General features: G+C 39.3%; 4 long non-coding RNA genes across 4 annotated transcripts in view; 2 read left to right on the top strand and 2 right to left on the bottom strand.

Moving 5' to 3' along the window:
* Positions 1–42,187: 42,187 nt before the first annotated feature.
* LOC111933566 (uncharacterized) lies at positions 42,188–68,892 on the top strand. The gene is made up of 7 exons (XR_002866793.2): positions 42,188–42,268; positions 43,107–43,195; positions 43,916–43,988; positions 48,979–49,062; positions 50,265–50,349; positions 55,701–55,809; positions 64,983–68,892. It is a non-coding gene; the product is annotated as an uncharacterized LOC111933566 (long non-coding RNA).
* LOC147651273 (uncharacterized) lies at positions 64,502–72,421 on the bottom strand. The gene is made up of 3 exons (XR_015274402.1): positions 72,334–72,421; positions 69,028–69,112; positions 64,502–66,739 (listed from the first exon to the last, which is right to left on the bottom strand). It is a non-coding gene; the product is annotated as an uncharacterized LOC147651273 (long non-coding RNA).
* A 24-nt stretch (positions 72,422–72,445) lies between these two features.
* Positions 72,446–83,921, top strand: LOC111933567 (uncharacterized). Its single transcript, XR_002866795.2, has 4 exons — positions 72,446–72,630; positions 73,502–73,575; positions 82,384–82,521; positions 83,289–83,921. It is a non-coding gene; the product is annotated as an uncharacterized LOC111933567 (long non-coding RNA).
* Positions 83,922–130,133: 46,212 nt separating this feature from the next.
* The window catches only part of LOC111933222 (uncharacterized), an 18,224-nt gene continuing 4,178 nt past the window's right edge, over positions 130,134–144,179 (bottom strand). Inside the window, exons 3-6 of the long non-coding RNA XR_015274244.1 lie at positions 138,694–138,792; positions 134,383–137,201; positions 132,786–132,887; positions 130,134–130,280 (exon numbers count right to left, since the gene is read on the bottom strand). This is a non-coding gene — a long non-coding RNA (uncharacterized LOC111933222). The remainder of the gene's footprint in view (positions 130,281–132,785; positions 132,888–134,382; positions 137,202–138,693; positions 138,793–144,179) is intronic.

Genomic DNA, 144,179 nt, shown 5'->3' with positions numbered 1-144,179 from the left:
TCATTTCCTTCTCCTGTAACATGTGTAGTGTCTTGGTGCATGGTGAGGATCCCTTGCTGTACACATGCCATTGGCTTGCTAAGTGATAAAAATAAAGACCACAATGTCTCTCCTTTCCAGGACAAAAATGTTTCAGCATTCTTTTGTAGAAGCTCATTTAAAATTATAAACAAACATCTCATCACTCTTTTCCTTTGGGCCCTTTCCCTCCAGATGAAAGAAGAAATTCCACCATTCAGTTCCCTAAACGACGCTTCTCCTGAGGAAGTCATTGCAGCTTCAAACTCTTACATATGGTATTGTGCACACAGACTTAATGCTGTGGTCCTGGGAGAGATGTCAGCAATTTATATCTCCATCTGCAAGAAGTTATGAGCACCTGCATCAGCTCAACCATGCAATGTGTGCAAGCCCTGCTCCATCCCTGCTGCCTTCCCAGCCTGACATTTATGGGAGCAGCCCTTTGGAGACTGACGTCAGGCTGCTGGCCCTGGCCTTCCATGGGAAACGTGGTCAGTCCAGGGCACCATCCACCCCAGCAGAGCAGGTGGCTCACCCTTTGGGGGAAAAAATGTGATCTGTTGGTGATTATTCTGAAAAAAAAAAAAGGAGCATAAATATTCATAGTCTGAATGACTTCTTAGAGGCAATTCAGAGAGCTCTGCACAGCATCACGCTCCTCTACTGCGGAGTTTTGCTGTGATGGTAGAGCTGCTAGGTGGGGCCTCTGTCAACAAACATAGCAATCACTTCTCATCTGTATTTCTGGCTAAATTAAACTTAAATTCTCATTTTGAACAATTTAAAATGAGATTGTAGCTTGTTGTCACCAAATTTTAAGTTATCATAAAATAAATATTTAAATTTTTGCAGCGAAGGTGAAAATCTTGATGGAATGACGGTTTTGGACAGCAGGAAAATGTGAAAGTTTATGAAATCCAGAAATACTCCTTATAGAGTCACACTCTTTAGAGCAGTAGTTTTCTCAGTTTATCTGGAATTAAATGTGGCTCTGTATATTTAATTTCCTCTGTCTCATTGTCAAAGGAGTAAAAGACATTATTGCTGCTCAGTGCAAAATCTTAATTTTTTCATTTCCATGATATCTTCCATATAGAAGTCTCAAAGACTGCTGATATTAGTGATGCAGCTTTGTAGCACCCTTGGAGACCAGCAGCATCATGATCAGTGTCTGAACAATAAGACAAGTCAGGCAAAGAGAATTTGAATAACTAAGCAGACAAAAAAGCCTGTAGCATAGCCAGAAAGAGAATACAGGGCTGTTTTATTTAGAGGGGAACTGTTCATTTTTAATTTAATTTCTTCCCAGAAAATAATTCCCAAAGAAATACAGTTTCAATCATTCTGAAATGATTTCTGAGTTTGACTAGGATTTATGAAGCAGTTTTAGATAAAAGTTGAAAAAACATGGGTTTGATTCCTAGGTGTTGAAATGAAAAATTTTCACCCTGGAGAAGGTGAGGTGTCTCCTTCCAGTTCCCATAAGCAGGAGGGAAGGAGGGCTGTGGAACCCAGTATGCCCCATGCTGCAGGGTGGGAGAGGGAGCCATGCCTTCAGGGCAGGAAGTGGGTTCCTGATCAAAAAATGACATGAATTTTATGAATTCAATCTTGACTTTGTTAAAGAAACTGCTCACGTAGCTTTGCACCTAAACTTTACTCATCTGCACTTTCCAGCTTCCCCTGGGTGCCTTTTCCCTAAGAGCATATTGGTTATTATTGCTGAAAGGAAACAGCAATAACATTTTTGATTTATGTCACCTGGTTGGGCCAGATTATTCTGCAAATGTGTTAGTCACTGTTGTTTCTGAGCACGTCTGTAAGGACGAGCCAGGTGTTGCACCTCACTTGCAGCTGGACTGATACCTCTTCACCTCCTTGGAATCTTCAGCAATTTCTCCAAAAAGAGTGGTGGATAATGCTTTGTGGATGACATAACCCAAGATATTTGGGAAATCAATTTGGGTTTAACCTTGTTAAAAGGAGTGAGAGAAGGGCAGGTTTGTCCTCTCGTGCTATAGATATGTGGTGCATTATATATGCTGTTGCACAACTGGAAGTAAACTCATGAAGTTTCACTGTTGATTTATCCCTAGCAGAATAAAAACCATTATAGTAATGAAATATTTCCTCTATTTATACCAGTCCTGTCATGAGATCTCAGCTTGATTTCCAGACCTTGCATATTAGTACAAAGTTACTGAGGTATGTAAGAATTATTTTAGAAATCTAATTATTTTTCCTGCTTAAGTGCTAGAACATACTGCAGTGCTGAAACTTGGGAGCAGAGCAATTCACAGCAGATAATTTAAGAGATTTTTTTACCCCTTTCTTTGTGCAAATATTTTAAGCATCTTTTGCTGCAATTTGTTTGCCTAGTTTTTCTTGTTATGTAGTTTTTTCTGTGTGAACAAGTTCAGGCCGATTGATTTTTAACAATCTGCTCCATGTAGATGACATTCACATTGGTTTTTTTACCAAGACTGTCTGGCAATCTGCTCTTTTCTAATTCTAATGCAGCGTTGTAAATGGTTTAGTACAGGAGCTTTGTTCTCTCAGGCTAAGGGAGAAAGAAAAATTAGAAGATGAGTTAATCTTGACAGTTCCATGTTAGTATTTCTTCCTGGTCCTGTCCTAAGAAAAAACATGGGACACATGGACCTGGTGTTCAGATTATCCTGGATATTTATGTGGAGGAAGATATGATTGAAGCTCAGTAGCTTTCAGGAAACTCGAGAACCCTTTCTCTGCTATCACAGTTATGCCATCAGATTGCAAGTGCATTCATTCACATGACCCTGTTTGAAAGATCTGTCAGATCTTTCACTGGTTTATTGAATTCCCCTGGGTGCCTGAGCTTTGAAGGTGGGTATAATTTTCTTAATCTCTGTAACCCCAGATCAGGAGCACAAGCTATTATATATAAGTGCCTTTTTAAATGCTGGGTGTTTTTTTTTGAGAAAAACTACATATTTTTAAGTGTCTTTTTCATCTCAGACTGAATAAAACAGCTTTCTTAGGCCTATCAGAAACCTGAAATGAATTCACTGGCCTTCTTTTGTAGGCTATGTTGTTGTGCTTGCATTTGTCATAGTAGTTCCTTCTTCAATGCTTAAAGGAGTATTTGCACTCTCCTTTTTGTTTTTGTGGAGACAGTGCTGACCAGAAGTTAAAAATTGCTAGCACTCAAGGGAGATAGTAGCAATAAAATCACAGGGTTCAGAGCAGCAGTACTATTTTGGCTAAGGAATTTGGAGAGAATTTAAGCTGTAAATCATGCCTGAGGGCTACCTCTTGTGTCAGTGGAAACCTTGGAGGGGTAAAGGAAACAGGTAGTCAAAAAGGTAACTGATGAGAGAAAACATGTTTGCAAGTTGTGAAGGATCTCAGAAGGAGCTCAGGTGTCAGGTGAAGTGTTTTTGGACAGGGAAGAAGCAGATTTGATAGGCACCAAAAGGTGGGGGCTGCATCTGCTGAGCAGCAGCTCAAGAGGGATGTCTCAGCCGTGTGAGTCGGGTTGAGGCTCCACCTGACAAGAAAGCACTGGGGAAGATACAGGAGCCACCTTTTCCTGCTGGTTCTGAAATCTTCTGTGCTGCAGAGGTTCACGGATTTGGAAATAAATTAGGGATTGTTTTTCTAACAGTTTTAACTTGGAATCTCTTTTGGTGCAGGCAGAATCCCAGGGTGAATCACAGAATTTATTTGACTAGCCCACAGAGACCAGATTAGTAGTTGGAGGCAAAAAGGGATGAGTACTATGTTTCTATCATTTTGATAACAACAGTGTTTTTCTTGCCTCATGTGGCTTACAATTTAAATACACTATCCAGAAACGTTTTGTTTCATTTTTATGGAACAAAAATAGATGTTTGGGGATTTGCATTTGAAGTTCTTGCAGAAAAGTGTTGGCACAGCTGGGAACTAAACTTTGAGCTCCTCATTCCTAGACTAAAGACTATTCTCCCTGTGTTTACAGATCCTCCACTGATGCAGATAGATGCTATGGTATGAAATACAATTCAGCTGATTTACATCAATAGTGAACTGACCTTTTCTAAAAAGATAAAACTTCAGAGTTTCATTATCCACTTGAAATCTATTTTGATTTCTAAATGCAAGGACTGTAATCCAGCAGAAAAAAAATGCCTTCTGCATATTGAAATTCTTCTTGTTTCATTCTATATCAGTTCTATCTTGTAATAAGTTTATACAGAGAGAAGGTTACATTTTTTTGTAGTCATGCAACAACCTGTTCAGTTTTTGGATTTCACACTTGGGTCATACCAGTGTCTGTTGACCCTGCTAAGTTGGTTAAGAAATACACAATGTATGTGATTCTGGGCTGGGAGAAGAAAATAACTAAAACACCTTAAAATTAACTGCAGACTCACTGAAGAGAATTGCTAATGAAAAACATGATGTGGAAAAAGAAAATAATGAAGAGAGGGATGATAGCAGAATGACATTTAAGAAGAGGTGAGATTTGGATTTGATCTTTATGGTTAAGAGTCAGTTGCTGTTACTTTTAGTGATTCAATAGTATTGAGGTTCAGCTGTGTGGGAGGTTCTTCAGTTATCTGCATCGTTTAGAAGACTGTAAATAAACATGAAGGAGAGGGACAGACATATGTATTGTGGAATCTTTTGTATGTAGTATATGTAATTTATCATTTGAGAGTGGTAGCCAGGAAAGGATCTGACTGAATTGTGGGGTGGGAGAAGATTTTTTTTTTTTCCACTTTCTTTGTTTATTAATAATGATTGCCAGCCATATGCCATTTCTGGTGAACTTTTGATTCTTTCTCTTCTGGGAGCAATATTATTTGTGGCATTTTGACATGTTTAGCTGATTCTTCACCCAGCATTTCATTAACTCATTGGTCTTGATTTTTTTTCTCTTCCAGGGATGAAAACTGAGAGCAGCATGTTGGTGTGCAGCTAGTGTGAGTGAGACCAGGTTTAAATTCAGTGACAGAATCCTGCCTCCCACCAACCTACTGTTCCAAACATGCTAATGTGTCCTCTGGGATTCTGACACTGCAGTTAGAGTTTGGCTAATAATACAACCCTTAACCCTTGTGTTCATGCCTGCTATTCTAGCACAAGCTCTTGCATGAGAAAGTGGTGAACCTGACTGAAGAATTGATTTGGCTTCAAAGAATCTGGCAAAGACCCCTGCTTTGTTTTTCAGCTAAATCATTTTTAGTTTTGGCTTGTTGGATTGCTGCTAAATCACTATAATGCTCAGGAACAAAGGACTGGCAACAGGGAAATGAGATTGTCATTATTTCACCCCAGAATGGCTGTGAAAACCTTGTCAAGAGGGAAGAGATACCTTGAGGTGTTTTGCCTGTATTGCTACTACTAGGTGCCAGGACAAGCCTGTGATTCTTCTTTAAACTAAGTGAAAAATGCTTCCCTGCTCTGAGAGCCTCAGAAATCTTCCTCCTTTCTGTTTTTAAAATGATTTTAAAAAGAATATTTGTCTGGTGTTGAGCACTTTTATAATTATATCTTAAGAGTATTTTTTTTCTGAATCTCTGTTTTCTCCTTCACTGAGATTTTGCAGATGCTTTTTAGCACATGGTACACTCAGAGAAGATGAAGAGACTCCTTATTGCAGAGAAAAACAATGCACCTGGAAGTAATGTTATATATTTTATATTATATAATTATACATATTACATTATATAATTATATATATTATATTATATAATTATATATATATTATAGACCACCTGACAAAGTCAATCCTGACTAGGGTTCAGAGAACAAGCTCAGTTTCTGATGAGGGGAAATAAGAATGCTCTGTCCTTCTTACTGCTAAATAGGATGGAAAATAACAAAGGTGTTTTGCTGTCCTTGATAGATATTTACAGGTAATGTAATTAAATCTTTGTGTAAAGAGGTCTCCACCTGTGTGATCCTCTTTTTCTCCAGTGTCAGGCTAGTTGAAATGCTGATTGATAAATCCGTATTAAACTGCACTAAACCTAACTTAAAACTGGAATACTGGAGGAGCAATCTGATTTTTAAAATTGTTTTGTTTTTTTATTAATTAGAGATACTTTTTCACTGTGTGCTGCTGACCAGAGCCAGGGTCGACTGCATTTACCTGTAACTTGAGCTGTGGGTGATTTTCAGTTCTATATTCAATCTCTATTCCAAAGGGCCAAGTTCCCATTTGGAACTACGTTATCAATATTTTCATTTTTGATAGTCATGCTAATTCCCATGCATGTGTATATATGTTTAAACCTTCCCAATAAGACTCCTGGGTGTGGCTTTGACTCTGGGATTGTCTCAAAAGGGACATTACACAGTTAGAAAGGGGGCATCATTTTTTGGCAGCACCACAGACTTGAAGGCACTCAAACACAACTGAAAGTTATCAAGGTTTCTGCCTCCTTCAGAACAAGGCAGAATTTGGGCTTTTATCACTATGAAATTACATCTCTCTCTCTCTCTCTGCTGAAGTGGCTGAATCCCTCTCCTCTAGTCCACTGCCTGTTCTCTGCTGGGAGGGAGGGACAGGAAGGAAGGAAGGAAGGAAGGAAGGAAGGAAGGAAGGAAGGAAGGAAGGAAGGAAGGAAGGAAGGAAGGAAGGAAGGAAGGAAGGAAGGAAGGAAGGAAGGAAGGAAGGAAGGAAGGAAGGAAGGAAGGAAGGAAGGAAGGAAGGAAGGAAGGAAGGAAGGAAGGAAGGAAGGAAGGAAGGAAGGAAGGAAGGAAGGAAGGAAGGAAGGAAGGAAGGAAGGAAGGAAGGAAGGAAGGAAGGAAGGAAGGAAGGAAGGAAGGAAGGAAGGAAGGAAGGAAGGAAGGAAGGAAGGAAGGAAGGAAGGAAGGAAGGAAGGAAGGAAGGAAGGAAGGAAGGAAGGAAGGAAGGAAGGAAGGAAGGAAGGAAGGAAGGAAGGAAGGAAGGAAGGAAGGAAGGAAGGAAGGAAGGAAGGAAGGAAGGAAGGAAGGAAGGAAGGAAGGAAGGAAGGAAGGAAGGAAGGAAGGAAGGAAGGAAGGAAGGAAGGAAGGAAGGAAGGAAGGAAGGAAGGAAGGAAGGAAGGAAGGAAGGAAATAACAGCTTCCTCCTAGCGACAGAGCTCTGAAATTCTGGTCAATGTTTTCATCAAAGTTTCAGGTGATGCAATAGAGAGATTGATAGACTTATGAAGGACTTGAACGTTTTTTTAGATTTAAGCAATAAATCAGATTTGGAAAGATGTGACTTGAAAAATTCTGGATATTGTCCAGAAAGGAGTGGAAGTCCAGCATTTAGGCAGATCTAATCTACTGCAATAGTATTTGGTGCAGGAATCTGGGGCAGTACCAGTTCTGAAGGAAACCACCTAGCCTAGATTTATAACTGAGTTGGGCTGAGACAAGGGGTTGTTCAGACTGAATAAAACATTGAGATTCATTGAAAAATGCAGAACAAGATGCTTCAAAGAGGGAGGGAATAATCTTCCATCCTTGTCTGGCAGCTGGGGAAAGAAATGATGGAGTTTTACTGTAGCAAAATATATTTAGACACAGAGTTGAGATAAACCTTCCTGAGGAGGATAGTGGCATATCAGAATGGATTATTAGCAGGAGTTGTCAAGACTCCATAACTCTGCAGAGGAAATCTTGAGGAATGTAAATTATAGATCTGTCAGGAATGCTATAGATATCATGGTTCTTCCTTGGGGAAGGGATGTGGGCTACAGGATTTCTCATGTCCATCAGAGACAGATTTTTTTATTCCTTTTTTAACTAAAGTAACTCTGGCTGGCTTTTTTCCTTTTTTTCCCCCTCTCAGCTGCGAGAAAGAGATTAAGAAGGTGGAGTTAGTAACATCCCAAGATAAATCAAGTGGAAAGGACCTCAGGGGTCTGCTGGCCAGTGTGGTTCAAGCAGGGTCAGCTGTGAGATCAGACATGGTTACACAGGGCTTCAACCACTTGGGTCTTGGAAACCTCCAAGGATGAAGACACACAAGTAGCTGCTGGTGCCTCCCTCTCCCAGCTGATTCCCACCTGATAAATGCTCATCCTCTTCCTTGTCTAAGTGCAATTGAACCCCTTACAAAGGAGTTCAGGAGAGTTCAGCTCTATGAGGCACTTCCTTCCTTTACAAAATGATACACACCAATGAATACAAGATTTTTCAGATATAGATTTTGATTTTAACATTCCTGCGGATGTGTTGGGCAGCACTGGAATGCAAATAATGTTTGTGTTATGTGAAAGAATTAAGGGAACAATTCCATGGAGAAGACCAAAGTAGAGGAACACAAGGTAAACAGGTACCTTGGGAACCACTGATGAGTTGAATGAGCTGGAAGAAATGAATGTTAAACAGGGCATCATGGATATTTTTGTGTCAAAGGGAGAATGATGCACATTTAAAAGCAGGGTTTTTTATTATTTCTTACCCACAGTGCTTATTCTTCAGTTTGTTATAATTTTTCTAATTGTTCCATAATAGGATTGCTATGAGCAGGTACTCTTGCTCATAAATGGATTAATCTAGCTTCCCCTGAAGACAAGGAGACATTTCTATTGATTTCAGTGGGAAATAAATTACATCCATTTTCTTTAAATTTGGCAGCGGTTGTCATCACTTAGAGCTATTGTTCAGGGGACGGTGAGTAGTAGAAAAGATGGGAATTAGTGTCTGATTGTGCTGCCCTAAATATGCTCTGGACTTGATCCAAATTAATTTCGTATTTGTACAAACGGTCCAACATGTTGAATTGTCCTTGTCCAGCAGTTTCTTTCCTTTGCTTGCTGCCATTCTGAACCATTTCATTTGCTTTGCCTTCCCCTTGGTGCCTCGAGCTCTGTGGGCCCTCAGTTTGTCTGTGGCCTCGATAGTTTGTGACCCTCAAACTGGGGACGGAGTTCTCATTGTGCAATGGGTTTAACAAGTACCATATGTCCTCAGGATGTTTCCCTGTCCAGACCAATCCTCTCCTTTTGTTGTTTGGCTGATCTTGTTTCCTTCTTTAGCAGGCTGCTGAGTTGAAAACTTCCACGCCAAAGTTCCCATTCCAGTGGGCTCCACTGCTGGAGGCCTATTTTATCTAACAGCTGGCCATACGTCATTGTAAAATTGTAAATGCGCAAAACTTGTGCTCCCGTTCCCAGGGGTTCCACCATTAAAATTATTTCGCATTCACTACCTGCCAACAAGGCCTGTAAGTGAGCCAGAAAAGCAGCAGATTAGGCATAACTATGAATTCTGAGTGGAAGAGAGGGGTTGGAGATTGAATTTTTAGGTGAAAAAAACGGGCCTTTCATGAGAAACAAAACTGAGTACAAAGTGCTCTGTGGGCCTTTATATTGAACTGTAGTTCACAATTAACACCTCTGCTGTTTTCTCACCATGGGAATAAAAATCCCTCCAAAAGTTCATTGTGTTCAGATTTGCCCTTCACATTTTGGAGATCTTCTTCCAGCCAGAATCTCTTATTTCTGTGGGCAGAGTAAGTCATTGTGGCTTTCTATTTAAAAAGAAGCTGGGTATTAACTGCACCAATCCAGTCTTTTCCCTAGACTTGTAATCAATGGATGTAAAGTTTTAATCCTTTCAGTTTTACAGACCTGCAGAAATGAGTAATGAGAAAAAAGCCTCTTGCATATTTTCACCTTTAAGTGCCCAACTTTTCAGCGTTGTGAACAGACCGATTGTGCAGTACAACAGATGCTGGGGTCTTTCATCCTTCATAACAAGGAAGGAAAAAAATTCAATTACACATTTGCAACCTGGAAATGTGTTCTAAGGAGTGAACCTATCTTTCTATAATGAATATTTACAATATGATTGTTTCAGTTCTTAATTATCACGAGGAGCATCTCTCTTCCATTTTGCTTCTATAACCTATGCTCGTGGGAATGACAATTTGGTCTTTCTTGTGATGCCATTTGTTGTCAAATATGAGTTTATGTTTCTAGTAACAGGCCATTTCTTTCAAATGATTTATCTGTTTTCCTTTCTCCTGTGATAACTTGGCTTATGTGCTAATGATTGCCTGCTAATGTTGAAAAGAATGTCACTGTTCATATTTTGTTAAACTGAAATGATTGTGCTTTTCTTTCGGTGTTTATTTTTGTTTGACAGGTGGGGAGAGAGAACACTTGCCATCTTTTATTTACTATTAAACTTCACTTAACATTGTATTGTCTTGTCTTTGGGGCTGTACTCAGGTGCTTGATGATGGAGAGCTGTTAAGAAAGAGATAATTGAACACTACTTCAGTTTTGTGTAGCTGTATAAGACCTGACACCAGTATATAAATACAGAAAGAATATTTTGGTGGTAGATATAATGAAAGAATTAAAATAGTTAAAAACAGGAAGACCAAGGCCACTTGTCAGTTTAACCTTCAGAAAAGTTCCTTAGAGATGTGTTTTCAGTGAGAGTATGTAGAAGAGAACCTGAAAGCAAAACAAGCCCAACTAAGCAAAGTCAAGGCAACACTTTCACTCTTTGTTTATATTTGGGTTTTTTCCCGCTTTCATTCTTGAAGAGAATCCAGAAAAAAAAGCCCAACTCCTATTCCCTTTCTGATAATCAATGTATAAAACCAGTAGCAAGTGCCATAAATAACAGCTGTATACCTGATGAAAGGTCTGGGAGCTGAAATACGTGGTGATGTATGATAGAACATTAAGGGATGGCTTTAAAATATTATTTGGGATACATTTTGTCTTTCTCAACATAACTCAGGAAGAAAACAAGAAGGTGACATAATTGAAACAGGCTTTAAAAGTGCTTGACTTTTTCTTAAAGCAAAATTGAAATAGAAGTTTTATATGTGTGCATGTATATATATTTTTCATGGTGTTTGACAACGTAAACTTTTTGTGTTTAACATTCTGTATTGCCTATAGTTTAAAATTCTTCAATCAAGTTAAGGGGAACATACCAATATGATCATGCTGAAATATTAAACTAAATGGTGTATTTCAACCAAATATAGATAACAAGACATATAAAAACATTTCAGCCTTTTTGGTTGACATATTTCACTTCTTGTTCTTCCTAATTCACAATGCTTGACTTGAGCTGTTTTCTAAATATTGACAAAGCCCATCATTGAGGTTTGGAGATCTTGAAAAGAGCTGGACCATATTACAGAAATAAAATAAAGCAAATTTGGTAACATTCCTCTAGGTAATTCTTACCTGAGAGCCAGTTTGAAAGATGAGGAGTCTACACCTGTAACAGAATACTTGTGAAAAATCCCAACCCTTGGAGCAAGAAAATTTCAGGACAAATCACTGAATGACTAACCAGAGATACAGAAAACCAGCTCACAACTGAACCTGTGAAAGACAAGAGGAAGATCCAGTGTTTGTGTGGTTGAAAAGTTTGCTTGATGAGACATTCAGAATAATTGCCATATTTTGCCACAGGCAATTGATCAATGACTTTTGAACAGTCCCTCACACTTTACTCATAGTGCCAGTGGTCACAATTATTGACCTGTGCATGAAAGAATTTCTTTTCGATTTTGTTGACTCCTGAAAATTTCTCTTTCCACTCAAGAGACAGAAAGGATGATTGATCACAGGCAGTATTGCTGCTCCTCCAGGTACATGATCATGTACTTATGTGCTTCATGTTCCCAGGAGGAAGAAATGAAAATTCTGTTAAAAGTGACCTTCCCCGTGTCATCACAGGATTATTGATGACAGATATGTTTCTTTTATTTGCTTGCCTCTAACATTGCTGAAAAATAATTTGGTGTTGCAAATCCTTCCCCTGCCCAGTTCATGATATTCCCCATTTTTATTATAAGCCTTAATCTAACCTTTTTGCTCAAAAACCCAGACCACACATAGTTTATTGAACAGGGATAATATATCATGCTCTGTTATTTCTTGGATTTTGACTAATCATAGAGAAAAAATATTGTAGGAAAATACAACTTATTTTTTACTACACCTTGTAGAGTTCATTTTTAAATATAAACCTTTTGAATCACAAAGTTTTAAGTTTCTATTTTCTTTCTCTTCTATATAAATCTTAAAATTGCATTCATATTTTTATATGAGAAAAAGATAGATGCCCTTTATAAGTTGCAGTCAGGGTGGCATTAAATATAAATAAACCTGGCAAGTACAGGTACCGAGATTAGTGTGACCTTTCACAACTTAAAATGCAGTTTTGTCCTTAACTTTGATCTACACTGATGTAGTGTTATTAATAATAATCATGAGATGGTCTTTGCCTTCAAGAGAGGTTTTAAAACAATATGTTTTTATAGCATCTCATTTTGGTGGTCTCTGATTTTTTTTGATAGGGTTCAGCTATCAAGTTTCACTTAAAAGCAGAGGTAAAAAATTGTTTGGAAATCTGACCTTCAAATACAGTCACAACTGGGATTTTAAAGAAAAACACCCAGAACAGTGACTATTTTGATAAAATTGTGTGCTGACAATGTTGTACTGTCTGCTCAGCCCATGCATTCTTTAGCAGTTAATGATAGGGAAGCATTATGCAGTAGCAGTGTTTGGATGCCAGATATGACTGCCCACTTTGAACAGGATGGAGCCCATCAGGTCATTTCATGGCAGTTTTCAAAGCCCAGTCATAATTATGAGCTGCAGCTGGGTTTGAAGTACTGACTTGTAGGTGAACTGTGTCACATATCTTATGAATTTTTATTCCACTTGGAAAACATGGAATGCCAGATATGGCCTTTTTTCCAAACCCTTTCACTGAGTCAGAGGTAAAATTTTCTGCAAAAATTCGCAGATAACAAAATTATTTTTTTTTTAAAAATGAATGACCTGCTATCTTCTAAGTTTTCATAACCTAAACGTGGTTTGTAACTAGTAGAAAACAGGGGTAAGTAATTCAAACATATATTGATGTATTTTCTTTTTCATGGCTCTTTTCATCATCGCTACCATCAGCTGCTGTCACATGATACCTGAATGAAGGCTTCCCCTCAGCAGTCCAAGGAACTCTCCACATATCTGTGTGGAGGTCACTCACCCAGCTTACCTGGGAATGAATAATGCAGCTGGGAAAAGAACTACATCCTAAGAGCTGCAAATAAGATATTTGAGCAGAGTGACATGCCAGGGATCATCAGGTATAGCTGAACTCTGAACATATTTATTGCTGGATTGGCCCTTGAAGGGGGGAAAAAAATGTCAGAAAATGTGGATAACGTGGAACTGACACAGGGGATGAGTTATGAGCTATCCTTCATAAGGTTTTATTTCTAAGAGGTCTCCTTTTCCAGTTGTGGCAAGCACTTTGTTTTGGCTTTGGTTTTTTTATTCATCCTTTCGAAAACCTCAACAGCTCGAAATCCCTAGCCAGAAACCAAAACAACAACAACAAAACAAAAAAAAGTCCAAACCTGGAATGCACAGAAGAACCAAATTTAACTCACTATTCTCCAAAAGCTCTTCTCTGGCTCTAACTTGCAGCTCCTTCCCTACCAAGTTCTCTGTCCCCCCATGCAAAGGGGTTCTGCAGGGTGGGCAGACACAAAGTGCAGTCCCAGAGGTGGTTGACATCATTTGGCTCAGTCACACCAGGGCTGCTTTAGTTCACCTGAGAAGATCTATATTTCCCAGAATAAAAGATAAAAAGGAAGGTCTTGATTCCCTTTTTGGGAAATCAGTGTAGGCTTGGAGAGATTTTACCCTGTATCATTGCTGTCCTTAAAGCCCTGAAGCAAACTTTACGTAGTGCAGTAGAAGTTTCATTTACTTGGTTGCCCTGAAAGAGAATTAGATTATACATTTCTGTCAGGTGAATAAGACATGTCTGAATCCCCAATGTTTTTTCAAGACTGGAAAATCAGAAAGGTAGATCAACCATGGAACAGTAAGTGATGGCCTTAGAAGCAGTGATTTTTTGAGGTATCACAGGGGTTTTCACTGTTTTCCTATGTGTTTCCTATAGATTCTATGCCTTTAGTAAGACTGTGGCATTTCTTATTTTCTACAACAATAATACTTCCAAATGACATTTCAAACAGGAATGGCTAAACATTTTACCAATACCTGTTAAATCTCATAGCATGTCACATTGAGGCAGATATTTGTGGAGCTTGCACATTAAAAGTATCTCCTTTGTACCTAGCACAGCAGTAATGATTATGCTTTTTTGTACCTGCTGCTGTCCTTCTGAGCAGAAGAGACAGTTCATTCATTGTTCAAGATGGACAAACCTATTGAACATGAAACCTATTCTTTGTCTTTATTCATGAGTGATTTTTAAGCTGAGAAGAATCTTCTCAGTTTCAGTCTGCTCTTTCTTCCAGAGGCCCAGGAGGAAATCAGATCAAGGTATTTCATTTGGGGAATGTCACATTTTGGAAAATATCTTGGAGAAAGCTGTTTCAGGATTTTAATTCTGCAGAAATTTTCAGCTTTCAATTTTTGGATGCGTCATACAAACAGTTTTGGTGTAGTTAAAATCTGGTATATATATATATATATATATATATACACCTGTCCAACCAGGTATAATTTCTGTCTCGGTTTTCATGGAGGCTTTCTTTATAGTGCTGAGAATCATCAGGATGTACATGGTTAAAGGGGTTAAGATTCTTCTGATAGCCTTAATTCTGGCATTGCTTGGTTTTTTTAAAGCATGACTTGAAATTTCTCCAGTACTGTTGCTGTACCTCTAACTACAGAGATTATATTCTATGATCTCCTTGGTTTCTGGAATTTGTACTCCATTCCCACCTCTCCAGAGCTTTCTGTCACCTGCAGAGCTCCCACAAACTTCCCTCTCAGCAGACCACACCAATCCTTAACCTGGAAGGCAAAGGAGGGTGAGCCAGTGAAATCACTGTGTTTTCAGGGTGGGAGATGGGGTGGGAAAGAGTGGAGCTGCTGCTGCAGACCTGTGGGTGACAAGCTCACTGGTGTGAGGCAGAGCAGAACACTTTCTTCCTGGCCAGCTCCATTGCTGTGACCCCTCTCCCTCCCCAGCAGCTTCCAGGAAATGCGAGATGTACTGGCTGAACTGTATCACAGCAATTTGAGGAGATGCAATGGATGCCAGGCTATCTTGGGTGCTATTTTCAGCAGAACTTTGAAATCTGAGGGTGGGGATCATATGAGATCTGTCAAGAATCTGCCTCAGAGCATCTCTGTCCCAGCAGATACCTGCCAGATGACATCCAGAGCTGAGAGTAATGCGTGCTCTGCATGAGCTGATTTGTGGGTACTTGCAGACAGACTTTTTCCATCATAAAACTGATTCAATCAAAACATTACAAATTCCTAGATAGCCTCTAACAATAACAGCTATATGTAAAGCAGGACAATTATCAGATGGATTTTCAAGACACGCTGACAGTCTTCTCACTGATACTTTTTACTTTTCAGCCCTGAGGTCATATTTTGTCTGTATGTTTTGCTGAGTGCCTTATAAGAACTCTATAAATAAAAAGTTACAACCATGTGTTTGCATTTTCCTTGATTAAAATGTGATGTAAATGTATTTAAAATGGCATGCAAATGATATGAAGGCTCCAGGCATATTTTTTTCCAGCAAGACCCTCTGCATTGTAAAGGTTGTTAACAAAGCAAGGAATTTAAAATAAAAGAGGAGAGAGGAAAAAAAAGAGAAAAAAAATTAAGTCATTACTGGAAGCAAGAGGGCAATGAGGGAGACCTTTTACAATTATAAAATGGGTTTAGGAAGAGAAGGCAAGACATGTTGGTACAGAATTCACTCATTCCTGGTGATCAGGAAGAATTAACTATATCCCTGGGTCTTTTGCTAAGGCTTGCTTCAGCAGCCCATACTATAATGTACACTATATTTTCTACTGGTTAGAGTTTATATATTAGGATGGAATTTAGCTGAAATATCTTTCTGAAAATCAGACTTAGTATTGAAGGAATTTATGGTTTCAATGCTTTCTTGTCTGGAGTTTGACATATCACAATGTGCTGGTACATGAAATTGTGATAGGAACCTTTATGATACAATTTTGATTCAGGGTTATAAAATAAGAGAAAAAAATGTGTCTTAAAAATGTGCTACACTATTCACAGGTCTGTTTTCACAAAGGGGTGAGTACAAAGTCTGTCAGCACGGGATGTTGCATTTCCAAGCTCTGCACCTTCTGCTTTGTTGATGTCATACTTGGTTTTTTTGAAACCGTGTTTTCTAGTTCTCTGTTCAGTGTGTGTGCATGCACGTATAAGGATGTGTGCATGCATAAGTATATCAGTGTGAACAATGTGAAATGACTCCTCTTGAATCTCTAAACAATGGAAAACCAGATATTGCTGAATTACAGCCTTCAGACAATTCCTTACTGGATTTATATCTCTATATAAAAGCATGGTAGGATGAGGTTCTTGGGTTCATTCTGCATGCTCTACACCTGTCTGTTTAGTTTAACTGCCTTTAGAGCTGCCTTTGGTCACTGACTTGGCATAAATAAGGCATCAGGATCATATTACTCAGCCAGTTTTGCAATAGTTTGCTGGAGGGAGGAATGGGGGCCGTGAATGAAATTGTCTAAAGGCACTTCCTTGTTAACAAAGAAGCCAAAACTTGCTTAAGCCTTCCTAGCTGGCACAGAAATTCACATCTACTCAATACCTGCTGAAAAAGTGTAAATCTAAGTCAATTGTAGATAAGACAGCTGAAGGTCAGAATAAAATACTTCAGGTAGTTTTATTTAAGCAAGACCAGAACTGTGATCCTGATTTTAACTTTTGCATATTCATTTATCTCACCACAAATCTAAATATCTGTCATTGCAGCAGACTGTGAGTTTAAGAAAAGAAATACCTTTCCTTGGGCTGGAAGATTTTAAAAGGCAAGATGTGACTTTTGAGATATCTTTTATTTTGTCCACAACAAAAGGCTCAGCAGTTCTGGGATGCAACAGGGTAAGTCAGATGCAATGTGCTGCAGAGCTGATCAAATTCTGTGGCAACTGGATGCACAAGTTAAGAGCTGATTTGGCAGGTACTGTTCCCAAGGCAGTTAATTGTTTCCAGCAGCTTTTCTTTTATTTGCTCTTTTTAAGAACAGTTTTCCTGGGTGACAGAGAAGCCAATGCAAATATCCATGAGTATTGCTTTAGGTTTCATTCAGAACACACAGCTTCCCTAACAGTAGTGAAAGCTCCAGACATTTCCCACAGCTCAGATTGAACTGGAGTAAGAGCTGGCTTTAGACAAGAATAAATAAACCCCCATGAGGGAAAGCCAGGTTATGTGGCAGGTACCTTCTTGGGCCAGCCACCGCTAAAATGAAAGAGATTAGGAGAAATTCCCTTTATGATTTAATGTGGTATTCTATTTTCTCCCCTGAATGCTATCCTGATTAAATTAACTGGGGAAAACCTGCCAAGGTCTTTTAAGATGTATAAAATAAGGTACGCCAATAAGGTCAAAAGGTATGTTAGTAAAGTTCAACATGTTTGTACTAATAAAACCAGTGATTCAAGAAACTCACACATCTGTAGCCTTTGAATGAGAGAACTTGTTCACTAGGTGTGAGTGAGTCACGTTGCATGCATGTCCAGACATTTCAGGGTTTTATGTGCATGAGGCTAATGTTGTCAGAGTGCTACTGAGCTCATAAGGAATGTAGAGGGGAAAAAAAATTCCTTCCCAAGCCTTGTATGTTTTTGAGAGGCAAGGAAATATGCAGAGGAATTCATCAGATATGACCAGTATATTTAAATTGCTTGCAGTGATAACAGAACGAGATATTAATAACAGATAAAGAGGTTCTTAGTTACATACTTAAAAGCTTATTTAAAGAGCCTAGATTAGATCATAGATCAACACAGCCTCACTGGAAAAAGCACTCATCTTACACATCGGGCTGCACACTGCAGCACTTAACTGAGACTTCGGTGAGATAAAGCTGTTTGGCTTTTAAGTCAACCTTGAGATGACTTTCCCTTTAAAAAAAACCCCAAACCACTTTGATTATGTATTTGGTTTGCATGCTAAATAAGCTGCTCAGCTAAAAATATACCCCCGCAAGGAGCTTATGTCATCTCCCCCCAAATGTGTGACAGAGAGTGAAAGACAGGCAAGGCAGAAGAGGCAATACAGGAACCCAAGTTTTAATTTTTGTCAGGATGAAATGGTAAATTTGTATTAAATTATCTAATGCCTAGAAGGCAAAGGCTTTAGCTTTTAGATGACAAATCTATGACAGCTAGAGGCCAGATCTACAGGTAATGTGATCGTGTGCAGTTTGGGGAACTGTGCTCATTCTGTGCTGTTTCACACCGGTTCCAGTGCTCATGTGTAAACCTTATGTCCTTTCTGTTCATTTTAAAAAGCACAGCAAAGTCATGTATCAAACCTATGGCAGCTGAGATTGATTCCCTCGGCCCATTCCCACTGTGCCCCTTCAAAAGCAGGTGCAGGCCTGGCAGTGGGGCTGTGAGCTGGATCCCCCGAGATCCGTGCGCCCGCAGCCGGCACACGAGGAGCAGTGACAGGTCCAAGAGATGTGCGCTCCTCCCTGCCCTCTGTGCAAAGGACATGCCCTCCAGATAAATCCAGCCACTGTCAGAGCTGACACCCTGCTCAGGAATTAACAGGAGGCAAAGCTCTGAAATGCCAGATTCCCAGTAAATTCTCTCAGCTTTTCATTAGTGCTCTGGTTGTAGATACTTACCCCAAGAGACCTTTAAGGGCCTTTTTATTGTTCTAAGGAACTTGTTGGAATAATTTAAATAGATAGGAACACTGTGTTCTCTGGATGGGAGGTGAAGGAACCATGATAGGGTTATTATTTTACTCAAAGGTGGAGGCTGAAAAATAGAGATTGTTTAAATTTAGAACTCTCCACCATTGAACAGCACTGCCCAAGGGCTGTGGAGAGAAAGGCAGTTTCCAAAGGCCTATTTTTTAATTTTTTTTCTTTTCCTCTTTTGTAATCTCCGCTACTAAACAGGGGTCAGAAATGGAAAAGGAAACCTCAACAATGCAGCCCAACCCCTGGGGAAGCAAGACTGATTAAGGGACAGTTTTCTGGCTCATTTGTAAAAAGGGAAACTAACAGAGTAAGCTGTTTACTTTGTGCATACGATTCATATCAGCATTTACAAAAAAAAATAAAAAATAGAAGATGTTTGGATATCTTGAATACCTTGGGAAAAGAAACAAATAGCTTATGGACATCTGCAATGAAGAGTACAAACTACTGGAGGATTTATTACAAACATTGCATGTACTGGAATAGTCAGACTCCTATAGATTTTCCTTTAGCCTCATATTCTTCCTGTCAATTTATTTCTGAAGATTAGTTTGGAATTTAGGGATGAGTTTCCCTCTAAGAGAGGCAGTGTTTGCAGACCTACAGCCAGCCAGACCTACAGACCTACAACTGGTTTGGGGGGATTAATGACATTTCAGAGTCTCTCTGTTTCCCTTTGTATGTTTGAGCTACCATGGTTTGATTTGCTGCACTGCTGACTAAGTCTGGAATTCGAGCAGCAGCAGCAGGCAATTATGCATTTCTGAACCCCAGTAAGTTAGTTTAAGAGGCTATAGCTTCTTTTTTCTGAAGTTTTGATTCAGTTACCTATTTCACATCCCCTGTGTCTCCTCTCCCACCCCACTCCCTGAAAAAAAAAAAAGAAAAGAAAAAAAAGAAGAAAATAAATGGGAAGAGCTAAGTTAGCCTCTGCCAAATTGTACACAGAGTGGCTGTCTTTGGCACTGAACTGACAGGACTGGGACTGTTGGATTTTTTCCAAATGTGTTATGGCTATCATGAGATGTCAACTGACTGGGAATCACACACTGGGAAGAGTAAAAGGTGAAAGAGAAAAACCAGAAACAAAGAAGAGGTATTATACAATGAGAGGTTAGCTGGGAGAATATTGGTAGAAGTGAAGTATCAAATACCTCCTAGATTTTGCCAAAAAAAGCAAGCAAATTATATAAACCACAGAGAGAATAGTCTTTTTAAAGTACATAGAGATCTGCATGTGAATGTACACAAACATCCTTTGCATACATGTGGTGAGGCTCAAGACAGTGCAAGTGCCCTGGAGTGAAAAGCTGTATTGAAAACTTTTGTGTTTAACACCACCACCTCCTGCATCATGGACATGAATGTTATTTAATGTTACACTTGTCAGCCATGAGACCTGCTTCTCTTTTGGTACCTGTGTCTGAGTTACATTTACTTTGATGAGAAGTTGCAGAGTGCCTCAAGGTAAAGGTGAAACCTGCAGTAAATACATTCTTAGTAAATGTACACAGGAACTTGACTCTTTATGGGTCCCTCTATTTTTTTTAAATTCTAATTGTGATTGACAAGTTTTCACTGAATTGTTGATGTCAGAAGAGATGTCCAGAGACTCTAGTTCAACTCCTCTGCTCAAAGCAGGATCAGCTGCAGGAAGTTGCCCATATGTGATCAGGATTTTGGATATCTGCAAGAATGGAGGCTTCACAATGTCTCTGGGCAGCCTATTGTAGTGTTTCTCCCTCCAGCCAAAAAAGTATTCTCTTATGTTTGAATGGAATTTTCTTCTGTTGGATTTAGGCCCATTGCCTTCCATCCTGCCACCTGTTACTGGATATTACTAAGAAGAACCAGGCTCTATCTTAATCCTTCCCATCAGGTATTTATTTATATTTTCCTCCCCTGCCCCAACTACCCACTACATTCCCCCCAACCTTTGTCTTCTCCAGTCTGAACCTGTGTCTCCCTGTCTCCTGTCCTGGGGGGCTCAGCCCTGAGCACAGAGCCCCAGGTGTGTGCTGGCCCTGTTTATCCTATTCCTTCCTTGCTGCAGAGGTGCACCGCTGACCTGTGGTCACCTTGGTGTCCAGCAGGAGACACAGAGTTTTTTGAAAAAGCCTGCCTTTCAGCCAGTTGTTCCCCAGAATATTCTGGGGCCAGAGATTATTGTTCCCCAGGGGCAGGACTTTTTACTCTCCACTGAGCTTGATGGGACTCCTGTTGGCCCATTTCTCCAGCTTGTCCTTGTGCTTCTCCATGGCAGCAGAGCCAGCGTTCACACATCATCTGCAGAGTGGAGCAGGTGCCCAGTGTCCCAGCACACAGGTGACTGGTGAAGATGTTAAACAGTGTGGGCACAGCCCTGCCCTCAGCCATGCAAACACCACCAGTGACCAGATGCACTTTGTGCCACTGCTCACAGCTCTGAGCCAGCAGAGCAGCTCATTCCCAGCCCATCTCTCTGTCCCTGTCTCTAGACCATATTTCACCTGTTGTCTGTGTGGGTGTTCTGGGAGACTGTGCCAAAAGCTTTCCATAACCCAAGGTAAACAATACCCACAGTTCTCCCTTCCTTCTCTGCTCTAGCTGTGTGATAATAGAATGCTGTCAGGTTGCTCAGGAATTATTTCCCTTTCATAAATCCATCTGGCTTCATTAGGGACTATAACTACATTTTGGAAAAAACAAAGCAGGTGAGATTAAATCAGGAAATTTTACTTGTAATGTTAAATTTTGTCATATTGGATTCTCTACCCTAAGCTCAAAATTGCAGTGTCATACATAGAATTTCTTATGATTACATCCTATCCTAAGAGAGTCTAAGGTATGTGCTATCTCTTGTTTCACACCCAACACAACACAGAGCTCATACCTGACTGGTGGATTTCCATATTGTGCTTTATTTCAGAGTGTTAAATGAACACCATCCCTGGGATGGCCTAAATGTCTGTCTCTCCAGCCCTAGCATGACCTATGGTCTCCCTTGACCCTTCAGTGTTGTGGCTGCTTTACCAATGATTACCTGCAGTATTTGCTTTCTTTTGAGGCCACCTTATCTCACCAGACCTCTTCACTTTTCATTTAGCCTAATTTTGTATATGTTTGTACAGTGAATTCCTTAGTCTCTTGGCAGACAATTTAATTGGTTAATTGAGCTTTGTTACTCTTTCATGCAACAATCACAGTTGCCTTTGAGGGATTGTCCTTGCCTGTTGTACAGACTTGTACATTGTGGAGATTCTGGCACTGATAAAATGCTTTTGGCCAGACTGGATGTGTGTTATTTACTCCTATTTCTTCAGAGGCAATTATTCTAAGGTTAACTGTAGCATCAAACAAATATCCAGACCTACAAATGCTTCTGATCAGCTTTTAGCTGTCTGACAATGCTGGGCTTAGTGGCATGAGCATGTTATTGGGAACAAGCCATTGAGCTCTGAAGAGATTTGAAGCCAAAAGTCGTCAGCCTAAATGGATTGGCCAGAAAACAGGAACTGAGGATTTCTTCATTCAGCACTGTGTGTTGTGTCTGTGAAAAGCTGGCCCTCTGTATTTCCATGGGCATTTTAATGCCTTGGGGTGCCATTTCTCAGAAGAAAAGAACAGGAAATCTGGGCTTCTCATCATCTTTCAGTTGCTAGATATTGGAAGTATCTTGAGGACAAGATCTCCTGTTGTTTCTTCCTCATGAGGGACTTTTTGAAGGAAACACTATCTTGGAAAAACACAGACCCATGCACCACCTCAGCCATTGAAATAATTCACGTTGAGAGGGTTTCTTGTGGGATAACTGTATGCAAGTCTTGTTGAGCAAGATCCCTTCTGGGTGGCCTTTGTCCATCTCCCAGTGTTTTCATGACACATCTTTTACTGCAAAGAGTAATTAAAGGCTTCACCTCAGAGGTTCATGAAGAGTGGAAGGAGGCATTGCCTCCTTGATGATGACGATGATCTGCTCGACACTTTTGTTCGTATCACCTTCCTGATAAGTTCAAGCTGTTAAAATCCAGCTAACCAATCAGTAGAACAATTTACTACCTCTGTGTCATTTTAAGTGGGCTGTCTGGCTGGAGTAGGATGTATTCAAATGAAAGTTAACAAAGTATGTTTTCTTTTGAGGATTTGTGTGCTGTAAAGAGCTTGAAGGGAAGTTTTGAACAGGCATTCTCATCCCGTTACAGCTGAAATATCCATTGTACCTCCCACAGCTTCAATAACTGCGCTTATTTTCATTTCCAGCACATTTAGAAACAAACCATGTTGAATCTACTTTATTTGATGGGAGAGGTTCATAAAGAAATGGCAAAGGGCTTGCATTTTTAAAATATTTGGCCTTCAGATATCCTCTTCTTTCCAGATCCTTTAAGCCATGCTCAGGTGACCCTTACAGGCTGAGCAGCAAAACCCTGCTGGGAGAGAGGGGCCCAGAGCTGCTGCAGCCTCCCTTGTGGTCCCTGCCGATCAATGTCTGCTCTTATTCCACAAAGAGGCTGGACTGTCTTGGCAGGGAAAGCTTCATGGGATCAGGTATAATCCCCTGAGGAAAACAATTGTATACAATAAGAACTTGAAAGCATGAAAGGAAAAGATTTTCAACTCCTCTAAGCAGAGCTTTATTGATAAAAACTGCATCTGCCACTTTTCTCTAGTTAGTCTTCTATTATGCGAAAAACTGTAGAAAGCAAGGCTCATGCCATTCATAAATGAGCTTATCCTGTAATTGAAAAATAAAATAAAGTTATTTGGCTGCAAACCGGATATAAGCTTGATGGCTGAGTGCAAGGTATTTGTTTTCTTGTGCTGACTTCTCGTATTTTCTCCTCCCCTTACTCCAATCCATCTGTAGAAATGTTTTCTTGTTACCTCAAAGCCTGAATGTTGTAGATTCTGGGTGAAAGACTTAATTCAAATCCTTTTCTCCCATTCTTCTGTAGAAATTCAAGACTTACTGGTTCAGAGAATGTGTGTTCTTCTTGTCTTTCTTCCTTTTTTCCTTTCAGGATGATCATATTTTTGCATTTTAAAACTCAGTGTTAGCTAACGGTGACATGATGGTGAAACACCTATTTACCTTTTGTGTGACTGCAGCAGCTTGTTTCCTCTGACAGGGAATGTAGAAACCAAGCAAGCTACAAGTTTATGGGTTTCTTTTTCCCTTTGCTGATGAAAGAGCCCTTGAGGATATTCTTAAATGCTAGTTTATAGGATAGCCAAACCCTGCAGGTAAATGTTACCTGCTAAAAAGGAACAATGAACTTGTGCTATAGGGACCTGAAGTGTCTTTCTGTGTGACTGGGATGCCAATAGGAATTTCCCAGACACCACCCAGGACTGCAGCTGAGGAAAAAAGGCACTAAACTGATCCTTTGTCTGCTCTGACTGCCTTGGAACGAACTTTATAGACCTTAATTCTCTTTCCCTCAAATCTCTTAGCTGGCTGTGCAGAAGCAGGAGAAAGGCAGCAGCCTGGGCACAATGCAGATGTTGGGCAGACCCAAGCTGCTGTCCTTGCCCCCAGTCAGGGTGAGCCCTTGCACACTGCTTAGAGTTTTTGGGCAGCATCTGAGCTCAGGGACCTTAATGTTAGGTCATTTGTCTGCCTTCAAGCCATGTGTAGATTCTCCTGGTTAAATTATTGGGCTTTTTAAATCTCCCTAGAAGGCAGAAAATGAAGCTGCCTTTTGTCTCTAGCTACCAAAGCTCAAACTTAACATCTCTGCTACATTCTTGTAGTCTTAAAATGCTACCTGCTTCTAAGGAGTCTAAATGAGTCTGAAGTGCAATTAAGCTATTCTCTTTAATCTCAGCTATGAAGAGAGGGCTCAGAAAGAATGATGTTTTTGACATCTGTCACTTGCACAATCACCTTCCAGTGCCAGCAGAAGAAATCCATTACCCTTTCTGATTAGAGAGTGATTTTAACTAGCACAGTTATAGGGTGATACGAGCCACAGTGACAGATATATATCATGGAATGCTTTCCCAATCCTGCTGTGTTTATAAAAGGGATACAATCAATGTTATTTTTTGCAGTCACATTTCTGGGAGGCAGAAATTCCTATTCTTCCCACAAATAATATTTTGATATGCACATTTAAATGATATTGAAATGACACCTATTAACTGCTAAAAGTAATAGATGCACATTAGTATTACAGAAAGAAAACACTACAACAGGCAAGAGCTGAAACAGAGCTGGGGAATTCAACATCATCAATATATGATTTGTCATGTTGGGGTTTTTTTGTTGATGATTATTTGTGATAAAAGAAGTTCCCAGGTGTTAAAAGAAACAGCACAGAACAGGATTATATTTCCTGTCATGTTGGTAACACCTCTTCAAAATCAGTGACAAATGAAACCCACATTTCAATTAACTATTTAATCAAAATAGTATTATTCAATTTAAATAAAGTAATAAGCTAAACTAGTAAATAAATTAATATTTAATTTAAATATATTAGTAAGCCCACATTATTTTAACTGTGAACCAGTTTTGAAAATTGGAGGACTGTAAAAAACCTATGAGCTTCAATAAGCCATGGTCAAGCATGACTTTGTGACGAGTCAAACCGAAGCTACAAATGAACATTTAACATAGGAATCAGGATATGGATCTGTGGCTTAGTTCAGTGTTTCAAATAAAGGAGAAAAAATCCCTTTCCCCTGAGAAAAAAATACAGAAGTTATAGTACAGAAAAAAAAAATCAGAGGCTGTCAAGTGCTGTTTATGGTGGGGCATCCTCCACCATCCAGGCATTTGTACGTCAATGTGCCTGCCTGAGCAGCTCATGTCCCTCCCATGGGCACAGGTGTGTGTCTCACACATGCTTAAGGTGGCTGCAGTGATGTGCCCTAACTGGGCTGTTATCTTTGTCTTACACACCTGTATGTTCAGACTTCGCTGAATGACAAAGAAAGGAGTTCAGGTTGTTGGCAAAGAAGGTAAAAAGGAAGAAACTTTGGTCTCTGTGATGTGAAAATTCCTCATTGGTGTGTGGGTATGGTGACCTAGGATAAGGATGTTCTAAGGATGCCTTGGAAAATGGATTTCCAAGTGACTTCTGGTCCACAGGTCATTAATCAGCTATCTGTGGTTTTAGCTCACCATCACCATAAAATTGGATGACACCTGATCAAAAAATGCACCAGTTTTTGTTTTTTCAATCCCAAAACAATACCTGGTAAGTCTGTTGGAATACAGAGTAATTTATGCTGTTCTGCAGCTGAATCTTTCCTGAAGACTTTCTAGAGCACTCAGATTGCACATACACAAAGTCAGCTGATCTTTCATAAAAATACTATGATAATGTTTGATTAGCTTTACATCTTTCAAGTATTATAAGAGTGCATAATCGCTTGTTTTATTTGAGTGTCAGCAGCAGTCTTTTTAAGAGGGAAATTTAGTAGAAAATTTAGCAGGAAAGGTTTTAAACTTAGTGGAGCACAGAGGCCAAACTGACCTTTTAGTGTAGGAGTATGCTGTTAATATATTTCCTGGCTCTTCTCAGCCTAAACAGCATCTAAGATCAAATCTTGAGTGGTCTGCAACAAATATAATGAAGCTTAGGGCCTTAGAAACTGAAGTGTTGGTCTCAGGAGGAACGGGCTGTACAGCACAGCTTGTTCATCCTTGAGTTCTGCTAAAAGCTGGCTAAAAGTGGGATTTGAGGGGTTCCTCGTTAAATAGTGGAAAGGTTGTTTTATAACTGACAAATTCTCCTGCCTTACCTCTGCTCTGAAATGTGCTGAAGTCAATAGAAGGATTCCTGTCACCTCAAATGAATTTGGGATTGTGCCATATCAGCAAGGTGTAGGAAACAAAGGCAGTCTGTGTCTGGTACTCAGGAATGAGGAAGAGATACCTGTGATGTGGGTCTTGCTCTGTCATAGTTTTCATATCCTTTTCATATACTCATTCTTTATTTTCATGCAATTCATTGCATATCACTAAAGGCAGCTGCAGTTGTGCAAAGAGTGGCAGGAAAATGAGAGGAATTAGTCCCCCGAACCAGTAAATACGGATTAGGGCAGAGCAGGTTCAGAGAAGGCTGGAAGCATTGTTTATGCTAAAAAGGCCATTTGCTGGTGCACTTTGTGTTTCCCATTGTGGGGTGGCAGGGAGCCCAGTGCCTGGCTGGCTGTGAAGCACAGAAGGTGGATGGGCTCCCTGTTGCACTGAGGGCAGGGCTATCTGCTGCCTCCAGCCAGCATGGAAATGGCACAAAGCCCCAGGGACCACATTCAAGGGTAACTTCAACATTCACCAAACCCCTTCTTTCAGAGCCAGCTGCTGAGTTCTGAGCCTGCCCTTATGCTTCTTTTAAAGGGTCTGGCTGTGTTCAACAAGGTGAATCTCACTATTCCCTTCACCCTCCTGGTTTGTACGTGCTCTGTGTTAAAGCCACTGCAAGCAGGTTTCCTGTTCAGTGGTAAAACCTGGGCTGTGAGCGCTGCCTGGCCAATTAATTTTTTGTGGTACCTGGGGAGCAGCAAAGCCTGAGAAACCATGTTTTTCTTTCTTCAATTACATTCATTGTGGTAGCAAGGACAAGGTAGGAATCGCTAAAATAATTTGATCCAAAGTTGTTTTGCAGAATGCTTCTGTGATGAACTACACCATGTTTACTACTGATGTGGGATGGCACGGGGCTGCAAAGAGCTACAAATAAATGAGGAGTTGGAGCAAACAGGTGAGTCAGGATTCCTTTATTAGCCATAAGGACAAAGAGGAGCAGCTTCACCCTGAGCATCCATCGTGGAGAATCAGCCTCCCAGAACTGCTGTCATTAGAAAGCATTGTTGAATGAAGGATTGTTTAAAACAGCTGGACAAGGCAGGAGGCAGGCTACTCCAGACAGCAAGCAGGTGCAGAGGACAGCAGGAGGGCAACAGAATTTGTTAGAAAGACTGCCATTAATGATGTTTTTTATTAGTAATTTTATTAGAGGAAAGGCTTTTTATTATTATTGTTTTTTCATTAGAAATAATAGTGCTTGTGTGTGAGGCATATTTATATATTGTACCCCAGGACTAGATATGCTCACAGAGTCTAAAAGAACATATTGTATTTAGTAAAGTAAGGTATTTTACAGTACCTTATATGTTTGGGGCTTTCAATTGCATTTTGTTTCCATCTCAGTGAAGTGCTCCTTATTTGGAAAAGCTGACTAACCTGTGTCATTTACCTACATAGCAAATGATTTGACTTGTCTAGGTCTAGGACTGGGCTTTAGAAGAGAAAGAAGAGTGTTGTGTGTGGCTTTTTTTTTTTTTTTTTTTTGTTTTGTTTGGTTGTTAGTTTTGGGTGTTGGATTTTTGTTTTTGTTGTTGTTGTATTTGTTTGTTTTCTTTTTGTTCAAATGTTTCAGGTGTCATTTTGGCAGAATAAAAGCTGCCAAGTTAAGGAAAAAAAAAATAAAAATCTGTGTTGAAGTCCTGTAGAGAATTCCTGCAGGATTAAAATTGTTATAAGAGTCTCCTGCCTCCTCTTACATTCATGCATTTGGCCTCACAAACACACATTTCCCTCCACCAGCACTGACCAGTTTTTGAACAAATCTTCTTTTTGAAGTTTTGGGAATGACTGCTGCACTCTTTGAAACAGCTGTTCCAAATGCAGATGTCTGCCGTGCAGGACCTCACCAGATGGGTGGTTAAATGCCCTGCCTTTGCTGCAGCCTGCAAGCTGTTCTACATTGCATGAGAGAAGTCAAAAAGTCAATTAATATGCTGACCAAGACAAAATAGTTCTTTGCACCTATAGTCAATCCCAGTGTAGGCTCTCTTATGAGAAAATTATTAATAATAAGTACGTTGTAGGCGTCATGTCATCTCTCTAGGAGATACTTAGTCCTACAAGTTGGATCAAGAATCTAATTTGCTTTTAATCAGATGGGATATAGCTTTGTGTATGAGGAAACACTGCTTAATCTTTTGCATTCTGGTGGGGAGGCTGGAAGTCCAAAAGCCATTGTGATTTGAGGACTCATTCAATGCAGGCAGAAGTGAATAAATTCAGTATTCCAGGGACTTAGCGTGACTCCTGTGGTTTCCTTTGCCTGTCCTTTTAGAAAGTGTTTCACTTAGATGCTCAGAAACAATCTGGGGAGGCTGAGCAGCGTGAGAGGGAGCATTGATGGGTCCCAAGGCAGCTGCTGCTCCAGTGGCTGCGTTGTTGGTGCTGCAGGCTGGCAGCTCCGCACTCCTGCAGGTGCAGCCTCGGGTGTGAGCGCCCTGCACGTGCAGGATCTGTGCAGGGCCATCCCAGACACGCCTGTGCCTTCCCAAAACCCCGTCCCTTGCTGCTCTCAGTTGCCATTTAGGGGAGGACTGCGCTGGCAGATGGCAGCTGCACTTGGAGGAGCCACAAGGACACGGCTTTTGGAGGGAGAGAGGACTCCAGGTATGAGACTGCTGCTGATTGACCTCAGCTTGGCCTCTCCTCCGTGTCCCAGTGTACCCCTTGGCACCTGTGTTTGGTAACAGGCAACGTGAAACAAATTTCTGTGTATGTTCTTCCCTCCAAAGATTAAGATGTGATTTCGCACTAAACACTGAAAAGCAAGCTGGGATCAATTCTGAGCCTTGACATCTTGGTGTAAAGTAAGTTTAGACTAAGCAATATAACTTATTTTTTCTTTTTTTCTAAGATCAGTAGGAGAACAGGATTTGGCCCATTAGACTTCATTTGCAATGTGGGGAGGTTTTGAAAAGTCTACTTTAAAAAAGCTAGCTGCAATCTGTCATTTAATTTGAAGAGTCCCTGCAGCACTGAGATTCAGGTAAGAACCAATTAATGATAATGGTATTAATGAACTTTTCCAAATGCACATTTCATTTAGCTATAACAAGATAGTTATCTCTGATACACTGAATATCAAATCAGCTATCAAATTGGAAGAGCGATTAATGAGTCGGATAAATAACTAAATATACAATACTTTAACCTGAATATGAGAGTTTAAAGTCAAAACTATCTGGTCATCCCGGGCAGATAATGTTTAAATGAACACTACCTATACAATTAGTAGTCCAGGGTTTTCTATATCAGTTGAAGTCTAAAATAATGAAAGAATCTTATTTGGTGTTTCCTTAGGGAACATTGTTCCTGTGCTGATTCCTGTGGGTGTAGACTGGAGGAAAATGCTGCCTTTACTTCCTTTGTCATGAGTAAATGCTGAGCATGCTTGTAAGATAGAGGATTTTATCAAGATACATGTGCTGTGTCAAAAATGTTCCACCAATATAACAGAAATTGCATTGAATGGATAAAGAATAGGCTGTATGTTTTTATTATTTCACTCGTAGCCTAGTTTGGTGGAAGTGGATCCTCTCTTTCCTGTGAAATTATTTTTAATGAGCCTAATATAATTCCTTCTCTACATACAGTCATTTGTTCATAACCCTGGCCAGTGAATAAGAGAAAATTATGTATTCTTTGAATCATACCAGGCACAGCTATTTTCTAGCTTCTCAAGGGCATATTTATATTAATTCTAACAGCAGCCAGGCAAAAAGCCTGAGTGACAAAGCAGGCTCAAAGTGTCCTTTGTGTTCTAGGACTGCTCATCCATGTAAGCTGGGTCTGGCCATGGCAACGCTCAGGAAAGACTGGACACTACAGCCAGTGTTGCATAAGCAAGAAGGCAGAATCATTTCCATGGATGACCTTGAAAAAAGGACAGGAGGAGAGATTAACAGAGGGCTCTTTAACCCCCAAAAGGTCAGCCATTAAGTGGAAATGGAAGAAGGGGATGCTATGGAGGGCATGGTATGTATCTCACACAGCAGTCACACGTCCCTGCCTCTCTGCTGAGGTGTCAGTCACATACTCAGCTGAGCTCTGGATATGCCACAGACATCAGTAGATGTCTCAGCAGTGCCCAGGAAACACATCCCCACGCTGCCTTCTCTGATGGATCAAGTCCACATCATGTCTGCTGTGTCCGTGGTGTGACAGAGCAAGGTGAGGGGCTCACGTCTGCCTTTCTCTCTTCCCACCCCACTCAGCAGCTCAGCCCTCAGAAAACTGTAAACTCCCTCTCCTGCCAAGTGAACTTTACCCCTCCACAAATAGCAGCACTCCTTATGGCTTTCTGCTGCCAGTAGTCATCTATGTCTGACTTCTCACTTGCTTTTGTGACACCTCAAAGTGCTTAGCCCTGCTCCACACCCCATCCCAGCTAAGACCTGTGCTACTGCTAGTCAGTCATAATTTAGATTTATAGAAAAAGCAAAATTAACCTGGAAACCTGCAAATAATCTTGTTCCTTGATGTGAGAAAGCTATCATAGAGCAAAGGAAAGCGTGACAGCTGATTAGATGATTGGCATAAAGCTGTTAATGGAAATCAGCTGTTCCGTGGCAGGCAGTGCTTTTAGGGAATTCCCACTCTGTTGGTTCCTGAACAATGCATGAGCTTGAGCTGGTATCTAACTGATATCTAACCTGCCCTTTCTGGGCCTCGCTTTTCCATACCTAAAATGGGGACAGGGACTCTTTCATGCATCAGGGAGCTGTTGAAAGAAAACAGTGTGTAGCTCTTTGGATTCACAACAAGTAGAATTGCAACAGCTAGGAAGCAGATTTACATTATATTATAAGAGGAAATCATAGAAGACTTACAAACTGATTTCCCTTCAGAAAAACAACAGAACAAGTAGAAATTTAACATATAAGGTTTAACGGAAGAATATTTAATTCTCTCAGTTGACTGTTTTCCATTACAGGCTAAGCAGGTACAATTCAGAAAAATTCCAGTGACTTTTATGAAGAAAAAAAATCATTAGCTGAGAATCTGACCTGTCTTTCAGTATAGATTTTATACGAGTTTTATGGTGTACATGGAAGAAAAGAGACAAATAAATAGTTCCCCATTATATTAATTTTGAAATATATAATTTAGTGTAAAGTTTGTTTATAACATTAATTGAGAGAGGTAATGTGGAATATTTCTATCTAAATACTTACTATCAAAAGTCATCAAGAAATCACTGTCTCAAATATGATGCAGTAGGTGGGTCACTAGCCTTTGCACTGGCCACTTTGAGCAAGCTCTGCAGGACGTGTAATCCACAGGGAAATAGGAAAAGTGTTCTTAGATGTTCAGTTTGTGGCTTATAGGGAAAACATTGGGCTTGGTCCAAATTTACAGTCTGACATGGCCCCTTAGACTGAGATTGGGAAGAGACCCCTGTTTGTACCTTGTGAGGATACACAGGAAATAAAGGACAAAGTGGTTTGGAAAGCTCTACGCTGTGGCTTCTAAGAAATGGTGAGAAATGTGCAGGAACACAGAAGGATCTTGGCTAGCCTAAAGGAAACTTGTGCTGGGAACATCTCAAGAGCTGTTTCTGGGTGCAGGGGTTTTGGATTCAAGGCTGGAGAAGGGCTAGGCTGTGTTGTCTCTTCTGCAGTGCTCAGCAGAAGTCCAAAGGGCAGAAGAGACAGAACTGTTCTGCTCCAGGAGCAAGGAAGGAAGCAGGAAATACCTGAAGACAATTGTCAATTTTTGTGGACTCTTAAATCTCATATTCATTTATGCTCATTGCATTCATTACTGTTTTTAGAAAAAGACTGAGTGTGGGAAGTTCATAGAGTGATCAGGGCTTTGCTTTTCTGTCTTTGTTTGCCTTCTCTCGATTATAAATGATCAAGCCACTTCCATTCTCTTTAAAATTTTTTCTGTCAAAGCAGACAACAGTACTGCTTTTTATGCCACAGATGAAATTTTCTCTATCAATAGCAACTCAATAAGGATTCATCCTTTAAAACAAGAAACCCCTTGAAATGTACCTGCAATAAATTGCAAAATACCATTCCATTGTTTTCAGCTAAAACACCATAATTGTTCTGGCTGCAACTTAAGAACAGCTTTCCTTGGATGAAGATAATTAAATTTCACTAATTGTTATGAACAGTCCTATGCTTAAGTGACTTTCTGCTAAACAAAATACCTGGGAACAAGTAAGAGAACACCTGAAGGGGGAGGTAGTTAATGGAGGGTTTCAGGTTCTGAAAAATGCCTCTCTCACATGGAAACAAAACCTGAGCAAAATGTCTGGTAAACAGCATCAGTGGAGGCTGGCATGAAACAAAGCAAAAGACTGGCTCAGAGGACTGGCTACTGCCAATTAAATGGCTTCATGCACTGTCTACCTCAGGTAATGAGGTCTGGCTAAACCTTTAGGCCCTGGGCACCCGTTAGAAAAGACAAATATAGCTGGTAGGGAAAAAGAAAATTCCATTGGGACATCTTTGATTTAAATGGAATCAAATGGCACGCTGCCATGTGAATGGTCTTTCATGGAATGCAAATAGGTCTGTCTAATGGAGAGAAAATGCACATCATTCATTTTAGACTATAATTAGGTTTTAATTTAATCAAGTATTGGTACCAAAGCAGGCCTTGGAGAAAGATTCTGATATTAAAGCCTTCAAAGCTTCTTTGGAGAACACTAAATGGTTTGTGTGGTAGTAAATCAACTTGCAAAATGGTACTATACAATGTGCATATCTTAGCTCTATCACAGTCTATTACAAACCTTAAAACTGGGAACAAGTGGAATGCAATCCTTTTATGAAAGAAAATACTGAATCATACTGTGAGTCACTCTATCTCAGGGAAACAATTTTTTTGAACATTGGTTTTTAGGAGAGTAGTAAAAAGTAATACCAAGGACAGTGTGCAATTAAAGGTACTTTAATCTGCCTTTAGGGGCTGGAGTTTATGTTATAGAATTATTAGTAAACAATGTCTATTTGCAAAGCAAAGGAAGCAACTATGAAATTAATAATGGATCTATCCTTTTTCATTAATTTGGACTTGTGTATGTGAGCAAATTTACTTTGTCTTATGTTCCACTCTGACTGGACTTTAGAAAAGAGTTTTTTTGGAAAAGACATTGGGTTATGGAGTACATTGGATAATCTCCAAAATTATTTTCATCCCTGGCTATTGCCTATCTTGTTCTGTAGGTACTCCAGCCCTGTCAGGCAGGGTGTAGCTGAACACAATGCAGCTAGAACTTCACAGTTTCTGTGGAGAACAGTTATCACTTATAGATATCACTTCCATTTCTAGAGTGCAGGCTGGGTTTTCTGTCTAGAGTGTCTCCAATCTTTATTAGAAGCTGGTGTGTAAAGAACTCAGTGTTTTCTGATAGCTGCTGGGTAGTGAAAGCTGGGATTTGGTCCTGAGCTCATGGAAATGAATGAGACAACATTCTGCACTGGACCTTTCAGCAGATATTAAGTGTAGAATATGGAGAAAGTCAGTATATGAACTGCATACCTGATTTTCAATTTAACATCCAAACTATAACTAGTATTATACAATCTGTATTATTCGATTTTCTAGTTGGTGTTAAAAATATTTAGCTATGCATCTTAAATAATTCAGACTCCTTTTAAACAGAATATTTGGGTTTTTTATGGTGGGAAAAAGCTTTTTTTACATTGAGTTTAGGAAGGGAGGGCAAGAAAAATCCTATATTCCCTGGAAACTGTACAGAAAAGTAAAGTTCTTTGATTATGACAATGGTGGGTATTGTTTACCTTGGGTTATGGAAAGCTTTTGGCACAGTCTCCCAGAACACCCACACAGACAACAGGTGAAATATGGTCTAGAGACAGGGACAGAGAGATGGGCTGGGAATGAGCTGCTCTGCTGGCTCAGAGCTGTGAGCAGTGGCACAAAGTGCATCTGGTCACTGGTGGTGTTTGCATGGCTGAGGGCAGGGCTGGGCCCACACTGTTTAACATCTTCACCAGTCACCTGTGTGCTGGGACACTGGGCACCTGCTCCACTCTGCAGATGTTACACAGCTGGAGTGGCTTGTAATCTTTAAATTATTAGTCCCTGTAATCTTTAAATAATTCTGAACAGCAGCAGGAGTTGATCTTCTGTGGCAGAAGAAGTGATCTTCGGAAATAACTGCATAAAAACTGCAGCAAATGGGCACTAATGTGAAACTTCACCATTGGGTCTGGACCTCAGTTTAGAAAATAATTTTGTTCATGTAGAGCCCACTGATTTCAAGGGAAGGCTTTAACTGGCTAGGAAGGCAGACTCTAAAAGAATTTACAGCAGGGCGGATCTGTAAATAAGATAAAACAAACTTAATCTGTAAAAAGAATAAACTTATTTTTCATAGCTTACGAAGGTTTGATGACTGAGCAGTCTATGTATGTTTGCAGCTCCTGCTTGGCTAAATTGTCACTAAGCAGTTTGCCTGCAAGAGGTGTCAATTTAGCATCATCTGGGGTAATGTGCTTATTTAAATATCTTCTGAGTAATTAGGATATTGCTCATTAGTCTGCCACTGTCCCTAGCAGAAATGTTACAGGCTCAGTTTGTTGGACAGTGTTAGGCGTTGATTTCCTGCCCTGCCTTGCTTCTGCAAATTGTGGCTTATGAGAGCATGGGCTTTTATTGTAATCACAGCAAAAGAAAACATCTTCAATTAAGATGAACAAAGTTTGGTTGTTAGGAAGAGAACTAGTCAAGCAGGAAATGCCAAGCAAAACAACTTTCTTTGGGCAGCTGATATAAATACGATTCTCCAAGCAGCCTGTTGGGTCCTGCTGGCTGGGGTTTCCCTACACTTGCTCCAGACACCAAGTGCAGGGTTAGTGATCCTTGCTGAGGTGATTCTCATCTCATATAGAGCACAAATCTCAAATTTAATGTTTATTTTACATGGCTGTTACTCTTAGCTTGCACTGAAAGTGCAATCCCCAGGCTTGCCCACTGCACTTGGGCTCTCTGGGAACTCCCATCAGCTACAATGTGAAATGGGAGTGTTTCCATTTGAAATATGTGGTGTGCCATTTCAAATGTGGCTTTCCAGTTTGTTCTGAAAAGTTTGTTCTAGTGCCCATGCTGGATACAGAAAGGATCTTGAACTACCTATCTGCATTCTTACAAAATAAAATATATTATATGATTTCTTTTAAACACATGTTCCTACTGAAATCAATCAGTCGAGAGGTGAGGAAGGGAGGCTGCTAATTTTTATGGAATTGTGAATTTGTATGTGTTGAATCAGGGCTATTGTTTCCATTAATACTAGACATGTGAGATTGCTACTGATGGGCAAAACACTTTATTGAAAGAGGCATTAAAAACAGTTGTAATCTAGTTTACTGTACTTGCAAAATTTTAGTGTGATGCCATGTTGATTTCTTTGCTGCTAATGTGATTAAAATGACTTCCCCCTGCTGATCATCATATTAATTATGGTGATCTCTCCTCAAATTAGATGAGAGGAGTAATAAGCAGAATGCCAATACGGAGCCCCCACTCAAGAGAAGCATGATCTGCACAGTAACCCTGGTGCTTCACCTGAAGATCAGCACTGAGGCTGCCTCAGAGCCTTTTCTGTAGGCAGAACCTTGTGGCTGCCAAACAAGAGGTCTGAAGGGTCACCTGGGGCCTGGCCTCATGAGGTTATGGTCTCATCTCAAAGTCCAACTTGGCCAGCCCATCTGGTGGCCTGTGCTCACAGAAGGGCAGGAACTGGGGTTTGGCATCTTGTGGGAAATGGGATTTATTTTTACTTATTTTTTGTTTCTGTAAGCTCCACTTCAATGATTAGCTACCATGGGAACTGACTTCACGAACCCCTGACCTGGGTATAGCTGGGGACACTCCTGTCCTTCCATTTCCTCACCCTCGTCTTCCCCTACAACCCTCACTGTACCAAACATAGATGTACAGAGAAGACCTTAAATTTCACATGAAATTCCCAGGGCTTAACTAGAAACCTTACTTGTTCTCCTTTCTTATATTTTACATGTATTTTAATTCCTGAAGTTTCAGATCAGCATATTTTTTCCTTTAATAAACGCTTACATTTACAGCCTTTAATCTTTTTTTTATTTAAAACCACAAAGAAATGTACAACCTTTTATGAATTCAAATTAAAAATGAAGTGTGATGGAAATGATTTACAGCCACTATAGCTTAGCAGGGGAAATATACAACTCCTTTGCAGTACATCATATTCTGCTCCTTTAATTTATAAGCAAGCTGTAATGTAACATATTAATCATATGAAGAAAATGTAGGTTCAGTTTGAAATATTTGTTGTAGCAGAGCTCCACACACCTGCAAATTATTTATTCTTAAAAAAGAAAAGAAAACATGTGCAGCACACACTATTGTATCCACAAGAAAAATGGATATATTTAGAAAAAATCCTGCAGTAAATTATCTCTGTATTTTTTACCTTTTTCCTTCAGCCACTTTCATCTTTCCTGGGATCAGCTTCCCGTGCTCTTTTTCTCCACATTCTCTCCTGTGTGGAAGTTAAAGTTGGCTGGACAAAAGAGAAGGATGCAACTCTACCTTTTGTCACAGCTTCCTGTTTAAAGTGGCCAATGCTCCTGTTGCCCTACAGAGGAATAAATAAGGTCTGAAATATTTAAATTTTTCAGCAGTCATAGAGGCTGTATTCACAAATTGGTTCTGTTAACCAGAAAGACAGGTGAAAAGACTGGCAGGGTGAAAAACTGCGCTAAAGAAATAAATCAGCAAATATAACAAAGACTACTGTGAGTATACCTAATATCTGATTGATAGTAGTAGAAAAGAGAGTTTCTTTTTGGTGCATAAACACTTTTGCAAACACCTACAAACACTGTACAAAAGCAGGCTCTGCATCTTTTAAGGATTTGAATCTTGCAAGCAAGTGTAGGAGGTTTGCAAGCAAGAAGTATTTGAGGCCTGATTTGCTTAAATTACAGACTTATTCACAGGGAGGGGGAGATTCAGGTGGGTTACAGCCAACATTTCAGAGGCTGCTCTGGATCTCTGCTGTTAACTTGAGCTGTGGTTTCTTTGTCTCTGCTTTCTGAATAAATCTGTCGAGCTTGAGACACCAGAGTGTCCTCACATTATGGTGGCATTTCTCTTGTTAAGAACAAAATTATTTTGAAATGGGACTGTGGAGAAGGGAGAAATCATGATATAAATTTTGCCTTTTGCCTCCTTTCCCAGCCTGAATGGGAGAGGTAGTTGGAAGATGAAAAACAAAAAAGCGAGGAATGGGGAGTGAGAGGGCAGCGGCAAAACTCCCAGAGGGAATCGTGAGTCTTGTTCACACAAGTCAAAAGGCCTGCAATAATGAACCACTAGGGATAAGTATAAAGGAAAAAACATAAGTTACAGGAAGCCAAATGCAGTGCCTTTGGGCATATAAGTTTGTGCAGAATGTGTGCAGGAACTTCTTTTAACTCTTTCATTCTGCACCACTGAAAGGGTGAAGTTGGTCTCATGTATCCCCTTGTACAGCAGGTGCTTTATTTCCTTTACTGAAATCTCAGAAACGTGGCTGATTCTTTAGCATGCCAGCTGGCAGGAGGTGTGGCAGAAACCAGTTGCTGTTGAAGATTTCTGTCAGGCTTGGGTGTTACCATTTCTGTGGGGACACCTTTGTCCACCAGGCTTTCTGCTGTGCCTAGTTCTGGTTGTCTTAAAGAAGAGGGTAGCTGACATCACATCATTGAGTAGCTAAGAAATAGATTTGGTTTGCTTGACTGAACTTAATGTAGACTTGCTATTTGTCCCCATCAAATCTGATCATTCCTTTTTCATATAGGCAATATACCCATGAGAGCAGAGGGCTTGTGACTCTGGAGCCTTGAGGTTTAACACTGCCAGATGAAGACCCCAGGGATAGGGAATGGCTTCTTCTGCTCCCTGTAGCTAGGTTTATTCCCCTAGACCTCAGTGAAAAGTTACCATGCTAAATGGGGTAAGAGTACTGAGGAACTGAACTATACAGCCATTGTCTGAGACTTGTATATAAAGCAAAAGAGCCCCAGCTTAATTTTGGTGGAAAAGGCATTGGTCCAGTGTGCTTTAGACAAATGGGATGTGTTCTCTTTGGCACATGGTGGTGTTAAGACTGCCATGCAGGTGTCTGACCTGTCTAGGTGAGGGCTAGCTCCCTGTCCCCACTCACCTGTGTGGCTGGTGACCGAGGAGAGGCTCCCTCTCCCCACCTGTGTGCTGTGCTCTCTGGGGCATCACACACTCTGGCTTTGGTTTGCAGCCTGCAATCCAACCCCACCCTGCTCAGCACTGTGCCCTGAAAGCACGACCTGAGTCTGAGGTAGCAGCTGGCTGGAGCCCAGCAGCTCCTGCCAAGTCTGGGAGGCTTCACTGCAAGGATGGGGAAGCAGGAAGAGAAAATGAAAGAGGAGGAGGGAAGGGGAAGAACATGAAAAGTCTGGGTAGGTTTGCACAAGCCTAATTGAAGGATTCAGAGACCTGAAGTCAGAATGCTTAATCTAAGAGATGGAATACGTTAAAACAAAAACAAAACCCAAACCACTGCTGCCAGCAGAAAGCCCACATTCCCTCAATGATTTGGAGTGAGTGATGTCTGCATCTGAACAGTTGACAATGTTTTTGCCTCTTCTCCTCTGTTGTCTCCTGTTGCATAACATCCTCCATTGAATCCATCAATACCGAAACATTTGATCCAGAGCAATATTTTCAATATCTGGAAACGTTTGCAAATTCAGTGTTTTATCCCCAAGGAAAACAATGAAATTGTGAAATCCTCTACAAAAGTAACTTCCATCCTCCACATAAGAGGAGGATAAAAGGCCCAAAATATAAGTGATAACGTTGTAGTGTTGATGCCTTAGGAGGCCACCTAGAACAGAGGCCAGACAGTATTAAAGGAATAAAGTTGGTATTTATCAGAAAAAGGATACACCTGGGACAGTACAAGAGTCCGGCCGAGGCTACACACAAGATGGACTATGGGTCACACACGCTTTCACACTTCTATAAGTTTTGGGCCATTTACACATTTGGGTTAATTGTCTAATTACAGCTTAAGAAGTCCCATCCTCCCAGATTGCTCTCCTCAATTCATTGTTGTTTATACTCTTTGGGCCTGAAGCTTAAACAGTTTCCTTGGTTCTTGGGCTGGAAAAAGTTTGTTTTGTCCAACTAAACTGTGAAGAGAACTTGCTAACACTTTCTAGGAAGTTCAGAGTTACATACTAATTCAGTACACAATCTGGAAAATAGGAAAGCTAAAACTTACAACATCAGTGGAAGAAACAAAACTCTATTATTAAAACAGTTTATTTTTTTAGCAAGCTCTTGTAATGAACCAAGCATATCAGATGTGGGTAAAACTCTACTAAGCACATACAAATTGAAATAACAATGAAGCTAGGCAAATAGCTCAACATTCAAATTACTGCCTAGACCAGCTTTTAGTGTTGCTTTGGCTCAATCTCTAAATAGGACAAGGTAGGCTTGAACCTTTGCTTTACCTTTTCTCAAGGAAAACAGCTATCAGAGACACCTATCAGAAATGGCTGATAAAACTAATTCTGACTCAGTTCAAATGTCATGTTGCTGAAATCACTGCTTTAGCAAAATATGGCCTTTTAAGTAAAAAGAAAAAAAATTCTTAGAAAAACTTGATTTTGGAGATTCTTCTCTTTCAGACCTCCCATCACCCTCTCCTTTACAGGTGCAGGCTCCAGGTGCCCGCTGACAGCAGCTGCCCTGGACCTGAGCAGTGCCCTTTGTGTCTCTGCTGAGCAATGCAGACACCAGAGCTTCACTCCAGCTCCGTGCTGTCACCCTTGTCAGGTCACAGAGGGGTTTTGTCAGCCCATTGTGCTGCTGTCTCCTTTGCAGCACTTGTCTCAATAAAGAATATTGCTTGTTGGCTTTGTCTAATTTGTTGGGGAGTGTTGGTGTGCTGTTAACTGGCAAACAAATCACCACAAGTTAGCATATGTTTGTAGTTTTTTCTGTTAGTGCTCTTCCCACAATAGCAATTTAGATCCCTCCTAAAGACCTCCAAAAATGATGACAGAACAGCTCATATTTTTCTTTGGTGTTTCTAAGTGCTAATCACCTGATGTTATGTCTTATTTTTCATTTGCTGTATGATATTTTAGACTGTATTTTAACCTACCAATATTTATCTAAATATCCAAACAGGCTTGAATATTGGTTGTTTTGTGGTATTTTGTGTTTTCTTTCTCTTTTTTTTTTTTTTTTAAACAGGAATGTTTATACTTTGTGACCATAGAGGCTCTGGAGAAACAGGAATTTCCCTCCTCTCCTTCCTCAACCCGAGTTGTTGAACTTCATGTCCTTCTCCTCAGAATTTCAGTTTTGGATTGGCCCTGTGCTGGCTGACTAAGCAAGTCAAAAGGTATTTATTGCTGCTCGCTGGAAATACTTTGTATGGAAGGTACATATTTGAAAAGCAAGGAGTAAAACTACCTCAGAGCACAAACTATGAATAAGGCCAGATTCTGACTCATTTTCTAATGTTGAAAAGCCTTTATTCTTTGGACTTCAATAGGACTTCTTCCTTGAGTAAGCATTACTCATGATGATTAAAGGCTCCATTTTCCTCCCTTGTGTTATGTAATTAAACTATGCAAATAATTCAGCTATCCAAGACAATGCAGATTGTGAATGGAATAGTCAATTGTACATTTCACAACTTTGGTACCTTCAGAAGACATAGCTTATTTGCTGAAGAAATAAATGGAACAATTTGAAATAATGAATACATTTAGGACTCTAGGACTCTGACAATTTCTTTGTGAACATTAATGGATAATTGGTTATGAATAAGTTATTTTCCTATTTCCAGGACAGCCCTTCATCCCTTCTTCAATCTCTGTAGCTTGTGGGCCTTGCATAAAGGGGTTATAAGCTACCTGCTGCAGAGTCCTTCCCTCAGTAAATCAAAGCTTTGCTCTTCCCTGCTCCCTTTTCACAGACAGATGATTCCAGCCTCTTTTACTTAACTGCTTGTCCATAGCACTTTGAGCACTGTTTACACCCTCCTGAGGGGTTGCTTTCCTTCAGTCAGTGACAGTCACGTGTGCCAGCTGGGCACTGGGTATCCTGCTCATTACTGGCTGCTCAGAGTTGTGTTAACCAGCCAGGACTAGAAGAGAAGAATTAAAATTTACTGAATCCTGTTCCTGTTTCCTGCAATATTTTCTCTAAGCAAATGATTGTCTGATAGCAGCTCAATAAAGTGCATGATTTTGGTTTTTGTGGTAATCTGATGTAGTAACTGGGGGTGGGAGATAGAAAGCATAAAGGTACAAATATGCTTTTTCTTTAAATACTTCTTTGAGAAAACTTGTGTGGTCAGTAGAGCTTTGAAATGACTCAGAAAGAGCAGGGAAGTTGATAGAAGGATTCATATTGACTTTACTGGGATTTGGATCAGACCTGCCAATGTGAATCAAGAATTTATGGGAGCCTGAGTAGCAGTGTGCAGGAATTTAGTGCAGATCCTTTCAGATTTCTGGGTTAATCAACTGGGCAGTTCATTGTCTTGAGTAATGCTCAGGGCTGGACAGAAGTTGTGAGTTTCTCACACATCTTCCTTGGCTGCCAGGCAGAGTTCCACCCTGTCCTCAAGGCCTTTCCTCTTGGGCAGCACCAAATTCCCTGAGGGCCAGGCAGCCCCACAGCCCTGCTGCCAGCTCCCCACCTCAGTGCAAATTAAAAACGTGGAAAGAGATGGTAATGATTAGGGTGATGATTGTTTATTACCATGGACTTAAAGGTTTTCTTTGAACCATTAAGATCAGGCCCACAGTACCATTCTGGGGAGCCAAGGCCTGCTTCTGGGAATACCTGTGGGTTCGGAGCAGTGCTGTGATGAGCAGCTCAGGGCAGGGGGACATGTGAGGGTGTTTGGGGGTAGGAAATGTTTGTCAGCAGAAATGGGAGGTGCAGAGAGACCATGAAGGAGGTTTGTTCTCGAGAGGGCAGCAGTCTGATGCTGCCTTGCTGGCTCCTGGGGTTGTACCCGGGCTGTGCCAGGCCTGTGCCTACCCTGCTCCCTCAGGGTATTGGGCAGCCAAGGCAGGGCTTGTCCTGCTCAGCTTTGTTTGCTGAGTAATTCTTGGGTTTGTCTAAAGTTCAATAACTTCCCTGGTCAAAAGCTGCCATTGTTTTTCAGAAGTGTATAATCCATGGAGAGCTCCCAAGGACTGTGGAAAATCTGCAACAAACACAAAAAAAGCAGGATTTTAACTCAAACCAATACTGTCCTCCCTTCAGAGGGGAAGGAGGGGCTTGTCTTACAGTGACATTAAGAATTCATTCTCCTAAATGAGATACATCACCTTGCCATTTTAACTTGATTCATTAAAATAGTGACTCATTAGTTATTCCCTTGTGCAGTATAGAATTTGCACATTAAAGGCTATGCATTTCATGTGCTTACTACATTTGGAGATAAATTTCTAGCCATCCTGTTTGCAAGGAAAAAAATGTGGGTTTTGAAAGAAAAAAAAGGTAGAAATTCTAGTCAATTGATTCTTTTTTCCCCATAACTCTTTTCTAATCTTTTCAGGCCCCTAATATTTCATTTTAGAAGCTGAAGCTACTGTGACACAGGACCCACTGAAGTCGCACTGATCTCTTTCCAAATGTGTTTGATGTGTATCCTCTTTTGTGCTTTGGAGTGTTGAGATTTTCCCATTGTTTCCTTAGTCTTGCTATGAGAATAATCATCTCTAAGCTGAGAAAATACCTAAACTCCTGGATAGAGAGGAACTCTGCCATGGTCCAAGTGAGACCACACCTCCTGGTGAGCGGGGATGTGTGTTTACCTTGTGTCAGCCTGCTTGGAGAAAGGTGTCACCAGCCATATGCTGAACATAAACCTCTTCCCTAAATGGACAGATCTTTCCATTCTCCTATGGCAGATTTTCAAGTAAAAGCCTTGTGGTGTGAAATTCAGAGTGAAAGGGCTGGTTTTTCCATCAGCCATGCTGTGGGAAAGCTCCTCAACCAAAGGAGGGTAGGAATGGGATGGGAGGAGAGGCTTGGCCAGTGCAGTGAGCCCTCTCTGCTGAGCTGGGGAGGAAAGGACAGCACTGTGCAGCCTCCCTGCTCCCACCTGCCCTCCCCTCTGGGCACACAAGATCCCCAGGGCCTCGGGAGCTTCACTGAAGTACTGGAAGGGCCACATCTCCCAAAAGTCCAAGTGCTGAGCAGGTTCTTGAACCTTGTTAGGTGAAAATAGAAGAATTCAACATGAGGAGGGGGAAATTTCAACTAGGAATAGCCAAGAAGGAAAAGAATATGACAATACTAAATTTGCTTGAAGCTGAATGGAACGGACTGGAAAGTTATTTGAGTCTTTAATGTAAGATTTAGGCTTGTTCCAGACCCTGGCTGATGAACTGCTTCCATATTCCTGGAATTTGAGGGCAGAGCTGTTCGTTTAGCGGTAAGTGCCGGGGCTGGATGGAAGGAATGTCATTCCTAACTAAAGTCGAAGTCTAATCCTTTGGTTTCACTGGTGACTCAGATTACAATAATTCAATACGGAGAGGGTTCATTCTCCCTCCTCCCTTTTCTTACTGCATTACAAATGGCCAGTAAAAGAAACCTAGCAAAATGCTGACCCTGCTTGAAATGCAATTAAATATATCCACATTCCATCTCCCTTCTTCTCTGTGATTTTCTTGCATACAAGAGACTCAGCTCTTTTCTTCCTGCCTTCTCAGTCTCTCTCCAACAGCATCCTCTGTGCTGTCAAGATGCTTCTACTGCTAGTTTTTCAAATTCCAAATGACAAACTCTTTCCCATACAATAAAGTTCCATACAAATATAGCTAATGTCAATAAAGCTAAAAAGATATGTCAACAAAGACCCAAACAGCCAATTTATTACAGTTAAACATCCTGCCCAGACATTTTATTTACAATCAGAGCTTGTTATATAAGGCAATCCCTCTTCCCTTGATATCTTTTTATCTCAGAGTTTACAAATTACTCTCTCTTTGTACCCCATATGAAATACTGAATTCACTTGTGCATGTTCTTTGAATATAGTCTTTCTGTTTCTTTTAAAAAATGTTATTGAATGATCGCTTGAAAGTTTGTACAAAAAAATCTGTATATTTGGCCTTTTTAACCAAAAGAAGTTGTATCAATAAATTTAAACAAATAAAATGCATTACTGAGCACCGTCTTTTGTTAACAAAGTCCCCCAAACAACTCAGTAATGTAGTTTACAGAAACATATATTTTTCTCACAATCTTAAATTTCACTATACTCTTTTCCCTCTGTAGATATACCTAGGAGGAAATGTGCATAACTCTTTCTATAGGTTTGCAGAATATGGCTGCTTGGGGACAGAAGAAAACCACAGGCCATTCTGGCAGAAAAAGAAAAGAAGCCAGCTTTGTCATATATTGAGATTCAAACCCAGAAACTCATATTTGCTATAAAATGGCTACTTTTGACTTGTTATGCAGACAAATCAAGCCTCTTTCAGGCTCCCAAAACAGCCTTTGTGTGACTTCTCAACTGTGTGCTCCACAGCTTCTGAACAGGCCCTCAAGTGTTGTTATGGGAACATTAGGAAAGAGATCTTGTATTAAATTACACTTTCAATCAGTCATCTACATCTGCTTGTGTTTGTCAGGGAAAAGCTGGGACAGGGGTGCAGCTTCTATCTGATGGAGTCTGCATCTGTGAGCAGGTTCCAGGACACTTTATCTGGCACAGGAGAACGGTAAAAGCTGCCCTTCCTTTTCAGACCTGCTCCAGAGATACTAAATTCTTTCATGATAATGAGGTGTCCAGAATAGTAACAAGAAGCCAGGAGTGTGCTTTTGGTTTATTCTGTGCTGGAGTATCTGTGGGCAAATGCACAGCAGTGTACCTGAGCGAGCTTGAGCCCAGAGTGAGCAGTGAAACCTTACCAGGTGCCAGATCTCCTGGGCCAGATGGGGCAGGTGTAGGATTGCTCTGTGTCTGCCCCAGCTGCCACAGGCATTGCAGAGAAAACCATGACAAATAAGTAAAGCTGTTGCCCATCATGGTATTGTAGTTCCTGCTTATAAGACTTTTACCTGGGCTTTAATGCTGGTGGTGAGAAATGGTTCTGTCTCTGCCACACTTTGCATGCAAACTACTTAAAAAACAAGGTTCCTTTGCAGGTGCAAAGGGTGCTGAGGAGTACAGGTAATTACCAACCTGGCAAAGTGGATGGAGAAATACTTCCAATTCAAGCCTTTGAGAGGTGGAGAGTGGAACCATGATAATTCCCCAGACTGTGTCATTTTAAGTTTTGCAGATGTTCTCCCCATGGCATTTTCCTCCCATCTCCGGTTTAGCCACAGCACAAAAACATTTTGACCAGCGCTGAAGACTCAGGAAAGGTCATACACGTACCTTCTTGTGACATGTTTTTCTAACCTCTCTACCTGCTGTGGGTAGTCTGCAACCTCCTGTGCTGACAAGTCTGTGATGGCTGGGGCTGTGATTAATGGGATTTCATTAGCGTTTGTGCAACCAGCCCTGAGAACCCTCAGAGTGCTCTGGCCTCCTCCTCTCGCTGTGAACTTTGTAATGGCAGTAAGTACAGGCAGATATATTGGAGATTCTCTATCCAAAACTCTTCCCCTGGGCAACATGGGTAAGCAGTGATTTGTATTGGAAAGGGTAATGTATAATAATTATAGCTACAATGTCCTGACCAGAAGCAAGAGTAAAACATCCTGCTAATGCCATCAGAGAATTCCAGCTATGACTAGAGGCTGCTTCATGCACTCGTGTCCTGGGGTTAGCTGAGACTCCTCCTGTTCTGAGCATGGATGGGAAGGAAGATGGGGAGAAATACACAGGGAGAGGATGCACAGCAGGCATTTTCCACCTCAGTGTGAGAAAATTGAGTGGTTTGTCTGCAAAGGAAATGGAAGGATTGAGTGCAGTTTTTTAAGACAGTTGTACAATGCTGGGGATAGACACACATGTCTTTAGTGTGCCCTTGTTCTGAGGTGACAGATGGGATTGGTCCAAAAGTTAGCCAGCTGTGATAGCTGTGCCCAAACGAGTTAACCTCTGCCCATCTCCCTTCCCTGGATTTGTCATGTGCATATTTGACATTGTGTCATATGGCAGAGGTCTGATCTCAGGGTTTCCTTGAAATAATTAGGGTCAAACTGCTATTGCTATATTTTCCTGGTGTCTTTCTAAGTGTAGAACAGAATTTCATTTAAAGAGATTATTACTGGTAGAATATATTCAACAACTGCAGTAGGCTGGAGGTATATTGGGGAAGGATTAGTTTGTCTCTGCTCTCTCCTTACTACAAATCACTGAGCATTCACAATCTGATGATACAGCTCAAACTTTCTTATGCTTTCTTATACAGATAAAGGACTAAAGGTAGCTATAATAAAATAAACTGCCATCCCAGCTCTAGTGTTGCATGGTTTTAGGAGAGACAGGAAAAAGGCCTGCCTTTATCTCACATGTAGGTTGAGAAAACTGAAGAGTTAAAATTTTTTCATGGCTCTGACAACAGTAATAGAACAATTAGATTGTCCACATCTCAGGGATTCCTGCAGCTTCCCTGAGCAGACAGTACAAAATGCAGCTTCCAAATTCATACATAACCTGGTTAGGGATAGTAACAAAAGTCCAAATACCTGTTAGGCACAGCAGTTTGTTTACAAGATGCAGAATTGGTTCCAGAGTACACAGCCAGCAGGCAGGGCAAGATTGTCACAGAGGGGGACATGGGGCATCTCTCACAAAATTATGTTCCCCGATTATAAAAGTTGTGAAAGAAGTTTTCCAAGCCCTTTACACTTTTTTAACCAAGGTCCCCTTGAAATTATCTAATTCTAAAAAGTGAACTTTATTACTATTCAGCTTTTAAGCCTATTTTAGTTTAATTCTGAACTAATGCTGATAATTCTTTTGAAAAATAATATTTTAGGACTCCACCTAAGCTTTGTCTGATCCTTTCCATGACCCATTTGCTTACATTAAAAATGTTTTCTGCCCCAAGATTTCTAATTCTTTCAGAAAAAGGGGTAATTTCCTTCATTGGTCTTGAAGTTGTTATGAAATCCCACTCACAACATACTGTGTTCATCTTTAGCACCAGCTTATGTCAGGTCCTGCTTAAAAACAGCAACATATTCACCCACAGTCATTGTTTCTTTGCTGAGCACATTCTTCTTGGTGTTCTTGCTCTTTTTTTGAAAAAAATATCCTTGCACTGGGGGAACTGATACATTTTATATTACCACAGCCTGCTGCAGCCTGTTATTCCTAAACTGGGGGTAAAGAAGTTGAAATCAACAAAAAGGGCATAACAAATAATTGATTCTTCCAGCTTTCATATGAGGACTTAAACCATTAAATATTAATTTGAATATTCTTTAGAAAAGCCAACTGTGATGATCAAAGTGTTTTCTACCTAAATTGCCTTTTCTGACACAAGCCAATAATGCAATGGCATTCTGCTAATAAGGGAGGCAGAAGTCTCACAGCCTCACTGTCCATATCCCAGCACAGCAGCAGTGACTGGCTCCTGCCTGCCTGAATCATTCTACACTCTCTGATGATCTCTTCCACCTTTTATAAGGTGGGAAAGATCTTGTAACAGACACATAAGTAAAAAACTAGAAGACTCAAAGACCAGATTTCTTTGTCTAGTCTTAGCCCTTCAGCAAAAGGTGTTTTCACTCAGGAGCTCTGACACCTGAGCTTTCAGGTGGGCAGAAAGTCATTCACTGAAAAGAGCTGGAGAGGGGCACTTGGGTGCTCTGGTGTTTCAGAGCTAGGGTTAGTTGGACATTTCTCAAGAATAGTGAAAACATCAGAAACAGTGGGGCTTAAGGGCTGGCTGGATGGTTTTTTTTGATTAAAAAAATATATATTTCTTGACCAAAACTTTTGTTCAAATATTTTCTTCCAAACTCTGCTTTCTTTTCTCCAGAAATAAATTTGTGAGTGTGCTTGTACACTATTCCTGCTTAACCTCACAAGTAAAACATTTATCTTACTTGTCAGGTACCTATATTCAAATCCTTCTTCTGCCAGACTCAAATCAGTGACTTTACAGCATCTTACATTGAATGGCTTATTTTTCTTTTCTGGTTGAACTCTTTCATTATTTGATGAGAGTAAGAGAGAAAATTTACTATCATTTTCAGTCTATCCTGATGCAGAAGGGAAGTTATCATTGACATCTTATACTTTGTCCCGTTCTTATGAATATTTCAGGGAAATAGTTTTAAATTTTTCCCCTTATGGTAAAGTCTCTGATTTGTTTTTAACCCCAGAGGACCTAATATTCTTTAGGCTATACTGATTTATCTTATAATGTTTTTTGATGACCATTTCAAGAAAGTCTGGGTCTCATGAAGAGTTATTAACGAACAGTCTTTACATGTCTGCTTGTGTTTTTCAGATGACTCAGTGTTTTGCTAAGCAGAATTCTGTGTTGCTCCTCCACTTCCTGCTGAAGAGCAAATAAAGAGGAATTTTCTCACAGGTAGTTGTGTCATCAAGGTGGCTGAGACCTGCCATTAAAACTCAGACTCATTTAGAAAGGCTTGGTGGCCCTGCCCTGGAGAGCTCTCATTCCGTGTGAGCTCAGGAGATGCGGGGAACAGAGGCTGTGCTCACTCTGCTCAGGGCAGTGACCTTGGCCTGGGGACTGCAATCACGAGCCAGCAGCCATGGCACAGACTCAGGGGTCCTGCATGGGGGTAACCCCACATCTGGGGGGGATTCACACAGGATGGAACTGGGATGGAACTAGAAATAAGGATGAAACTGAGTGTTTAAGACTTTTGCTAATATATACTGGCATTTACATTCCTCCAAAGAGTTTATCTACTCTATTTTTTAATATATTACCTTGGTTGTGAGCTTGTTGTATGGTGATTTTATACTAAAATTACAGATTGGGTTGATGCTCCCAAGGGTAGGGGTGTACAAAGCAAAACCATCTTGGAGCTCGCTAGTTGAAGCCACATGTAATGCCCTGTTCATACTTTGGTTGAAGACTTGAAGGTTTAAACTGAGGTTTACCTTTTTGTGTATGTTCATATTAAAAATAGAAAATTATCCCAACCCTCCCCCAGAAATAAATGTGGACAAAATAATGTAGCCATAAATACAAGTGGAAATTAACGTGAGGAGTTTATTTTTTCATATTGACTGACATTCACTGCATCAGCCTGCATTTTCACTTGACCCTGTAAGCACTTCTAAACAGCGGAATGTATGGAATAAAATCCATAGCCAAGATTAATAAATTACAATGCCAACATCTTAAGGTCCTCAGTAACTGTAAATCAGTAGAAGTGTAGAAATCAAGTGAGCTGTAATAATTTACACAAGCTCAGTGTCTGACCTTTAGTGTTCAGTAGCATCATTAGCATTTATTAAATGGTGGCAACCAAAATTTGAGAACAGCACCAAAAGTAAGGTAAAAAATACCTTCACACCTGCCCTAGGAGAAACACAAAATAATTTGACAGGTAATTAAAATTCTTGTAAAAATTATGACTACATAGTTTGCTCTTTGCAGAAAATAAACATAAAATCTACTGGTATCAAACAACAGCTTCCAGCATATGCTAAAAGGACTCCTTGTGAGGTGAAAAGCCTAGGAATTTTGAATGGTTTCCAAAATTGTGTCATAAAAAACTGTTATGGTATAATTCTTTTTATTTTCCTTTCCTTTAGACTGCATTCAAACACAAACAGTTTGTGAGCCAGAAGAGTTTAATACCTGAGGAATTCTAATCTGCATATTTGCACTTTGAATCAGGTACTGCTTTCTACATTTTAAAAGAGACTTCAAAGCACTTGATGGTTTCCCTCCAGCCAAAAGTTGGGGGGCCACATGCCATTTATTTATGTGTCTTCTTAAGCCAAGTCTCCAGGCTTGATATATGAACACAGCCTTCCAAGCAAGCCCATGCAAACCTGGAGAAATGAACAGCAGGGCGATACTGCTGCGGTTAAATCGGTGTTACTTTATTTTGGGGTTGTCCTGAGTCAAGTTTCAGAAGAAGAGGAGGTAGGGAAAGCAGCACTCTGTTCAACAGGCTTAGAGTGATGATGATTAATTGTCAAATTCCAAACCAAACTAGAACATACTCTGAACCAATTTCACTTTCCCCTCAGTTTGCCTGTGTAGAAGAGGGTTTTTAGGAGTGAGCAAATTGTAATGGCAGCTTTCTGAGTCACTGTGGAGCAGCTGTTCAGTAGCTTGCAAAGTGTTACCTGAACAAATTTATAATTGAACAACTATTTTTATGGGGCTTTTTTTGTTGTTTTTTTTTTTTTAACTTCCCTCCTGGAATCTTGCTTTTAAGAACAATTTACAAAGCTTTGCATGTTAGTTATCTCTTGTACAGCTTCTGTTTGTGAGAAGAGCATCAGTGAATCAGATCTGCACTCATTTGAAGCTGGGAATTGCTCTCAGCAGAACAGAGCTCCTTGGGCCCTGGCTGGCTCATTCAGAGGTGCCTTTGGCACATTTAGAGCAGGAGCAATATGCAAAGCAAGCTGTCTTGTTGGGACAGATGACTTTGCCATGACTGGATGTCTTTAGCACACAACTGTGTTTCCAAGGTGAACAACCACTGTCCTAAATCAAATATTTTCTTGTTATTCTGGAAAATGATCCCCGTTTAGCAGAGTGTTAATGAAAATAACCACAGTTCATTTATTTAAAAACAAATTTTCAGGTTACAGAAACGTGTCCACAGACCGAATACAGCTCTGTACAAAACTTGCAAAATGTTAATCCTTAGAGAGGAAAAGCAATTTTTCTGGACAGAATATAATGATGTTCTGATCAATTATCTTACATATTTTATTTTTTTTTTTTAATGAGTTTATTTTTCTTTCGTGTTTCTTTGGGTTTGATGGTTTGGTACTTCTAAGTAATGGAATATATTTTTTTATGTTTCTAATTAAGCAGGATGATGCTGATGATTATGATAATAATAATAATTAGTAATGTTTTCAGATGCATTTCCTTTTCAGTACATACAGATGGATTTGATTTAGAGTGTGTAGGATTCCCATCCTGCCCATGACAATGCACCAGCTGATAAGGAATCCCCTTTATATAACAGACTATGCAAGGAATGAACTGATATCTTTTGTAATTTGTGGGGAAGAATGTGAGCCCTAATATATGGCTATCACCTCTGCATTTCAGACTGTGGTAAAATTTTGGAGCTAAAGGCTGCTTTTGGTTACCATTAAAGCAATATAGGAAGATCTTAAGAGCTAGACTGAAGCTGTCACCTCTTTACTAGCTTTTGAATCAGCCCCAGGGTGTGAAATATACCTTCCAAACAGATGGTGTGAAATATTTTTCTGTATTCCCTGATTCAATCTGTGAACCTGTTTTTAAGAATGAAAGCAGTGACAAATCACAGCCACAAACAGAGAGGCAGTCTCAGAGGTGGCTCATCCTGCTGTGTAATAAAGCCACTGATGTGATGAGGATTCAGAAGGGCTGTTCCAGGTTCCTCCTGTGCACTTGTGGCAGACTGAGGCATGAGGAACTCAGCTTACAGGACAATCATTTTTATGAAGCTTTCCTATTTCATTTTCATATTACATATTTATTTCATATTTCATATTTCCTGCTTGTTGTTGGGTGCCCTTCTTACCAGTGTAAGGGCAGGATGGGCACGGTGGGGACACGGCCCAGCTGTTGCACATGAGCTGTGTTATTCAGAGATAGCAAATGCCTGCTGCAATAGGTGATGATGGTGTGTGCAGCACCTGTTTCCTGTGTGTCTGGTTGGTCCTGTTAAGCAATGAGTCCTTATGTCTGAGGAGAACTTGCACAAACTGGATCTGTCCCTGTCCTCCGTGTCCTGGAACTGTAACACCTTGTGCAATGTACAGAGCTGGCTCTGGAAAACCACTTCAGCTGAATTCAAATAGAAAAAAAACCTGGTTTAACTGCAGCTCCTCAGAACTGATCCCTTCTAGTCCTTTTTGGTGACAGAAGTAGTTGTCCACCTGTCTCTTTGTACTTCTTTTGTCCATGTAATTCTGCCTGACCTTTTCTGTGTTCCACTGTGTTTCAAACATGCCCTGCCCATGCTACACCTGTCTTTTTACCAAGCACCTTCTTGCTGTGACAAATCTCTGTGCAGAGCACAGAGGAGCCTTGAGCTTGCTCTGCTTTAACTTTACTCTCTGCTCACTCTGGTGGCTCCCTGGTTGGTATTTGTCTCTGGTACAAGCTGAGGAGTGGGCACAATCTGTTAATGTCTAACACAGGGGAGAGAGTAAGTGCATAAATCAGCTCTCCCCTGTCACTTCTGCATTTCACTCCCTGCCCCAGGGATCCCAGATGTTCCAGAGACATCACATCTGGCACTTTCTTGACATACAGAATGTCAGCAGAGGCTGAAACTAGAGATGGTGACTGAGGTCCCTCTTTTATTAAAGAGTCACAAGGACAGCTCTAGTCACCTGTAGAATAACAATTATTTTTTGCTGGACTCTGTCTGCTGACTTCTCTCAATTAATTAGTTGCTTCATTTGAATGGGAATGAGTCCCAGATTGCAGCCATTAATACCTCTAATATGTCTTCATTGAATGTTGCTTTAAATGTCAGTACTCTGTGAGTTCATTAATTTTGATTTCATGAAAATCGTTGCTCTACATCCGGAAACAAGAGGGACTAAATGGTAGCATCACCATGTTGTTTTGAATGGTCAGAAGGAGAAACAAAAATAAATTTAATGCTGATGCCTTTGTGTGTGGCACATAGGAAAGCCCTCCCATACTGCCTAGAGCTGGGTTTTGCCATGTGTTTACAACCAGCATGTCTGCAGATCAGATGGAGGTGCTCTCCCATGTATTGAAATATCATTTCATAGCACCATTTTTTCCCCTGTTTTGATCCACGCTATAATCCAGTTCAGGGTGTGCCACAGGTTTAGTCAATAGTCCAAAACAAATAATAAGGCTATCTGGTCAGATTCTATCATCTGAGTCAGATTTGTGCAACTTGATTAAATCAGGGCATACACAACACATTTAATACATGGCCAGGTAGAGGGAGAGGTACCAGGAGGTCACGATTCATTTCCAACAGATGAAAACGTTCAGACCCATGAATAAAAGATAGACTTGATTAATGCAGTGATTTAGTTAGTCAATGCAGTGCAATGCTGCATAGCCTGCATCAAAAGAGATTCCTGGGAATGAGTTTACCTTAAGTGGCACCTGAATCTCTCCCATTTCCCATTAATTATTTCTCTCTTTAGCTCTGGTGGAAAAGTGCATGAAAAACTTACAATGTGAGGCACAGATCCTGCAGACACCAATTCAACCTCAGCTTTGCTTGTATGGCAAATCACATGTACAAAACTTGTAGGATACAGATCTAAAATGACTATATTAAAATGAAGGAAAGAAGAAAACTATTTATTTCTAAGCTAATTCTAAAATATAGCAATAAAATGTTTATTTTTTTTTAGCTTGCACATTAACACTTGTGGTTTAACTCCTGCTTTGAGCATGTGATGTAAAAGTGCCAGAAAATGTTTCTCTATTGGATTTCTACTGCAGCTCTCACACAATTGAATCAGAGGCTGGTTTAAATATAATATATGCCTTTTCACTGTGGAAAAACTGTTAGCAAAATTTATCTCCTTGAGACAGTCTCTTTCCATCTTGTACCCATCATTCTGTAAGACATTATTTTAACTTAAGCTTTCATACTTATTCTGGATAATTCACTTTGTCTCTAAGGACATTCTCCCTTGACTCTTTTAGTTGCTGGAAACAGATTTAGTACTGACAGGCAGAGTCCTGTGTAGGTGTGGGAAGAAAGACACACCTCATATAGGCAAAAAACCAGAAGTTTTTATAGGTAAGGTTATGGGGTAGTAAGAGATCAGCTTAGGGGAGGGTCTTGGAAATACCCACTTCAAACTGTAACATTTTGAGAAGTTTTTCACTGAAGTTTCACCAAAAGAGAAATGATCCATGAGACCAAAATTAATTTGATGAAATTCAGCAGGAAAATGTGTATAAATAGAAGGTTGTAAATATATTTTTTCTCTTTTTTTTTTGTTAATATGGTACCTTGACTTTCTGCTATATTGAAATATTTTGTGTTTGTGTTGGCTTTTGTATTCACCTTACTGAAATCAAACATTAGAATTTTTACCATATGCAAAAAATATTTTCATTCTGAATTGGACAGAAAGCGAATGTTCATATTTTAGAGTTTCAAGAGAAATTGAAATCCAGTTGTGCTGGGAAGAGGGCACTGGGCTTGAAGAGATAGATTTTGGAGCCATTCAATACTTTACTACTACATTCAAAACAGTACTACTGTTTTGTGTGTGGGTTTGCATTTCGGGAAGATTCTGTACTTTGTACATTTAGGGACACCTTGAAATGGCAAGAAAAGTCAATGTTCCTTTATTATGCCCTTTGCTCCCCAACATTTGAGAGAGAACGATTTCCAGTCACCATGTTGTTCTTCAGTTCATCCATCTGCAGCCTGCTCCTTCTGCTTCACATTGGTGATGAATTATACTCTGCTTCCTCCATCTAATCCCCTTCATTTATTTATATTTTATGAAGGAAACATAAAAGACTCCTCATAAAAATCCAACTGTTTTTGATAAACCTTGTCATGTGCAAATAATGGAGCCTTGTCAAGCACAAGCCTTGCTGAAAATTTATGCCTTCTAATAATAATAACAAGAGAGAATCAGGGACAAATAAGAAATATATTGAATTGGATTCAAAGTATGTTTATGGTTTTAAATTGGTGGCAATAAAGTATTTTTTTATCCAGAAATGTTTTTACATGTTAGTTTAATTCAAATACCATGTTGTGCTTGAACTCTACAGTATTTAGCCTAGCAGAGCTATGAAAGGCATCTTGTGCTAAAACACAGTAGAGCAGACAGTCTTCTCCTTCCAAGCTTTGGTGGTGGAGAGAGGAAAGGATAGACCTGACTTGTTAATACGAGAGGAAGCAAAGTCTGGGGCAAAGAAGCAAACTGGAGATCAGCTGGGGCCTGTCTGGGTTAGCAAGAAATGGTAGGAACACAGAGGTTAAAGAAAACTAATCAAAGACAGATTTTTTATTAGAATATTAATTTATTTTTTTTCAGCAGCAGACTTTGCTGGCCAGAGTCAACTTGTCAGAAGCAGGAATGTTTATTGGTTTTGGCTGCTAAGCCTGTGGATATCTGGAAGGGCAGTTTACCTGGCCATATGCAGGTAAACTGAACCTCTAAAAGAAGATATGATTGTCTTTTGTCATAGTCTTCAACTATCCCTTTGCTGTATGGCATTTTATTTCCTATTATCATTTTTGCATTGAGAATAAAACTGAACAGAATGTTAATTGTTTGCTGATGAGACCAATTAGCATTTTATAGCACTTTACAAATGTCAGGAAATGAAGGGGATTTCTCAGGAAGAAGACTTTGTGTTCAACTGGCAGGGTCTAATCCAAACAAATGTGCCCCTTTAATGAAGAGGTTTCTTAGTAACGCAGCAAGTTCCCTGAATTATATTGTCTGTGCATCTTCACAGAACTGATATTTATGCTCCCATGAGTGTTACTCTTTACATGAAATACTTGTTTTACATCTTTTCAGCAGTGAGAGTATCTGTAATTCCCCTTCAGTTTACATACCCAATCTGTCATGTTGAACTACTGCTAGAAATAATATTAGAAAATGAAGAATCAAAGACAAAAAAAATGTTTTTCAATTTAGAAAACTAATCATCTCATGCAAGGCTTGTGTTCCTAGTTGTGTTTCACAGATATTGAAGGTTTCTATGAGAAAGGCATGAGGAGAAAATTTACTTTCAGGGAACATTAATGTTTTAGTTTAATTTAATTTTGGTGTAGAACAAAGGCCCTTTCTGCCCATTCTCCCACCTCCTTATTCAAACCTTTCTTGGCAAGCTCAGCCCGTAGGTTTTGACTTTGCCTGATAACACAACCACTGCTGAACTGGGCAGCTGCCAATCAGCCAAAGAAATAAGTTAATGAGAAATCAGGCAGAATTGAGGGACCTGGTTCTTTCACACTTCATCAATTATGGTTCCTAGAAAACAGCGTGAGTTTAACAATATTTGACAAAGATATCCTGTCCTGGTCCATGTGACACCAGTTGTAACGCATTTTAAGGGACCAGATGAACTGATCGTTTTTGCAATGTTGTCACAAAATAGTGACTTTTATAAGTAAAATGCCCCAAAAAGTCACAATTTAAGCTCCATAGCCTCCTTTACCAAGGAAAGCTCAGGATTTGCAGGTAACAGCCTTTATAATAAGGTTAGGGACAACCTTCCACCAACATGCAGCTTCTGCTAGAATTGGCATTTTTCTTTTTTGAAAGATTCAGCACAGATATCTGCAGTATACTGTTGCCAAATCTTCATCTATGGCATGTATATAACTTTTAAATTCCCTTCAGAACTGATGACACCCTCCCCATTACTTTTCCCACCATGAATCTCTGAAATAGATCAGGGATTGTTAAATAGAGCTTGGTGCACGTGGGTGTTTCACAGTATAGTATCATTTTCATACTGCTCAGAACAGATTTAGATTTCTCCTTGTTTGAATTACACCAATGTAACTGAAAATGGAATAGAGGGCTGGCAGAGTTTTCTGAGGAATTTTACTCCAGGTGCTTGCAGTGTGACCCTTAAAGTCAAAAAGTGAATTGCCAATTGGGTGTTTGACAAGCGCCGTTTATCACTTGTGCATGACGGTACGTGAGACATTACTTAGGAAAAAAGAATTGTAAATATGAATGACCTGTGGGACTTGGTCAGTGTATACAAGCTGTAGATTTCTTGCTGCAGAGGGAAATTAATCAAAACAATAATTTGGACACAATCTTTTGTATCTCAACAGATTATATATTCACATTCTTGAGATGGACTGGTGGTTTTTATGGTAGATTGGGATGAAGAAAACAGAGCTGCTGGTTTTATCTCTGCTTTTACTAGTATAATCATTTTTGAAGGGTTATTATCTACGATATTATTGCTAAGTCTAATGATACTTGGATTCACCAGCCATTTCTTAGTGTCTAATGTATGACATCCTGCATGAATATTATGACTAAACCTAAACAATTTTGATTCAAAACCTTGTTGGTTTTCTTTTCCCCCTCACTAGTGATAAAAAAAAACAATATATATACATATTCTGCTATCTGTGACAGAATATATTTATTTATTTATATAAATGTTAATCAATAAATAAATAAAAATAAAAATTATTTATTGTGCAATTCTGAAATCTAAATCTGATAGTAGCTTGTTCCTTGTTCCCACACACAAAGAGGACACTTGACAAGTTGTATCAAGCAGCAAGAAAGAGCAGCTGCATTTATTTTTATGATTTAATGTGGAACATCCTAACAACTTGACTTAGTAGTATGATGCGGTCTATATGTAGTGATGCTGCTTGTGAGTCACAAGAGCTTGTAAAAGTGCAATAATTAAAATTCCATAGGAAAAAGGCACTTAAATGTGTTAATTCTGAATCTGTGGGAACTCCATATATTTTACTGAAATAGCTATTTTGGAGCACTTTCCTCCTCCCCCCCAGCCACTCTCATGGCTCTTGCAGTGCTTGGTGAGCAAAGCTTGGCTTGGTCCATGTCCCCCCAGCCAGCCCAGCGTGGTCACTGGGGTTTGTGTTCAACCACTGGAAGGCAAACATAGACTCTGCAAACTGAAGGAGAGACCAGATGTTTTAAATAATCCCTTAAATGCTAAAGTTTATTCTTATGATGTATACAGATTCAGGACATTAAATATGTTGATAATCTCATTCCAAAAAATCCCTTTGCTCATCTCTAGGGATTTCACCAGCATGTCAGATGCCAAGTTTGGAAGACATTTATCTTGCCTTTTTATACAGCTGCAAATAAGACATGTTGCATTACAGCCTCCAAAATTAAGTCTGAATAAGGTCTCTCAGTCTTAGCCCTGCTTTACTTTTCTGCCTGCAATATGTGGCTGTAATAACTCATGGGGTTTATTCAGTCAGCATTTTAAATACTGTGTCTGTCCCCTTCCATCATTCATAACATGAGATGATGAAAAGCACTGCAACTAATTTTATGCAACACAATGAAATTAAAAGCTTTTGGTATTACTGTACTGCAGGTATAAATCTAACTAAATGTGGTGTTGGAGAGAGATGGACTAAATAGGTAAGTGTTGGAATAATTTAAGGTTATTTGGCATTTTCTATGGATGTCTCTTCTTATTTCTTCACAAATACCATAAGTAATTGTGTGGTTAATAAAGTCTTAAAGTGTCTGAGCTTGCAGTTTTCTACTGCCTTTATTCATTTGCTAAGAAAAAGTAAAGCTAATGGAAAACAATCCATTTCAGTGAAACCGTAGATTTGCTTACCCATCATAACAAAATATTAATTTGTGTAATATTTTAGTGTCATATTAAATTATGTTAGGTACAGTATTTCAATTTATGCACTGATAAATTTCAGAGAGCTGGACAAATGATTAGATTTATATTCTTATATTTCACTATTATCCATCAAATTCTACATGTCTTTTCTAATCTGGGTATTATCAAAAATGTCACTTGAGGTCTGAAATTCTGCTTTGTGCTTATATAGAAACATTTACATGGGTTAGGACACATAAGAAGCTTTTCCCACCTCCCTTATGCATTATCATTTATGTATTTCACTATTTACTTCTCCCAAGCACATACCTTTCCCCTTTACAGCCTTGTTATTTCTACTGTTCATCATAAGAGAAATTATGTTCTCTCTGCTATTTCTTATGGCACTTCAAATGAATCTTCACCCATTTTTATAGAATTGGACTTATTCCCCTGAGTCTGTTTTTGCATGCATCTTTTGGTCAGCTGATGCTAGGTGAGACTTTTCTGCCACCAAGCAGCATGTGGAGGGCATGAAGAAGACTTATTAAAGAACGGGCTAAGGACCTTTTCAAATTAATTTACAACTAGGGATAATTTCTAATTTCTTTTCTTGTCTCATTACATTGCTGCTTTCATCTTGGAGCTGCAGCTTCTTAAAACTCTATGCTCCTGATCTACTCAAGTTGCCCTGAACTTCATTGCTCTCACTTTGTATTTACAGCTATTTTCCCTCCCCTTAACCAGCATTTAGTGTTATCATCAACTAAACTGGCATCGTGTTTCTTCAAGGTTGTTTAGCATTAAAAGAAAATCTTTTCCTCAATTAGCTGTGTGATTTTCTCTTCACAGCCTGCCCCCCTTCTTCCCCCGCCTTGTCTGCTCTTATTAAAAGCCATGCAGAGATGTGGAGCATCAGCTCCCAGCACCTGCTTTGGAGTGTTTTCTGCCTTTCTGGGGAACACCAGCACCGAGGTGCTCACAGGGATCTCGGGCCAGCATCAAGGGCCCCGTGGAGGAGTGATGTGTGAGCTCTGCACTCAGCAACAGCCCAGGAACCATCTGCAGCAGCCCCAAAATCCCAGCCTGTGCCAGCGAGAAAATACTCTCTGTCTTCTCTACCCATTTCCATCCAGAGCTCCCTATCCTCAGCTGAGAACAAAAACCTGTTTCTTTTATATGTCCAAGATGATCTCTCATCCTTGCTTTGAAAGTTTGGAATCAAGGTGGAATTGGGAGTTCTGGCTGAGCCAGAGCAGTCTTTCCTGCACACCTGTGCACGTGCAGGACTTTGTTACACTGCTGCCAGCATTGCAGGGGTGGGCTCTGAAGCCCTGTGTGCAGCAAACAGACTTTTTAAACACTTGTTTATCTTCCAGCATCTTCCTTTTCCTCCCCTATTGCTCTATCTCATTCAATTTCACCCAACATTTTCCCCTTTCTTGTTGCTGATGATTAATTAATGTATCTATGCATTTTTTCAGTGATGAAACTTTCTGAGCAATCTCTTCTCTGCAACAGAAAACTTTAAAAACTTTCCTGATATTTAATGCTCATTTTAGTGCACAGTTATCTCTCCTGAGCTGTTCTAACAAGAACATTTTCTTGGGCAGAGAGTACAGAGAATTTTCTTTTTAGCTTACTGGTTATTTCAGGACACAATGTATGTAAAACATAAGAAATCTCATTTTACTGAGATAATGTGTTTTAATTACAATTATAATTTAAAGTTACTGTTCTGGAAAGTGCCATATTTCAAGATGCAGAACCATAGACCGAGTACTACAGGAAAAGAAGAGTAAAGCAGCTTGAGAGAAAATTTTAGGAAATTCTTTATCTCGCTCTTCACCTTTATTTTCTGTTTCTGATTTTATTTTAATGTGTATGACAGATATTTCTTTTAGACCTTATTCAGTTAAGAAAGAATATTTGTGAAGTGTTAGTCTTTCTTCTAAGTATTTTGAGATGTTGATTGTCCAGTCAACTTCTGGAATGACTCTAGACAGCATCACATTTCTCAGTCAGCTCCGGTACTCTGAACTAAGCAGTCCTTAGGAGCTCATCACCATCACATCAAGAACTTCATGGGAAAATACCAGGACAACTGAACTGCTTTAATTTTCTGCATTAATGAGGTCTCTTAAGCTGTTAAATTTTCTTTTATATGCCTTATTCTACTTATTTTCAGAAAAGGAGTGTCAAAGTTTTCACACTAGTACTGGTATCTCAGTTCTAAACTGACTTGTGCAAGGTGAATTTTGATGGATCTCAAAAGAGACACCAGCAATTAGTTTGGAGGAAAAGGCTACATCTGGTACTTTCTGAAAATCAGAGCCTAAAACAAACCTAATATGTCAGATCAGGCAGTTGAGGATTATGTAAAACATTGTTCAAGCTAATGTAATTTCACTGTTAGCTGTGTTTCTCGTGATTAAGGTTTTCATATCACAAGCTATTGTAAGACTGCCAGTAGTATATGCTGTCTTGAGTGGACAGACAAATTTAATCCTAAAGCATTGCTAGGATCAGGCAAAGCTACCTGGCAGGATATTATTATTTCCTTGTGTTTTGCAGGAAAGAGGCAGGATTCATGACTAAGGAGAAAGACAATAGGAGTGTGTCATACTTATTTGGGACCCACTGGGAGCCAATAAGTGAATCCAGAGCAGTGCTCTGCCTGTTGTCTCCTTCATGGGGAAGCTGAACTTGGGGTACATAAAGCGACTTGTGTTGAATGTGATACAGTAGGAACAGGGTTATCTTTTACCTTCACAGTCATGAGTTTACCTCTGAGTGCCAGTGATGTTATTTTAGGGCCCTGGCCCAGCCAAAAGCAAGAATGACTTTATCAGCACATCAGCACTGCAGGAACTGCCTGACTGCCAATGTTTCTGATGCTGAGTCTGATGTTGAATAACAACATTGTTCAGTAAGAGCTGTTTCCTTGAGGCTTAGTTACAGAAGTGTTTGGAACATGGTTGTTGCACTATTAGCATTTTTGGAGTGAATACTCTTCATTGTATCTTATGCAATTTATCACTGGAGTTGACTTTTCCTCCTGAAATTCGCTGTAGAATGAGCTAGAAGGAGAATTAAGCATGTAAAGTTTAAAAAAAAATATGTAAAAAATATTTATCTACATAAATCCTCCCATCTCATTTATTGTTGATATGTCCTGAACAGAGCACGACAAAGTATGACCCCATTTATCTTTATATATATTTCAGGAATCAGTTTTAAGACAATTTACAGCATTTTTATTTAATTTATCATGCTACTTTATTTCTTACATCTGGATAATGGGCTACCTGAGGAGGGGCTGTGTCTTCTCTCTGTTCAGAAACTTCCTCAGTTAAGGGTAGAAAGATCCTTGTCCAAGGCTAAACCGACAGAAAATTCATAATTGACCTTAATAATTATGCCAATGCATCCAAGAAAGGAGAGCTACCACAAAGTCTGTCTTTTTATGCATCAAGACAAAACAATAAAATGTAAATATTTAATGGTACAAAGCCATGAATTCAGACTTTTGTACTCAAAAGTTCAAGGATAAAGACAAGTCAGTCTGATGTTTGGTGCTTGCATATTTTTTCTTAGTCCCAAGTCCCCCAGGATCCCATCACCCCAAATGGAGTCAGTTACCTCAGTGCCCTGTTTGCTCAGGTTTGTCTCAAATGATAGAAAATTATATAAAATTATATACAAAATGATATACAAAATTATAGAAAAATCCAAGCTCCTGCCATGCCCTTTGGTGCTCTGCTAGGCTGAGTGTGTATCCCTGGGAGTGGAAAGGGTCTGCAGTGTGTGCTCTGCAAGGTAAGAACATCACCAACACATTGCATATTTTTTGGCTCCTGAATTAGATTTTGATGGAAATATGTAGTATGAAATATATATTCCAATAATTATGTAGGCGAATAACGAGGACAAGTGGGAACTTTGTGGTTTTACATGGATAACAAAATACTAAACCAAAAAACCCTAAACTTGTCAGTCAATGGAATCCATGCATAAAGATTGGGATCACAGGTTGATATTTCAATTTATACCGTGGATTGCTTTAACATTCATGCACAATGTACATTGAAGTGTTTTTGGGTGGTCCTGGGCTGTTCCATGTGAGGATGGTGAGAATAAAGTGTAACTAAAGCAAACCACTGATACTGCTCCTAACATGCCAGGCTAGCCAGTGAGGCTACTATTGACCTTTAAAATAGCAAAGAGTTAATCAGAAGTCCTTGGTCAGTGGACAGAGACCTCTTTCAAGCCTAAGCTTGTACTGTTTTTTCTAATGTTCCTGGGGTGTCTTAACTTAGAGCAGGATCAGAATTCCTGGTCCAGCTCATGTTAGTTTCAGCAATGTTTTTTTCCTGATCAAACCTTGACACTAACTAATTCAGCATGAAAAGGCTCATTTCACTCCTAGGTGAATGAAGTCAGTGGGACCAGGAAGGATACCTTTTTTAACAAAAGGATTGTATTGAAATCTAAATGGTACATTCAAGAACTAAACTGCCATTTTTTTCCATAGTAAAACTAGCTTTGCTTCAGAAGCAAAGGCTATTTTTGAATGACTAAAGATTACAGCTTGCTAAAATGAGTCTTGTTTGACAGTCAATGGAAATGAATGACTCTTATTTTAATATGGTTTATAAAACATTGTGCAAATAAAAATTCAGTAGCCCACCAATGTGCTGTGCCTTACCTACCCAATGCCTATGATTTTATGTTTTTCTGTAGCATTCATTCAGCTGAGGAAAATCCTCTGTCTTCATGTTTTATACAGAGCAAGTAGTGTCTGCTAACTCCTGTTGGGCAGATTTCTGGCATAGCCTAAAGGTTCTTTTTGAAAGAACAAGCATTTTTTTGGCAAGTTGGGACACAAGCAAAAGAGTGCTTGAAGGTAGAAGCAGAACTTTGGGTCTTCACAAGGATTAACTGGGGATCAAAAACACATAAAGCACCATAAAACCCAATCCATTATTCTTATTTTAGAAGATTATGATGGTCTCTGGATGCACTGGATGGTGCATTAAGCCTTTGGGATTGACTTCTATATTAATGGGAAATGAAATGGGCCTTCATTTAGTTTAGTGGAATTCAGCAAATGGCATCAAAACTGAGCAAGATGAACCAACTGCCATCAACAACTACTTGGGGAATCCAAAAAACATTTTACAACAAGACATAATTATGAATTAGAAACTACACACCTAGTTGAATGTGCATAAATACGGCACACAATGATTCTGAGAACACTCACTGAAATTCCCCTTTAAATTACTTGAATTTTGTACCAAGAGACATGTAAGAACTTCGAGATTGCTTCTCTAGATATGCAGGATTTTCAGGAAAACATTATCCCAACTTCCCCAAAAGAAACATTTCACATCTCTTACTGCTCACTGAATAAGAATTTGTTCTTGTTTTTGAAAGCATTTCTGTAAGAGTTTGTGTAGGCATACAGGTAATGTACATCGTACACAAGGACTGTCTTTATCTCAGAACTTGACAAATGGTGTATGCTGATTCTGGAGCAATTTATTTCATCCCAGGTTTGATACATCTTTAAAGTTTAATTTTCCTCTTTCAAGTCAGCTTTGGAGAAATTTGTAACTGCAGTTGTTTTGATACTTCACTAAGCATCAGACTGAAAAGAGAAGGAACACAGATCTGAGAACATTAAACTAATGTTTAACACGTTCAATAGATGTGTGTAAAATCTAAAGAACAGGAAAAGACCACTATGATGCTAAAGTAGGAACATAAAAATATACAAGTCTATCTGAGTTGTATTGATAACTGAGCTTGAGGAATGTGCATTATGTCCTGAGCTCTGACAGCTTTAACTAGACAGGAAAATGCAAGCACCTTTTCTCTGATAACAGTTGGTGCATTGATAGTCTTAACCAACCTTATCTGAAGAATAATAAATGCTTCGGTTCCTCAGTTTGTCCTTATTGTGTTTCTTGGTTGATTTTTTATTTCCTTTGCCTTTTTAGTGTCAGATTCCTCAGATAATCAGGAAAAAAATATCCAACCTTTCGACCTGCACTGAAGGGATGACTGAGAAAGCTGGCAGCGAGACACCTTCTAAGTGCTCTGTGGATGAAGAATGGCCAGACATTTTGTAAAGCCCTGTGAGGTGGTGGCTGTGTTAACACTGATGTCAAAGGGAGGCAGAGCCATTACCCCTGTCAAGGGAAGACTCTGCTCTGCAAAAGATGCCAAAGAAACTGATGTGTACAAATGCCAGGGCTGTAAGTCTGGTACTCTTCCCTAATCCCCCTCCAGCACACAGCCCAGGTGCTCCCCTGGCATAACACACTGCTTTGTGCAGTTGCAAGCTGCAGGAGAGTTTTTAGGAAACAAACTTCCTAGAAATCCCAAGATAACCCCAGAAACATAATGAGCTAAATAAATGTGAGGGATTGTCCTACATACAGCACCTTCAAGCTGGCTGGACTGTTCAATTATTAATCAGGAAGAAAATATCACAAAAAATGTCAGACCAAATGCTTTCTCTAGTCTTAACGTGTTGAGGTTTTAGGTCAAGTTCCAAAGGACACTGTGACAATACTGCCTTCAAGAAAACCAAACATATACTAGTAATTTTCACTTCCTTTACTGTATATAAAAAATTAGGGACTGGATATTCTCCAGAGTATGTACTTCTACTTTTTGGGTTTTCAAAAAATTGATCTTCTTCAGCAAATAAACAAAAATACTTTCATGTAATTTTAAAAACATTGCTTATTATTTAACACCATCCTTTGAATCAATTGCATAAAAGGCCACAAAAAACAGGCATAAAACAAATATAGATATTAAAACACATCATGGGCTCTTCCTATGTTATCCTAATTCAGTTTCTTTGTTTACAAAATCAACATCAATATAAATATTTAATACAGTAGCTGCAGTAAGAAAGAGGACAAACTGTTATTATTGTGAGAATGCTGAGCACCGTGGAAACTATCTTTTAAATTACAACTTTCTCTTAGCTTGAGCTAGAGCCTTTTTTCATAAAGGAAAAAGTCATAGTACATTAATGGCAAATATCCATCAGGAAATAAGTCTAAAAGCAGCTCAGGAAGTATATTGCTCTGAGAAAGATGGCTTTGCATTTGTGCCATGTTTATAATAAGCTCAATTCCAATATCTTGAAAATAACAGTAAATATTTAACACAAGGAATATTTCATAAGATTGCAATAAATGTTTAATACAATGTAACTTTGCAGTACTTCAAAAACTTATTGCTACAAATATTTATCTAGAAATTTAATTAAATACATGTATAATCCATGAAATAAACTACGTCAGCTTTGATTCAGCAAGCTGCTCTGCAGAAGTGCAGGGGTATGTCCCCATGCAGCTGCTCTCTGTGCCAGAGCCTGAGACCGTGTGTTTGAACTCCCAGCCCTCGCCCTGATTGCAGATTCATCAGTGTCAGGACTACCCCTCTTTTCTAACTATTACACAAGTTCACTGACTAACAAAATCAGTGTCTGACTTGACCCAGTGTTGTACAGACCTAGGACTGCAACCTTTTCCTGGTATTCCTCAGAGTTAGATGAACCCTTCTCGCACAGCCAGCCAAAATGGAATCATAATTGCATTAGCCTCAGGAGATGTCCTCCTTCTGGATTGCTTCCAGGATCCTGAATTTCCAGCCTTCCTTTCCAAGGCTTCACTACTTGTGAAAGAAAATACACATCCTTTCATGTGCTGGCACAGGGGTAGATTTCATTTATTTCCTGTAGCAGAAAGAATAGAGGGTACATTGAGTCTGGGGAAGGGCAACTGCAAATGCTGGCAGGCTGACGTGGGGAGGAGTTTCTGGCTGAAATCACTCTATGGCTTTGCCTGGAACATGAGGCAAGAGCAGGAGCATGGAGCCTCTCGTGGTCTCAGGTAATTTCTGACTGTCCTGTGTACTTCCTGAGCACATCCTTGCACCCAAAGGTCACCTGAGCTCACCTATGTTCCCCAGACTTTGAAAGTTCCCAGCAGTCATCAGTCAGCCTCATGTTCACTCATTTTGTCTGAAGTGCCATTGTCTTTAAAACCACAGGCAAGGATTTATTTATACACAATTAGATTTCTTGTGGCCTGAAACACTTATAAAGGCTTCTGGAACACTTCCTAGTAGTGCAGTGTTGCTGCAGGTCTGGAATGAGATGCTGGTAGGGCAGCACTGCAGCTTTCATTAAAAGGAGTTATCTACTGGCCAGTTAAACCACTGTCTACCTGAGTATCAGGATGATAAGAAAATAAATCTGATAATTCTTGATTTAATGCTGTAGTGGAAATGTATTTCTGGTAATAACATGTTAACAAAGTAATGAACGTTTCCTTCTTTTTGTAAGTCATAATGCAGTAGTATGTGATCTCCTTGACCTATTTTGGAATGATTTCCAGTGTAAAAAAAATTGTCTGTCTGGGAGAGGGGAAGTGAGGAAAAATAATGCAGGGAAGAAATTATCTACAGCTTGAGTCTATTTGCCACTTTCTCTTTTGGAATCCATAACTTCATTTCCTGATTCTGTTTTTGTGGAACTGGTTATAAAAACAAGTAAGGAAGCGAAATATTGGTGTTTTATGTGTTCATAAACAATAACTAAGCCCATATTCTTTAAGTCCCCTTTCTCTTATTAGTTTTAGCAAAACTTTATTATACCTTTTGCTCTTTTTAATGCTGAAAAGATATCATGATTGAACAGCTAAAGATATAGAACTCCATTTGACATGTTGCAGTGCTGTGACTCTAATTTTTTCTACTGAAGTGCTGCTAGTCAGAGGAGAAATAGGCCCTGAGATGAAACAGGATTGATTTCACTGGGATTTGGATAAACCTTCAGAACTGCATAGTTAGAAAGTGAGCATGTCATGAGAAAAAGAATGGATATATTTCAAGGAAGATCACCTGCAAGTTTTGAGGTTTCTTTGTAAGCAGTGGTGATCATTGCTTCCTTTTAATTTAGCTAAACATAGCTGAGCACATTAGGAAGGTCATGTGGCACCAAGTGTGCAGCTCCAGCATTTGACCTACTATTTATGTGGTCTGAAAATAAACTTAAGCAAAAAGCAAAGGGATAGTTTTCAATTTTTAGGGCTTTGCATGAGAAAATTACATTACAATCCTACTGAAATAAATTGAATTTGTAGAGCAGATTTTGGCAGGACAACCTCAGATGTTAGGGACCTGCATGGTCCCTGGAGAAAACATGACCTGACCCAGCAACTCCTTGCATGAAGAGCCTCCCTCTCTTACTCAGGTTCCTGCTTGCTGTCCTTTATAATCCACCCTGAAAGATATATGTCCCTCAAAACTCCTTCAAAATGATAACTATTTTCAAGCAGACCATCCTGAAAGGACCATCCTCTATAACTGCTTTTCAATCTGCACCCTTTTTTAATTGCCCATTTGAACAATCATCAGCACATACATGCTGCAAGTAAAGGCATTTCTGAAGCCATATTTTGCTGGTGCTGAATGGGGAACCCTTAAAAAACCTACCTCTCTGTTGTTATGTGATATGCTTAAAAAAAGTGAAGTATTAAGTCAGACAGAGGGACACTGTATGCATGGAAAAGATTTGGATCACAGCTTGATACACCTGAATGCATCTCAGGTTGAAGAACTTTAAAAAAAACACTACTGCTGTCGTTTGGGCCATTAGTTATTCCATGCTGGGCTCTGTATTCTTTGTGTGGAATGCTTTGATAGAAACATTCCTTTCTTTTGAACTGTGCACTGCTTGTCGTAACAGCATGGGATGTTGTGAAAGTTAAAAATGACACTGTCAGATTAATCATTTTTAAAAGGTTTCTTTTACTTATTGTACAAAACGATAACCCTTGAAAATGCAAAGATGAAGGCAAGTAAATATCTTTTCAGAAAACAAAATTGGCTTAGATTTTTTCAGTTGAATTGGTGATTTGTTGCTGTTTATGTCTTGAAATTAGTATTTCTGCTCCTCAGCAGACTTTGTGTCCTGCAGCCTGGTTCAGTTATTGTAGAGGGATGTTACAATAGATTTACCTGCATATCCACTTTCCTGGATCTCTTTTCAGAGTGGTCTCTCTGTTTCTTGTGAGTCAGACTGGCATTTTCCAAACTACAGTGCCTGGTGAAAAGGCAAGGAAGCAAATCATCATTATACATGAAGTATCAAACTAATACCAAATGCAGTTGGAAGGGAACATTAGGAGAGACACTCTTGTAAGGAAAATATTTCATCTAAACAATAATGTGGTGGCCTATGCCCATTCTGTCTATGATGAGTAGGGAATTTGGCTTTACTTCCTCGTGCATCTGCTGAGGTAGGTGGCAATCTCACTCATAACCAATACAGGGAAAATGTTTATAAAACAGGAATATTTCCATCCAGATTAGTTTCTGGAGAAGCTGCCTTCATCTGACAATGTCCAGAAATCTGGGGAGAGAGTCCTGTGTGCTACATCCATGGTACAGGATTGAGAAAAATCTGCAGGGAGCATTGCAAAGAGGAGATAAATGTGGAGAGTTTGTTGTGAACCTCACCTCAAGGTTAACAACCATTTTCAAAATGCCATCAAGCCTTCCTATAAAGAGCAAAGGTGCAACTGGTTAGAGGCAGTCAGTGTTTAAGTGATCCAGTCTGTGCTGTTCACAGCCCCACTTGTACATGTGAAATGCTCAGCCTGTGATTCACACATAAGAATTCAACCTCGCATTCTTTCCCCGCTCCTATCCCAAGATCTGGCTCACTCATTGGAGAGCACTGGGAGAAGAGTCCTGGAACCTTCCATCCATAACACCAGGACTCTGTGGGGGATCCATGGCACTGCTCTGCAGCTGGGGCTGTGCCACATTTGCTGGCAGAACCCCAGCGAGGCAGAGCAGACCCCACCAGCTGCTGGGACTGGGATTTCTCCCCTGTGTGGGACCTCACGTCCTAAAGATGCACCTGACAGTGGGATAGGTCATTGTGCTGACACAGGCACCAGCAAAGGAGGTGCTTAAAGGACCTGCAGAAGAGGTGACAGCTGTAGATAAGCACACAGACATGCTTCATGTCAACAGGAACTGCTCATGGCCAAGCACTTCTGAAAGCGCTGGTACGCTGCAGTAAGGTGGCTGAATGGGTGCCAGAGCCTCTGGAAAATCAGGACTCCATTGTGAGGGCTGAGCACTTGTGCAAAGGCAGCCTGCAGATGCAGATGGCCTGGCCCCCTCTCAGCAGGCACAGATCACAGCTCCAAGGGCAGCAAGAGGGGCTCGGGGGCTGTGGGGAGGAGAGGCAGACAGGAGCTGGCAAAGGACGGGCTGTCAGGTGCAGCAGCTGTCCCAACAGGCACGTTTGCCATGTCAGGATGCTGCTCTCTCTCTGATCCAAGCACTGAACTCCAATTATATTTGCTATGTGTTGATTATCATGGTCAATCTTGTATTTTTGTTTGAGAGTTGTGTATTTCTGTTGCTTGAAATTGTGCCAGCTGCTGGCTGAAGACATGAACTAAAAACACAGAATTAACCACAGCCACCTGAGAATATTAGAAATTCCCAAAGAGGGAACTCAACTGTAATCTTGACACTCTTATTCACTAACAATCTACCTGATCCCACAATTCCCTAGGTTAAAGGAGATATATTTTTCCCCTTCCTTATTTACTTTTGAGACAAATTATTGATTGCCTCAGCCTTTTCTACCCCCTGTATGAATCCTTAGAGAAATGCTGTAATATTTCAAATCCTTTAAAAGCAAACTTGAGTACCTTTTAGGAAAAAAAAAAGTTAAGCTTATGACACAGTAAAAATTATAGTTATTGTCACTCAAGCAACCTTGACTCTGAACCTAACTGGGAAATGAAAACAAAATTTGGGTCAGTTTCAGCTTCAGCTTCCTACTCCCTGAAGAGCAAATCACTCCAGCAGGTAGGGAGAACATAGAAGAGAGATCAATATATTATCCCAAAGGTTTGCAGATACAGGTGCAGGTGAACTATTGGAATGAAGCCACTGCACCCTGTGGGTTGCGTTTTGCAGAAAGTTAAAAATCAGAGCGTGGGAAAAAAATCTCAATAGTAAAGACAATAAATACTATTTATTGTTGCTGTAGAAAGACAAGCAATGCTGTGCCTTGCCCTAGTAACTTACTAGAGACAGGAGAAGGGCTGGCTAGGAGAGCAGTGAAGCTCGAGTGGCTCAGCAGCACGTTACCACACTCTCTTGCTGTGGAGAGCAGACCTCTCCCCTCTTCCACCTCTGGCACACAGGGAAAGCAGCCCTGAACACACACACCTGAACCCTGGCACTACTGAGTCAACACAGCCTGAGGTTTTGGATAAATCACCTGTATTCCTAATGGTTACACAGAATATTTTGCAATAACTGAATGTACAAGAATTTGAGTTCAGAAACGACACTAAGATTGAAGTGGAAGAGAAGATTGGCATGAACTAAGCTGAAGTTCTTTATTAGAACAGCTATGCTGTGATCTTTTCAATATTCAGCTAAGCAAAAGAAAAGATTATTTGAAGATTCAAAGAATGATAAATTTCAAGGAATCTCAGTGTTTTATTATATGAATGAATATGTTTGATCTTCCACAGGATCATGCTGATGCCCCAATGCCACCCAGACATTTTCATTGCTATAGTGAATACTCCATGGCAGGAGAGGGCTTCAGAGAGAAAGGCTTTGAGGAGAAGGTCCCACTCCCAGGGTAACTTGGAAGCAAAACAAATCCTATATCAGAGCTCAGCACATGGAGTTATACCTCTGCAGGGTGCTGCATTGACATGTTCTTTTATGGGTGTACAAAGGAAATGGTCCCTCGTGTTTTAGGCAGTGGCACCTCCATAAGAGGAGATTCTGCTTTCTGGAGCTTGCAGGAGATGATGGGAAAGGATCAGAAAAGAAATGATTAATTTTGCCAAGCTGTATGTGCTATTTTTGATCAGTGAGCTGTACTAGCAGCAGGGAGTGTGCTCTAGTGAGTGGTAATCTATGCAGCTGAGGTAGGGGTGATATAATTTGTTATATCTGATTAAAAGCATTGAAAAGCCTAAAATAATAATTTTGCCAAAAATGACCTACTGACCTCTCTAGCTGGTTTTCCTATAAAACAGGCATTAAAACTGGGCCATATCTGCCCTTTTTTTCAGGTAATATTTCCCTTAGCTTTCACATGGCAGTTTCTTCTAATATAAAAAGATGATTTTTCTAAACCTTGATGTAAATAATATGCTTCTGCTATCCTAAGGTTAACTCCTCAAACCCCAGCTGCAATGTCAGAGTGGGATTTTATAGCTGATAGATGAGATTACCTTGTACCAAAACTGAAATAACTACAGCTCTACTTACTTTTTGCAAGACAGGACCCTTGATGTGATAAGCTGTGCTGTTCAAGTGACACACACGTATTTCATTGCCTGAAAACTCTTCTTACCTTACCTTGTGTTACCCTTCAGCAGCAGTTAATCATTAGAGCAGGATCATTAGAGCAGGATCACTGCTCTGTGTGAGCAGAAAAGAGGCATTGTTCCTGATTGCAGCTCTAATGACTCCAAGGGTGCAATCTCATAATTAGGTATGTCTTTAAATGTTGTTTACTTTACTTGACTTCGTGTCACAGAATTCAAGGAAGTGCAGTCACCGTGGGTAAGTTTTTGCATGTGCTGATGGCATGCCTTAAAATTCTACTCAACCTGTCCCCATCTCATGTCCTTGTGACTTGAGCATAATTAAACTTTGGAAAAATTTGGATTCCCTTCTGAACCGACATCTGATGGTTATCACCCAGGCATAACCTTCATTTTCTGCAAGTGACCTGGGCTGAACAAACACTGAGCGCTTACATATTTTACAAACCCACAGTTTATACAGAGATTATTTTATGTTTAGATATCACTCTCGAGCAACTGGGACAAAGCCAGCTGCAGATCTGTATAAACAACAGATTTTGCACATTAGATAGTTCTAAAGGATCTGTTGTGTTATGAAGTAAAGTGAAAATCTAGCAGTGGAAATCTAGCTCCACCCAACAGAATTTTAATTTTTTTTTTGCCAAGAAAAGCAATAAGGTGGAATTTAGACCAAGAAAATACTGAAAGTAAATCAGATATGTGTAGTGTTCCGAATGAGGGGTTGCCTGTGCTTTAAATGACTGCCAGATGTCAAATAACAAAAAAGCCCCTCCTTCCACAAAAGAATAGTTGACTAAGAATTCACTTTAGAAGACAGAGAGACCAGATCTCTGTCAGAGAGGTATTTGAGCCGTAACATTTGATATGGGATAGGGGAGAAGATGCAAATATGGATGTAATAGAATTTACCCTATAATCAAAGGAGGAAGAAGAAAAACCTTTGCATTTTTGGATACTGGACCTCCATAAAAAAAAGAATGAAGACCAAATGCCAAGAACAACTTTCCTTTCTTCTACCAAAGAAGAAGCAGTAACTTATGACATTGGTTAAAGATTGATGGTCAGTCTGAGCATACACTTCCCTGTAATAAATTCTCATATTGCAGGAGGAACCATGGCTGATTGAAATGTGATACACTTCTACATACACATGCAGAAACCTACATCCCTATGAGTGACAGTAAGTGGAAATTCCATGTGTTTAGGAGGTTTTAATTTCTATATTTTAATGAGCTCTTTAGTATACAGAAATTAAACCCAGTTTAGTGCATGTCTCCTATGTAATCAAAACCTACCGTGTCTATAAATTGAGATTTTTCAAAATCATGTCCTTGAACTTGCTGTATTCCCACAGGTTCAGCTGCAGAACGTGGTGCTGCACTGTTTGTTAGTGTAGGTGGAAGGAATCCATGCAGCAGTGGAAAGGAAGGCATTCTGACTCCATAACTTGTTTACATTTCAAAAGGCTTTTGAGAGGTATAATCACAAGAGACTGGAGAAAAAGAGAAGTGAGGAAGTTAAAGTACAGTAATTCATCAAAAGACTATGTGAGTCAAAAAACATGAGTAGTAAGGATAAAAGGTGAACTTTTATAATGGAAATCACAAAGTTTTGTGCTAGGACTAGAGCTGATCTGGAAAAAGAAGATAGGCAGAAAAATCCATTCCTTTTGTGAAAGACAAGGAGAAAGTTTTGGAGAGAGTTGGAGAAAGCTGGTGTTATAATAATGACAAATCCCACTTTTTGTTCTGCTGGAATGAGTTTACATGCAAAAGAAGTAAATGTGTTAAATCCACTGACTTGTTCTACAGTAAGTTTAGTAATTTTTGCTATTAAGCCATGGAAAGAGTAAGAGGTTTTAATAAATGTCTTAAGACTGCTTATGAAATTAAGGACCATTATCAGCCTGCCTTAGGCTTTGATCAAGGTTTGCTGCATGCATTCTTTAACATAGTGTGCTTGTATTAGAAATTCTAGTTAACTGTGAAAATGCATAGGACATATAAGGATAGGTTATATGTGTTAATTGACAAGTATATATATGTATCTTATGCCTGCTTTTGAACAAGAGAGAAGATTGAGATTTATTTATTTTCAATGATGGGTACCACTTTTCTCAACCCTGATGGTTTAATTATTCCCTGAGCTTGAAGAGAAAAACAGTTTTGTTTCTTTTCTTGCTGACTGTAAGGCCTTGGTGGCCCATCAGCCACTTCTGCAGAATTATGTCCTGCAATGATTTATGGATGCTACTTCTGGACTCCTCAGAAAAATATCTAGCTTTGTGATGAGTTCTCCCTAAATTCCCCAAAATCTTTTCATAAACAAATCTTTCAGTTAAGCACCAAAAGCAGGGGATAACATTAAACCCATCCCCACTGAAAATCCCTCCTTTTTGTAGGACAGGAGGCTTTGCTGAGGAACTTAAAAATAATAAGCTGAAGAATACTTAAAAATAAATGCTAAAATATTTCCCAGCACACAGGCTTTAAGATGTTACTCAGTTAATTTACTGTTAGAGCACGATGCTTTATGCTCTGTACAAGCACCAATTTGTGGGCAACTTACAGAACTGTGATTCTTGTGTGAGAAAGTGGGAGTAAAGAGGAGTTCAAACCCCTTCAGCCCTGCATAAAAGGCTGGGGAAAATATGGCTCTTCAAGATTACATTGTTTGTACACTCTGAGATAGACAAACATGTGCTGCACACACTAAAAACCTGCTGGTTTGTAGCGCTATTCTGTTCCAAAGAGTCTGCAAATTAAACTGAACATAAAATAACTGGGAATGGTGGTGAGGCATGCAGGAGGGGTGGATCCCTGTTGGGGTATGCTGTGAGAGAGGTTATTTTGGCTGAAAAGAACTACAACCTGGAGGAATGAGATACGTGTAAAAGCAAGATTACTGTGATTTTTGTAGGTGACAATCGTATTACACTGACCTGGTGAGGCAAGTGAGGCTGGAGACTGTGGAGGACAACTGTATGGTGCCACAAATTATACTCCTACCAGTATATCCTTTTTTCAGCATCTGGTTTCCATTCCTCCTTCAGTCCTGCACTTCTATTGTATAGTTTTGGGGACCTTTTCCATGCTCTCAGCACAGTACTCAGAAGGCACAGTAATGCACTGTACTAGCACAGTAATTAAACCAAAAAAAAAAAAAAAAATTTGATTACTCCCAGATTTTTAATGCTTCCTGTAAGTTCTTCTTTGCATTTCATGCTAATAAAATTTTGTTCTGGAGTCCATAGAGGGGAGTTCAAGGTGTATAGAGCCAAAGGCAGGAGAAGCCTGAGCAGCAAGCTGGCTGATCTGTCAGGAGGAAGCTGGACAGGGGCTTTGCTCAGATGTGGCTTGGCTCAAGCCCCTGTGTATGGAGCATGCATGGCTCACCAGTCATGGGGAGCTCATCTGCAGAAGTGGGATTTGTTTTGGGTTTTGTGTGTCTGTATGTGACAAAGAGGGGGAAGTAGCTGATTCCATTTACTTCCTATTTTAGTGCAACTCACTGCTGTTTTTAGTGCTGCTTTTTGCTTGGGCTAATCTGTAAGGTGTCCATAAGACATGACTCAGTTTGGAACAGCATTTCAGCAATGTGGGTCAAATGTAACAGACCCAAAGATTAGCCAGGAAATGTTTTAGCAGCTGCATTTAATTTGCAGTGTTAATCACAACAGTGTCTATTCGTGTTTTAGCCCATGGTGTGGTAGAACTGACAGTTGTGGGGTACTCCTACCTTCCAGAATCCTTCTCTTTTATTTTTATTTGCTTTTCTTCAGATTCAAATCTCTTTTGAGTTGCTAAGAGGCAGTCTTATTTCCTGTGGTACACAGTCTTCAAGCAAGTTATTTTTTTTCATTTATCCAGATTCTATTTTGTTCTCTTTCTCATAGAAAACCATTCAACAACAGCATGTCAGCACTGAGTTACCTTCAGGAAGGTCAGTGGGAAAAAAAATAAATAAACCATGTGATTTGAAAAGATGTCTCTGAAATACACTTGCACACTCTTTTTGTTGGCATAGTCACCCCTCCCTGAAGAGTTTTGCTATGCCCAGGAGTTCAGAAGGCAAATATGCAAAATAAACTCCATTATTGTATCAGCAGCTCTTCATGTTAATTCACAACATCATTTCCTACTAAACCTTTCATATTTTACAGACATTTTTGGCCATGTGGTTAGAGCACAAGACTGCATTTTAAGAGCTCTGGTTTGATTCTTATTTCTGTCAGAAGCTTCTTATGGTGTGGTGGGGAAAATCTTTTACTCCCCCAGTGCCTCAGATCATAAAGTGTTCATAACAAGGCTTTCTTTTTTCCCATTCCTTGTCTTTATTGTCTATTTATACTGTAAGGTCTTACTGGAAGACACCATTTTTACAACTGGGTATTGGTATTTTTCCAGTCTCAAAGAGGGGTGTCAATAAAAATACATCTATGTAGAGATTTATATATTATAGTGTGTATTTATTCATGATAATAGAATAGAAACACTGTTGTTTCTATATTCTACATGACAGGTAAATAAAAATCCATGGAGCTTCTTGTGTGATGCTTACTTTTGCAAAAACTAATATGAATAATTCCAAATTTTCAAGTAGCACAACTTTGATTGCATCTTTGCATTATTAAAATACTGATAGTAAGATGTTTTTACACATATACCAGTAAAAGCAAGATATAATGTGCAGAGGGACATTTAAATTCACATAAATCAATTTATGATTATGGTTCCATGTCTCTAGTACTTTTAAATTAACTTCTTAATGTATTTTTGCCTCCTGTCAGTATATGGATTCAACTGGAAAGCTATTTTTAATAATGACAGTTCATTTCCCAGGAATCAGATGTTAGTGTATTTGAAAGATCATTCCTGACTGGTTTTCAGCTGCCTTGAGAGTCTCAGTTATTACAAATTAATTGAAGCAGAAAAGTTGAGGATAAAAGTTGGCTTATCAGATTGAATTCTGTTAGAGTGAGTGATTGTTGTATAAGGAAAGGCAACAACAGGTGGGACTGTACTATCATCACCTGCTTATTTTTAAGGGCTGGATCAAAGAGGCAAAGAGGATGTTTGGTTCCTCATGGATGCCTCAAGTCAAAGCCTGGATCTGCAGGCTTTTGGTAGCTAATTGCACGTGGGATTTGCTACCCAGGCAGAGCAGGGACAGCCCCAGGCTGACCCACGTTGTAAATGGTAACAGAGAAGCTCTATGCATTTTCCCATTAAAAAAACCCTTGGTGGGACTATTTTTTGTATTTGTCCTGGGTTAAGCAGGTGGGACTCATGAGAGTTTCCTCTGCCTTAGTGTTCAGTGCTGCTTCATGAGGCCAGAAGTTTTGTGAGATAGGTTCAGAATCAGCCAGCAAAGCACCTTTCTAACCTGCCACTAAGAAAGTCTCCCTTCCTTTTCCCATTTAAATGAGACAAAAGGAAAAATCAAAATACTTGTTCAATTTCAAAATTATTTTTGTTACGTTTCTTTGCCATTTTCTTTTTATTAGCAGGATAGAAATAGGAGGGCAGATGCAAAATCTTGAAGAGTTATTTGGTAAATGGGGAATATATTTATCTTTTTGAAAAAATCTTTGAATGAAGAGTGTTTCTCTCAAAAAACTTCTATTAAATACATATTTCTATGTGAGAATTTTCATTTTAAGGTAGTGAAGGCAACAACTGCTTTCCAATATTAAAATTATGTTGACACTATTTTTTTGCTCGACTGAATTTTAAGGCTGATGTGATCATCCATGCTGCCCAGGGGATTTGGCTACTCAGATCCCATTAAAAAAACCTCAATCTTCATCCCAGTATTGACTGGAGAAACCATTATATTAAATTCTATTATAGGTTGTTATCTAACATGCTCAGTGTTGAGTGACAAGAAGAAAAAGATAATGTGCTCACCTAGGGACTGTAAGACAAATGTTTCATGTGTTCTGTGGACTTCTGTTAGATAACATTATGGTCATGTTGTACTGAATAGGCACATCCTGCTTTTTGTACTGGAAAATGAATCTGAGCTATTGGCACAGGCAGATTCTTAAATGCCAGATCGTGGTTTTTCAGCTTGATTTTTGAGATGAGTGCATTTTCTTGACACATTTCTGGAATTGCAATATTTCACAGAGCTCACATTTAACATTCTATCTAATAAATATTCTCTGTGTGAGTTACAAAATGGAAATAACAAATGCCATTTTATGTTATGCAAATTTTAAAAAGGCCTATCCCTATTTTTCAAAAGGCACCCTGTTCTTCACATGACACCATGAACTTGTTTGAAAGCTACAGAAAAGCGATTTCAAAAGAAATCTGTCCCTTTAGTACAGAGGTTTCTAAATATATTCTTTACTTGGCACAGCAAGTGCTCCATTTAAACCTTTAAATTCAGCCCTGGTGGTGCTTGGCCAGGGGAGGACAGGGGCTGTCACCTATAGTCTGTCCCATGGCTATAGGTGTTCCAGGATCTGTCTGGCCATGAGCACAGCCCTCTGTGCTGGCCTGGGTGCTCTTAGCTTGGGGCAGCAGCTTTGCTCTGCCGAGGGAACTGCTTAACATTCCCTACCTCCAACATCGGGGCAGGATGGAAATGCAGTTTGTTTTCTTGTTTTCACAGCTGACCTTTTCTGGGTATCTTTATTAACAGCATGTTTTCTATAATTCCTTTGGGTGTGACATATTATTGCTTGCTTATCTCAAAGAGGTTCAGGAGGTTTCTTCTGAGACTGAGAGCAAAGTCATAGCAGAGCTAGTAACAGGAAAACTGATTGCTCTGAAAAAGAATTGAGATGAGAACATATCAAGGCAATCAGTAAGATCTCAAACTATGAAAAATAAGGCAATATTCTACTAAAACCTGCGAATCTGTGCAGACTTGGAATGATTTGTCTCTTTTTCCATTTGTCTTGGATGCTAAAAGAGAATAGAAATGTATTACGAAAAGCTTCACAAGTGATCAAGCCTTCGGAACTGTCATATTTCTACAATAAAATGCAACTCAAGATGAAGTTTTTCAGTACAACTGTGATTTTCAAATATCATTGCATTCTCTGTGATTATGTTCCACAGACCTGTATTTCATCTCTTATAAATACAGATCCTTCCCCTTAACTAACAAAGGTGACTCCAGTGAAAATATTTTAAGTGTGCTTCCACCTCCTCCCCTTAATTATATGATTCAAACTGAAAATAAAGAGGGCTTTCAAAGGCTTATTTTTTAATAAATAGTCTCAAAGGAACAAAGAACCACGAACTTACTCATAAGGTACAGTAGCTTCATGGCTGAGAGCAGAAGAGCACAAAGATTCACATTCCCTTGCTGCTTCAGTAGCTCTTTTCAAGATGTTTCCCATTTGACCTTTGCCACATAGATGAGGGCTGTCCAGAATCTTTGAAAGAAATAAAGGAAAGTCATGCAGAGATGTCTTAATATGAGCTTTGCACAAAGCTCTTTTCATATGTACCTAAAAGCAGTGGACTATAGCAAATAAGTTGTGGACAGGACCACTCAAGCCCACATGGCCTGAAGGGACACCTTTTAGAATGACCCTTTAGCATCCTTTGTCAGTAATCTGCATAGATGAGTCAATTGTCTGAAAGCTCTGTCCCTTGTCTGGCAAACAAAGAATAGTGAATGTCTCTGTCCCTAACCCATTCCTCCACAGAAATGAGGCAAATCAACTGCTCTAAAGTTTTATCTCAGATTTTCTGAGATTCTAGAGGCTATTTTAGGGAAGCTGGGGAGTGGCTAATCTTTAACAGTTCCAAAAAATCCAATCAAAATTATTTCATCCTGACAATCAATAAGAAAAACTAAACCTGGCTACTAAATTGGGCTGATCTCTTTAGTAGATTTTCCTCTGATATGTGATTCTGACTTTCTCTGAAAGGAAGTATATGGAAATAAGAAGTCTCACAGACAAATTTTAGAGCTGTATTCCTCTTTGATGAAAGTGTAAGATTAATAAATTGAAATGGGTATCTGAACAGAAAATGGGTTCAGAACAAGAATTTTCTTGTTTGTTTCTTAAATATTTTCTTGCTTTTCACTTTTAAATTATATGAAAATCTCACCCATTCTAAAAACTTTTTCAAGTACTGGTAATTTTTGGACAAAGTAAAGTGTGGAAAGCTTTCAGTTCCTGCCTGCAGAGTAATTGTATCTTGACTATGTGATCAAATTATCAAGTTTAACTGAAAGGAAGGTAAGAAGCTGCTCAGCCTGACAAAATGTCAGTTAGTTAGAATGAAGGATGTGGGGAAGCATTCAAATGGGCAAAGCTGATTAGGGTTAGCAAACTACAGGCTAGAGGAGACTATAGAAGGTAAGTTCTCTAATTAGCTGTTTGAGCCAGAGCTTCAAACTTTGGAGGTGGACTTGTGAACTGCATTAGAAAGGTTCTCAATAGGGGTTTTATTGTGGATTACAACACTGGTGAGGAAACAAAGGAGGGAGAACAAAGAAGAATGACAATTTGGGGTACCTCCATCCTTCTCCTGTCATGTGTCATGCAGTCAGGTAAGAGAAAATTTTGGACTAGAGTAGCTACTGTACTTTGGACTTTAAAGTCTGTCCAAGAAAAAATCCAGTCTGCAAAGGATCAGAATAGCAATAGGAAAGTTCTAGTTATTACCAGATTCAGAGAAAAAGGGCATTAAACCCAGCAACAAGCACTGGTGAAGCTGCACCTTGAATACTTGGTTCAGATTTTGGCATTTCAGAGCAAGAAAAACGTTGAGGGGTTGGAGTAAGTCCAGAGAAGGGAAGGGAGCTGGGGAAGGCTCTGGAGAAGGGTGGCTGAGGGAGCTGGGGTTTTAGCCTGGAGAAAAGGCAACTCAGGGGAGAACTAATTATTCTCTTAGCTAATCATTAACAGTAATAGCTGAAGGAAGGGTGCAGCCAGGTGGGGGCTGGTCTCTTCTCCCAGGTGACAAGACAGGACGAGAGGAAACAGCCTCAGGTTGCACCAGAGGAAGTTTAGTTTGGATATTTGGAAACATTTCTTCACAGGAAGGGTTATCAAACATTGGAACAGGTTGTACAGGGAAATGATGAACTCACAACCTCTGGAAGTGTTTAAAACACCTGTAAATATGGTGCTTAGGGTTATGATTTAGTGGTGGACTTGGCAGTGTTGGGACAATGGTTGAACTTGATGAGCTTAAAAGTTTCTTCCATCCTAAATGATTCTGTGATTCTACCAGTCCATGATTATGTTTGCCTGTGGAAGATTTACAGGAAAAGCTTTAGCATGCTCGTTCCATAGGGAACCATGTGATTGATTTGGCCTAAACAAAAGACAGCCTGAATTCTGAGTATTTGAACAATGTTACAAACACATTGTTTTCCATGTACCAGTGAGTGTTTGAATTATTCACAGCCACCTTGTGAAAATTCCATAGTGAGTACCTCCTGAATTAAGTTCTATGTTAATAATTCATTCATCACCATTACTATTATGGCTTTGAAATGACAATATTTAGGCTCATGTCTACTACTGCTAAGAAATTAATACAATACATTATACAAATGTATGTGTACAAAGCTCCTAATGATTCTAAAGGCATCTGCTATAAGCAGATTACATTCCTTGGTAACCAGCAGTGTCCATCATTGAGAGTTGTACCATGAATTTTGGTGGCAGCACAGCTGGGTCCTCCTTTTAAAATCTAAGGTAGATTGATGAATGAATTCAGTGGTAGACCAGCTATTCAACATCACAGAATAATGAGCAATATAATTTTTCTGGGAGTAGCAGAAAGTTTAAACACTGGGAAGTAGCTGCTTTTATATATGTTGCATGAAATCTAGGCTTCATAAGAAAAGAAGAAACTGTGCCTGGACAAGCCAACCTTTTCCCAGTCAGTGGTTTTGAAACAGGAAAATTCGACATTGTCTAGGAAAACAGTGCAGATGAAACCAACACCTGCATTCCCTGGCTATATTCATGTTAAACTTATACATGTGCTTTCTGTTTCCACAGTTAACTGGATCTGCCTGGGATAGCAGCATCCTTGTGTTCTGAGGAAGGCACATCCCATTCTGTTGTGTGCCTCTTGGACATCTCCCTAATTTGAAACAGAAACATCACCACCCCATGAAGCTTTTGAAAATAATTGAGGTCTGACCAAAAATGTTCAGTGGTTTTATATGAGATCCAGTTATTTCCTCTTCCTTTTTCTATGGAAAAGTTCTGGCTCCTTGGTTTATGGAAAGGAAAATATGTTGAGAACAAGCGGTTTTCTTGGTGCTGCCCAATGATAACTGTTTAATATCAAACTTTCCATTGACACATAGCAAATTCCCAACTCTTAATGCTTGTCACCAGAAAAGTGGAATATCCCAGAATTAACAGTAATGTTTACAGACTTTCAAGTCCACTCTGTATGATTCATTTTTATTTTTGCAATATTGAACAGAATACTACTGAAAAGAAACCCTAATTGTATGTTTTTAAAGATGCTAACTGAATACATTATTACTGGGTTTGCAAAGAACAAAAAAAGTGTACACTTGCGACATACTGCTGCTTTATTTTGGATATTTTTTTATGAAACATTTGGAAAGCTTTGCTTGTTTTGTAAGACATCCATGAGGCAGAACTCTAAACCTTGGTTGTGGTTGTAATCAATGCCAACTGAATCCCCCATTAACATCAGTGTTTTTGTTTTTCTGTCCTTTATGTACATAAAAATACGCCAGCAGCCACTTACGAAGCTCAAATTTTTGGTAACCAACTCATTTAAAATCTGGAGAGAATTAAAAAAAATTGCTACATGAAAAAAATCCCTCACGAAAACCTCGTATATTAGTTTTTAGAGATCAGAGGTCCTGTCAGTAATATCAATTAACTGATCTGGTATTTTACTTTGTCTGTCATTGCTTTAGGCAAAGAAGCTACTACTAAGAGGACACCATGCTTTAATGATTCTAACTGAAGGAAAAGGTGTAAGAATTGTGGAATTGGTGATAGAAACTGTGTCAGAGAAGGATGAAGAGTAAACCAGAACTGCTGGTGTTGAAAATGCCTTGCAATTTAAGTAAGAAGAAATATCAAATATCTCCCTGAAGCTGAAGAATTTGAGAAAATTACATGTGAGGAGTTAAAAAACTTGGAAATTACTTAAAAGATTCATGAAACACTTGAAAGCAACAAGCCAGCATCCAAACAAAAGAGGATTGTCATCTGGCACTGCTGCTGCCCACTCTTCAAAACAGAAAGCATTCCTGAATTCAGTGGGTCTGTTTTCCTAGCAGACAAAACAATTTGTTTGATGCTAGGTTGTTAACCCAAGTCAGCTTTGGCTGACCTACAGCTAATCTTTTCAGTCAGGAGACTGAACATCCCAAACTTAGCTCCTTCTGGCTAATCCAGGTGAATTTAGCACAAAGAAGATTCCTCTGCCACCTCATACACGTGAATTTGTTTCTGTGCAAATGTTATGTTGGGTATTATGAGCAGAAAGTGACACACGTGTTTGTGCCTTCTAAATAAAAGCCTTTTGTGGGTGGTTCATTACATTAATGATCTTTCCATTTGATATGGGGCTGGCAGAGCAGAGCTCATGTGTGGAAGATCAGGAACAGTTTTGCAGGTCACTGAGTCTGTGTGTCTGCAAGCGAGCAAGTCTGGTGCAGTGTGTGTGCCAGAGAGAGAGGGCACACAGCGACAAAGGCAACCCTGCTGGAGTTTTTTCATGGTGTTTGGATGTGAACTTGGCTTTATGCAGACATTTTTAGTTGTGTTATGTGTGCAGCTGTAAGAAATAATGGCATGTGCAGCCTTCCCTTGACTGCTCCAGGCGAGCTGCGAGCGTGGTTCAGCCCTTCCTCTGAAAAAGGATCTGGCCCAATATGAACCCTGAATATTGCAACAAAACACCCACTGAAAGAAGAGAGAGAAGAGAGAATCTGTGCCAAGTAGGTATTTCCAAGTGCAGGAGGCTCATTTTGCAGAGCCTAATGAGGGCTGAGAAACCATGCTTCTGGGATGTGTCCAGATTTCATGAATAAGCCACGGAGAGACTGATGAAAGCTAATAATAGTCTCAAATTCCACACTTAAATTTGTGTTCATCATAGAGTTGTTAGGAGAGCAGCAGCCTCTGCTCTGCAGCAGTGTCCCAGCCTCAGCCATTGTTGCTGTTGGCCACCATGTGCCATTAAAAATGTTTGGGTTTTTTTTTCCCTCAAACTTTAAATACTTTTTCTCTGACCCTTTTTTACTAAGGCATGTTTGAAAAATGGCTTTATGTAAAATTTTTCCTTGCTCTGGAAAGCTTTTCTGATGGACAGTTTGCTAAAATAGCCCAACCTTAATTTATGAAAAGCAATTTGGAAAGGACGGGATATTGGCATTGCATGGAATAGCTGAGGGAAGGTGTAAGTGTGCCTGGGAGTCTGTTGCTTAGAACTGAAAGTCACAGTGACTGTAGTTGATAGAGATCAGAGGTTTTATCAGAAAAGCCCTCTCTGAAGTCATAATTCTTATTCATGCCAGGTGAACCCCCATTTCCATCCAGGGAATTAAGTGTTGCTGTCACATGTCCTGGCTATTAGCTTCTGACAGATTTTTGGCGTATGCTTTAGCCTCATGGGATTGATCCTGCACAGCTTCAATGAACGGGGACCTTGTGACTTGAAAGGGATGGAGGATCATTTCAAAGAGTCTGCAAGACAAACTCCAAGGGTGCTAAGTCCTTGTCAACCAGTTGTGGTTGCCTTAGATTTTTCAAAATTACTTGGATACCTTGAAGAGTCCTCAGTATCCCTGACCCTTAATATCCCTATCACTCATTTCCTCCCACCTGAACACAGGAATCAGTTCTAAAAGTGCAAATACACACAAGTTGCAACACTTAAAATTATTTTCCAAAAGACTTAGCTCCTGGAAGTAGATAGAGAGGCAGAAAGAAAATAGAAAGAAAAATAACTGGGATGAGAAATAGTAAATAAGTAAGGTGTTCTATCCTGTGTCTTTTAGGCATAAATACATTTATGAATTTGCCTCCAGAATAGCTCTGTGCTGACTTGGTAATGACTCCAGTTCAGGAAGAATCCATAAACAGTTCATGGCAAGTTAGTGCAAATTATTCTTTTTGACTGCAAATTGCTTCAGTTTGGTGTGTGGAAAATGAGACCAATGATGAGTGCAGTACATAATTTTTGTAAAAGGGTTTCAAATATCCCAACCAAGACATTCATTTAGAGGGAAATAACAGCAATATTTGAAAAAGTTTTGACACTAAGGGATCATCCATTCACCATGTTCAGCTCTCTTTTGTGATTACAGAGGATGATAGCTTTCTCACCATTACCAAAAAATATCAGGAATGAAACGTGTGAGTGCTATCAGAGAGATAACAGGACACCTCTTGCCCTAGGGTTTGTGGCAGTAATTCATACATATACCAGCACTGGCATGACATTAGGATGTTAATTAACACTGCCCTCTCAGATTTTCACTTCTCTATTAAAAAACTAATTCAAGATTTTAATAACGCTTTTGGACTCATAATTTGAAGTTTTGTATTCTTATTAGGATTTTTTTCCAAAATGAAGCTTCCCGAAGCTTTCCTTGACAGGCTGGGGGAGATTTTTTTGGGTTTTTTTCCCATTATCTATCTTTATTCTTAAATTCCAACATTCTTGCCCTTTATCCTTTTCCATCTTCATGCTTTTATTTCACTATCACCTTTTCATTCCTTGAACTCCTGTTCCCAGTGTGGCCAAGTATGGACATGGCCATTCCTTGCAGCTCAGCTGGCGTGCTCTGGGAGAGCTCAGGGTTTGGGTAAGAGGGACGCAGAGGGTTTGACTGGGATTTACTGAGCCTGTGCAGAAGCTGCAGCCATAGGTCACAGCTTTAGGGCAGGCAGGAAAACAGAAAGAACCTGGGAAGAGTTAATTCCTATTTCAGCCATATATATATATCAGAAAATTAATGTGGGTGGCCTGTGGTTTGGGTGGAGTTGAGGTCAGGTTTCCTCACCTTTCTTGCTACTCCTGTCTGTTCTGTGCTTCTTAAACCTGTCTGACAATCATCTTCCCCAGCTGTTTCCTCAAATTGGGAAACATTATTTGCCAGCAAACACCCTGCTGGTTTCCCCCTGCAGTACCCTTATCAGTGGGAGTGAGGATGCTGGTGGGATGGAGGGCCATCAGTCACGAAATCTGCTTTTACAAAAACAGGAGGCTGTGCCTGGTGTTGCGCAGCTGAGCTGGGAGCGTGCCACATCAGTGGCACAGCTCGATTTTCAGAGTGAGAACTTGGGCAACACTGAGTGAAGCAATGTTTAATCCACTGAAATTCTTGGGCCTATCTCTTTATAATGCACTTTAACTCACTGGAAGGAGGCTTTATCCATATAAACTGCCATTGGTTCTGCTGGACACAGGGGAAGCTTCTGGCACCTTCTCAGGGAAACCACTCTTGTAGCTCCCTCACTGCCAAAACCTTGCCATGCAACCCAATACACCATGGCATCTTAAACATGGGCCACCATCAACTCTCATCTTAAAACAACCTATTTCCCCTCATTTCAGTCCTGCAGACTAGATATTTGCTGAAGTTTAACCAGGTTTGATTTTAATTGAAAATCACTGGAATGGAGGAAGGGGAAATACCTTTTTTTTTTTTTTCCTCCACTTCAGTTAACATATAAGTGCTTGGAGAAGGAAAGAAACAGCACAAGAAATGTGTTTGTGGCTTTCTTACCCAAGCTATCCATAAGCTTCTGAGGGTCACAGTTGACTTGGAGTTACAGAAATGGCCATGGTTCAGTGCTGGTGCTGCCTTAGACCAAACCATGTGGCAGGGATTTAATTTCCTCTTGACCTGTGATGATCTCTATTTCCAACCAGCTGCTTGCTAGGGCTTCACATGCAGAACCACACTTGGTAGCAGAGTTACATAGATTTTCTCATAAAAAAAAAGGTGAAGGATGCATTTCAGACTAAATTTGACACAGAGTTCGACTTTCAAGTGGTGGGTAGTGAGTGAACATCTTGGGATGTACTTTTACATTCACTCTCCTCCTTGTGGAAGGAATATTCCTACAGAATCTGCAGTCTTCTGGGTTCAGGTAACCCTACAATTTAGACCATTATAATTAATGAGTTTGGTAACACCTCCAGGCTGCATAAAGAATTGATTCCTACCTGGGGGAAGGAAACTTTGATGGCTGTAGCTATTTTTTCACTGTTTCAATAGAAAACTTTGCTGTCTCTCATTTAATAGATTCACAATGAATTTACTTCCTGCCCTTAAATGATAGCCTACTCACTTCCCTGGACTTATTATTTCAGAAGCTTTCATTTAAGAAAGTTCTTCCTTTAAATTAATTAATCTGCAGTGCAGATTTATTCTTCAGCATGTCCACATTTGATATATACAGTATTTAAGTTTGCATTCACTTAGCAAAGCATTTACTCCATTATCATGTAATCATTTCCAGTCCAAATAGAGAATCTAAAGATTAATGTACAGTAAATTTCTCCTTGCAGAAGTTTTATTGCTATATTTGTTATTAAGTTATGTTTGCACTAATCTTCCAAAATAAGCAAGATAGATAAGAGATTTGTTTATGTTTTAAATTAAAATGAATTTACAGTCAGTTCAGACTGAAAAACTAAAGATTATGGCACACATGCTATCTTTACTGCTGGTCAAATGTTGCCAAAAAATTTGAAAAAATCAGGAAGAGATTTGACATGGTTTTATGAAGAGCCATCCTTTTCCTTTTTTTTTCATTTGCTGGGAAAGTGATAGTCATTGTTTTTTTAAAGGCCACTAAATGCATGGTTTGGAAAAAGTGGAAAGAATATCATATCTCTCTTCAACTTTTTTTACTTCCCCAGAAGAAAATGTTGTCTCACACTTCCAATTCTTTTTCTGTTCAAAGTGTCCTAAACTCCTTCATATCAAGGAGACTAAGGAAAAAATAAATAACTAAGGCAACCCTTAGCTCCTAGAGAACCTTGGCCACCTCCACGTGGAGCTGGTCAGTAGCTCAGAATGGAACATAAATACTTAACAGCAGCTTAAGACAGGGCACAAGGGTATTTTAGGATTCACTAAGTCATAACTTCATTGTAACTGAAAAATCCATAGGGTCACAGTTTCTCCTATGAAGCAGAATGTTCTTAACTGAGAGCCCCACTGGTATCTGTTCCATTTAAGGATTGTGATGTATTTGTTGTACTTTTGTGAGGAAAGATCCTGAATTCTCAGCCTGATCTGTATGGACGGCTCAGAGATTTTAGAGAAGAAAAGAAATTATTTTCTCTTGATATCCAAACTTTCTTTCCAGTTTCAGGAATATGACTTAGACTTCTTAGACTGTAAGAAGAAATGTGTCATATTTACAGACTGTAAGATTATATGATACACATTATATTATGTGATACCTAGGTATTTGCTGGACAAAACCCACCTTGCCTGTATCAGATTTAAGAACACAGCTGTAGCTCCAAAGGTTATGTTCTCACATCTCTTTACCTATACAGACACAGTATGGGTAACCCTGATAAGCATTTTGCTTGGTTGCACTTCTTTTTCCTTTCTCTGCATTCTCTAATCTTAGACAAGTTACTACTCTGTATCACTAATCCCCACTAAGAACAAGAGAAAACAACAGCAACAAGAAATCCCTAAGCAAACCTTTTGCAGCACATTGGTGTATTTTATATGGTGAAATGGGTATCATCTATATTAAGATATGTTATTCATGTTACTTTGAGTTGCAATATAAATATTTTATAAGAGATGCATGCAGTTTTCATTGTCCCAGCCAAATTTCTTGCCCTTTAAAATGCAACAAGCACAAGTATGTTGGGTTAGTTGAGAAGAGAAAATTTACATTCTCTGTTTCATTTCCTGAATGTCATTCCCATCTCTTTTTTTGTCAGTTATTAAAATGCACAAAGCCACTGCTGCCAGCCCACTTATCCCCTGCCACATTGAATCAGTGTCTCCACAAAGAGTGTTTCCTCTGCACTTGGAGCTGTCACAGATGGACTGGAAGAGCTCCTTTCTGGTGATTCAGTGCAGCAGGGGACACATGCTCCAATGACAGCAGTGCTGCACAATTAACATTGGCTAAAAGAGCACAAAGGAAATTGTAGAGAGTGAAAAGCTGCAGAACCCTGAGCTGTAACTCACTCAGGGCTTTCCAGCTCTCTTTGCAATATGGCAAAAAGGCAAGTTAATAAAGCACTGAATATTTTGGTAAAGCAAACTATCTGGCTATTTTTATATAGACTTTTGGAATATCAATGGACTAAGGCTGACTTCCATATGAAAAATGTTCTTACAGAGAATTTTTAGAACTCAAATGATGAATTGTCTTGGGTTTGCCATTCTTTAGTAAAGATTTACAAAACACAACCTCAGTTTTCTTAATCATTTTAATACCTTAAAAAAGAAAAATGTCCCCAAGGGATCTGTGCTGAGAAGGAGGTTTTTCAGTGAGTCCCTGTGTACTGCCATGCTGATCAATAGTTATGACTGATTGCTATAACTAATCCATAAGACACAGGACTGAAGCATGGAGAGCTTTTCAAAACTTTGCTCTGCATCTCCCAGGAGGGGAGCAGCTCTTCCACTTGGATATGATGGGCTTATTCCAACCTTTGCTCAGTACCCTGTCTCTGTAGTTCTGTCTGGGCAGGAAAACCACCCCGTTATCTGATGTGTGGCACTGCCTCTCCTGCTCAGCCCTGCAACATCACTTCAGCAGCCACGTGCTCACCTGCTAAAATAAATAGCTCTAATGATCTCCCCAGAAACCCCTGCAGACTCTGGAACTCTTCTCCATTTTCAAGGTCACAACTCTGCTTGAGGTTGATAAATTCATGAATTAATAATACTAAGCACTTTTCATCCAGGAGTGTCAAAGGTGAGAAACCATTGTTAGTCCCATTTTTATCAGGGAGGAAATTGAGCTGTAGAAGTGACATGTACAAAATGATTTTGGAAGCCAATGGTAGATCCAGGAAAAGAATGTAATTCTGTGCACTCAGCTTGCATTGTAGCCATTGCATCACTCTGCTTCGTGGTGCCTTTTGTGCAACAGCACAGTCTTATTAAAGTTGAGATTTAAGTTCCACAAGAGCCAGGAAATTAAACTCTGCCACACAGTGTGTTCACTGTACATTTTTATTGGACATGACCTATGCATTACCTAGTGATCATCCTTCTCACAAAGGACAGTTTTCAGAGAACCTTATACTAGTAAGGGATGCAAATTTCTTTGCTCTGTCTTATTTGTGTAATGCCATAACTGCATGCAAAACAGCATACACCTTATTATTCTAATTTTCAGGACTGTACTAATCAGGGCCACTCTATTACTTTGCCTTTTTTTTTTTTTTAATTACTTTTTCAAATTCTTAAAATACAAATAAATGTCTTAAATACTTTTCTGGGACAATCCAAAATTATTCAGACACTTTGGAGCTCTCATGGAACATGAGAAAAGTAATGGGAAAGTGTCCAGGGTGAAGACCATCCCCTTCTGGAAGAGATCTCTTGTTATGCTTAGTTTTGACATTCCTTTAAAAAATGTTTTATTCAGCAAAGATGTTCTGTCTGTTCCCACCAGCCCCATTTCCCCAAAGGATCTCTTGACTGTCTATTATAATTCTTGTTCCACTCACAAAACACTTCCTCGAAATGAGTACTTCTAACAAGCACCTCTATTCATGTAAGCACTCCAGAAAATCCTCTAGATGGTTATGAGGAGATGCAGAAGAAACACTCAGAACCATCAGAGTAAAGCTTTATCTGCCAGAAAATTCTGGGAGAGTTATTCTTGGGAAACACTGAATGCTCTGCCATGCACATCAGTTACCATTTAGCCATTGAAAAAGTGAAATAGCTTCAGGTCCTGTGCTGAATGTACAGATAGTCCATTAACCTGGGGGCAGAGACAGGCAGGCTGGTTATTTGACAGGCTCTGGACAGGACAGTTTTATTGTTAAAATCCTGAAATTGCTTCTAGAAACAAGCTGTAATGCTGTCTTGCATTTATAAAAACCAGTTTAGGCTTAAATTTAGCATTAGTTTTTCAAATAGTTTCTTCCTGCAAAAGGCAGCCATCACATAGTACACATTACACTTGGAGTGGTCCTGCCTATACTGATTTTATTGACATGATTTTTTTTTCCCTAATCTTGAGCCTTTTTTTTTTTTTCCTAATTTCAGCAATATTTTCACTGAAATGCTTCTATGTTGTATCTGCTGCCTTGGACTGTGCCATTAGTAAATTTGTCTTGAAAGGGAACTTAACAGAGGAAGGGAAGTCTAAGAAGCACTGAAATGGCAATGCAGTGGCTGGAGAGCAGTGGCAGAAATGTGGCCTAGAGGAGTGAAAGGAGATATTTACCTGTGCATCCACTGGCTGCTCCTCCACAGTGCCAGAGGACTCAGATCCTGAGTTTCACACTCTGACTCTGTCTGGAGGAGAACTGGGTCAGCTTTGATTTTACAGAACCTGTCAGTCCCTGGAGGACAGGCCTTGTGATCTGCTTAGGGTGGCACTTTCTGCCTTTTCTGTTTGATTTGGCATTTAGAATTTCTACTACTCTGCACATTTAAATCACAATTATTTCTGCATAGAAATATTTACCTTTCTACTGACAATTTGTTTTTTTTCCTCTCCCTGTTTCTAAGGGAAGATGCTTTTAATTTCCTGTTAAAGATTCCAAATAATAAAGTTTAGTAATGTGGTAATTTCCCACATTAACAAACAGGACAACCACCACTAGAGGGCTTGAATAAGGACCCAAATCTCACCTCTGGTACACCATTTACAATCTGGAGTAATCTAATGGAAATTGTAGTTTCCCATTTTCCTTTAAATTTGAAAGGCAGGATGACGGCTTTATTCCTATTTTTTTATTATTATTTTTTTATTTTAAATGAAATCAAAGTTCAGCTTAATAAATCATGTAGGTGATTTGCTTCTTTAAAGTTCTGTTAAACAGGAGACAGAAATTTTCTGAGATAGCACCTGGAAAATGAAATCTTCTCTTAATTATGGAGACAATGATTACTCTTTAAAGTCAGTTTGCAGCCTGGTCCTTTGAATGCCTTTAAGGTGACCGTGTTTAGGGACAGGAACTCCTGTGTGGCACCTGGCAGTGCTGAGCCAGGTGCTCCTGTGCACCAGACTTCACCACTAATGCAAAGCAACAAAACTTCTCCAGGCTCTAATGACTAAAATTCATTTAATAATACTTAGCACTTTCCACTTTGGGTACACCTTCAAAGAGCTGAACTAATAGCAGCTAATTTAATCTTCAAACAAGCTGAGTGAGAAGCATTTTCACCACTGTTTAACTGGGGGCAGAGCAAAGGAATGGCACTGCAGAGAAACACAAACCAACAGCTACTGGTGCCTCACTAGGAGGAAAGGGTTTTAGTGGATTTAATCCTGATGGGTATTTTGGGGTGGCTGCTGACCCTTTCCAAATCTTAAATAGCTATTATCTAAATCTAAGGGTAAAATCAAGGTTACAAGAGGGAGGGGGTAAAGGTAGGAAAACTAAAAAAAAAAAAATAAAATATAATAAAAAAAAATGTTTCTATGGGCCTGGAAACGCATTCCCTGTTATAGATGTATAAACTGTCAAGGAGGAGAGACATTTCTGTCCCTCCTCCCCAGAGCTGTGGCTCTCCAGGGCCCCATTTATCCCCATCTACATTATTTTAAAAGGTAACAAAGCATGCTGAGCTGGGCACCTTCAGCAGCCTGCTCTACCACGGGACTCCTTCCATGGGAATACCCTGAGGTGGCTTAGGTAGGCAAAACACAGTACTGCAAAATGGGAAAAATGCCTGAAACAGAGAACAGATAAAAGGAGCAGACAGGGACATGGGAGGGCAATGTAAAACCTATAAAAGAACATTGTAGTTGCTTCTAAATAAAAGATGAATCCTGGCTGGAGGCTTATTTGATTTAATGAAGCTGTTGACAGGTCTTCAGGTAAAACTATCAAAAATCTAGAGATCTGGGCTCACAGAAAGAGGGGCTTGATGAATTTCTAAAGTTTGTATTCAGACTCTAAAGTCTGCAATAGGTATAAAATAATAAGCAGATGCAAAATTAGCAAACTCAAGGCTTATGCTCAGGTGCTCAGGTTTAAGTACACATCCAGTGGCATCATCTTCAGAAAGAGACTTCATGAATAATTGGTTTTCTGCCACTGCAAATCCAAAACCAAGCATGGACACACAGACTTTAAGTACTTGTGTGTATATATAAATATATCTCTGCATAAAATTAACAGTACTTTTAAATAAACAATCCCATTTATAATCAATAACACCTGTTTTTCACAAAAATACATCTAAATATTAATATGCTTAAGTGTGAGTTTCTGCAGGAATTGCAAAAATGCTTAGGTCAGGAAAGATTTTTTTAAAAGTATTCTAGTATATTTAGGTATTATGCTTTTCAGCAAAATTTCAGGGCATTTGAAAGAAAAGATATTTTGATTAGAGAATTAGAACTTCTTGCTTTAGGAGTGGAAGAAAATCCTTTTTTATTTTTTAGTGATTTTATTATTAATATTATTATTCAAATATTGGGGTGGGGCTTTTTTAATGAGTTCTTTATTGCCTAGATTTTTACACAGAAGAGAACAACTATATTTCTTTACAATGCTGGGCAATTTGCCATGTTGTTCATACTCCAAGCCCTTGGCTCCAGTCCCCAGCCCTCCCTGGCAATGACAGGTCCAGTGGAGCAACAATTGTTCCTGTCAGCCAAGTCAGTATTTCTGCAAGGTGTGTTGGTTGTTTCCCCTGTGCAGCTCCTGCTTCCTCACACTCCAGATCTTCAGGAGATCCAGAGTGCTATGGGATTCCACAGCTTAGGGCACACAATAATGAAAAGCACAAATCTCCTTCATCTCTTCCTCTTGCATATCTCTTTTATGACAATTCCACTGCATGAACACTCCCTGCTCAAAATGCTGCACGCCGCTGTAGCAGTATATTTTATTTTTCTTTTTTTAAGTTGGCTCATTTTCCTGGCCTTGCTCTTGTCACGGATCCAACTCAGGTGAAAATGAAAAATGATATAATACAACATTAGCCATTGCTTTGGAAGATGGGTACAGGGCAGAAATTCCAGGTGCCTTAGGCAGGTGAGCAGTAATAGGTTCCCTGCCTAAGGCATTCACTCAAAGAGCAGTGATAGTCCCTTCTATATCTGCAACAAAAAAATCTTGGAAGAGGAAGAGGTGTAATGTGATCACAGAGTGCTCAGAAACGTATTCATTGCTCTGCTTTGTCTTTGTAAATCTTTCCAACGTTCAGCAGGACAGCTGTGCTGTAGCTGCTAGCTATTAGGGCTGCACACTGCTTTTCAGATTTACAGCTGTGTGCTTGTCATTTCCAGATGCAGTTTTACTAAGACAGTCACTCAGGAAACGTTGTGAGAAGCAGCAGGTTTCCAGTAAAACATGCCCATAAACACCACGGTTGCTGGCAAAATAAGACTTACACCCAGATGCTTTAGGAGAAAAACAGTCTATTCTTTGTTCACTTTTACCCTGAGGGTTCAGCTGAGCTCCATAAATATGTACAATGGAGCAGCCCATCCAGCTCGGCTGGTGGACAGGACACGCAATTCCCCATCTCGGACGCTTCTGCTGCTTCTGCTGCATGGATCTGTACAGGGATTCTCTCTGAGGCAAATAAATCAGAAAGCTGTTTCAATCAAAATTCAAATGGTGGGCTATGTGGTTATTTTTGTTCTCAGCTCAGCCATGGCTAGCTGAAAACTGGACTTCAGCTGAGAAATTCAAGAATCCAGAGAGTGAAATGTACAAAACTCCTGCTTTTTCTGAATTATCTCAACAATACCCATTCCCTGTTCCATCAGACTTGGGAAACAGCAGAGTGCAGCACAAAAATTGCAAAGATTTAATTGGCACCTGACAAAGGATAAGCAAGGTAGGGACCTCGGGCTGCTCAGGCACTGCTGTCTTGCTGCTGTTGGATAAAAGCACTAACCAGAACCAGGGAGTTTTTGTACACTGCATTTTGCAAATTAAGGTTATGACTGAGTGGCAACAGTAGATCACATGACAGTTTTTTCTCATTTGTTTTCCCCAGCTTTTCTTCTTAAGTGAAAGATCCCCCCCAGTCAGTAGGCAGCAAGCAGCATCCCATGGAAGGAACTCTATGTATCTGTGGTGATATTTGCCCTTGGTAATGAGAATAAGGGTTTGTAGTTTGCTTCAATTCAGATGGGAACCAGTGCCCACCAAGCTGCTCTATCACTCCCCTCCTCAGCTAGACAGAGGAGAGAGAATATAATACAATTCTCCTGGGCTGAGATAAGGACTGGGAGAGATTCCTCACCAGTTACCAACACCGGGAAAACAGACTCAACTCAGGGAAAAATTAATTTAATTGTCATTCAAATCAGTATAGGATAATAGAAAAAAAACCCCAAAACAACCAAATCTTATAACACCTTCCCCCAGCCCTCCAACCTTCCCAGTTTATCTTCTCATTTTTATTGCATCCTCCCTGGCAGGGGGATGGGAATGGAGGTTTTGGTCAGTTTATCACACATTGTTTCTTCCACTGCTTCTTCCTCAGGGAGAGCACTCCTCACACTTTTCCACTGCTCCATGGGAGAGAGTTCTCCATGACCTTCTCCAAAAAAAGTCCATTCCAGAGGCTGCAGTTCTTCAAGAACTGCTCCAAGGTAGATCCCTTCCATGGGATACAGTCCTTTAGGAACACACTGCTCCACTGTGGGTCCCCCACAGGGTCACAAGTTCTGCCAGCAAAACTGACCCAGAGTGGTCACCCCACAGGGTCACAGCCTATTAGGGCATCCCCCTGCTCCAGTCTGGGGTCCTCCAGGAGCAGCAGGGGGATCTCTGCTCCCCAAGGCCCTCCAGGGGCTGCAGGGGGATCTCTGCTCCCCAAGGCCCTCCAGGGGCTGTGCATGGATCTCTGCTCCCCCATGGATCCCCATGGGCTGCAGGTGGATCTCTGCTCCCCATGGATCCCCAGGGGCTGCAGGGGGATCTCTGCTCCCCATGGATCCCCAGGGGCTGCAGGGGGAGCTCTGCTCCCCATGGATCTCCATGGACTGCAGGTGGATCTCTGCTCCCCCATGGATCCCCAGGGGCTGTGGGAGGATCTCTGCTCCCCCATGGATCCCCAGGGGCTGCAGGGGGATCTCTGCTCCCCAAGGCCCTCCATGGGCTGCAGGGGGATCTCTGCTCCCCATGGATCCCCAGGGGCTGCAGGTGGATCTCTGCTCCTCCATGGATCCCCAGGGGCTGCAGGGGGATCTCTGCTCCCCATGGATCCCCAGGGGCTGCAGGGGGATCTCTGCTCCCCATGGACCTCCAGGGGCTGCAGGGCCACAGCTGCCTCACCATGGGCTGCACCTCAGGCTGCAGGAGAATCCCAGCTCCAGTGCCTGGACACCCTCCTGCCTCTCCTTCTGCCCTGGCCTGGGGGCCTGCAGGACTTTTGCTCTCCAACATCCTCCCTCCTCTCCCCAGGTGCAGGTTTTTTCCCCTTCCTTAGTACATCATCCCAGAGGTGCTGCCACTCTGGCTGAGGGGCTCAGCCTTGGCCAGCAGTGGATCTGTCCTGTGTTCTTTTGGACACAGGGGAAGCTTCTGGCACCTCCTCAGAGAAGTCACCCCTGTGTCACCCCTGCTCCCCAAACCTTGCCACACAAACCCGATACGATGGCGTTGAATAAACAGAGCACTTTATCTTTCTCTCTCATCTCTCTGATGGAGCAGGGCATTTATTTTTCTGGCAAGTGTTGTGTTTTCTTTTTAGCCTGCGTACCCCCTCTGTAGCATAGAAATCATTTCCTTATAGCTGTTTTTACAGTGCAGGGTAAAAGTTGATGTATTCATTACCAAGGCTCCCCAGGCATTTTTTTTTTGGTGCAATTTATAGAGATGTACTGAATGAAAGATATCCACTGCCAGCTTGTCAGCCCGAGCATGGCACTGTGCAGTCCTGCTCTGCAAGTGACTCCTGCCTGCTCTCCAGCGGCTTTGGAAAAAGCAGAGGGGACTTGAGAGCCAAAACAATAGTGACAAATTGAAATGTAGACGTGATGTTTCAGAGCACGTCCTGCCCCTGTGCTGTGGGCCCTACCCCTGGAGATCCTGGCTCCTTTTGCAGAATGCTTCCTTTCAGGAGGCACACCAGGCAGAGAAGCAGCTCCTTCCCTTTGCAGCTAATTAAAATGTAGGAGATAGTGCTAGCAACATATCAATAATGCTGTAATGTACAAATTTTGCACCTACTGCATGTTGACCAGGGCTGATACCTCTTGTAGGAGAAAAAAATGTATTACCCTGAGGATTACAAGGAGAAAAATGTTAACATAAACTGCTTAGAATTGTGAGCTGAGGAAGTTATTCCCAGCCATTGCCAGATTCTTTTCCTAAAGGATGACGAGCTTCATTGCAAATGGAAATCTCTATTGTTTTAGTAGCTTTGTTTGTGATCTGGCTTCTTTTACTCTTTCTGCATGGAAATGCTCCCACTATGAATGATTTTACTTCTTTCCCACTTTATTTTTTCAGGTGGGCCTTGAGATTGGCAATCCAATGCATGAAATACCAATCCCTGGAAATTTCAAAATTGGGTTTTTTTGCACTCTGTAATAGAAAAATATTTATTTATGCATTTTAATAGAAATTTTGCAGAGTTTTAGGATTGTCTTCCTCATTTCTTTCTTTCTGAATCTTTCCAATTTTTAGCCACTGGACCAGTAAGAACAGTAAGACTTCACTGCATTTCCATCTCAATTTTAGATTTCAATTTTACTTTTTATTCCCCTTTTCTTTTTCTTTTTTCTTATTAGTAAAATTAAGTCCAATGCTGTGAATTATTTAGAATATTTATTTATTTTCTGAAGTTTTAACTCCTTTATACAGCTTCAACAGCCATAAATCAAGAGATTTCAGTTTAGTCTCTGTTTTTTGTCATGTCTCCTCTCCTATTACTGTCCAGTGAGTATCCCAGAAAAAGAATTCCTTGATACAATAATACTTTTCACCTTTTGTACCAACTGCAAGTTTTCTCCAAGGTGCTGTGGTCTAGCACATCTGTGGTGATGAGGTCCTCCACAGCTGGCCACAGGAGCAGTTGTGAGCTCTGGATGCTCCTGCTCGTGCAGCTTCAGCCTCCCTCAGCTTCTCTGACCTGGCTTGTACAGCTTCAGAGCCAGCAAACCACACCCTGAGACACAGACAGTGCAGAAAAAGGTAAAGAAATGGAATTAATTGGAAAAGGTAATTAATGCAAACAAGAAGAAGAATTGCCAGAACTGCCTGCTTGCAATTCTGAGCGAAAGGTTTCATTCTATCAGCAGAGAGTGCATCCAGGTCAAAGTTAAAAATAGTAAGATAAATGTTTGCTTTGAGTGAGAGTGAATAGCAAGGACAAGGTGTTAGTGAAGATTCTCTGGATCTGCCTTTCAGGGTAGATCCAATTCTGAACTTCTGTATACACTGTAGAGTTAGATGATACAGGGTCAACAGGATGTCTTTTGAATCATTAATTGAGGTATTTGCTCAAAGTTGATTAGGCAGTTAAAGCTCAGTGAGAGAAAGGTGATTCTTTGCCTCTTGTTTGCTGTTTTCAGGGATTATGTTGATTACATCACGCAGGCAGGGAAGGGTGAAGCACAGTGGTTAGGTCACCTTAATGAGGGCAAATAAAATGTGTTTCTTCCAAAGAGGTGGAGAACCTTTTTAATTAGACATTTGTGGAACACTATTATTTTTTTATATGTTATTTTTATGGTGGCTGTTTTCCCAGGAATCTCCATTTAACAGAGGGATGTTTTATGTGGTGTGTTCTGGTTTCGTGCACAGAGGCAGACATTTTTATTTTTTTATTTTGCTGCTCAGGAGCAAGGGGTATATATAACATATATAGCATTTATACCTGCTGTTTTAGTCACACCATTTCTGTGACTCAAAAAATAACAGAAATAGCAGCTTTTCATATACACCATTTCCCACAAAGCACATGAAACATGACTTCTGGGGGGATCTGTTTGGCTGTGCTTTGTAGTTTCATATGTCTGCACTCTGCAGTAAAAAGGTCCATTAAAATTCCTTTATCATTATTTTAATAGATGGACCTTTCTCACGGAAAAATATCTAAAACAAAAAAGTCTCCAAGTGGCAGCCTATTGTCTCCATGTATCCACTGCATTTTGAAAGTAAATTAGAAAATTTGGGAGCTGTGTAAAGTTTTGATAATTTTTCACATCCTTGAATTTTTGGCGTGAAATAATCTAAATGAGAGTTGGAAAGAATCCTGAAGGGATTGAAACCTGAAGACAAAATACTTGATCACTACAGATACCTGTCCATCTTCTGGAAGGAGCAACTTCCCAAAAGGCTCCCTGAGGGATGTATGTGGATGTTTGAAAAGAGAGGAATGAGAAACAAAGCAAGCAAGCAGGCAGCTGATACTGCATTTGATGATTTAACAGCACCAAATTTGTTTGTTAAACGTTATACTTCATCAGGACTTCATGTTCAGATGCTATGAGGATGTCTGGAGGAGACAGCTGAGTTTCCATTCCAGCTTCTGGAGCTGGATTTCTAAAGCTTTTCTTTCAAAGCAGAGCTGCCATGGAGGAGCTAATGCCCTTATTTAATATAATAATGCTGTGATTAATATATCCTGTCAGTGTGTGGGAAACCTGAATTCAATTTCCTCGTCTGCCTGAGGGATTTGAACTCCAGACCACACAAAGTGACCTGTCAGCAAGCTATGCTATTTTGGGGGTGAAGAGACTCTCTTCATGCTTTCTAAGTCACCCAACATGTTAAGCCAAGTCTGAAGGAGGCTGAGTGCTCTGATATCTGGCAGCTGGCATTCAGAAAACACAGGGCCTTGAGAGCACAGCTTCTTCTCTTTTGAGCAGTGACTGTATCAGGAGCTGGATGCCCCAGCTGCCTGTTCTAGCCCTGTGCCATGCACTGTGAGGCAGAGGGCATTGGCTGAGAATTTGTGTCTGGGCTCCCAGTCACTAACCCCACACAAATGTGTCAGGCTTCTCCTGGATGTCTGAAAATGTCCAGAAGCTTTAGGGAGCAGGACATCCCAAAAATCCAAAAGGATGGGGAGACCATGGGTTGCAAATTTGGTGTGGGCACAGAGAGATCTGCCCAGAGCTTTTTGTAGGTTCAAGGCAACAACCTGTCTCAGCTGAAGGAAAGGCTGAGATTTCTTGATCAAGTTAGTGAGACTGCAGGGCAATACCATGCTTGGCTGATTGCATTGGGTATGGTTGCCTACTCTTCCAACTCACAGTTATAACTCTTACATTTTATTGGCCCCTTAGTTATTTTCATTCCTAGTGTCACTACAGCTCTGAAACCAATTGTGGACGTGTGTAGGTCAAGGGGAAGGAAAATTAAGGGTCATCTTAAGTTTATACAGTGGTGCTTTTTCATTTTCTATAAAACTAACTACATTTAGGCTCCCTGTCGGGTAAGCCTTTTTTCCCTTGTCTGTTATTTTCAAAGAAGAGAGTGCATATGACAGTCTGAGAATAGCACCAGCCTGAACACAGATGGTAGGGATTACACCACACTGAGCCTTGACCTTCAAAAGCTCACCATTCCTTTTCAAGGTTTCTCTTCTTTGACAGGTGTACTGGCTTTTGTCAATTACTTTCATTAATGCATTTTTTTCATTATGATCAATTACCTGTGGTTTAGATCGTGTCTCAAAACTACAGCAAAACAGGTTCCAAACTGAAAAGCTGAAACTGTTTTCTATACTTTTCCCCCCTTCTGTTGCCCCAAAGTACTCTGAAGCTCTCAGAGATTTAACTCAAAATGGAGAAATATCACCCAGTTTCTGCTCATTTCCATTAAGCACTCGGTCTGTGAGATTCTGGCTGGAGCACAAGGCTGAACCTCACAGATCAGATTTGCAGGGGACTGTATTTGAAAGACACTATTTTCTGAGACGTTGAAAATTATTAAAAGAGTAAATATGAGAACAGAAGTTAAGCACAGACTTTATAATGTGGAAGGAAACTTTTCACAGGCCAGATAGAGCCATTCCTGTAATGCATTGGTACCAGAGTGTAAATATCAAAAGGAAATCAGCTGTTTCAGGCCAAGGTAGTTGAAGTAAATGGTATACCGTGGTAGAGATGAAATGGGATTCAGCCTTTTCTTCCTCAGAGATACTGGCAAGTAGGTCAGAAATCCAATTGCCAGCCTCATGCCTTGAACAGGCAGAGCCATGGCAGTCTGCAGGACTGGGCTGCTGACAGAAGAACAGACTCCCTTGGGAGTTTGGTTTTCCTCTGCAGTTTTGGGGCTGGCTCAAAATGAGAGAAATGGTTCCCCTTAACATCATGATGTCTCTGACTGCAAGAATGATGGGAATCAGTGAGCAGTCAGTAGGAAAGTGCAAGTTTCTCTCACTGTTCAGCATCTCACCAAAAGTGTGGTTTGAGTTTGATTCCAGCAGACCTTCACATTTCTCTGATAACAATCTATTTGTTCCAAACCTGAAGCTATCTTTCCAGGATGTATATAATAATATATACATAATATATATATAATATAATGTTCACCATTACCTGCCACTTGATGACATGAAAGCAAAATGAGACTCCCCATCCCCTCAGGTCCCCCCTGGCTCTCTGCAGTGGAATGAGGAGCAGAAAGGCTGGGCTGGGTTTGACCTGCCTGTGCATTTTGCCTTTTATTCACCCAGGAATCAGAGCTGCAGAAACACTGCACATGGTTTGGCCTGGCTCCCCTCACCCAAATGACTGCACTGGATGGGTTCTCAAGGGCAAGAGAGATGAAGGGAAGAAGGATTGAAATGTTTTTCTGGCTCAGTGCCTCCTTTCACACAGTGCTGAAACTGGAGGGATGATCTAGTCCCAAACCAAACCTTAAAAGGTGCTAACATACAGGACAGCCAGAGGGATAGAAACTCCTCATGGCACACAAGGGAGATAAGCAATTAATGCTCATTAATGTTAATAAGAGTTAGTGTGTGAATCCTCTGTTTCCTGGACCAAGTAAAAGAAAGTCTAAAACCATAATAAATCTGTCTCAAATTTAGTAATATTTATTCCAACTACAGTATAATCACTAAAATAACATTGTGGTGCTGTAAAACATGTTGAAATATAGTGTTACATCATCACTGCTATTTGTTACTATAATTTTATCCAATAAATTATGGTGCAATCCACGGCTTGGGATTGAAATGACAGATTTTATATGGCACTTTTAGTCTGCATAATGCTCGTGGTTGAGGACAATAAGAGTTTTGATCTAAAGTAAATAGGTGATAAAAAAAGCCACATGAGATTGGCTTTCATTTTAAAACTTCATTAAAAAGGGATTTGTCATTATCACTAAATATGAGAGGGGAAAAAAATCAAAATATGAAATGCTCCATAAATTGACTCAATTTTTACCACGACTTCTAATTAGAAAGTTACTTAACAAACAAATGGTACTAATTTCCTGTAAAAATCTCAATCACATTCAAAATGAGCTATTCACTTTTAAAGCCACGAGCTACCTAAAAGCTAAAGACAATTACAGAGTAGGGATTTTTTTTTTTGTTTCAGCACTGAAATGAAAATGATTTTCAGACTCCTCAGATTCCAGTAAATGTAACTTAGATCTCTCATGAGTACTCTGCAGTGAATAATGGAGGAACTAAGCCAAATATATGCAGGATTCTGGGGTTTTTTTGCTTGGTTGGTTGATTTTTTGTTGGTTTTTTTTTGACAAATAATGTAAGAGTAGGGACATATAATATGTTCCAGAAATTGAGGTATCTAGAAATAATTTGCTCGGGTGGAATCTTCCTAAAATTGAAAACAGTACCTGCACTGTGTCTTATCTGCAGGTTTAGCAGATGCTTTAAGCAGTAACAAGAAGTATTTATTTTAAACAAAAAGCTTTTGGAAAAGAGGGAATTACATTACTTTCTTCTATATATATACACACCACCTCTTTTAAAAGGTGCCACATCATTTTACACATTAAAACCCTGGATATAATTTCGTCACTGAGGTGATGCATCTGAGGCTGCACAAAGCCTAAATTGCATCCTTCCTTCACAGTACCATGACTGGCAAGAGTCAGCCTTTATTTGTGTGAGGAAAACCTGACCAGGGGCTGCTCAGCTCAGAGAGCACAACAAAATTCTCTCATCCACAGGCTCTCCGAGGAAAGGTCTGGGAGTAGCAACTGAGTGTTCCTGACACGGATTCTGGGTATTTCTGGGTTATTCTTCCATTCCAGGCTGAAGAGCCTCTGTCAAAACACAAGAAATAGCAGTAATACAATGATACAAATGAAAGTAGTTCCTTAATAGTAATTTAGGGTCTATTTTCACACTTCTTATCAGTGAATTCTCATAAAACTACTGTTATTGTAGGTGATAAACAATTATCTGAGATAGCTAATCTTTATTTTGTGGGCTTGTGCTTATGAAATTTGCTGGTTATTAATGATATTCTGTAGAAGAAAACCCCATAATACATGGATAAATAAAACATAAAAGGACCAAAAGCTTTTTCTAAATGATGTTAAATCACTTATCAGAAATATAATTATTCACTGCTGAAACTGTACCTAATTTCAAAATGTGATTCACAAACTCCCCCACGTCAAAAAAGGTCATGAAATGTTATCAGCAAAATATTTTTCCTTTGTGATATGTACTTTAATTTTATTAAAAACATAGGAGTTTTTACTTTCTTTGAGTTTTTTTTCCCAAAGAGAAATATTCACTAGTTAACATTTTATGATTATGTTCTGAAATCACCTTTTTTCCTTGCTGATTTGAACTTAAATTTGAAAAATCCCTAGGGCATTTCTTTATTATCACCATGAAAAATATGGAGAAAGGAGGAAGACAGAACAGACATCAGTGGACTACAGCAAATGTTTGCTTATTGATAAACCTGTGCTTAAGTTATACTGAAATGTTAGTGAGTAATTCCAGCAGAAAACTAAAAAACCTCCAATTACAAATGTGAATTCATTGTGTTGTTCATCAGACCACTCTTATTGAGATGAGCATGAGTATCTCTGAAGGGCACATTCCACAAGAATTTGTAGGCACAAAATTTGCACAAGAGTTTAGAACTATTCTACTTAATTTGAGAGCAATTAATTCAGGTCCAAAGTGGAAGTTGATTGAAAACTTAGATGCAGGTCATATTTATAAGCACTCAACAAGAATGTAAATATACATTCTTAAGATCTGCCTAAACATGCTCTTGCTGTGAGAAATTATCCCAAAACTCAGTGCACACTTTGTTCTTTAACTCAACGCTTTGTTCTTTAATTGGAGAGCTCTTAAACATATAATATGTCAAATTAAAGCAAAATAATCTGTTATTTTTCATATTAATGACATAATTACATTGCAAACTATAAAATTGCTTCCAGTCTAATTATGTCTAGGTAGAGATTACTGGTAATTAATATAACAAATAATTTTGACTACAACTAACAATAATTGCTTTCTTGAAGAATTTCCTAAAACCTTTGAGTAATTTTGTTCTTTCTACATACAATAATTAATTGCTAGGTGGAATTGCATGTTTGAAGTAGAATAGGAGATACATTTGTTTTCAGAAGTGCTGGTGAATGGCTCCTTTGGTCAATGGCTGCACACTGGTGAGTGTAAGAGGTTTAGGGTGCACACACACGCATCAGTGGCTGGGAGCAGCAACGTCATCCAAAGCAAAAGTGGTCCAAGAAATTCCTGCTTCACTTAAAAGGTGATCAGTGCTGTGAAATAATTTGGGGACCTCTGATATAATGTATTATCTCGGGGCATGGCACATTAAAATACGAGCCTGTGAATGTCTGTCATTTAAAAGCCCATCTGCTACCATGTTTTATACCCATCTTATCAGTAAGTCTCTTTTTAAAAAGATACATTATCTAAAATTTAAAAGTAAAATTTAATTTCCTCTCCTCACCAAATACTGTGCCTCAGTACCAGGCTCATGTTTCAAGATCCATTTCACTAAGGAATCATTTTCATCTTGTGTGCTCTGTGAGGCCTCTTTATGTCAGATATTTATCCATGCTTTATGTTTTTGCCTGACCTTACCTTCCCACTAAGGCTGATACCAATTGCTGCTCCTGCTGCCACTAGTGTCTATCCATTCCCTAAAGTCTTTGTGACCTATTCATCAAGGTGGGAAAAAATTCACAACACTGGGAAAGAAGGACCCCTTAAAGCAAAGGAAAATTAGGTAAAATGAATTAATTTTAGAAATCATGAATGTCTCTCTGAAATGAAATTTCTGGTGCTCTGTAGTAGATGTACGGGACAATAGCATGAGTTAATACATCTCTAACAAAGCACCAGAAGCTTCTTTCTCCAGCATGTCATCTGGGAATCATACAGAGATGTTTATACAGCAAAATAAAACCTATTTTTTTTTCTTTTTTCTCTAAAATTTAAATTATATAGTTTTGTAATGCCGCTGACTTTATTGGACATGGGGATGTTTCAATAAAGCTTTATTTCGGAACCTTTGGCTTTTGGTCTCCTAAGCTTAAGCCAGCATATAGATTGTTATTGTTAATATTATTACTAAACTAAACAAAATCAAAAGAGGACCTCAAGTTTCTCTACAAACACTAGAATCAGAAAATCAAAACGTTCTTTTCCAAACATCCTACAAATGTTGAGGAAAACACCCAGGATTTACAAGAGTGAAACTCATAATCGTCTTTCACTATGTTGTTCTATTAATGCAATAAGCCAAAAATATCCTCTACATACTAAAAAGAATAAGCACATTCTGAATCCCAGCCTAAAGGTTTAGTGTGGAGATACTGTGTCAGATCTTATTCCTGAGGAAACTGGCTCCAAGTTATAATGAGTATGATTCCACAAAACATTCCTCAAGCTGTTACTTGCAGGCTTGGGTTTAAGAAAAAAACCTTCTTTGGGAATTTATTATTGCATTGCTCATAAAACAACATCCCATAGTTTTATTTCACTGGCTTGTGACATACAAAAATCAGACAAGGATTAGCTGACTGTAATGCCAAATATATGAGAACAATCCCTTTGTACCTGACAGCAAATTGCAACCAGCAGCTCTGATTCCATGAGTTCATATTTCACAAGTGCTGAAATATTCAGGAGCTTATTAAGACTTGATACTTATTGTTTCCTCTGATAGAAAATGCAGTGTTCCTCCAAATACTTGAAGTGACATCAAGAGTTCTGTGTTCTGAGAAGAGAAATCCTGGGAATTTCAAAGTGGCCTTGTTAAATTAATAAGAATCAGTAATGAACTAATGAAAGCCCTACAGTTCTGATAGACATGCACATACACCCCCCAACTCTGTGTAATCTTTATTTTAGCACTCAGTGCATGGATACTTGGTGTTTTTTTACTCACAGACAGGTTTGAAAGAGGCTCTTGAAAACTTTATAGCATCTTTTACATTGTGACTTGTGCAAAAGGGTTTTGCACAGGGTGAAAAAACAATTTAAGGAAAGGTAAAACAAATCAGTTGTAATGATTTACAGGATAATCTAATAATCCAGAAGTCATATATCTTATATGTAAAGGTAATAAATGCTAAAATTGTGATGAGAAGCAGCTTTGATTCTAGCATTAACTCATAGTCAGAGCTGAAGAAAAGTAATGTCTATTCCCCCATAAAGGAAAGATTTCAAAAGGAGGGAAATTATTAATTTTCATTTGTTCTTCTTCTTTCATTTTTAAGAAAATGGGTGCTGCTGTAATGGACAGAGAACAGGAAAAAGGAAGCTCTTTTGTGAATACCAGCACAAAGTATGCAAACATTTATCATATATGTAAGATTTGACAGAGAATTATGCAAGTATGTGAAGGATTCTACTCCTTTTTTGAAGACTTGGTATGGCTGCCCATGCTCCAGGCTTCACACAGAGCCCTTGCAAAACTCCTGCAAAGGCAGAAACACTTTATTTCTGTCCACACTATCAAAATTTAGTGTTGAACCCATCAGGAAAGAGTCCTGACAGCTTCCAGGAGCGCTCCAAGCAGTGCAATGCTGCTGAACACAGCTGATAAGCCACATCAGAAACCTTCCTGTGGCAATATTGCTTTTCTGTGGAGATTCTCTTCATGTACATTTGCTATCTTACAGCACCTGCACCTTGTGTTACTATGCTGCCATTTGTGCTCAGGTGAAAAGAGGGAATTTGTTTTCCAGGGAGAAAAGATGTACACTGTGTTTTCACTGGGATATAAATTTTTCCACGACTACAGATGCTTTTTGCCTCAGAGTGAATATTAAAAAGCTACAAAATGCTCATGTAATGAGATGCACAAACAGTGTAATATGGGAACTTTTCTTAATTTGGCATTCATTTACTCATAAATTCCACTGAACAGGACTGCAGAAACATTTGAACAATTTTTTAATGAAGCAATGTATTATTAAAGTACCTTTTCTTTTTTTGCTTCATGTAATTTAGCTAAAAACAGTTTAAGGACTGCTTTAGGAGGAGAAATGCAATGTTAGAAGTTGAAATGAAGTCTGCTTACAGACCTCACTGTCACATGAAGAACACCACACATCTGTTGCCACGAGCTGTTTGTATTCTTTGTGTTTATTTTGTTTTTAATGCCAGAGCCAAAAGTGCTGCTTAATTTTGTAATAAATCAAAAAATTTGTTCACACAGCTTAAATGTGAGTATTGCAAGGGGTGACCTGCTGTGTTCTTCCCAACTCCCAGATGCTTTCATCCATGGATAGGTGGATATTTCTTCCTCCTGTGTCTGAAGAGGAGAATTACATCAGAAATACATCCCCTGTTTTAAGGAGTTTGTTGAGGTTCCTATCTTTCAGCAGAGGAAGGATCCCTCCCTGCCCCCTCCCCAGAATATCACTGGAGGGAATATTGTGTTCTCCTCATCCTGCTAGATCCATTATCATTAGTTAGAGCAGGTAAGCAGATGTGCAGGTCGCGTAAATGCAGGACAACATTTGTAAAGGGAAATACCGACCAGAATATCCCATTCTTATTCATTTGCACACATGTTAGGCTTGTCCAAACACATTAGGTGTAATTGTCTCCCTTCCCAAAGATTTCTGAAGCACAGTGAGGTGGACCATCAGGTCAGGAGAAGAGGGAATTGTCATGGAGCAAGTGACTCAGCTGGAAAGTTTGCAAAGGCTCTTGCCTTCCCCAGCATCCCTCTGAAAGCGCTGCCCTCGCTCAGCTCCTGCTCCTGCCTGAGCTGCAAACATTGCTGGGCTGTGATTAGGTTTTTGCTTTGAGCAGTGGCTGAACACAAGGCCAGGCTCCTTGGCTGTTGTATTTCTGTTCAGCTGGGCTGTTTTCAAGTCCATAGCACAGTGCAAATGATCATTCTTTGGGGCAAATCCAGAACAGCTATAATGCAGCTTTTGGGCTTGGCGTGACTCTGCACTTGCGTCAAAGCAATTAAATTTAGGCTAATGGTAATGTTTAAAAAAGGATCACATCTGGGTAACCACAATAAATTAAATGGGAAGGCAATTTGCAATCAAGCCTCAGGTTTAGAGAAAAGGCTCCTAAATTCCTTCAGGTACTAATTTGAGAATGGACCCACCAATACAATTCTTGAGAATGAATTGTCAGAAGCACCATGTAAGTATACAATAAGGGAATTAGTCAGATGAGGCTGGTTTGACATTAGAAATTTGACTGATTTCTTGCATTCCAGTTCTTCCACATTCAGGACAACCTGTTTCTAGTGATCAAAGGCCTCTGTAAACATTTCCTTTGGGTATCCTGGCACTGTTGTCCCTCGTTCCACATTACTAATTTGGATTAGATCTATTTCAGCTGTTTTTTAAGCCACCATTTCAGTGTCCTAAAGATCTTGAAAGGAACTGGTGCACGACTGAAGCCCTGTAGTCTACAGGGATGATGGAGAATGAAAAACCCTAAGGTCGACAGGGGTTCACCAAACAACTGGGGAAAGGGATTACTCAAAGAAATCAGAAAATCTCAACACAAAGCAGCAACATTGACAGTCTTATTAATTTGTATTAACATTACCAACTCCAGCAGCAGCAGCAATCAGTATCTTAGCTGATAAGTAATTAAGAGAGGAGTCCTAAATACATGTAATTCACTAGACAGGATTATTTTTTCAGCAAGATGCATTCAGCCTGGATGATCCTGACAGCACCACAGCTAGATTTGTACTTTCTTTCACTTAAATTTTCCCCACCAGTCCCCAGTCTTTTCTTGCTTTGCTCTGCTGCTGTTTCCCTTTCTTTTGGAAGTCCAGGGGTTGAGTAATGTCCGTGTGTTTTCTCACTGAAGAGTAACAAGACACAGATGATTCCTTTTATTTGTTTGTTTCTCATCAAAGCCCCCACAATTATCTCTCTGGATCACAGACTAATTATTACTTGTAACATCTCTGTATCAGGAGTATCCCAGACTTTTTAGACACGGCACATGTTTGATTTCATAGACACACAGCTGGGAAAGGCTGGTTTTCATCCTGTTGACCTTCTGTTGTCCCAAGAACAGTGGGGACTTCTGTTTTAAAACACACTTAGCTTACTGCTATTTTTTAGTTTCTTGCTTCCATGCTTTTATCAAATGTTTCACAATGTTTGGTATTTCTCCTCAAGTCCCATTTCCTAGGGTAATGTGATTATGTGAGACTCCTGGGTGCCATTTAAGAAAAATTAATTTCTTTTTCTTTTAGTTTAATGGAAAAGTGTAAAAACATGACCCAAGTGCATTTTAAAAGCTGGAAAGCCAAAGGCAATTAAAAACAATACACAGTTTATTATTTAAAAAATAAGATTCTTTAAATATTCATGATTTTTGGATGAACAAGGCCATTGTTTTCAACACCTGGGACAATCAGTTTGACATGGCTGTTACATGGACTTGGCCATGGAGCCTCGCAGTGTCCATATGCAGAAATAGAATTTGAATTAACAGATGGTGGCCTTTCATGTTTGTCTGTTTTCTTAGCTTCCTGTGTAAGAAATCACTTGTTTCTGTTTGTTGAGGGAAATGATGCAATTTCTTCGCAATGGTAAAATTAAAATCCCTAAAAGCAATGCTGAGCTTTTTACAGCAGTAGCAAGCTCTTTCTAAATTCTGAGATAGTAAGCTGGCAGGCAATAAATCAAAATTAGCAATTAAATTAGTATAATTTTTTTAAGTTTCTTTAAATTCATAGGGGAAATAATAATGAGTATTCACTAATAACTTTTCATATTCCTGGTTTATCTGTCCTTGAAAGGACATCTGCCTTTTCAAGGCAGATAAAGCCTACCTACAGACTTTCCCTCACCTCTGCATAATAAATATGATGAAAGTAGGATGAAAATAGCCCTCTCCTGAGTCCTGTGGACTACTTTAGTAACAGATATTTTGGATTGAATCTGGGGGCAGTGTCCTTAAATAAGTATAGATATCAGATCCAGATAACCAGAATGCAATAATTAATTTCAGAAAAAAAAAAAAAAAAACAAACCAAAAAAGCTCATCTCAATTCCTTTGTAAAGTGCCAAAGCATCAATTCAAATTATTTGTGGTTAAGGTTGTCATCTTTATTTCAGTAATATATGAAGGTAGCCAAATATTCAGTTTCATAAGCATGTCAAAGTGCAGATTTCAGTCCTAACTTAAACCATCATGGCCATCTGCAATAAAAATCATTCTCCCTTTGCTTTGCAGAACCATTGTTAAGCTTGTAGACTAAACATTCAACCACTGCTAGCAGTCAGCAGCTTTATTACTTCTCCTGCCCCTGCAGAGGCATCCTGGATTCAATTTGCCTAAATACATCAAAGTATTTTAATTTTGAAGTACCCCAAGCATTTTGAAAAGTTTAAAGGCTATTTGTCTTCTGAAATGTTTGAATGTAAACTCAAATGAAAATTGTCTTGATGATTTTTTTCCAGTTTAAATGACTGTCACATTCCTGCTCTGAAAAGCCCCTCAAGCTCCAATATACAGTTTCCCCTGTCTTTTTTCCCTCCAAGTAATTATGAGTGAGCCAGTTTTAAGTTACGTGGTCGGATTGGCTTCCTTCATTCTGAGACTCTATTTCTGTAGAGTTCAATGAATTAAACACTTACTAAGCCATCAATTTGTCTCAACCTCTCTTCAAGCCTTTTTTTTTTTTTCTTTTCTTTAATACTAGATTGCAAATAAATACACAGTCAATTGATCCCTGAGGATAAGATTGCATGTAGTTAGTTCTGAGCTAAAAATGATAGGAATGTCTGAACTGGTTAAACAATATTCAGCAAACACAAAACTAGATGATATATGGGTATCTGGCAAAAACAGTCACAAAATAATTTTGTTTGAAGATACACTAAGTGCTTTGAAATATTTTAAAAATCACACAAATTTGGTAAAATATTTGGTATTACGGCCATTAGTTCACTGACATTTTTACTTGCTTTTTTCTAAGTTTCAAGACTTATGTGAGACACATACATATGCATAATGAAAAGTTTAATTTGGTCATTATATGTCATATTAAGTCAATGCCTGGACAGACTTCCTGATAGCACCTTTGTTCATTCAAAACTCCTCTAAAGTCATACAATTCTCATGATTACAGGCAGAAGTTTTTGCAATCAAGTGTGCTATCTGGATATTAGAAATATATATATATGCATTCAATTTATAAAATCATTGGGCTGAAAAGGCCTTGTGAGTTCAGCTCAGTCCATTCCCCATGCCCAGGACAGAATCACCTGAGCCCATGTCATTCCTACCAATGTCCCTAGTACCAGATGTTTGTCAAAAAAGAGACATTGGCAGGGCCAGGACATCCCCACTAAAATTGTCTGTCCCAGAGAGTCCCTCTATCTAAATTGAAAATTTCTTCTCCTAACCTTTCTTCTAAAACATAAGCGCTGTTATTTTTAGTTCTATTAATTAACAACATAAATAACAAGTTATAAGCTTCCTTTTCTCCAGTATCTTTCTTTGTACTTGAAGCCCATCATTACATTCCTGTCATCCCTTTCCTCTACACTGCTTGACCAGTCATTATCTGCAGATCCTGGGTCCCAGAGCTGGGTTTGAGCTCACTGCTCTCCTCTGGATATCAGTTTTTAGACTCTCTCCACCCTGTCTGTTTCTCTTGGAAGCTCCAGGGGAAGGACACAGATCCCTCTGCAGATTGCACAGACTGACTTGTCCTTGGTGCTCTTTGTCTTAGAGGGATGCCAGAGCAGTATGGATTATTCTGCAGCCTACAGTCATTTAAACAACTGGAAACTCCTGAATATATCAATCCTAATTAGAGACAAAGAACCTGGATCCCTGGGAAATCCACACTTCTGTCTTGTGTGCCTTAGAATGAAAACTTCTGTAAACATAAAATCACACTTATGTAAATTTTATTGTTGCTATTGTTGATTTTCAAGAAGAAAAGAACAGGCTATTTAAAATTGCTCTGCCATTTTCCATCCCAGCCTGGTAACTTCTATGGCTGCCTACTCTTTCAGTCCCACAATATTAGTTACCACAAAATTACAGAGTTGTGAGAAGAAAAATGTAGCACAATAAGTTAAAGGATGTTTAAATATAGTCCTCATTTTACAACTTGGGTGCTATATTCCCATTTTCAAACTGCCAATGAACCACTGGGAATTTTCTTTTTCTTGCTGATTCTTCTTAAAATCTCTATGAATAGCAGAAGAAAACAACTTCACTATAATAAAAACAGGGGGTTGTTTTCCTTTTTTAAAATTGAGGCATTGGGTAAAATAAAGGTCATTGCAACAACCTTTGAAAGAACAGAAAGAGTAATTTTCCCCCCTTTTGCTTTTTTACTGGTTTTCAATGCAATGTGAAAAATCATTTTTAAGTTTGCCCATCTGTTTTACATAAAACCTTAGCTGACCTTACACAAAGTGAAACAAATGCACAAAAAGCTTTGCTGTTGGGCTCTTGCCAGTAGGAGGGAGCAAAAAGAAAAGAATATGTAAAGTTAGATCCTGCTCTGGTGTAAATTAGCCCAGTTCCAGTGGGGACTTAGGTTGATTTATACCAGCAGAGGCTGAGGCTTGTATTTCTTATAAAAGCCAGACTTGTTAGACGCAGCTCTGCTCCCACTGAAATCACCTGGAGCTTTGCTGTGGCTTTTTGGGGGTAGGACTCTTAGTGAAGGATTTGGTGCAGACCCAGGACACAGCCATGCAGTGGATGTGGCATGAGGCAGCTGGAGGAGAAAGGTTTCAGTGTGAGAAACTGAGCCTGTGGAAGGTGTGAAGTGCACCCTGGCTTTGTACCCTGCTGTACCCGCTGAGCTGGAGAGAATCTCAGAGCTTGGGAGATGCTCTGACACCAGGCTTGAGGCAAAAGGATGCTCACACACCGTGGTGGGGCTCCTGTCCTGCTGCTTTTCTCCTGTTAGCCTGGCCTGGCTCCTGCAGTGCCATCACATGGAACAGGAGCGTGTCCTGAGGCAAGGAGAGCGTGCCATACACGGAATTATGCCAAGTGTGCCCGAGCAGGGCACACCAGGAGAAAAACAGCATTTCAAATCCTCACCCAGCCCACCCTGCACTTCCATAACACTCCTGTTAATGTGTCTGAGGGGGAACTATGCCCATTATATCAGCACTCCAATCTAATATGATTAATGAGGATAAAGTAAGGTTCAAGCTTTTAATTAAAAAGCCACTGAACAGTGAAGGTCTAGCTAAGTTTCTTGCAAGTTGGTTATTTTATAGAGTGAGATGCCCCAAAGAAGCAATGGGTCAAAAATCTCTCCTCAGTCATATTTTGCATTCAGGTACTGACTTTGACTTATTGCAGAGAGCAGAGCTGGATCTATACAGAAATGAGCACATATATATGTGAATTACAGTGTGCACATATGGTGATGCCTAAATTTAAGATTGCCTAAACTTTCCATTAATAGCCAATCTTTCCTGTTGCTTGTTAAATTGCCATGCTTCTCAGAGTGAAAATGCTTTGTAGGATAACTGCTACACTTTAAACATTTTCTGGAGTGTAAAAAACCCCTAAGAAATGTTTTGACAAGGCCAAGGAAAGACTTTATTAGTATAAACTCTCTGTAGGCCTTAGAGTTCTGAGTTTCAGCATTTAGATTGAAAGTGGTTGCTGTGTACTTATCAGAGATCTGCCTCTTTTTCCTTTCTTATTGAAAATAGTCCAAATCTGACCATGTCATGGATTTCCAATAAAGACTTGACAGAGGTTGACATATTCCCTAATTTTATCATTTTATGTTTCAATTAACTTAAAATGAAATGTAGGGTATAGCTTATTTCATACATTTTTCTCTGGCCTCTGAACAGAGCATCCTCTGTATACCTTTGCAAGGATGAAATAAAATGGAATATTTGCAATGAATAGCTGGGTTTTTTTAGACAAAAATAATCACTTAAATAATCTATATTCTCAAACACAAATAATATACTATAAGGCATATGAATACAATTATTTTACCTGAATGAGTAGTCCATCAATACTATGTCTTATTGATGAAGAGTGTCAAGAAATGTGATCAAAATGCCCAAACAATAATTGTATTCTAGAGAAGCTCCATTTTGAGGGTAATTAGTAGTTGCTTTCGCAGTGAATCTGCAGGTTTTGTATTTTTCTCCATTTATATTCTATCCAAAATAACTATATTAATCGTGAAAAGAGAAAACAAGTAACATCAAATGCCTTCCACTTTGTTTAGAATGATAAAACTAATCTGTAAATGAATGAACTGACACTGAGTGGACAAACACTGAGTGGAATGGTCAGCCTTTTTTTTTTCATGTGTGTGTTTTATGGTGCTATTTAAAGTGGGTGCAAGTCACTAATTTCCATCCTGAAAGCACTGAAGTAATGACAAAAGAGTGTGTTGGAGGAGGAGAATACATGGCAAGAGTTAAGAGTCGAAATCACTCACATTTAGGGCCATTTTTCATACACAAACACATTTTCCCAGAAATGTTTATGTCAAGAAAAGAAATTATTCACCTAGAAAAAAGTCACATATGGTTGAAGCAGTGAGAACAGGAATATATCTGTGTCTATCTGTGTCTATAGCTTCACCTATCATCTATCATCTATCATCTATCATCTAATCTATCATCTATCATCTATCATCTATGTCTATTCTATCTATATCATCTATATTTATCTATCATGTATATATCTATCTATCTATATCTATATCTATATCTATATCTATATCTATATCTATATCTATATCTATATCTATCTATATCTATATCTATATCTATATCTATCTCTATATCTATCTCTATCTCTATCTATATATCTATATCTATATCTATATCTATATCTATATCCATATCATCTATATCTATATCATCTATATCTATATCTATTTTTATCTATATCTATTTATATCCATATTTATATCTAACATATCTATATCTATCTATATCTATATCCACATTTATATCTAACATATCTATATCTATCTATACATATCTATATCTATCTATATCTATACCTATATCTCATCTTCTTCCTATAAGTCAGGAGAAAAGGCAGCAGGTTTTTGTGACCTACCAGACTTTGGGAGCCTTTTCTGACCATTTCACATCTGCTCACTTAATTCAGCCAGAGGTTTTTGGTTCTCTTAGTTAAAGGAGTAAACATTTGAGGCAATAAATGGTTTCTAGAATCACAGAATGGTCAGCTTGTCTTTCCAAGCTGCCTGAGGCAGGTAACCTGCAGATCTGGGCTTTTTTCTGACACGTCTAATGCCGTGTGCCAGCAGGCTTCCAAAGGCATCCCAGCTGATCCCAAAGCAGGGGCTGAGCCTGCAAAGCCTGCCTGCAGCAATATCACAGGGCTGGCAGCACAAAGTGCCCAGCAGCTGGGGGAAGCTGCTCCTCAAGAGGACAAGGCTGCTCTGGGGTAGCTGCTGCCCCACTGAGGGGTGTGGATGGCTTTCTCCTGCCAAATCCCTGTGGGAGCTGGGATTCACAGGCTGCTCCAGCCTCTGTGTGAGCTGATGCAGCTCTGACCAGCTGATTCCCTAGGAAAGGATTCCTGCCTGGCCCTTCTGGCTGGCAGCCAAGCCCTGCTCCTCTGGGAGTCTGTCTGTCTGTCTGTCTGTCTGTCTGTCTGTAGTCTTTGGGAACTGCTCTCACAGCTCAGCATCAGCAGCTTGTCCCAGATATTCCTCTTGTGCCCCAGAGTGGTTTTGAGGTTTGGTGTAAGAGGAGGCAGAACACATAAAAAGCAGTTCTGGAACCTCTCTCTAGCAGCATTTAGGTATTTGATAATACTTACTTGAGCCATTCTTTGCTATTTTTTCTTTTCTTCTCCATAAAAATAATAAATAACCAGAGTGGTAAATTGTATTCCTGAACTATTACATAGGACTTCCAGGTATGCTAAAGTTTTGGTTATAGTTCAAAAGGCATTTACAAAAATACCATTTGGAGGATGTTTGTTCCCCTCTTAGACCAATTCAGGTCTCTGCAAGAAGCATTTGACAATCCTTTTTGACAGCATTTTGATACTCTCTTTATTTTTCTTTTTTTTTTTTTTCTAAGGGAAAGTTAAAGATCTAATCACATAATTTTTATTTAACTTAGATATGCACAAGCCTGTACATTACATCTCTGTAATGACAAAGGAGAAACATCATACCCAGAGAAAATTTGTTGCACAAGTTCTCTGTACCTCATCACTGCCACACTCTTTTTATTTCTTCCCAATTAACTAATGGGGTACAAGAACAAAAACATGTTGCAATTTCACAGCCAATCTCAGTTTGTTCAGCTGTACTCGGTAAAGTTCTTTTTTTTTTTTTTTCCTCTATTCAATTCTTATCCACCTGCTTGAAAAAACGTAGTTCAATGCACCTTTAGCTGAATACCTCTAGGCTGTGTCAAGATTCATGATCAAATCACCCTGGTTGACTCCTCTCTCAAAGTATTTGGGCTATGTTGTATCATCTGCTGCTTTAGTGCTGCCCTGGTTCTTCTGGCCAATTTAATTTGCTACAACAATTGAATTATCCTATAAATATGTGGCTAATCAAATTCCTAAGGAAGGATTGTTCCAAGTATAGCAGACCTTGCAGCAGATACCAAAATGCAGACAGACAAAATATAGACATTTCACAGAAATGGCAAATACTGCACCAAATCAGACTGTTCTGCACATATCTGGTCACTGAATGAAACATTACTTACTGACAGATATTGCCTGGCAGCTCTCAGGTAAAGGTAATTCACAGATTCCATCCCTGGCTGCACTCAAAAGGTCTTTAAGTGTCCTATAAATATACAAATAATAAAAATAGAAAAACTAATGGCAATAGTTTTCCTGCTATTTTTGCATCTTTCTGATGGGGAGCTCAGAATTCTCCCTGAGTAGCTTTGATCTTACCTACAAAATTTGGGTCTCTGGAATTCAGAGAGCAAATGGCTGACTGCTGAAGTATGCAGATGAGATGAATCCCTGTGGTCTCTACAGGTGTCCCTATGAGACAGATGAATCTGACTAAAGGTAAAATAACAGAAAAATCAAAAACCTAGTGTAAATGAAAGAGATTGCTATTTACTGAGCCAAGATTTGCTTAAACTGCAAGTGCAGTGCTTTAAAAGCATGCTGAGATGGAGCAAGGTGCTATTTTTTTTAGTGCTGTAGGGCATTCTTCCAGTTATTTGAGGAGAATGCACTACATATTCTAAAAAAGAATATTGTATCCATTCTTGTAATGCAGGCTCATTAAGCATCAGATTGATTTATTGTATTGTTTCCTTTATAAATTATTTTCATTATGTTTTATCACAGTACATGACTACTGCCCTAAGGGAATATGCAGGAATGAGCTGAATGGCAAGTGTAATAGACTATTTTAATTAAAATAGTGTAATGCATATTTCAACGCTATTAACAAAAACAAAACTGATTTTGTTTTCTGGGTAATTGAATAAATTAAGGTCCAGGTGCTCTTTTTCTATTATTTAACCCTCTAAGTTCAACTTCATTTGATGCTTTGAGCAGGAATTCCTGGGGAAGAGGAAAGGATAAACAAGAGTTTCACCAGTGAAACCTCCTTGGTCCTTTTCAGTGTCTTTGAGCAAGCTCCAGACAGTGAGGAGACTGATCCACAACAGAGAAAAATCCATTATTCCTCTGCACTTTTTAACCTGATGTTCTGTGGAGACAGCAGTCACTTACCACCATAATCCCATTAGTTAATGAACATCTCAGGAATTTGTCAATCATAACAGAGACCCTTTAAAATTACAGTCAATCAATGACACCTACTCTTCTAAGCAGCTTTCTTTTCCCCTTTTCTCTTGATTTATATTGGATATGCATCTTGTTTATTTCCTTTTCCCTCCAGATACCAAAATTCACCTTTTAGCAAGAAGATGCATTGTGCCAGATGGTGACAGACACAGGCAAAATCAGGTTAATCACTTCTGAGAGGAGAAGTTGGATGGAAACAACCAACCAGCCTAGAAAATGAGCTGAGAGCTGGGTTATATGACCCATCTGTCCTTGAAAAGAATCATTTTGCCTAATGATTTTTGTCTGCCATACCCTAAATACCAGAACCTCCCTCCCTTTCATCAATGGAATTTTCACCAGAAACTGCTACTTTGCAATAAATATTGTAAAGGGTGTTTCTGATTCAGCTATTATGGCCCCCTGGGTTTTTTTCACGTGTCAGGACGGAATGTTCTATCAGTTCTGAGGGATCTCTTCTTACAGCAGAGACACAGTGGATACAGAAGATCTTATCTTCCATTTTATGGGGTGAAAAAATGGTGGTTCTCCAAGTAAATAGTAAAATTCCCAGGAGTTGATTCACCATTTGTAAAGACTTCCTTATTTCCCACAGGCATGCATATTGCTAAAAATGAATGGTATTGTAAAATTAAGGAATAGTGATTTTAGTTATGGCTTTTTAAAGGAAAAACCAAACCAAACCCACTCCAACCATCCTGAAGCAGTATGAACTATAGTAATGTCTGTCTGGGACATATATACATAATTTAGGAATAAATCAAACAGCTGAACTGAAAGATAAGTCAGAAATTCAAAATAAAGCAAAGCCAGACAGCACAAGAAGAGTTACTGCTGCTCCATTCAGTTACTCTGGGGATACCCAGACAGCACTAATCATTGTAGTAGTCTGAAGATGTTCCCTATAAATCTTATACCCCTTAAAATAAAATATGGGTATCTTCTTTTCCCTATCAAAGATTTTCTGTTGGAACTCATTTACTTAACAAGAGCCTTTTACAAATGATGGTCCTGCTTTTACAACAGAAGAAGGCCATAATTAAACTGGTGAGTCATCACTCCACTGGGTTTCACAGGAAATCCCTTATTACTTTAAAGCACCTGCTGTAGCTCTTCAACTCATTTCCCAGAGAAGAGTTGTAGATACAGATTGGTTCCAAATAGTTCCCATAAAAGAATAGACCAGTGAACTGGTTTTACATAAATTTCAGTCTTTATAGTTTCTCTTCCTCTGCAATTAATGAGATCTGGCTGAATCCCCAGTTACTTCTGGGCTGTGATTTATAAAGCACAAGTTGAGATTCAGACTGTTGGAAAATGATTTCCCACATTTTCATGTTATTAACTCATTTCTTAGAGTGCATTTCTCCATGTTTCTTCTTCTTGGAACTGGTCACCTTTAATCCATTACAAGATGTTTTTAATTATTAACAGGAACATGCTAAACTGTACTGAAAAGTACTTAAATACTACAACATGACAAAATTACATGTTCATTGGCTATTTCTCTATTTTGAAAAATGCCTATTAACTATTTAACTTTTCAATATTCAATATTGAATTCAGTCAATGCATCAAAACAATCTAAATGATAACATTCTAAGAGCAACATATTATATAATGTAGATGTTAACATTAGATAGACAAAAACCATTGCTTGCTCATTTCCTATATAAAATTTTAAAGAGAAAATAAAGGAAAAATCAAGAGAAATCAAAGCAATTAATTTAGATTCAGTAAATTGATTACATCAGAACAAACCAGAAAATTTCATTGTGAAATATGCCCAAATATTCCAAATATGTCAGAGATTTTGGAAACTATTTTAAGTGTTTCTCTAAATGAAGTATAATGATCTAAGCTGTGATAATTTAGGCAGATAATAAATATTTCAGAATAAGGAAACTAATATTTTCATAGATCGGAATATAATAGAATCAGGGTGTAGAGAGCTTAGCTTTGGAAGAAGAAACAAGTCTTCATTATTCATGACCAAACACAGTTTGTATCCTCATTTTGATTGTGGTACTTTGCTCAGTGCAAATGTTCTGTAATAAAAGGATAAGGCCCGAACTTTGGAGCAATTGTTTAGAAAATAGCATGTTCTTTCTGTGCCAATAAATGCAAGTAGAAGAGGAATCAAAAGAGTTCCATGAAAAGAGGTAAGTTTAGAATTAATAAAAATCTAAACAGCAAGTAACTGCCCTGGATAATGCACTACATTTACAAAATGCAGGGTTAAAGACAGTTTTTATTTAGAGTATAACCTTTCACTGCAGTTTGGAAGTAAAATAGAAGGGCTGTTTTTTACAGAAATAACATGAAAGAGTTTCACTCAAACATGTGGTCTGGGAGCTAAACTTTTGCACTTTTTTTAGGTGACCCGTGTTTGCAAAACACAAAAGATAATTCAGTTTGTTCAGAAACTCACTCAAACCTTTCTGGGTCAAATCTTCACCTTCGTCAGGGAACATTCCCATTGAAGTCAACCTTTAGCACTTTCTCTTCTCAAGCATCCAGCTCTGGTGCATTCTGTGAGAAAAAAGATCCTCAGATGTCTGTCTGCAGTGTGCTCTATGGAGAACTGCTGCAAGGAATAAAAATGGAAGCAAATACACTGAGCACCCCGGCTTGCTCTAGCAAGCTCACAGCTTCCATCACCACTGAAAAGGAATTACAATTTTTTCAGAAGTAGACAGCCTTTAATGTTGTGCTTCACCAGAAGTGATATAACAAAAAAGTGTATTTACCTTTGACTCTTGCACTCCTGTCATTCATCTTTTGTTTGCATTTTCACAAGTCAGTCTTAAAAAGAGTTGTCCATTTGCAAAGTTCACGTAGGAGTAACCCCACCAGTCACTGTCACCAAGGGAGAACGCTCCCAGCAGACAATGGAGGCTATCAAGAATCTCCTCAAGGTTTTTCAGCCTCCTTAGAGGGTAAAGTCTTCAAGATTCAGGTAATAATTTTTTAATTCAAACTTGTATTTCAACAAGCTGCTCAGTGCCCAGCACAGTGGGTGTCACTCCTTTCGGAACCCCTGTTATCGTGACACATTTCATTTTTATCACAAAGACCTGCAAACAAGGATTAATAACATAACCATTACAGTTTCTCCTCCTAGGTGAAACACTCTCTACTAATCTGTGCCTGAACCTTCTCCTGCTTTTCTTTCTGTCCTTAAAAGTCAGCCAGCCTTGCTTCTCTCAAGTCAAAATGTTTGGCAAACAGAAACCCTCTGCTGCTCTCGGATGAGCTATTAATGTAACTTAATTTTCCATAAATAGCTTCTGCATCATCTAAGTTCAGCTATTCCTGTCTGCTAATACTGTCTGCACACACTGACTTGTTCATCCAGAGCTTCTCTGAAGTCCAATCCACCCCAGCTAAATATGATTTTTCAGGCTGAGCTTTATGCATCAGCTTTGGCTCTGAACCAGAGCTGGAACTGGACAGCTGGAACAAGAATTGATCTGGCAGAAGATTCAAATATAAATGCTGTGGAAACCTGTAATATTTTTCTATATCAAATGCACACAGAACTGAAAAATAATCACAATAAACTATCTTTCCTAGAACTGAATGAAAAAATACTGATTTTTTTCTAATAGTCTTCTCAGTCAGTCAAGGGTCAAAATTCTCTTTCTCCACCTCTCTTTTTTTCAGGATAGTGAATTCCAGTCTTGTCTATTCCATTATGGAACAGAGTCTCATGAAATTAGAGCATTAAAATTAATTTACACAATGTTTTGGTAATCCAGTATACCTCTGACCCTTAATGTAGTGGTACTTATGAAGGAAATTAGGCCATAACGAGATCCTAAGTCCTTGTATCACATTTTAGCAGTAAGAACAATTTAAAATCTTAGGCAATGAGTCTGGAAAAGACTTGGAGGATTCATCTCTAGGCTACAATCAGGCCAACTCTTTGGATGTGTGTTATGTCAGTAATTCAGACTCATTTGTCTAACTTGTTCTTAAAGTAATGGTCGTGTCATAACCACCTTTTTGTTGCAGTTGAATATAAATTAGCCTTTCAGATTAAATATTTCCTCAGGCTGGCCTGTATTTCATATATTGCAGTGTTATTATTTTCATCTCATTTCCAGCACAGATTAAAACCCATTCTGCATTGAGGAAAACTGCTGTGCATGAATGTGAATTGTTCTGACTCTCCCTTCCTTTAGACAAACCCAAACCTTCCACTCTTGTATCTGTTTATGTTTTTTTACTTTGCTTTGAAATCTCTTGACTTTCTTCACATTTTCTCTTGGTATTCCCACAAGACAGCTTGTTCTTCTGCTTAAGGAATCAGAATCAGGCCAGAACCTGGATCAAAATACTTTTGCACAATTCATTTAATATCTGGAAGTAGTTTAAAAAAAAATAGATCCAAGGCTTAATGAAGACAAAAAGTAATAAGAAATAAAATATTTCACTCCTTTCTTCCTCAAACAAGGTCCATTTCTTTTTAACTGGGGAAAGATAACTTGATTATCTCTTCATCACTTTTTTCAGTGCCTTTAGATCTTTCACCATTGCTGTGATACTTTTCCCCTATTTTGGATGTTTATCCTTATAACCACATCAGGAATATGAGAGATTCAGGCACTTTCTGAGTGGTTGGGATGGTGCTGTGACAAATACTCCCCTGAGAGCAGAAGCAGGGAAGAAATGATGTGTAAATCTGACTACTCTGCATTATCCTGGCTATTGGTTATCTCACTGCTTTCCAGAAATAGAGTCCAACAATTCAGCCAGATTATTCTCATGCATAGTCAAAAAAAAGAAATTATGCAATTTCAGGAGTATGAACCATAAGGCTGATTCCTCATCCATTTTAGAATCTCATAAGTAAATACATAATTAATTCATCTAATATTTAGTTGATTAAATAACTTCTTGGTAGTGTAAGGTACAGAACAATTACTTGTTTGTCCATACATTTAGACCAGATCTGTTTTGTCTGAGTTCCCAGAAAAGCAATTTGTACTGTCCTTAATGCCTTAACGTAATTTCAAAAAAAAATTTTTATTTTTTTTGTTTAATTTGATTGTGGTTTTTGTTTTGCATATTGTACAATTTATATACCTAAAATAATTTGCATATTTTTTGGACTGTGGTGGAACAAGTAACTATTTCACAACTGCAGGAAAAGCAGGAGGTATTTAATAATGGAAAGGTGTGTCTTAGCAAAGTGTTATCTAGAGGTTTGCAAAAGGGATTCAATTTAAATGAAAAGAAAGAAAGCAAATCTGTCAACATATCTGTGCTCTGGTGCTTCTCTGAGTCATGAAACTCCCAAGTTACAAAGAAGAGTTACAAATGAGACACTGAGAAGGAAACCCTAACAGTTCTTTAAACAACACAAACTCCAGTTTTACTCCTTGATAAAATGTGATAAATTGCATTCAGTTTACTACCCAATATAATAAAGGAAAATCCAGATAATATCTGGATTGAGGCCAGTCCCAGGGAGGTAGCACAGGGAGAGAATTGCGCTTCAGATTGCACCCACTGCTTCTGTATTTTATGTAAAAATATATGAAAACAATTACACACCAATAACTTATTAAATATTACACTGGATGCAATAATACATAAGATAGTGGGTGTGTGAAAGAATTTGATGAACTGGCAAGCACCTGGATCTGCAGCCAATTCCCATTTGTTTGGGAGCCCAGCGTGACGTGATGTGACTCCTAACAGCACTTGCTTTGTTTCCTCCATTTTCACAGCTTGACCTTCAGCAGATTAACGTGGCATCCTCTAAAAATGCTGAAGGAATGTAAAGGGGGTTGTATGTGTACATTAGAGTAAAATAATGTATTGTGCAGGGATTAAAAGTAATAGATTGTGCTCGAGGGTATTTATATGATGTTTTATCACTCCTTGCAAGGCTGGAACATTCACAGATTTTAATTCTTTTGTTTTGGACCGTAAGATTACAAAGAATATGAATTTCATCTGAGATTAACCAGGTTTGTGCTAATTCACCTTCAGTAATAGGGAAGTTAACCAGAAGTCCTTAGAAGACAAAAGTCCCAGTCTTAGAGCACCTTACCTGTGGACAGAGAGCTCTGAGAAGTGAGACAAGCACAGTGGAAATTACTTTCTGGATGTTCCTCCTGGTTTTGGCTGGACATTGTTGTGTACTCATACAAATGAACACACTATTTCATTCCCACCTTACCCATATCTTTCTATGACTTCTGGCAGTAAATGTGTCTCATGTTTATGTACCAGATTCTTATCAATGTACACATATATCATATAAAATAGAGTATTCATAGGAATGGCATTAAACCAGAGAGGATCTGTTCTCCCCTCACTGCTGTGATGGGCTCAGGGCTTTCTGCTTTACAACAAAACATTACCTTTCATCCATTTTATCCCTTGTAAAGTCATTTGAGTACACACAGGTGCTTTACATGCACAGCTATGAAAAGTGTGTTGCTTTGGTTAAGACAGATGTGTAAACATATGATCAAAGCAAAGGGAGCTTGCTCTGTAGCTGATCAATATGTGCTACACCCTGTCCTTTAGAGAGTGCTGCCTTTCTTTAACATCTCACTGACACCTGCACAGGCTAGGTAAGTCTAGTACTATCTCCCCCACAGCTCAGGTGGAAAAGTGTCATGGTTCTACACAAATAAAAGCAAGTTTACCAGGACTGCGCACTGAAGAAGTGGATTTTTGTCTTCTGGAAAAAAATACACCAAATTTTTATTCAGAGCACATTCAAAAACATTAGTAACGTGTATCTTCACTCCCAGACACAGGGAGATTCTCAGTTTGAAAGGTTTGGAAGTGGTGGCTTTTATTTTATACTAAGTGATTGTAGAACTATTTTGGCATGGCAGGAGTCTCTCTGGCACATTTAAAAGTTCATCTACATAAGGCCCAAATTAACAAGTATCTTAACTCTTCTAGAAAAGAATAACAAGGACTGCATTTCTGTTTTAAACATATAGAAATCATGCAGCTGGATGGGAATTCTAATTTCCCCACTCTTCTGTGTATTTGAAAATAAGAGTATGGAAATCACCCCTAAATCCTTGAGCTTGAAGACTGAGTTTTCAGTTTCTTGCTTAAATGGCAATTGAATTACCATATAGGCTTATTGTAATATTATAAACAGAACATTTATTCTAAGCTGTAAAATAGCTATTGAATCATCCTATGCAATGGTGGAAATAAAAGCTGGTAAACTGTATTTGAAGCACATAAAACACAATTAGAGATGCAGATTAGCCTTGAGGAACGAGCTCAACAAGAAACCAAATGAATCAACTTCAGACAAGTTTCACTAAGAGCGTTATGATATTCAGCAGTATTGCTCTCCAGAGGAGTTAATTAAAGAATTAAGTCATGGTATCATTTGCCAGCTCTGGCACTTCTTGGTCTGGTATCACGCTACTCCCATTTCTGTCCCGATATATCAGCCAATTTGGCTTTCACTTCTCCAAACAAAATCAGGTAAACCAGTAATCAGAGAGCAGGGAAAATTGTAGCAAATGCATCCTGCAGAAACTGCTTCTATGAGTTGTTACAAATGCTCATATCCTAAACTGGTACCTACCATCTGTGGTTAAACACAAGGATGTGTTTATGCCAGATAAGCATTCTGGTCTTTGCTTGTAAATGTCTCTCTTGCTCAGGGGCTCGGGCTGAGCTGCTGTGCAGGCTCAGGCACTGCTAAAAGGGGCACAGGAGAATTGGAGGTTACTGTGTTCGTGTTTAAAACTGTGCAAAATAGAACTGGAAGGAACCATCAAAGTTTTCAGCCATACCTAACATTCAGTTTGCAGGCAAATTCCATTTCAGGATGAGCCAGGTCATCTCTCTGTCTGATCTTTCTTGGTGCTGTTCTGTGGACAAATAAAAGTGACCAGAATGAGTGAAGTACAGGATACCTCAGTATTATAATGAGGACCCTGATTGTGCACCATTTCAGCAGGGTGGGATGCATCACAATGCACACACACAGCAGATCACATATTCAATTTATACACCTTACAAATCAGTGTATCTAAGCAGGATGTCCCAGTGGAGGCCTGGATGAATTCCAGGGCATGGTATACCCTCATCTGAGGAATTCCCTCTGCATGGGCAGAATCTCAGTTCACAGCACATGTCCTAGGGAGGACCTTGGTTTCTCAAAATAGGATTTTCTATCCTCCTACCACAAGGCCTTTAGGATGTTTGCTTTCCTGGTCTAACAAAATACAGGACTATGCTAAATTATCAGACTTAAATTACAAGTGCGTGCTAAGAATACTGAAGATACATAAAAGTTGTAAAAATGTGTATAAAAGAAAAGGCAAAAAATCATCTTGGCATCAATATCGTAGCTGTTTTTCTTCTTTATTCCATGTGGAAAACACACCTTTAAAACTACCAAACTATTTAAAAGTTTAATGCTAAATAAAATCGAGGTCTATGTGACATAGGAAAATACCAAAGTTTTGACATTCATGTTTTAAATTAGGACATACAATAGAAAACTGAAAATATTTCAAGGAAAAAACAGATAAAAATATTGAAATAATTTTTATTTTCAATAGGATAGGAAAAAAATCTAGGTATTTTCACATTAGTCTAAAACGGCAAGTATTATACACACACACACACACATGCACACACACTCCTACCATTTCAATTTAATATTAATTTTTTTTCTAGCCATTTTTAGATAGCTTCCTGGAATTTAGGGTAAAGCCCTTATGCCTTTCTTTCTGTTTGGTTTTTTGTTCATTTTTGTTGTTATTGTTTTTGGACTTTTTTTTTTTTATAAACAGTATTTAAAATTTCTTTGGGAAAATTTAAAATATTTGTAGAAAACTCAAATTTTTGTTCCAATTTTTTTTCCTCAATTAAGGAAAAAAAAAGACTGAAACAACCCAAAACTGCAGTAGTCAAAAAAATTACTGCCTTGTGTTCAAGTTATAACAAGACTTGTGTTCACAGGTTCTGCTCATGGGCATCCCAAAACCAAGCAAAGGTTCCCCAGTCTGACAGAGGTACCCAGGACAATAACAACAGCAAATTCCTGCAGTTCCCATTTGTCAAAATGAGCTCAGGCACACAATCAGCAAACAACGAAAACAGTAGTGAATTAGAAATTATTTTTTGTGAAACAGCTAAATAGTCTCCAGATTTTCAGCCCTGGTCCTCATGGACCTCATGTCCTCCTCATGTATTTTCTACACTTAGAAAATATCTTCAGAACAAAACTTAGGCAATAAAAATACATTTTTTACTGGATATAGAGGGATGTGTTCCATGATTAAGTAAAGGGATTGAGTTTATGGGACATTTTAATGTTCTCAGCTTTCATTTTAACTAGCTCCCCACAGTTCTTGGCTGACTTTCTTTGTTCTCCACCCTGCTGCAAAGGCAAAGGGCTTGATATAAAACATTGTACTCTGAAAGAAGGAAAAGAAATGGATAAATCATGTAACCACTTCTCTTTTTTATACTGAACTTGGACCAATTGTTTCTAATCTTTACATAGCCAAGGGTTTGCTTCTCCTTTTCAGATTTGAAGGGGTATTTGCCAGATATTTTTCCAACTCAAACTGATGAAAAATGGTCTCCATGATGCTTCTCTTGTACCCTTGGATCATGGTTACAACAATCCTACTGTAACAGATGGAATAAAAAATAGAATAAAATCTATGGTTCCTGTGTAATCACCTGAGGAAAACCTGTAGTTCAGTAAACTTTTTCCTGCTTTACTCACCCTTCTTAAAATCATGAAGACACATTAATAATGCTCCTGTGTTGTATAAAAGGCCTAAAGCCCTCAGGAAGGCTTTGCAATGAGAAGGGATAAACTTCATTTCTGTTCTTGTTTACTGCCAGACAGATTAGAGAAGGTCTCATAAATGAGATCTCAGATAGTGTCCTGACTAAGGACAGAGTGAAAATGTAGGGCTTGTGCTCAGTTGTCTGTCTGCAGATGGAGATGATGCATGAGGGCTTTTCACAAATGATGTTCAAAATCACTGATACAGAGAAAGACTTTCCACTGATTTCAGCAGGCTTTAAACCATATTATCAATGGAAAAAAAAAATAAAGAAAAAAAAATTAATTAGCCTATGCTTAAGACAACAGGGGCATAGAGAGGTGTTTTTTAGACCACTGAAAAACCTACCTGACCTTTATGCATCTTTTTCTTTCTTCCAGGAAATCTTGGCCTCTCTAGCCTAAGTGTCATGGGGTTTGCTTAAGATTTAAATACCTAAGGAGTGTTGAAACGGGATCTAATCTCATAAATCACCCAGGCAGTTCTGCAAACCTTCCCATCTTGTTCCTTTCACTGAGGTGAGGTTCAAGCCTGGTTAGACACCTCCAGTGCTCTGCACCCAGTGTTCTGTCAGCACCTGCCTCTTGCTGCCCATCAGGGCCCACTGCTTCAAAGCTGAACAATTCCTTAGGGATAATTTTACCTGTTGAGCTCAACACCATTTCCTGATTCCTCAGCCTAGGCCCCTGCCTTCTGTTTATGCTTGGGTTTTGAAATCTAATTTGCTGTATAGCACAAGCCTCATTGACTATAGTAGCACAAGCTTGGTATTTAAGTAATTTAGTTGATAATTACTTCTAATGTGCAGCAAAGTATTTTATAGGAAATTTGGATTGTTTTCTTTATTCTTACTAAAATGGTAGTCAAGGAATCTAGATGGCATTAATTTTAATTAGGAGGATAGTATTCAGAACTAATAAAATACATGAATAATAGCATTTTTCTGTTGTTAATAAAACACATGTACTTTTGCATTTGTTCTTTTTCCTTTAAAACGTGCTCTTAAGCTGCAGTCAAATAGGCGCCACCTATTTGATTAATAACTGAGTATGTTAATTTTATTTAATCTCAACATTTTTTGACAGAATAGTCAGTTCTCTTATTCAGAAAAATGAGCTAATTTTAAAAAGCAAGAGCTAATTTCAGACAAGTGCTTTCACAAGATGATTTCCCCAACTTGTGCATGCCCTGTTTCCAATGACTTAACAATAACATTAACTTTTCAATGGCTCCATTGCATTGCTGGACAGGCTGATGGAGTGATGCAGAGATGTTGTTCATCCAAATTATAATCCAGCAAAGGAGTTAAGTGTATGAATACCTTAAACATATCTGTACTTCACTAAAATCCATTCAGCTGCTCACAGGTTCACCTGTGTGTGCTTTGTTGGATGGAAGCCACAATTACCAATCTGCTGAAGTGGAGTTTAGTAAAATATATTGAGAGGAACCATCTCTGTGAATAAAAACAGTGCTTTGGGAATGTGTTATCCATAAAATTACTAGAATTTAATTTTCTCTATCATTATAGAAAAAGATATTAAAAAATCCTTTCCACATTGGTCTGTGTAATAATTCTGAGCTGACTCTTGAGATTTAATACATAACTCACCCTCACAGCCCTTCCAGTGATGCCTGTTCTCAGTCTTTTTGTCTTCATTTTAACACAATTCTCTCTGTTTTAAGTTAACTCTAGATCCACAGCATAGTAGGGTCTTCTTCTGAGACCTCTTGAAAGGTCTGTTGCTATTCATTCTCTCTGAAATGAGGCACAAATATTGACTCATTCACGAGAGTCATCCAAGAGATGATAACACAGCTTTTTTACTTGCTCTCCTTGAGGAGAGGGACAGCAAACCAGCATCTGCTGGTATCTTATGGGCTTTTTAATACAGTATTTCTTCTTTTCCTTCATTTTACAGAGGTCTCCTTACTCCTGTGATGTCCCATAGCCACCATGCCATGGTGGAACAAAGAGCAGCCTTGGCAGCAGCCACCCAACACACTCCTGCTTCACCATGAGCTAAAGTGAAGGGAGGAGCTCTGTGAAGAAGATTGACATTTTTATTGGTTTGGAAAGTACTTGTTCAAAACTCTTATAATTTGGGTAAATTTCCAATATGTTGGCTGAGATTAATTTTATGTATTCTTAAGTAATCTGATGATTCCATCTTGGTATGCACTGAACATGTACTTGTTTTTCTTTTCCTATGGTTCTGTTCCTCTCTGAGCTGACTTGTAACTTAAACAAACCTCTTGTATTTCACACAAGTATGCAGGAATATAAGTATGCAAGTCAAGCAACTTTAAAATAAATGGGAAAATAAAAATTATTTTCATTACATGGGAGTTGGAAATGGTGGAGTCTTCAGTTGTGCTCCTTCAGTGGACAAAAAGGACAGACTGAAATCTATACCGAAGGATATATTAAATATTGGATTTATTTCAGAGAGGATGAGAGAGAGATCACAGAGTAGCACCCATGACATTATTGCTATTGTCCAGCACACATACTGTAATGAAATTATTTTATTTAATAGAACTTAGGTTAAGGTACATATTTTAAACTACATCATTACATCCCCCAACCATTTGTACCTGTACTTGAGAAAGCATCATAATGGCTCCAAGACTGATAGGATCATTCTATTAGATTTTTGAATGAATTTACATTCAAAAGTTTTAAGTGACTGTGTAAGTATTAAAAATTTACTGAGCTAACAAGACTCAGAAATATGTACTTTGTTTTGTCAGAAACAGACAGCAGGGCCACCCTTCCTCTGGAGTCAGTGTTTTATCTCTCATCTGTGGATGCTCATTCCCACTGAGCACTGGAGCTGGAATAACTCCAGAGGTGATGGTCACCCTTTTGTGTCTGGGCAAGGGGAGGAGGCTGTGTTCCTTGAGGAGCTCCTGCTGCAGCCTCACCCTGCAGTAGTCAGAGAGGTGCTGGCAGAGTCAGGAGCCCGTGTGACACCGGAGCTCTGCCTCCTGTCTCAGGCAGGCTGAGCCTCTGGAGACTGCAGAGCCAAACCAGGGCTTTCCTCCACACAGCCACAAAAGATGGAACACTGTCAAGAACAAGTTATTTACAGACAGGGCAAATATGTAGAATAAAAGGGCCTGGAATAAACTGTAATCAACTTCTTTTCACTACATGTACTGGCTTTATAATAAAATTGCCAGGTTTACAGATAAATTTTTCCTTCGTAGAGAAGCCTGGAAAATTCTGTTAGCAGAAGAGTGACCTCCCTTAGAGTTTATGAGATTGAAAAGCCTTACATAAACTATACTTCACTCCACAATAGCTCATTATATTTCCATTTTATTTAATGTAAAGCAGTGTGGTTTATAATCAATGAAGTTCCTTTGCTGAAGAGAAGGAGGTTTTAGCTTCAGAACAAATACACAGCATTTTTTTCATTTCCTTAATCTTGTGCTGTAGGTGGTCAGTTCCAACTGCTGCATTTGGCACTGGAAATTTGTCTCGTTTAAAGCCAAGCAAAACAGGCAGAGAATAGCTAAATTGAAAAATTGAATTTAATATGTTAAGTATTATGCTGCAGTTTACATAATATCAGTGTTCCCTAGAGTTATATATTATTGTTGTAATATTCTTTGACACAGATTGCTATGAACCAGAAGTGATTAAAGGGCAGGTAGAAACTTTAGGTTTGCTCTTGGGGAAAAAGATATTGAAACACAGTATAAAATTAATGTGGCTGAGGAAGATGCTACTACAGAGTGATGCAGGTCAGAAGCTCCAGAGCACTGATTATTTGGAGTGACTGTTCCTATTGTCAAGGTTGACCATATACATTTTAAATTGCTCAACCACTATGTTATCAAAAATGGATTGGTGTCATTCTTTCTTTCATTTTATATGTTTCAAATTAGGCTTTTCTGGATCAGATTTAGGTGTATATTTTCTTGCTTCTGTTTCTTGAAAAGAGAAAACAGAACTCACCATCAACCAAACTTGGCACTTCCCTTTCTTCAGGGCTGCATTGCAGCCTCCTGTCCCTCACTTCATAAGGATTGCACCATCCCAGGTGCAGAATCCAGAGAAATTCATCTCAGTAGAAATTGCTTTCCACAGAAATAAACAAAGAGTTATATCAAATATATATCTTCGTTATGCTACGCTGCACAAATTATGATGAAAACATCTTCCCAGGCTGTGGGATAAGGGAGAATGAAACTTACTGTTTCATTCAAATTCATTGAGAATTTTGTATCACAGCTCCCTGCAAGCTGAGCATACCTGTTAGCTGCTGCTTCCAGGTCTTTGTTGATGTTGTCTCATCATTATTCTGACATTTGTAATTCCTTTCTTCCAGAATAAACCATGTCTTTCTTTCTTCAGCTTTTGTAAAAAAAATACATAAACTAAGATATTTTTCTAAGTTAGCCAGTGGATATGCTATGATAATGTGTTTAAAATTCACTGTAAGTCATTTTGTTGATGTCAGTATTATGAGATACTCTATAAATTAAATTGTATTGTATTGTAAATCTGTCCAGTAGATCAATACATATTATGAAGTACCAAACTAATTTATTTTGCCTTCCTCTTAAATGAAAACCTAAGTGGTCTGAGCCCAGATTATTTATTTGAAATAATTTTTAAAGAGAGAACTTCATTTTTGGATGAAATAATATTAAAAAAAAGGAATCAAGAAAGACAAGACAGAGATATCTGAAAGATTAACAATAACTTACTCTTTCTCTAATCTTTTTAGATGATATTTTTACAGTAGCAGAAGAACACGAGGGCAGAAGGGAGATTGATAATGTGGCACTTTGTACAGATATTCTTTGTGTCAGGTACTAGATCTCCCTGTGTTTTAGTGCTGGACTCTGCTGACAGCCCAGGCCAGGAGCTGAAGCCACAATGGAAGGATTGCAGTTTTCTCCCAGCCATGGTCTGTGTGCACTTCTACACTTGCTCACCATGTCTGAATTGCAGTGCAGGCTGAGCTCACCCAGCCCTGTTCTCACAGCAGTGTCTGCAAGATGCTCCAACTGATTGTCCAGCTTTCAAAAATATATTAATTTAACATTTGGAAAATTAACCAAGTAGTATGGACACGTGTTACTTCTCTTTATACCTTCTTAGGTCTGAGAGAATTCACTCCAGACCAAGAAACTTTGAACTTTATTTGGATTTGCAACCAAAATTTGATGTCCTGTTAACTTCAAGGTGGGTGCTGGGGTGCCTTGTGGTGGAATGCATGTGAACACTTTTGCTGGTTAAATGTAGAGTGCATTTGTCAGGTCAGTTCAGGCATACTGACAATTCCATGGTCAAACAGCTGAAAAATCCTTTAACTACCACAGGTATGGCCTCCTGTGCTGTCAGCACAGTCACCTAGACTTACCAGACAGAATATTTATAAACATTTGGACTATAGTCACTGTATTAGACCAAAAGCTGCTGCTAGATTGGGTCTCAGATTGGCATGCTACTGCTACAGCTTTCTGAAACTAAATAATTACATTTGGGAGCTCTCTTTTGAAACAGCTCAGTTTTCAGGTCTCTTAGATTGGGTGCTTGCCCCAGAAGTAATTTGAAATTACCAAAACCATTCCAAATTTCTCTGTACTTTGGCAGCACTGTGATGAACGTGTGGTTCTTGCTAAGTCATAAGATACAATGTTTATTCTGAGATGCCTTGCACTTTCCATTTCAGAAAATCAGATCATTGTTTGCTGGCATTTGAAGTGAACATGGAGTATTAATTTATGCCAGGAAAGTCCTGAATTTGGTTATTAAATGAGAGGGCACCTGGATAGTTCTTACTTATATATACACATACTCAAAGTAAAGTGCATTAAAAAAAAAAAATAAAAAAAATCACCTTTAATCTTTTTTCTTGGAGTTGAAAGTGGGTGGGAAAATTATTAGAGTCTTCACAGTCCTTCCTTAAGTGCACAAGCAACAGCAAATTAACTGTGAAAAGTCAAGTATTCAGGTTACTGTATTCTGTTCTTTCAGCTTATTTTTATTTCTATGGTTATGAGCTAGGAATTATCTTTTCCTCTTCCTTCCCTTACACATCCATGTTGTTTCTCCAGGCTGATATTAATCTGTTATTTTTCTGCTGAAACATCTGTGCTCACATCTGTCATACTTTGTCACATCTCCCTTCTTTCATTGCTGCAAGATCTCCATCTCTGGTTTCCCTAAATTTCAAAGTCCTCTATCCAACTAATTTAATAAAACCTGTATTTAAAATATGTCCCTCAGCCACTTTGGCTTGATCAGCTTGACCACTCTGAACCATCAATTACCCTTGTTTCATCAAACGTGGTTCAGGCTTCCAACCTTTATCTTATGTCACCTTAATTCTTTCTTTCTGCAATACGTCTGTTTCAGTCTCCCAGACTGAGATTTATTAGAAGTACTTTGGCATTTTCAGATGAAAGAATGCATCTGAGTGAATATTCAAAAGCAGCAACTCCCTAACTCCCACTGGGAGTTGCAGTCCTTCTCTCTCCCTGGCAGGATGATCCACAGCCCAGCTCTGCAGGCTCCCTCCACACCCTCATCCTGGGTGCTCTTTTCCTCCTGCAGCAATTTGGAACCACAAAGTCTCTTCCATTGCAAACACAATGGTTTTTAGGTTTTTCCAACTGACCAAAGCACAACTGAAGAGGTGTAAGTGATGAACAGGTTATAAACCCAGAGAGACTGCTACAGTCTAATAATGGCAATTCCAACAAGGACCGAAGGCTAAGTGGGGGAGCCTCTTGTTTTATGTGTTTTTCTTTGAAAATCTTTTTGTGGAAATCTGAAATGAAAGTGTGCCAAGACTTTTGGCAAAAGTGGGACTTTGGCCAAATGTTCATGTTTGGCTCTAGAAATTCAGTTTTTCCATCTTTTACTCCAATTTTCCAGGAAGCCTATTCTAGAGTTTAGAAATAATCCTGTGAAACTTCATCAAAGTTAATATTGTTGCCAAAATGTTCCAGTTTTGGCACGATTTCAGTTGGAGCATAAAATGATTCATTGAAAAAGTTCTGACTATTTCCATAAATGTCATAACGCTCATTAAGTACATATGTAACAGTAGCTGAATTAGGTATCTGTTTGCATACATCAAGTCATCTGAATTATTATGTCATCTGAAATATTATAAAGTCAAATAGAGCTTAAGAGTTGGTTGAGTAACAGTGTCATAAAATTCACTAACCATTGAACTTAACTTGATGCTCAATACAAAATGTCTGGGAAAAAAAAGCTAATTGAAACATCAGGAAATGGTCAGAACTCAAATGAAAAGCATTAGCAAACAAAAAAAAAGAAAGCATTTTAATTAACTCAGAATAATGTGTTAGTGTGCCTGGCAAATGAAATTGCTCTCCAAGTCCTAACACACTTTTTTCATTTGAACCCATAACAGGATATTTATCAAATGAATTAATTTTCTCTCCATACAAACATAAATTTAAGTAACATATGAAGACTTAAAAATAGTTTAATACAATGGTTCAGATCAGCAGCATCCTGTAATCAGGAACAATTTCAATTAATATAATCACACTGTATTTGTGGTAAAAGTATATATAACCTTTTTGAGGTTTTTGTACTTATCTGATTTTTCTGCTAGCTCATGTAAAAGCAGTCAAGTCTCCTCAGTCTTTGTCTGGCCATGTGAAGAAATAATGGATGTTTTCCAGATAGTTACCAAAATAAAAGATATTCATTTAAAATGTGAGTAAAATGGCTTATCTGCAGTAAATTCCAAGGCATTTTAACTAGTTCACTGCAAAATTTAATTTAGACTTAATCTATTTTTTGCTTCTTACACGAAAAAGATTCTGATCTCAAAAAGATTCAGACTGGGAACATTCTATTTTGTTTCTCCCAGCAAGGACCTCAGGATGAGTCAGATGCTCACAAATGAAAGCAGCCATGGTCCAAGGAAATGGGACATTTTATTCCTGTTCAGCCGCCCTGGGCCAAGAGCCAGTGACCCAGGACCATATCCAGAGGATTTCTGAGTATCTCCTGGACTGGAGACTCCACAGCCTCTATGGGGAGCCTATGCTGCTCACTCTTGGTCACTCTCACAGTTAGAAAGAGGTTCTAGCTGGAGCCTCCTCTGGTTTGTTTTTTGACCATTGCTTCCCCCATCACTGGGCATCCTCTTCTTCAGATATTTGTAAAAGAGTCCCCCCAACCCTTTTCTCCTCCAGAGTGAGCAGTCCCAGCTCTGCCAACATTTCCTTGCTGGAGAGATGCTCCTGTCCCTTCCTCATCTTTGAGGCCCCTCATTAAAAAGCCTCCAGTGTCCATGTCCCTCTCGTTCTGGGGAGCTCAGCACTGGACACATGGTCTGGTATGGTGTGGTTTTGAGGAGATGGATCACCCCCCTCATCCAACTGACAACACTCCTAATGCAGCCCAAGGTACATCAGAGTTCCCTACTGCAAGGTCAGGTTTCCCTCTCCTGGTCCACCAGGACCTCTGGGGCCTTTTCTGCAAAGCTGCTTTCCAGTCAGGTGGCCCCATCACCTCTTGGTTCTTGGGAATGCTCCTTCCCAGGTGCAGAAGTGGCACTTCACAAGGTTGCAGAGATGAGCCCATTTCTTCGCTGTGTGTCTTCCTGTGGCACCAGCCATGCCCCCCTGTTTGGTGTCCTCAGAACAATTCTGGGTCATTTTGTGCTTCTCCCTTTGTAGAAATGTAAACACTTACTTCATTTTTAGAACTTTTTCAAACCATAACCTAAAGTTTGAGGTCTGAAGTACAGTTCAGAAAGTCACTTTAGGCTGTGGAAACTTATATCTGATGCACTGGTAAAGGAAAGACATAAAAGAGGTGTTCAAGAGCTTGCACTTGTCATAATTTTCACCACTACATGTATACCTTTATAAATATTGAAAAAATCAAGTCACTTATATCACTCAGCTACTTAACTATGAGCACTCAACAGTTTCAGCTTGGAGAGTTATCCAAAATAGATGAATTACCCTCTTGGTTATGCAAAATAGGCTCAGGTTATACAAAATAGGTGCAAAGGTCTTAGAAAAACATTTCCTTTAGTAAGCATTAGGATTTCATACTTCAGTTCTGGCACAGGAGAGGAAAAAAAAGTAAATGAAATGCTATGAAATAGATGTGAAGGATTTGTTTGACAACACAAAATTTCTGTTTGGGTTTCAGTTTTGGTGAAACACTGGACTGACTAATTTTCATTGCTTAGGCCTACACACACTATATACATAAATATACCAAACCTCAGATGTACACACAGTGTGTCTGCCAGCATTGAGATCTTAACAGACCTGCCAAGTCTTGAGCAATTTGCATAAAACCTGAGGAATCTTGCATGACTTTCTCCTGCTTCTGACGCCTTCAACTCACACTGCTGGGACAGCACTGCCTTTCTCCTCCTCTAAGCCCATGCTGAGCACAGCTCCTCACATCAGCTATGAGAGCTGTTTCTGTGGCTGCAGTCACCTGCTGAGCTCTGGTGACACTGGGAATCTCATGGGTTAAATAAAAGGTGCACAGAGATCTGTGCTGCTGACACCACAGCTCCTGTCCCTGAGGTGCTACACCAACAGCACACAGGAGCTCTGCAGGATGAAACTCCCTAGAGGGGTAATGATTAGCTAGAAAAATTGAAAAAAACTTTCTGAAGTATATTGTAAAGTGTAATATAACCCTCTGTCCCTCCATCAGTCCAACTTAATCAGGTGCTATTTCAATTTGAATCTGATTGGAACTAGAGTTTACATCATTTTGCAGAACAGAGTCTGTGGCTGATGTAAACAGTGTCATGATTAACACAGAGAAAAGACCAACCAAAGTCTTCAGAAATCTGGCATAAATAAAGGAGAATGTTTGCCCTTTTGACCATTGCTGATGTGGTTTCCATTCCATCAGCTTCTTTATATATTAGGAATATGGCAGTGTACGTTGCAGGGTGAGTTTCAAATGTGTTTGTTGTGGGACAGTTCCGTGGAGTCCTTCACACCAGAGGAGCTCCAGTGGCTGCAGGGCTTGGCTCATTCCAGGTCTAGGTCTTTGCTTTGGGTCTGTCAGAGTGGGAAGTGTAGATAAATAAGAATGATAAGTTGTACTGTCTCTTTTTCATTCATTTTGCATCATCTTAAGGGAATCTAGCTGAATCAGGTCCTTTGTGCAATGTATAACTTACATGATTTCCAGGAAGGATATTTTCATGTAGGAACTTGGCTCAGCTGAAAACTTATTAATGCAAGTTCTGTTGACACATGGTAGAATTCCAGTTGCCAAGCTGAAAAAACATAATTTTATGATTTCCATGCTATTGCTGTACTGCAAGAGGTTTATCCATTAGTGAAAGTGCAGATACATGTGAGTATATAATAAACTGAAAATAAGCTACCTACTCCACCATTTTCAAAAGAATTAATCAAGTAGTACAAGAAAAATAAATGTAAATATAATATTGATTAAGAACTAAAACAATTCTAATCATTTTTCTTTCAGAAATAATTTAATTTAACCTGAACAGACAACTGGGAGCACATAAATTTCCTTAGCATTTTTAAAATTGCTAATTAAAATATCCAGGAGTATATTCAAGTTTAGTGCCTGGATTTTAGAAATAAATAATGTTTGCTGCATTTCATCATGAATTTATCAAGGTTTTTGTGGTGCCAGAATGCAATATTGCATGTACATTCTTTTCAAAATAATCAGATAATGTGGATGCTGTATTTAATATACTGTGGGTATAAAGTAGTTTTTAATTAAGAAAATTTGAGCATTGGAATGTGATTCTGGTTATGTCTGTTACATGTTCTCATATAGATTTAAATCTACATTGTTTATGGAATTGTTGGGAGATAGCTGGTGTTTTGGTAGGATAGAAGCTCACAGTGAAAGAGCACCCTTTGTGTGCCCATTCCCAGTGAGTGGCAACTTTACTATTTATTGGAAGAGACATGTTCTTTATTTTGTGCCATAAAGACTTGACCCAAAGCTCAGGGAAGTAAGTGAGAATTACTCATCCCTCTATAATTTTGTTTAGAATTTGATTTCCAGTGTTGTTCCCTACTTTACACCATGTTTTTTGTTAGACATCTGATTACTTTTGTACACTGCCAAATGGAATGGGACTTCAATAATAAAGATGCACAATATTTGAGACATTTCTCTGAAAAAGGTTCACTGCTAGAAATTCTTCTTTATACTATTGAGTTAAACTTCTTTCACTGTCCGTGGATGCAGAGGGGAAGAAAACCGTCAAATTAAAGCAGAAAGGATGTTATTGAGCTTCCTGTCCAAACCCTCAAGAGAAAAGAGGAGAAAATAAACCTCCACGAATATCTCCTGACACCAGATTTAAGAACAGTAGCAGGGTGTCCTCTTTATGCTAAAGTTGGGGAGGGAAAATGATGCAGAACTACCCTGAAAAAAATCTGTGGCTCAGAGGACTCATGAACCCCTGGCCAGTGCTTCCACTGGCTGTTATGACCAGGCAGTCACAGAACCCCTGACACACCATTTACATGTATTTTGAAGCTTTTCCCATAAAAAATAGGCAATCCATGTGATGCTGCAAGGGTCAGTTTCCCTATGCAGTGCCTGTAAATTCTGTAGGAGTTTCAAGCAACTTTTCAAACAACCTGACTAGTAGATTGGGGTGTAACTTAAAATAGGAAATCCAGAAAAATAGACAGGAATCCTGTCAGAGCCGCCAGTAACCTGCAGCACAGTTTGGTGTAGATACAAAGCAACGCTGTGAGTCCTGCAGTCTATGAAAAGCTTTGGTCTGGGCTCACTTCCCTTTGACACCAGGAACAGACGTCACCAGTGGTAACCAGACTTCACAACAGCGCTGCCTTTGCCACCATGCAATCCTCCACTCACAGCACCTCTGTGAGAGCAAGCCTTAGAAACTAAACTCCTTTGCTCTGTGTGGGCACCAAAGATGCAAATCTGGTGGGTCAGGATCTGAAGGCCATCTCCTCAGCTGCCCTTTCTACACCTTAATGTTCCTTTGCGCTTTGAAGTGGCTGCACTGCAGATCCCCTGCACAGGCAGAAAGCTCTCAGGATGAAAGGCAGTAGGAAGCTAAGGGTGCCAATGGTAATCCTGGGACAAAGCAGGGACTAAGAGGAGATGCAGTAATATTCCCCATTAGCCATTCCAGCTGGTTGCACCTACCTGAGAAGGGCATGTCTTTGCATCTGCACAAGTGCAGGAGTGTCCTGTGCAGGCAGGCAGAGCTCACTGGCTGCTCTCGGCTGCCCAGTGCCCGGGAGGCTGCGACACCAGCGAAGGAGAAGGACATTGAAGCATGAAGTGTAAGCTAAAGGGAGTGTTTGAGCTGCTCTGATGCAGGGACAGGCAGAGCAGACATTTACAAATGTAAGTGATATGTCTGCTGTTTTCATTTCTTGACCCTGTCTGTAAAGCCATCCTTTCCCTGTCCAGCACAGAGGAAGAAGACACAGGACACAGACATGCCTCTCTTTGGTGGGCCTCAGTTAGCCTACTCTATTAGCCCTTGTCTGTCTCCTCCATCCATCCTCCATTTTAAACACATAAAACCACGATTCATAATTATATATATTTCTCATGCTTCATTATGTGGAGTTTTATTAAGAAAAAAATTATTCCTGCAAGTCGTATCCATGAATGCAAAATGAATATTGCTGTAAACTGATCTTAGCCTAATTCAGTATCTAACTTTCAATTAAAAACAAAGCCAGTTGGGCACTTAAATATTTCCTTTGATCTGAACAACAGTGGTATAGTTTCCAGTCTAACATTACAAGTTACTTGGCCATTTACAACTTTTTCCCCCAAATATTTCACTTCCTCCACTATAAGAACAGGAAAATGATGCTCTATCAGGTGTTGTGAGGATGAATAAATCTGAAATGTGAGATGTTTGGATCCTACAGTTAACCAGGCCACATGAGTAGGTCAGACAGATGGTGACTGCCATAAATGAAGACTGCAGTACTTCAAGGAGTGCTCAGCAGTGAAGGATAAAATGCCATTCTCTTTTTGCCCTTTGAACCTGATCAACTACAGCATGAAGAACATTCAGAGGGGCTTGAAACATATACTCCTTACTCAAACAAAGAAACTTCAAACATGACTGTCGTACCCCTAGGGACAACCTACAGCTAATACAGTCACACAGTTACATTTTTATCTGTCTGAATAGAAAATGAAAGAGAGCTAAATATTGGTATATTTTACTCTAAAGCAAGTGTGTTTGGGATCAAAAATGTGCCTCCAAGGGATAACAAAATAAACCCCCCACAGTTTTATCAGGCAGAGTGCAAAGTTCATGGAACATAATTTATAAAAATATCCCAATGTATTTATCAGTCTATTCCATTTGTTTTGCAATTTTGAATAAAGGTCATTTCTTATTTAGTTCCTGATTATGTACCTCCATTAAAAGAGAATGATGAATATGTATGTTTGCAATTTCCTTTGAAATCTGCACGGAAAGCAGGAGTGAACCCTAAATCCAGATAAATCACTGCAGACTCAGTGGCTGACAAGTATATCTTGCCTGAATGTGCCCAGTTGCTTGCACATGTGTCTCCTCATTCCTGTGCTTGACAAGAATCATCTTAACAGCACAGAGACGACAGCCTTTAAACTGTGACCCAGATGTGGGCTTTCCATAGAGGCATTTAATTTCAAGAGCTTCTTTTTAAGGTGAAGAGAGCATGGCTGCTAAAAGAAAAAAGAGGAAAAATTATGTGGACGACATCAGTGGGGGAATATATATCCTGTATTTCCTGACATTTGTCATAAAGTTTCAGTTCTTTACTGTGAGCAGTATTCCACAAAGAAAGTTGGATGAATCCTATAGGACAGACCTTTATGTTAAAACCATTTCTCTCCACCATATCTGCTGTTTTGCTGTTTTAACTCTAAAAGTATCTTAATGACAGATTTAGTTTTGACAAAAGCGAATCAGACTCTTGAGGGGAAGCAGAGACACTCAGGTGAGGGTTTCATCCAAACCTCATCTTTTTCTGTGCAACACATGCTTTATGTTTCCTCTCACTCAGGTGAGAGGATTGAGGATATGCTGAGGTGGATTGAGCACAGAAGAGCCACTCCAGCTCCCCAGCAGCCACCCAGACTCAAGCTACCCCACTTTGTTCCCAGCTCAGAGCCAAGGAGGCAAGAGGTATTCAGCCTTCAGATTGTTTAAACTGGGACTAGGAGAGGTACAATTGCCAAGTGTGTGCCTAGAAATACTAGCAGCAGGTGTTTCCCAATTCTTTGTAGCAAGGCTTGAGAAAATTCTGTTTCCTGCTGCATGGGTAAGGTGATAGGTAGGCAGCCACGAGCAAGGTATTTGCATACCTGAGGATGTCCCTCAGAACAAAGAACCATCTAGGAATACACATCTGTTTATTAATCACTCATTAATTATGGCACCTAGTGAGTGAGCTGACTAGATTAAGTATAGAGAAAATATTAATCACACTTTCTCTATTAGCATGAGGTAATTCTTGCCTTTTTTCATGTAGCCCTTCAGAGTGAGAGGTGGGAGGAGATGACTCTATGGTGCCATGGGATCATCTGAGAGCTGGAGCGATACTGGGTTGAGGGAGTGGTTCTGGGATAGTCACTGGGAACTTGTGATGTAAATATTTAGCCTAGCACACTCCTGCAGTGTCTGCAAAATCCCAGGGATGGGATCTGTGTGGAGATGACCTTGACTTTAACTAAAATTACCTTGTTTGGAAGAGATGCAGTAAGATGGGCAGGGAGGATGCAGATGTCACTGGGCCCTCTCGCCTGAAGCAATAATTGCTGAGGGCTTTGGAGACCAGAAAGATGCTGAAGATACTGGGCTGGAGAGCACAGTGGATTCCAGGGTGATACCAGGGTGTGGTAATAAAGGAAAGCACCAGGGCACGATATTGATGGTGCTTGATGGCGCTGGGACGATACTGGAGTGGAAAAGAAAGGCAGGCAGTTCCCAGGGAGATGGGATTGCAGGCATGTGTAACCTGGTGTAACCCAGATGGCTGCTGATGTTCTCTCTCTTACAGCACAGCAGTCATGATGAAATTATCTCTGGGTCAGAAAAAATGGGTAAAAGAAGCACAGCCCTTGCACTCGTGTTGATGCAGTCACAGGGCAGATGACTGGACCAAGTCTGCTGCTCCTTCCAAGAGAAGGAGGTTCCAAATTCAGGATGGAATGTGGATGGCCAGTCTGCAGCCACAATTTAGCTGAAATATGCTTTCACATTTACTTTAATATCTCAGTAGTGCCAGTAATGTGCCCTGTGAAGCACATAGCCTAAGATGTTTGTCCTCCAGTGCCTTGGGAGTGTGATTAATATTTACTAGTAGGTCTTGGCAGGTCTTTGTAGGTAGATTAGTAGGTTATTTTGTAGATTAGTAGGTAGACATTACTTATTAGTAGATAATTACGCTGGTTAATAATAATGTATAATCACGGTTACTTAAAGAAAACCAGAATAATATTTTCTAATTGCTTAATGTAACAGAAACTATGTTAGCCATATTTCTTAAGATGATGGCAAACTTCAGTACCTGAAGTCACAAAAACATTCTCATGAATGAGCAGGTAATCAGAACAATGTTTGAAAAAATATACAGAACTTACTCTTAAACAGGTTATGGAGTTTATTCAGACATT

Source organism: Cyanistes caeruleus, chromosome 10 (genome assembly GCF_971803275.1).
Source record: "Cyanistes caeruleus chromosome 10, bCyaCae1.hap1.1, whole genome shotgun sequence".
In the NCBI taxonomy this organism is placed as follows: Eukaryota; Metazoa; Chordata; class Aves; order Passeriformes; family Paridae; genus Cyanistes; species Cyanistes caeruleus.
Note: the sequence above shows the minus strand (reverse complement) of the source record. Positions and strands in the feature narration are given on the sequence as shown.